General features: G+C 38.1%; 1 gene segment (V, D, J or C); it reads right to left on the bottom strand.

The window, feature by feature from the left end:
• Window positions 1-999: 999 nt before the first annotated feature.
• LOC139153229 (T cell receptor alpha chain MC.7.G5-like) lies at window positions 1,000-81,790 on the bottom strand. The segment is given in 5 exon segments: window positions 1,000-1,345; window positions 2,670-2,777; window positions 4,674-4,721; window positions 7,427-7,690; window positions 81,746-81,790. Coding segments are annotated over 4 exon segments (459 nt in total).
• Between the last annotated feature and the right edge of the window lie 40,106 nt (window positions 81,791-121,896).

The following is a 121,896-nucleotide window of genomic DNA, read 5'->3' as shown; positions in this document are numbered from 1 at the left end:
AACGAGTAATTACTAAAATCCTAATTAAAATTTTAAAAAACAATTCAACAACACATACTAAACATTCATACCGAATTCATTTATATGGATTTTACCCTCCTTGGACTCTGGAGGCTTTGCTCAAGCCTCCAAGAGGGCAAAAATAGATTCCCCAGGCTCTGGAGGCACTCTGGGGGCCAGAAACAGGGTGATTTCCAGCCTTCCTGAACTTCTGGTAGACCCATTTTAAACACATGAACTTTATTTTTTTTTAAAGATGATTAACTCAGTAAGGCCAGAAGTCCATTATTATTATTATTATTATTATTATTATTGTTGTTGTTGTTGTTGTTGTTGTTATTGTTTTGTTGTTGTTGTTATTATTGTTGTTATTATTTATTAGATTTGTATGCCACCCCTCTCTGAAGACTCGGAGCGGCTCACAACAGTAATAAACAATATACAAATCCAATATTTAAAAAACATCTAAAACCCATATCATTAAAAAACCATGCAACTTAGTCATACCATCCATAAACCATAATAGCCTGGGGATCTCTCAATTACCCCATGCCTGGCGACATAGGTCTATATGATATTATAGACCTATAATATATTATATTTAATCAGTGACTTCCCTCCTGCATTTGTGGAGGTTCAAATACTGGAAGTTTTTAAGAAGAGATTGGACAGTTATTTGTCTGAAATGGTATAGTCTCCCTGCTTTGACTGGGGGTTGGAGTAGAAAATCCCCATTAACCCCCATTGCCCCATTACATGATGTTTTATATTATTGTTGTTAGCCGCCCCGAGTCTATGGAGAGGGACGGCATACAAATCCAATAAATAAATAAATAAATAAATAAATTGCCACTCTGTTATTCTGTTATCTTTGTAAGCCATAATAAATTTATTTGTTCTTCTTATTACATTTTTTAAAAAATATTTCATATATTTCCATCACAAATATAGCATTTCATTTTCTCAATAATAATACAAAACTCCTATTTATTTTTCTTGGTGAAGGAGAAAGAAGTAACAATGATTCTGAATAGCAAAGTGTGACACACACGCACACATACATATTTGAATACGCATCTTTATTACACTGTAAATATTTTAACACGTAATATTCAGAAGACGGTATAGTACATTAGAACAATGCAAGAATTTGCGTGGATAAGCTGCCTAGATGTTTATGAAAGTTGTTCCATGAAAGATTTAACAAATGAAACTGTTTAATTTTAAAAAATCTGAGAAGGCAATCAGGAAAGCTGGTAGCATATTTCTGTCCCGTCAAATATTGAAGTCCTAGATGATTCTTTCACAATGTTCCAGTTACGTTCCCCTTATTTTTCTGTCCTTCCTGTTCAAAAAGAGGAAGTGATATTTCTGGTTATATGAGAGAATTAGGATGATACCCCTTGTCCAGTGAAGGGCTACCAAAATGTTTACTACCACACTGTGGGTGTAGCTTATGCAGGACATCCTGCATTTTCTTTCAACATGTTTCAGTGCAAATTGGGTGCTTTGGGGTGGAGCTCCATTTTCGCTACCCCACTGCGTTCCACCCTATCCGGGCAGCAGCCCACCCCTGTCCCAAAGACAGACCATTTTCAAACATTTGTAAAGGTAAAAGTTCCCCTGATTCTGGTGCCCATTGGCACCAGACAAAGACAATTTACATGGTCATGTGGCCAGCGTGGCTATTTGCCGAAAAATGCACAGAACACATCCCATGAAATTTAGACTTAGTTTATATTAACATGAAAATTATGTTTAATTTAAGGGCTCCAGTAGAAACACTGTGAGATAATTCAATCATTCAAATGTAATAAATTTCAACTTCCATTGAAAACATTTATATCAGAGTTTGAATGTTCCTGGTTTGCTCATGCCTATTAGTCATCGGAGAAGTGGTCATGAAGGGAGTGCGCCCACCCACCTGGACGCCACCATTTAGGTTCTTTTGCCCTCTGCGCATGCGGAAAACGTTCTGGGCATGTGCAGAGGGTAAAAGAACCCAAAGGGTGGCTTCTGGTTGATTGGGTGGAGCCTGATGGGGTGGAATAACCGGCTCTCTGACAACTGATAGTACAAATGAACCAGAAGCATTTCATTCCTGATTTATACATGCAAACCAGACTGTGTTCTTTCTGTGTCATACAATATATGTGGGTATCTACACCTTCCTTCCTTCCTTCCTTCCTTCCTTTCTTCTTTCTTTTTTCTTCCTTCCCTCCCTCCCTCCCTCTCCTCCCTCCCTCCCTACCTTCCTCCCTTCTTTCTTTCTTTCTTTCTTTCTTTGTTCATATTTATGTAGTGTACTGTATATTGGAAGTGATGAACGTTTGAGAGCTGTATGCATTGAAATTTCATTTTAATATATGCCGATTAGTATATATTCAAATTGAAAATAAAGTTATTCTAAGACTAATCAGCCACAAAGTCCATATTGAAGAAAGGCCAAGCAACCTGTGGCTGTATAGCAATCAGGATAAATAGGAGACCAAATTGGTTGAATTATTGAATTATTTTTAAGCCCAAGACTCTAAAGATTAGAAATGCACAAGACATACACATCCATATGCCTATATTCTAGAAATGATTTAATCCAGGTTTGAGCTGCCCAAAATGAAAACCACTGAGATGAGGTGGATCTGTCCTCCTGCCCTAAAAGACTTGCTTACCTCATCTTGACCATGCCCAGAAGGTGAGTATCAGGTTGAGAGCAACGCTCTTGAAAAATATCAATCGCAGCCCCAATACAGTGAGAGAGAGAAGATTCAACCTTTCGTCTGAAGAAAAAGAAGAAAAAAGAAGAAAAATATCAAGATGTCCCACTTGCCTAGACCAATGATTTTTTTATTTTATTTTATTTATTTTATTTATTTTATTTATTTTATTTATTTTATTTATTTTATTTATTTTATTTATTTTATTTATTTTATTTATTTTATTTATTTTATTTATTTTATTTATTTTATTTATTTTATTTATTTTATTTATTTTATTTATTTTATTTATTTTATTTTATTTTATTTTGTTTGTTTTATCATGTATGTATTGGTGGCATACAAAGATATAGTAATATTTGCACATATGATTCTAGTAAAAGAGAAACATTAGGACAGGGGACGGAAGACACTCTGGTGCACTTATCCACATCCGTTTCTGACCTCTTAGGAACTGGGAGAGATCAACAGCGGATAGTACCAGAGTTTTGCCATCACAGGCCTAGACCAAGGGTGGAGAACTGCAGCCTTTTTATAATCTGTGAATTTCGACTTCCAGAATTCCTGAGCCAGCCACGCATGCTTTCTGAGTTGAAGTTCCTGAGTTCCTTAGGAGTTGAAGTTCACAAATCATTAAAGAGCCATAGTTCCCCATCTTTGGTCGGACCAACCAATATTTTATTGTGCCAACGGCTGACGTGATGCTTCATGCTGAATCAAAAGTTACAAGTAATCCTTGACCTATGATCACAATTGAGCTCAGTATTTCTGCTGCCAAGTGAAACATTTGTTAAAGTGAGTGAAATAAATGGTAACTCAAGTCCCAAATACAAGTGTTAAGTATGAAAAAAGGTCATTCATCACTTTTTTCAGTGGCGTTGTAACTTTGAACGTTCATTTAATAAACTGCCACAAACCACAGGCCATCTGTACTTGCTTGTTCAAAAAAACCCACTCAATTTTGCAGTGAAGGAGTGTGAGAGAAAATGAAATCAAAATGTCAGCCCCAATTGGGCAGCGGGGGTTGGGCTAAATGACCTAAAGATCTGTAAATAATTAAAACTCTGCTCTTTTTTGTGTGTTTTGGGCCTGCCGCATATAATAAATAAGGGGCGAGGTTTAGAACCTGCATTCAAAGTTGAGTTCGTCAAACCCCACAATATTCTACTTTTATTTCAACTTCTCAGAGGTATATCTCATTCATGTAGCAAAATTGCTATACGGTCTCCTGCGTAAGCAGGGGTTGGACTTGGTGACATACAAGATCCCTTCTGTTGTTTTTAATTTTTAATTAATTTATTTATTATTTTATTTATTCAATTTTTATGCTGCCTTCTCCTTAGACTCAGGGCGGCTTACCACATGTTAGCAATAGCACGTTTTAACAGCTAGCATATTGCCCCCACTACCCAGGTCCTCATTTTACTTGATTTGATTTGATTTGATTTGATTTGATTATTTGATTTGAATGCCACCCCTCTCTGAAGACTCGGGGCAGCTTACAACACATAGAAAAAACAATAGAAATATCCTAACTACAATTTTAAGGTTAAGAGCAAGTAATCTAAAACTCGTGTTCCTTAAAAATCAATTACCGTTAGCATATTAAACTTGGCGGTTGGAATAGTGAAATGTACAATGGAACACCCTATTGGTTGGAAAGTGTTGGTTTGTGAATGAGGCAATTTACCCTATGATTGGTTGTTGTGGGGCCTTTTTTCCCACCTTTTTTCTTCTATGTGCTTTGCTGTTCATGATTTACCTCATGAAGTCCCTAGTCCTGACTAACTTGACGGCTGTACATTTGAATGTCAAAGATACTTATTTATATAAAAGTTCTAGTTCTGGTTAGTGTCTTTGACTTCGTGTGGACAACTGCAAACATGAAATCACACCTTCCAACACAGTTATTTTGATATCAGTAATTTGATATTGATTTTTTACCTATGATGAACATACCTGTTTCAAAAACTGGCGTGCTGGACTGAGTTTCTGAACACCCATCCCCTAAAAGCAACAACAACAATCATTAATGATTATGATAAAAGAAAAAAATAAACAAGACAGGACCTTGTTTCTGGAATATTTGTTTCAGACGTCACCTGGATGATTGATTTTATCTTATGCTACTATATCTCAAAAATATATTTTGGTGCCAATCTGCCATAAACTCAGGGGCCTGGTAGGCTGAAGGCATACTTCAAAGGGATGAAAATGTATTATTGAATTTCAAGCAACTTCTCAAGGCCAATGGCTTGGAAATGGGGAGGGGAAGCCAGAACTTCTGATCGTGCAAAATGCAGCTGCGAGAGCTATCATGGGCTTCCCCAGGTATGCCCATGTCACACCAACACTCCGCAGTCTGCATTGGTTGCCGATCAGTTTCCGGTTACAATTCAAAGTGTTGGTTATGACCTATAAAGCCCTTCATGGCCTTGGACCAGAACATCTCCAAGACCGCCTTCTGCCGTATGAATCCCAATGACCTGTTAGGTCCCACAGAGTTGGCCTTCTCTGGGTCCCGTCGATGAAACAATGTCGTCTGGCAGGACCCAGGGGAACAGCCTTCTCTGTGGCAGCCACAACCCTCTGGAACCAGCTCCCCCCCCCCCCCAGAGATTAGGACTACCCCCACACTCCTTGCCTTTTGTAAACTTCTTAAAACCCACCTCTGTAGTCAGGCATGAGGAAATTGACTCCCCTGGGCCCTCCCCGCTTCATGTATGGTTTGTATGAGATGTATGATTGTTGTTTTTTTATATTAAGGGTTTTTAAATTGTATTTTTTTAACTATTAGATGTGTATTGTTTTGTTGTTGTAAACCGCTCCGAGTCTCCGGAGAGGGGTGACATACAAATCTAATTTTTTTTTTTTATTATTATTATTATTATTATTATTATTATTATTATTATTATTATTATTATTATTTCTTCTTGGAAAACTAATGGAGGTACCTTTGGAAAGGGAAAGGTTTTTGTACACAAACCTTCAGTTCTGGCTTTGCATTACTTTATATCCCTGATATCCCTGATAGAATTACAATGCCCACCTCAGATCCTTATCCCTATATACTACTAAGTAGTTGTACTTCGTTGTACTACTAGTAGTAATAGTACTTAGTAGTAATAGTACTAAGCAGCAGTAGAAGGATAAGGACCTTCTGAGGCTGAGGCTTGGAAGAAACAAACATTTTAGTGGTGACAGCTCATTTCTAGAATATCTTATCCAAAACTGTTTGAAAGTTTGATTTTATTTATTTGTTTGTTTGTTTGTTTGTGGCGGCGGATTTGTTATTAAACATATTTGTCACCCGCTTTAAAGTTCGAGACAACTCTGAACATTATCGAATATAATTTCACTGCATTTATCTTTGCTATTTACAGCTACTTTAAAAAAACTAAACTTAAATTCTCCTTTTAACTAAAGAGAAGAAATTATATTATTTTAGAAAATAATGTATATCTGTATATCACATGGGACATGGGAAATAAGGATTTAGGGCGGTTTCAAGCATGTATGAAATACACATCTCAATAAACTGTGAGAAACCCTATCCCCTCCCCCATCTCTTTCTGCAAAACAGTTGTAGATTCCCACATCAACCTGTGGCTCACATCCTGACCAGAGGTTGACAGCATATACTGGTCTGGTATATATTTTTTAAATATAAATGATGCTGTACTTCAATGGTTATTTAGCCTAGACCAGTTATGGTGAACCTTTTTTGGTTAATGTGCCAAAGGGGGGGGGAGAGTGGGAGGGTTGCACATGTGTGTGTTCACACCCATAATTCCATGTGCCCCCCCATGCATGTGCACATGACTCTCCCCCACTCCCAGCACTTGATAGCACATCTGTTTTTTGCTCTCCTTAGGCTTCAGAGCCTTTCTAGGATCCTGGGGAGGGTGAAAATGGCCTTCTCCACCTCCCCACCCCGAGGCCCTCCAGAGGCCGGAAACATTCCAATTTGGGAAATGGGCCATTTCTAGCTTCCAGAGATCCTCTGGGGGATGGTAAAGGCCATTTTCACCCTCCACAGGCTCATAGAAAGGCTCTGAAGTCCAAGAGAGCAAAAAAAAAAAAAAAAGGGGGGGGGTGTCTGTGGTCCAACTAAAAGTTGGAAGTCAAAATGTTTCCAGTCTCCAAAGGACCTCCAGGTGGGAAAGAAGGCTGTTTTTGCACTACCCAGACTCCTAGAAAGGCTTTGGAGCTTGGGGAGAGCAAAAATGGGCCTTCCCTACCCCTCCGGAGGCTGAAAACAAACTGTTTTCTGAATCCCAGTAGGCCCAGAAGGCCCAAAAATTAACTGGCCAGTGCTTGCATGTGCACTGGACCTGAGCTCACATGCCCAGCAATATGGTTCCGCATGCCACTTGTGACTGCGGGTCACAGGTTCGCCATCATGGGCCAAAACAACATTGATATTTCAACATAGACCTTTTCAACATTTTTTTTAATGTTTTCTAATCTAACTCAACAGTTAAGAATTATTGCTAGTCCATGGATGGTATGCCATATGCTAAATGTATCTGCAAAAATAGTATCTGCTGTGCTAAGTGATTCTCATATTTTCTGCAGGATGTCCAACAGATATTCAACCAGCCCTCAGAAACCAATAATAAAGGCAGCTATTATTGGTCTCCAGACTGGAGGAAGAAAATTTTATTTGAGATATGGGTTTGATGTGAATGCCAACATTTATACTGATTTACCTTCTTTTTCAGCTTTATAGTTTTGGCCGCTGTGCTCAACAGAGCATTGAAACTGATCCTTATTTTTGCTCCAAGTGACAGCCCCAAGGCTGGTCGGGTTTTCATGGTCATCTTTCACAACCACAACAGAGCCACTTACAGTTCTCGTATCGTTATTAATATCCTTCACTTTGATGGGATTAGGTGAATAATCAGTAATGAGGCAAGCGGCTAGGTTTTCTTTGGTTTCCAGCTGGTAGACAGAAGGTGCTGAAGGTTTGAGATCTACAATAAAAAAAAAGATTTTTAAAATATTAGAATGCTACAAGATATAAGATTAACAGGTGAATTTGGACTTTCAAATTGGGAGTTATATTATGACACTGCCATAATGACATGGATGAGAGAATGGAAGATGCTGATACCTCAATACTGGTATTTAAGAGGAACAATGTTTCATCTTGTTTAAATGCAGTATTCTATTACCCATTCCTATTCCATTCATTACCGCACGAATCCCAGCGACCGATAAGGTCGTTTGGCGGGCCCCAGGGGAAGAGTCTTCTCTGTGGTGGCCCCGGCCCTCTGGAACCAACTCCCCCCGGAGATTAGATCTGCCCCCACCCTCCCTGTCTTTCGTAAACTACTCAAGACTCACTTATACCGCCAGGCATGGGGGAGTTGAGATACCGTTCTCCCCAGGGTTTTTTTTTATACTTTGTTTTATGTTTGGTATGAATGTGCTGTTTGTTTTTTTAAATCATGATAGAGTTTTATATGTTTTTTAATATTAGATTTGTTCCACTGCTATATTGTTTTTATTACTGTTGTGAGCCATCCCGATAAATAAGTAAATGAATGAATTAATGAATGAATGAATGAATGAATGAATGAATGAATAAATTGCTAAGAACATTGTGCCCTCAATAAAATTATCCATCTTTCTCTTTCTATTAATTCTAAATTGGTTTGGATTCACATTTGGAGCATAAATTGCTTCCAATGTTAGTTTCTTTTGACTGATTATCCCTTTAATAAATAACCATCTCCCTTCCCTATCCCTTTGAATTCCTACCTCCTCAAATTGGATTATATTTCTTATTTTTTAACCACTAAATTAAATTAGAGTATTAGAGGTTCAAAATAGCATTAATAATAATAACATTAAAATCACAATTAATGTAAGATTGGAAAATTTAAAATTGTAAAAAATAAAACATCAGTAATAAAATTTCAAAAGATGAACAATTGCAAGATGCAAGTGGGTTTGTAGTTGTTAATACAGACAGTGTGGGAAGAAGTTGTCATAGGACCAATCAGCCCCATATTTGTGGGGGCTTCTGTGTCTCCCACACAGGCTGTACTATTTTGACCTCTTACATTGAGTATCCATGCACAAATCCACAGTTCAAATACAAACATAAGCCCCAAAACTCAATCTACATCTATTTTGACTTGCACACTTTTTTGTTTAGTTTTGCAACACAAGCTAATAATTTCTTCAAACGCTTGCAAAACTTTCCGAAACTAATTTCAGAGAAAAACCCACAAAGCTTAGGCCTCCTGCTTGTGGGCTTTCATCTGATGCTATCATTTTATGACTAAGAGCTCACAATCTCAGCACCAAGAACCCATAAGAGTCTCAATTGTCCCCTAATGAAGCACATTCAAAAACACTAGATTTACCAGAGAAGACAAGAAGTGTGGTCCCACTTCCAAACTGAGTTTTGTCTGAGTACTGTAGCACTACAAGGAACACCTTTTCAAAATGGCCTTCTATGCTAGTTTCCAATCCCTGTTAACTGATCTGTTTATGAACTCTTTACGAGCAAGAGCCAGGGTGATGCAGCAGGTAGAGTGCTGTACTGCAGGCCACTGAAGAGGACTGTAGATATGTAGGTCAGCGGTTCAAATCTCATCACCGGCTCCAGGTTGACTCAGCCTTCCATCCTTCCCAGGTGTGTAAAATGAGGACCCAGATTGTGGGGCAATATGCTGGCTCTGTTAAAAAGTCCTATTGCTAAAATGTTGTAAGCCGCCCTAAGTCTAAGGAGAAGGGTGGCATAAAAATAGAACAAACAACAAACAAACAAACTGGGACCAGTAAGTCCTGAATCTTATCTTCATTACAATAGAACCTCCCATACATATTAGAAACATAGAAACATTGATGGCATAAACACATATCCATCCTAAGATAAAATACAGGAAACAGAATAAGGGCAGATTAGATGGACCATGAGGTCTTTTTCTGCCATCAATCTTCTATGTTTCTATGTTTCTAATACCTATGGGAGGTTCTATTGTAATGAAGATAAGATTCAGGACTTACTGGTCCCAGTTTATATTGCTTCCCCTAAAATGTCAAATTTTTTTTATGTTGTAAGCTGCCCAGACTTGTTGATACAATACAGGTGACAAATGAATTTTATAAACAAACAAATAAATAAATGCGCTTTTCTTTTTTTTAAAGAAAAAAGAAAGGAGACTTTAATATACTTTTGCAAAAAAAAGGGAAGCAGAGACTGTTTTGTGGGACAAGCTAAACAAAGGCTTTTAAAAAAGAGGACATGCTTTGCTACAGAATAGCCTCTTTTCTTTTTTTCTACATCTTCTCTACATTTCTAAACATTCCATTATTGTATGCAGCACCTGAATTCAGGGTAGATGAGAATCACATTGCTTTCAATCCGGTTTTCATCAAATGTGTGTGTGTGTGTAGAACCCACACCCTTTCCTCCTCCCGTTTCACACTCTTTTTTTGGCAAATTTTACACTTGAATTAAATGTGTAACCCATTTAAAACATGTGTAAAATGTGCAAAAATTGGTTATCAATCTTGGCTTGGGTATTCCAATTCAGAAAAGTATAGAATTCTAAAAGTTTTGTCTCCCTAGCCCCACAGATTTTATATATTGCTCTATAATACTGTATTTTTGAAAACATATGCAACTTAAAGATTTATTCCCCCAAATTACTGGCCTTTGGGGATGTATCTTGAATAAACTGTCCCTGATTAGAACTTTCATTTTGTCAGTATCATAGCATCCCCCCCCCCCCCGCCGTTAAATAGCAGGCTATATCATTTTAAGTTGAAGAATATCAAGCTGGGGGTTATTTTATGAGCATAGATATGTTTTAATGGAGCTATTTGGGAATCAAGGTAACCCTAAAGAGTGATTACCAGTTGTATCCTCCAGAGTAAAAATAATTATAATAATGTTCTCAAGTAAAAGATGTCATTAATGGAAGCAGAATTTCCTTAGAGTGTTTCTTAGATTTATATGGCATGTATAAAAATGTTGACTTACCAGGTTGAACTATTAGGTAGGTGCCATTTCCAAATTGAATATTCCATCCACTACCTATGTAACACTATGACACCTTCCTTTACAAAATGAAAGAGCTCCAAAGATATTTTGGTCTTCCCTTCAGCATCTTGCACTGGAATATTGCTCTTCAAATTTTCAAATATTGCACCCTTTAATTTTACTCAATAAATCTGCTTGTTGAAATACAGTGATCCCTCGATTAGCACGGTCTCGATTAGCGCGAAACGCTGCAAAGCGGTTTTTCAAAAAATATTAATTAAAAAAATAAAATATTAAAAAAAAAAAAATAAGTCCACGCTAGTTCTCTCTCTCTTTCTCTCCCTGTTGCCGGCGTGGTATATGAGAGAGAAAGAGAGAGGCAGAGGTCGGGCGCATTACCGGGAGGTGGAGGCGGCGTGGGGACGCTGGGTGCCGGGGACACCGAGGAGGGGGTGGACGTCAACTGCGGGCGGGAGGAAAGCGAATGCCACTGGGCTGGGCTCGGCTCCCCCCTCGGCTCCCCCCCTTATCAGCCCCGCCGCGGAAGGCTCCATTCTGTTCCCTGAATGGAGACCGCCGGCCGCTCAATCGGGCCGGCAAGGAACGATCAGTCTCGGCTGCGGGTGGGAGGAAGGCGAATCCCCCGTGGGCTCCGTTACATCTTCCGCTGCCAGCCAGGCCATGCTGGCGGCAGCGGAACAATCGCTGGCTGTCAACTTTTCTTTTTAAAACTGGGCAGGAGCTGACTTGCCTCCCCAGTGCTAAAAAGAAAAGTTGACAGCCAGCGCTGCGACTGACGGAATGCTGAGCCTCCCGTTTTCTCTCCCCCCCCTCGCCCCTTCGCCTCCCTGTGTTCCTAGGAGAAGTGCTGGGGATTGAGGCAAGACAGACCTTCTGCTCCTCACCAGCACTTCTCCTAGGAACAAAGGGGGGCGAAGGGGCGAGGGGGCGGAGAGAGAACGGGAAGCTCAGCATTCCGTCAGCCGCAGCGCTGGCTGTCAACTTTTCTTTTTAAAACTGGGCAGGAGCTGACTTGCCTCCCCAGTGCTAAAAAGAAAAGTTGGCAGCCAGCGCTGCGACTGACGGAATGCTGAGCCTCCCGTTCTCCCCCCCCACCTCGCCCCTTCCGGTTTCGGCGTTCGGCAACGGAGTCCGGCGCTGGGGCCATGCGGGGCCGCTCATCCAGGGGGGCGTGGACTGGCAAGCGGCAAGCGGCAAGTGATCTGGCGGGAAGACCAAGGGAAGGTTCCTTCAGCCGCCCAACACCTGATCCGCTCCGCAGCGCGGCAACGGGGAAACCCCATCTTCGGCTCCTCGCTGCTTCCGCGCTGCGGAGCAGATCAGCTGTTGGGCGGCTGAAGGAACCTTCCCTTGGTCTTCCCCGCCGCCCACACGCAAACTCCACCATCTGCGCATGTGCGGCCATGAAAAAAAATGGCGCACATGCGCAGATGGTGTTTTTACTTCCGCATCCAGTATAACGCAGAAATCGGTTAGCGCGGGAGGTCTTGGAACGTAACCCCCGCGCTAACCGAGAGATCACTGTAATATGTTTCAAGGTCTCTAACCAGGGATGAAATGCAGCAAGTTTTAACAGGTTCTGGAGAACCAGTAACAGAAATTATCCTTTCCCCAGGAGTGGGGACGGAATTAGGATTTTGCAATATCCTTCCCCTGGAGTGGGGTGCGAATGAAGATGTTGCCGTATCTGTCCCCCAGGAATGGGGAGGGAATGGGGGTTTTGCAATATCTTTCCCCCAGGAGCGGGGAGGGAATGGGGATTTGCACAGTATCCTTCCCCTAGAGTGGGGAGGGAATGGGAATTTTGCAATATCCTTCCCCCAGGAATGGGGTGGGAATGGAGATTTTTCAATATCCTTCCCCTGCCATGCCCACCAAGCCACGCCAATGAAGCCACATCCACAGAACCGATAGTATTTGTTTTTAATTTCACCACTAACTTATGGCTTCCAATGATCCTCAAAGAATTTGAAGGCACTCTAAGGGCAATTTGAAAAGTCACTATCACCTTGTAATTGTTAATGTAAAGGAAAGATCTATTATTATGTACGATAGAAGTGTTCTAATATTTAATGGGATGCCACAAAGAAGAAGGAGAGGGGGGGTCATCATATTTTCCAAAGCACCTGAAGGTATGATAAGAAGCAATGGGTGGAAACTAATCAAGGAGAGAAGCAACCTACAACTAAGGAGAAATTTCCTAGCATTGAGAGCTATATACCAGTGGAATAAAATAATAATAATAATAATAATAATAATAATAATAATAATAATAATAATAATAATAATAATAATAAGCCACCAGAAGTTATGAATTCCCCAACACCGGAAGTTTTAAAGAAAAGATTGGACAACCATTTATCTGAAATGGTGCAGGGTCTCTTGCTTGAACAAGATTACAAGATCTCCAAGGCCCCTCCCAGCTCTGATATTCTATGTTCTATTAACTATCTGAGGGTGGTAGCTGGCATTTGATTTGAATAATTCCATTTCAGTAGAGAGTGGTGCTCGATTCAAAGCGGAACAGGGTTATTTGAATGAAACATGTCTGGGAAATGCTGCCTTTATAACAAAAATGTTTGGAGAAACAGAGGAGAATAACAATGGTCCCAAGGGAAGACAATATATATGTAACCCTGGTATTCTCCTCCTTTTAGACCCGGAGTATAAAAAAGGTTGGTTCTAGCTACTGGATTGGTCTTTTTGAATACTTTTTTCACTAGTATACTAATTTGAACATTTCTGAACACAATGAAATGAAAATTGAAGTGAAAAAAAATAATGCTTATTTGTTTATTTTGTTCATCAAACCCTGCCTCCCCTTTTTTGTTAAAATTTTGTTCATAAGCATTATTATTTTAATTTCAATTTTCATATCATTGAGTTCTGAAATGTTCAAATTAGTATAATAGTGAAAAAAGTATTCAAAAAGACCATTCCAGTAGCTAGAACCAACCCTTTTATATTCCGGGTCTAAAAGGACCCGGAGGGTAACATTGGTAACTTTTTTTGCCCAGCAAAAACTATACACCCCCCCAAAAAACCCCCACCACCCTTAGAAAGAATCCCTCAAATGAGAAAAAGTCATGGAATTTCAAGTTTCAGATATGCAAGGAAATTTTTTTACAGGGTCTCAAATTTCATTTCGGGTCCTTTTAGACCCGAGGGGAATACCAGGTGTAAGAAATAAAGAAGATGATTTTGAAGTCAGGCAAGGACTGGCAGATGGGCACCAGCAGTAAGAAGATCAATTGTCCTGCAGCAAGCAACATTTTAACCCTGCAGCAAGCAATATTTTAATCCTTTAATCTAGCAGTTAATAATAGGGCAGTAGAAATGACATGGTAAAATGTAGCTGTCAAAGGACTAAAAAAAAAAACTTGGACAGAAGAATCCACAATTTATACAGAAGTCTATCATCTGCAGAACATTCCTACATATTTCCCCCAATTCTATGTAACTCTCAGCTGATGCACCAAACACCATGGTTGCTCTTAAATGTGCTTGGGGTGTGACAGCAATAATAATAATAATAATAATAATAATAATAATAATAATAATAATAATAATAATAATAATATCCACTGGAACTTGTGCCGGAACTACCATTTACCAGTGGCAAAGAACTGGTGGGACCATAAGCCCGAAAAAGTGGTCAAAAATGAGCAAGCAAAACTACTGTGGGACTTCCAACTTCAGACTGACCGAATTCTGAAGCTTAACACACCAGACATTGTGATCGTGGAGAAAAAGAAAGTATGGATCATCGACATCGCAATCCCAGGAGACAGCAGAATTGAGGAGAAGCAGCTAGAGAAATTAGTGAAATACGAAGGTCTAAAAATCGAGCTGCAATGACTCTGGCATAAGCCCGTGAAAGTGGTCCCAGTGGTACTTGGCACGCTGGGCGCAGTACCAAAGGGTCTCAGCGGATATTTGAAAAACATCGGAATTGACAAAATCTCCCTCTGTCAATTGTAAAAGGCCGCTTTACTGGGATCGGTAAACATAATTCGCCGCTACATCACACAGTCCTAGGTGCTTGGGAAGTGCCAGACTGGTGATGAAATACGAAATCCAGCATAGTGATCTCGTTTGCTGTGTTGTACTGACATAATAATAATAATGATAATAATAATAATAATTTATTAGATTTGTATGCCTCCCCTCTCCGGAGACTTGGGGCGGCTCACAACAATAATAATAACAATGTGACAATGTAACAAATCTAAAATTAAACAAGCATCTAAAAACCCATCATTTAAAAACCATGCAACACAAGCATACCATGCATAAAACTATATAAGCCTGGGGGAGATATCTCAATTCCCCCGTGCCTGGCAATACAGGTGGGTCTTAAGTAATTTGTGAAAGACAAGGAGGGTGGGGGCAGTTCTAATCTCTGGGGGGGAGTTGATTCCAGAGGGCCAGGGCAGCCACAGAGAAGACTCTTCTCCTGGGGCCCGCCAACCGACATTGTTTAGTTGACGGGGCCCAGAGAAGGCCAACTCTGTGGGACCTTATCGGCTGCTGGGATTTATGTGGCAGAAGACAGTTCTGGAGGTATTCTGGTCTGATGCCATGTAGGGCTTTAAAGGTCCATTCAATTAAGCAATTGAAATTCATGAAAGGTAAAACTAACTATAATTGCATAGTTTTACAGAATAACAGATGTCGAAGGGACCTTGGAGGTCTTCTACTCCAACTCCCTACCTAGACAGAAAACCCTACACCACTTCAGACAAATGGTTACCCAACATTTTCTTTAAAAACATCCACTGTTGGATCATTCACAAATTTTGGAGGCAAGCTCTTCCATTGATTAATTGTTCTAACAGTCAGGAAAATTTTCCTTAGTTCTACAATTGCTTCTCTCCTTGACCAGTTTCCACACATTGCTTCTTGTCCTGCCCTCAAGTGCTTTGGAGAATAGTTTCAAAAAGTTTAATTGGTTTTGTATGCTGCCCCTCTCCGAGGACTTGGGGTGGCTCACAACATATACAAAGAGACAATAGTAGGTCAATCCAATTAGTATACTTTAAAAAACCAATCCTTAAAATTCTGATTTTTTTTAAAAAAAACTTCCATTAACATCCAGTCAAAAAGCATACTAAAAACATTCATTGGTCAGTGGGAAGATCTAGTAATCCTGGGCCACGCAGCAAAGATGAGTTTTTAAACTCTTACGGAAGGCAAGGAGGATAGGGGCAGTGTGAATCTCCGGAGGGAGCTGATTCCAGAGAGAATAGCTTGACCTGCTCCTCTAATTTTTCTCTGGATAACCAGTCATGCCATGAGACTTGCTATCAATATTAATAGCAAAATAAACCATGATACTTACATGGTTTCACCATTAAAAATGTTCCTTTGCCAAAGATGACTTTATAGTCAGTGGCACAGTGATCCATAAACTTACAAAATCCTCCAGAGCTCTTTCACCCTTCACTCCTGATGTTCTAAAAATATCAATGGAGAATAGGAAGGGTTCCAAGGAATCCCATATGATTTTTTTTGAATTCTACAAATCTTTACATAACACTAGCAGTATCCACATTTTTTTAAAAAAAAAAAACCTCTTAAGAGGTAATCATTATATTTGTGGTGACCTGCAGTAAAAGTGAGCATCATTTTAGAGTAGTGGTTAAAGCATTAGGCTAGAAACTGGAAGAATGCTGTGAACTGCAGTCCTGTTGGAGCCAGTCACTTTCTATCAGCCCCAGGAAGGAGAGAATGGAAATCTGCTTCGGAAAAAACAAAAGAGCCTTGTCCAAACATTCCCTGAGATTCAAACATAATTGAATGAAAGGAATGAAATTGGAAATGGTTGTTGACTGAGCCCCATGCTTAGAACACAGATAAAATTAGTACTGGAGTTTATGGAAAATAAAATTCTATTCTATTCTATTCTATTCTATTCTATTCTATTCCATTCCATTCCATTCCATTCTATCCAGATGAAGTTAACTGTCACTTTCATGTATGGTGTAATTGGACTGTATGATTGCGTATTACACTAGGGCTTTTAATTGTATTTTAAATTATTAGATTTGTACTACATGCTTATGTTGGTATCTATTCTGTGAGCCACCCCGAGTCTTCGGAGCAGGGTGGCACACAAATCTAATAAATCATCATCATCATCATCTTCATAAAGGAAATCAAGTGTATTAACCAGAACTTAGGCAGCCTGGCGTCATTTAAGAAAAAGCTAATAGAATAGAATTTTTTAATTGACCAAGTATGATTAGACCCACAAGGAATTTGTCTCAAAGAAAAGGTCAAAAATCATAAGTTACAGCATTTAATGATAGTACAGATACAAATAAGCAATCAAATTGTATTAGTCATTATAAATTGTAAGGATACAAGCAACAAAGTCACAATCATGCAGTCATTAGTGGGTGGAAATGGGTATTAAGGAAATGGATATTAAGCAGTTTTGTATCTAAGTAGATGGGGATCAATAGCAAATCCTAGGCTATAAACTAACAGAAAAATGTATCCCAGGAAAAGTGCAATGGAAAATGATCGTTGAATCTTCAGAAGTTCAACTCTACTCAAAGTATATTTAGTTAAGATTTCATAGATCTATGGTGCCACTCTTATAATTGAAAATGCACATGACCTGCAAACTTCAGTAATGAAAATTCAAGGGATCCAGTTAAAAAAAGAAATAAAATAAATTATAAAGAAGAACTGACAATAGCTACAACGAACAGTCCTCGAATGGACAATGAAAACAGTGAAATGATGGAGAGATTTTGTACTCAATAATAAAGGAAAATTAATGTTAAGAAAGTTTTGGGCTGACCACAGTGAAAAGAATAAAGAGATGGAACTTACTTGGCGTTACGGCCAGCCTAGTCCCACTTGCAAAGATCACTGTGTTGGCAAAGGAAATCACAGTGCTTTCCCCCTTGACAATAATATCCCTTCCTTTTTGCATCAGAATTCTGCCTTTTTTTAAAAAAAAGATAACTGTAGATTTTAGGAATAAAATGTCAAGGATTGTGGCTACTGGAAGTATGAATCCTTTTGATAGCTATATGTATAAAATATTTTTCTTCTGGTTTCTTCCCTGGAGGTGTGAATCCAACTTTTCCATCCCATAACTTCTAGACTTTTTTCAAACATTTCCAGACTCTGCTCTCCAATTTACCAGTTCAACAAAGGCCTCTATAAATATATTAAATCAGAGATTTCTATAATAGCTAAGAATTCATTGCGTCCTGCAATTCTAGTACATTGATTATCAAGTAAATTCTATTTCATTTGGAGCTCCTTATTTTTGTGTAAACAAAGAATGACCAGATTGATTTGTTATTGTCTGTTTTTGAAAGAATTTTTGAAAATGGAGGGAAAAGCCCTTGATTCTAAGTTTTTTAGATGAGTATTTTTTTTGCTTATGTTTTTACAATTTTATTTACAAAGTTAAAATTCATAAAACAGGGAGAGAAACTGGGGGACAAGAAACAAACTAACAGATAGGCATTCTTAATTTCTTACTGTTTTCCATTTGTTCAGCCCAATGACTGACTGACTGACTGTCTTCCTTCCTTCCTTCCTTCCTTCCTTCCTTCCTTCCTTCCTTCCTTCCTTCCTTCCTTCCTTCCTTCCCTCCCTCCCTCCTTCCCTCCCTTCCTTCCTTCCCTTCCTTCCTTCCTTCCCTTCCTTCATTCCTTCCTTCTTTCCTTCCTTCCTTTCCTTCCTTCCTTCCCTCCCTTCCTTCCTTCCTTCCTTCCCTTCCTTCCTTCCCTTCCTTCCTTCCCTTCCTTCCTTCCTTCCTTCCTTTCCTTCCTTCCTTCCTCTCTCCCTTTCACCTCTCTTTTCCTTTCTTTTTTCTTTCCACTTCCTTTCTGTCTCTCTGTCTTTCTTTCTCTTTCTCTTTCCCCTCCCTTTTTCTTTCTTTGTCAATAAATAAAATTAAAACAGATATGGATAAATGTATTAGATATTAAGAAGAATGTTATAGGTTAGCAAGAAATATATGATTATATATAAGTTAATGAGTAAAAGATATAAAAACATTGTAGGTACACCGATATGGTATGCTGTAAAATGATTTTTTATGGTTTATGGTGTTGTGTTCTCTTATGTTTCTTAGGTCGTGTTACATATTGTGTATGTAATGTGTCATTTTATTTTTGAATGTGTGATTTGTATATTGTATTTAAATGTTATTTTTTTTAAAATGTTCAATAAAAAATATTTTTTTAAAAAACTTGCTCAATTATTTGTCATCTTATATAATTCAAGGGTTGTGTAAAACCCACACATGAGTAAACAGTTTTGATTCCGATAATCTTTAAAGTCAAAGTCTTTTTTTCCCAACTGAAAATAGTGAGACAAGAATTGAATCTTGGAAATATATTTTTTTCAAAGCGTGCTTCTCCATATGTCACTTACCTTTCATAAAAATTTAGTGGGATGGGATGAACAAATAAAGGACCCCTTGAACTGATTAAAACAGGGTTCTCCAACCTTAGCAACTTTAAGACTTGTGGACTTCACACCCAGAATTCCTCTGCTAGCAAAGCTGGCAGAGGAATTCTGGGAGTTGAAGCCCACAAGTCTCAAAGCTGCCAAGGTTGAAGACTCCTGGACTACAAAGCATAAATAAAAGGATGACACTTACCTGGCTTTACAACCAGCCAAGTCCCACTTCCAAAGATCACCTTACTGTATCCACTATTAGACACAGTGCTTCCTGCCTTGATAAAAACATGTTTTTTCCCAAGAGAATCTTTTTCCAAAAGGCAACCTGACTGGGGTTTCGTCCCCCCTTGAAAACATTTTGCTTTTCATCTAAAAAAAAAGCTTCTTATCCTACCTTCAAGTTCTTGGATGCTTTTTGGATGAGAAGCGAAATGTTTCCAATGGGAAAAAAACCCCAAGGAAGTCCAGTTTCATTTTGAAAAACCCTGTAGTATCAACCATGAATTAGATGATTGGGAATCTCCATATTTATTTATTTATTGGACTTATATGCCACCCCTCTCTGTGGACTCAGGGCAGCTTACAACATGTCAATAAAAAATACAATATATAAAACACTTCAAAATCCAATTAATAGAAATAATGGTTTTTTTAAAAAAGCTAAACATTTAAAAATCAAATATTCAAATACATGCTACCACATCCTACACATTCACTGGGCAGAGGCTGGGGTCTAGTGACCCCCCAAACCTGATGGCATAAATACGTTTGGACAATAACTCATACTTGGCTCTCAGAGATTACGAAAGAGGAAATAGAACTCACACCGGAAGCTATGCTTTTAGAAGTTTGGAGAAAACATTATTCAAAACAAACAATGCTCCTCCGCCACGAGAATTGCGATAGCACAACTCTGGAAAAGTGATCAGATACCAATGAAAGATTTAATTATAGATAAGATATATGCCTGTGTGGAGATGGACGAACTCACGAACTCAATTAAAGGAAATAAAATCATAGAATCAAAAAGAACATGGCAAAAATGGCATGAATGGGTTCAAAAGAGAATATAAAAGCAACACAATATGAAACAACAGTACAGTTGAAACGATCTACAGTTACCATGTAAAATTAATGAACGTAATAGATTTTAGAATTTAAAAATATGAAATACAATGTATATAATGAAATGAAACTGGTCAAAATTTATTGTCAGAATGTTAACAGAGAACATGTATAATCTGTAATTCAAAATAATGTGTGATGGGAATGATATAAGAAAAATTAATAAAGAGATTTTTTAAAAAAATACGTTTTCAAATTCTTACGAGGGGCAAGGTGGGTGGGGGCAGTGCCCCCTATTAGTATCCGCAATTATAAATTATATACAAATTAATTATATATGAGTCAAAAAGGGGCCTGAGAAAATATCCACAGAATCCCTCACATCCTGGACATAAATTGTTTCAACTTCTACCTTCAAAACAACAGCTATAGGGCACTGCATACCTGAACAACTAGAAACAAGGACCATTTCTCCCCCAAAAGCCATCACTCTGCTAAACCACTAATTCCCAAACACTGTCAAATTATCTTCTAAGACTATATTACTATTCTTCTTCTCAAATTGTTTTTATTGTTTTCTAGTATGATTTGATTGCTTATTAGTATCCTATGACTATCATTGTGGTATCTTATGATTCTTGGCGAATATATTTTTATTTATATATATATATATATATATATATATATATATATATATATATATATATATATATATATATATATATTTAAATATATATATATTTAAATATATATATATTTAAATATATATATATTTAAATATATATATATTTAAATATATATATATTTAAATATATATATATTTAAATATATATATATTTAAATATATATATTTAAATATGTATATATTTAAATATGTATATATTTAAATATGTATATATTTAAATATGTATATATTTAAATATGTATATATTTAAATATGTATATATTTAAATATGTATATATTTAAATATGTATATATTTAAATATGTATATATTTAAATATGTATATATTTAAATATGTATATATTTATGTATGCTGGGAGAATAGGCACCAAAGACAAATTCCTTGTTTGTCCAATCACACTTGGCCAATAAAGAAGTCTAGCCTAGTCTAATCCAGTCCAGTTCAATCTAGTCCAGTCCGTATTTTCTCTTCTCTTCTCTTCTCTTCTCTTCTCTTCTCTTCCCTTCTATCCTATCCTACCCCATCCCATTCCATTCCATTCCGTTCTCTATTCTATTCTGTTCTGTTCTGTTCTATTCTATTCCTTTTTAAAAGCTAAATCTCTAGGATAAAAATATTGAGCACTATCACTTATAATTATCTCCCAAAAGGAATTAGGGTGCTGGAGAGAGCAGATTAAAGTATGTCAATGACTGGATAGAAATATCATAATTCCCAAACTTCTCATGATCTGTATTCTCCTGCTGATAACAGAAATTAAATAATATTATAGATGGATTCAATCCTTGAAAGAAGATGTATAATATTTCCACAGGTCCATTTTCATATCGATTATCTAATGGCATTCATTCTCAGTTTTGCAACATCGATGTGTACATTTTCTGCACATTTAAAGTTAGTGCAATTCTCACCTGTGTGTATCGTGACTGCTCTTTACTGATTACTTTCCAGTTTATTTATCACATGTATGTATTTTTATATCAAATGTATATAATTACATGAATGCCCGGAGTTATGCGCACAAAACAGAAAAAATAATGTTAGGAAGGGACTGTTTTGAGCTGACCCCAGTGTCAAGAATAAAGAGATCAAACTTACTTGGCATGATGACCAGTCTAGTCCCACTTCCAAAGATCACCTTGTAGTTGTTATAGTTAGACACAATGTTTTCCACCTTGACAAAAATATCCCTTCCTTTTTGCATTAGGATTATGCCTTTCTTTTAAAAAGATAAGTCTCTAGTCTTTAGGAAAAAAACTGTCAAGGACGGTGGCTACTGGATAATTGAACCATTTTTACACCTAAAGCTATAAAATATTTTTCTTTTGGATTCTGGTTTCTTCCTTGGAGGTGTGAATCCACTTTGCCCTTTCCAGTCCATAATTTCCAGACTTTTTTCAAGCATTTCCAGACTCTTTCTTCCTGTGCCCTCCAATTTATCAGTTCACCAAAAGCCTCTATAAATATATTAAATTACAGTCTCTTTAAAGAACTAATGATTCATCGCATCCTGCAATTCTATATATATTAATCATCAAGTAAGCCCTATTGCATTCAGAACTGCTTATTTCTGTGTAAACGAAGAATGAACAGGTTGAGTTGTTATTGTCTGTTTTTCAAAGAATTTTGAAAACTTAGATTCTAAATTTAGTAGATGGGCATTTATCTATCTATCTATCTATCTATCTATCTATCTATCTATCTATCTATCTAAATTTTTTATTTTGTTTGTTTGTTTGTTTGTTTGTTTGTTTGTTTGTTTGATTGATTGATTGATTTTTATGCCGCCCTTGTCCTTAGACTCAGGGCGGCTTACAACATGTTAGCAATAGCACTTTTTAACAGAGCCAGCATATTGTCCCCTTAATCCGGGTCCTTATTTTACTGAAAGAGTAGTAGATGCTTGTAACAAACTTCCAGTAGACGTGGTTGGTAAATGCACAGTAACTTAATTTAAACATGCCTGGAATAAACATCCTAAGATAAAATACAGGAAATAGTATAAGGGCAGATTAGATGGACCATACGTCCATCAATCTTCTATGTTTCTATGTTTCTAAAGAAAAGAATAGAAAGAAAAAAAACAAAAAAGGCAAAAAAAAAAGAATGGAAAGAAATAGAAAGGAATTTCAGATATATTTTTTTTACAGCAAATTGGAAAAATAACTTACTTGGCATTACGACCAGCTTCGTACCACTTCCAAAGATGACCTTACTGTAGGCATTATTATACACAGTGATTTCTGACTTGACAATTACATGGTTCCTATTTATATTAGCAGTGGTAACTTCTTTTTGAAAAGTTAAATCTCTTGATTTTGGGATTAAAATGTCAAGGAAAATGGCTACTGGAAATCCAAAATAACATTTGAAAATCTGTGCCTGCAAAATATTTTTCTTTGGACTCTGGTTTTGTTCTACAAAGATGTGAACACCTTGCTCTTTCTATCCCATAATTTAAGTATATTTTCTAGCTCTTACTGGGTTATCCAATTTGTTCAGGAAAAGCCCTGATAAATAGACTAAAATTTAAACATTTTACAAAGGAGACAAAAACTAACAAGTGCTAAGATAGAGGAAAGTCAAGGAATTAAAATCAAATAAATCAAATAAAAGTCAAAATTGGGGGGAAATAAAAAAAATAACAGAAAGAAGGAGCTTTAGATTTTTTTCCCAACAATTATAAGTGAAAAGAACTTTTTGTGCTGACTACCATAGGAAAAATAACTTACTTGGTATAATGGCCAACTTGGTCCCACTTCCAAAGGCAAAACTGTAGCCACTGTTATACACAGTGCTTTCTGCCTTAACAAGAACGTGCCTATTTGTGTCAGTTATTAGAACTTAGTAAACAAAGACACAAAATGAAATACTGTATCACAAATAAAATAAGAAAAAAAAATACTCAGGATTGGACTAGAAGACCTCCAAGGTCCCTTTGAACTATATTCCTATTCCTATTCTACTCTACTCCATTCCATTTTTTTTTCTTTTCATTTCCTTTCCTTTTTTCTTCTTCTCAAAATGGGTGAACAGTGCAGTCAGGCGGTAGGGAAAGCAAGTAGGATGCTTGGCTGCATAGCTAGAGGTATAACAAGCAGGAAGAGGGAGATTATGATCCCGCTATATAGAATGCTGGTGAGACCACATTTGGAATACTGTGTTCAGTTCTGGAGACCTCACCTACAAAAAGATATTGACAAAATTGAACGGGTCCAAAGACGGGCTACAAGAATGGTGGAAGGTCTTAAGCATATAATGTATCAGGAAAGACTTAATGAACTCAATCTGTATAGTCTGGAGGACAGAAGGGAAAGGGGGGACATGATCGAAACATTTCAATATATTAAAGGGTTAAATAAGGTCCAGGAGGGAAGTGTTTTTAATAGGAAAGTGAACACAAGAACAAGGGGACACAATCTGAAGTTAGTTGGGGGAAAGATCAAAAGCAACATGAGAAAATATTATTTTACTGAAAGAGTAGTAGATCCTTGGAACAAACTTCCAGCAGACGTGGTAGATAAATCCACAGTAACTGAATTTAAACATGCCTGGGATAAACATATACCCATCCTAAGATAAAATACAGAAAATAGTATAAGGGCAGACTAGATGGACCAGGAGGTCTTTTTCTGCTGTCAGACTTCTATGTTTCTATGTTTCTTCTTTTCTTTTGCATTATTTTATTTTGTATTTCTATTCTATTCTATTTTCAATTCCATTCCATTCCATTATCCTATCCTATCCAAAAAGAAAAGGGGAAAAAGTAAAATATTGAAACATGGCAAGGAACAACTAGAAATACCAACCTTCCCAAATCCTGTCCTGATATTTTCCTGCCGATAGCAGAAATTCAACTTTTGGGAAATTTAATTTGGGTCTTGGAAAAAAATATTTGGACTATTAAAGGCCTATTTTAGTATACATTCAAAAAGAGAAAGGAAGATGGTCTATGGAGATTCTCAGCCATCCATGTCATGTTTTTTCCTAAGGTGCTTTCGGAAAGGGCATGTAGAAAATGCATGTGTCCCCCCCCCCTCCTGATGAAGCATCATCAGTTCTGTGTCAAGAACTGAAACATTTTCAAGGAAAAACAAACTCCAGTTGCCTTTTCAAATAAGCCTTTTGGGGTAATCATGGCCTGGATAACTGAGAATCTCCATAAACAAGAGTTGGCTGGAGAATTCTGGAAGTTGAAGTCCACAAGTGTTAAAGTTTCCAAGTTTGGGGACCCCTGCCATAGAAGGATCAGTGATTTTTAAAAACTCGCAGCACTAGTTAAACATGGGGAATTACGAGAATTTAAAGAAACCAAAACAGCAGCTTTGGAAAGCGCTCAAGCAGTAGTGGTATTAGGGTGGAAGGATAGTAATAAATGGACAATCCAGAATTGGTACTGGTATATGGTGGACCACATCCACTTCGAAATTATGGAAATAAGATTAAATAACTTTGATGAAAATAAATTGGAGAAGCTGATGGCACGATGGAATAAGGTGAAAAATTATATCTTAAGTAGAATTTATGATGACGATGTGAAAAATAAATTCCAATCACTTTTTGCATGTAAAGAAATGTAAACCGGAGCTAAGGAAGAAATTGAAATTTATAGGAAATAATTTAACCCACTAAATGGTGGTGGGGTTTATTGGTGTTGGGCACTTTTTCTTTAAGATTTTTTTGTTTGTTGTAATAAAAATTTAATAAAAATATTTTTTTTAAAAAGTGATTTTTAAAAACTCTGCATATAAATTAGGGGTAGGGGTGAGCAAAAAAAAAAGGACCCCCTTGTGCTAACAACAATGGCAAGAATAAAGAGCTAATAACTTACTTGGCATTACCACCAGCCAAGTTCCACTTCCAAAGATGACTTTATAGCTGCCAATATTAGACACAGTGCTTTCTGCCTTGACAAAAACATGGCTTCCTATTTCTATCAGCAATGATAACTTCCTATTGACAAGCTCTAAGGGACATAAGGGCTCAGTGGCCAAGACCCTGAGTTTGTTGACCAAAAGGGCAGCAGTTCAATGGTTGTAATCCCTAGTGGTGCATAATGGGTGAGTTCTCGTGACTTATCCCAGCTTCTGCCAACCTAGTAGTTCGAAAGCATGTCAAAAATGCAAGAAGAAAAATAGGGACCATCTTTGGTGGGAAAGTTACAGGGTTCCATGTACCTTTGATGTTTAGTCCTGACCACATGACCATGGAGACGTGTTCGGGCACTGCTGGGCTCTTCAGCTTTGAAACAGAGATGAGCACCACCCCCTAGAGTCAGGAACAACTAGCACATACATGCGAGAGGAACCTTCACAAACTAGGTGTATGGACTTTAGGATTAAAATGTAAAGAATTATGGCTGCTGAATATCCAAAGCCTCTGACCTGAGGTCTGCGAACAATAAAATTTGCAGGCCTCATGCCATCTCGTTATCTCCCTCATAATTAAAATATAGATACCCAGGGACTTTCATTTTATATATGTTGCCTCAAAACTCCATCTCTATAAGAAAGGCTTAGAAGGAGTCAGAATTGGCCTGAAACTCTAGAAAAACACATCTTTGTCACAATTGTACTACCAATTTATGATGGAATGGAATGGACTAAAATAGAATACATATTATTATATCTAGATAATAGATATTATTATATCTTTATGTACCACCAATATGTACTTCAGAAAACAAACAAATAGAGTAGAGTAGAGTAGAGTAGAGTAGAGTAGAGGAGAAGAGAAGAGAAGAGAAGAGAAGAGAAGAGAAGAGAAGAGAAGAGAAGAGAAGAGAAGAGAAGAGTGTGATTGAACACACAGAAATTTGACTTTGGTGCATATGCTCTCAGTCTACATAAAAAGACAAGATACATTTGTCAAGAACAACACCTAATTATGGCCATAAGGTAGAAATAAGCAATCAGGAATAGCTAGAATTATATTAATGTTAGAATTATAGAGAGTTTATCTTTGGAAGACCTCTTCAGAAACTCACATGGATGAACCTTCAACTTCGTTCCAATTCCAAATATAACTCTAGATGTGTCATAATTGATCACAATAATCCGGGTCTTTACATAAATTCATCAGTTAAGTCAAATTTGCTGAGAATTAAAATAAGTCAAATCAAATCAAATCATCAATGATATGGTAATATATTTTCCTTTGGGATTTTAGGTTCTCTACAAGTTTGAATACACTCTCCCCTTTTCATTTCCCACAAATTAGAGAATTTCAGTAATCTTACTTTTCCCATCCTCATTATTGGGCAAATGATGTCTGTCAAGGGCAATTCAATGCTGAAAGGCTGCGTATCCAAAATGTGTTCTAATGGGCACCAAGATACTTTTTGGAGCAGAGTTTGCTTAGGGACTAAAGCAGTAATTGACTTCAAACCACCACCACCCCCAAAAATTAACCTTAAACTATCTACTTTTCGCCTCACCTCATTCCTAAGAGGTCAGTAAAGGGTATGCATAAGCATACCAATGTGCCTACTGTCCCTACACTAGGGTTCCCATGTATTCATAACCATCTCATGTACTCATGTTTATACATTTCATCTATACATAATCATGTTTCTGCTTTTTCAGTAGCTTTATACATGATTGACAAAATAAAATAAATAAAATACATTTGCTCCTTGAGGAGAAGCCAAAGTTCAAATATTGAGAAGGTGGATGAATCATTACTTATATCTCTAATGTACACTGAGAACTTATGCATTGAAGACAAATTCCTTGTGTGTCCAATCATACTTGGTCAATATTCTATTCTATTCTATTCTATTCCATTCCATCCCATCCCATCCCATGCCAACCCATCCCATTCCAAGGGGAAGGACATGAAAATAATAAAAGGAATTAAAAGTTGAAGCTTACTTGGAGTCACATCCAATTTAGTCCCACCTCCAAAGATGAGCTTATTGAAATTACTGTAGACCCACAATGCTTTCTTTCTTGACATAAACTGCCTGAAGCAGGACAGCATTGAAAATAAAGGTAGTGGAGATGCCCTCAAAAATGTTTGACTTGTCAAAGAAACCTTTTTAACCAGTTCACATCCACCCAATGTTGTTGTTGGATTCTAGCAGAGATAACTTCAAATCCCAAATTTCTCAGCAGTCCAAAGCCATTAAGATATCTTTAGATGGATTGTTGCACATTAAAAGCAACAGTTGTTCCTCTTAGTTATGTCCTCAATATTCCAGAATTATTGAGAAATCAAGGATTGCAAATTAGTTTGCCAAGAGGCAGTAATGGGCAGCCAGTATTTTTACTGCCACACTGTGGGTGTGGCTTATTTTGAGAGTGTGGCTTAATGGTCATGCAACTGGGTAAGAATGGCTTGCCGGCCATGTGACTAGGTGGGAGTGGCTTGAACAATCATCATTGTTCAAGTGAACTGTTAAATCCTCGACTTACAACCTTACCAGTGTCTGTCCCTGGGGTGACAATTTGATTCATGTTTCCCGCGCTCTCCTTCCTGGGCCATCCCCCTGCCTCAGGCTGGGTAGCTAGGTGAACGGGTGCTGCCAGAAGCATAAATGCAGTCAGCGCCACTTCCACCCACGCCTTCTGCTTGCACCTCAGGCGGGAGGTGGCCACCAGAGATTGGAGGGGAGCCGGGTAGGAGAGAGGGAAGCTCATCTGAGGCCAGGAAGGAGGAAAGAGTCTATGGAGAGAGGCAGCATACTAACTAACTAACTAACTAACCAACCAACCAACCAACCAACCAACCAACCAACCAACCAACCAAACAAACAAACAAACAAACAAACAAACAACCAAACAAACAAACAAACAAACAAACAAATAAATAAATAAATAAATAAATAAATAAATAAATAAATAAATAAATAAAAACAAAACGTTAAAAAGCAAGGAGCGCAGATGCAGCAGCAGGGAAAAGGAGGAGAGCCAAACCAGGATCAGTAATCCAGGAAATGGCAGCTGCCAATCAGCTGGAGCTGCGCAAGCATCTTCATTTCCGCCAGTGGAACTGCATTCCACCCCGTCCTGCCTGCTGCTCATCCCTGCCAAGAGGCTGACCATAGTGAAGCAGTTTAGAAAGATAGGGAGGGTAAATGTATAGATTTCTGTGCTTACTTTCTCCTTAATGAGGAACATTATCACTCAGAATTTATAGTATTGTGTGAATCATCCTATTAATCAAAGCCTTTGGAAAGTGGGGGAGGAAACATCAAATTTCTAGAATATATAAAGCAAAATTCCAGTCATTCCCAAAAGGAAGGAGAAAAAGCCCCACCTCTCCTTCATTTCAGAACAATGAAGGTGGGACCCAACTGATCTGTCACACTCACAAGGTGTACAGCCAATGTACTGAGAATGTCCTGACATACCTGGGATTATGGTTAACCTGGTGCCTTGTCCAAATATCACTTTCCTGTAGTCGCCTTGATTGCACAATGAGAAATGGCTTTACAAAAAGGAAGGAAAAACCCTGGTTTTCCCTTTGCTCCATTTGCTGTGTTCTTAAATGAACATCAAATATCAAATATGTGGAATAATGTGGAGCTACTAATCTGGTATGCAAAAAAATAATAATAATCCAGACAGACACACATTTGCTACACATTTTGTTCGCTTCAAATCATCATTTGGATTTTTGCAATCCTGGTCTGATGGCTCTAGAAATATGACCTTTCCCTTCTCAAGCGAAAATCCACAGGAGGTTGTACTATTACATAGAAACATAGAAACATAGAAACATAGAAGTCTGACGGCAGAAAAAGACCTCATGGGCCATCTAGTCTGCCCTTATACTATTTTCTGTATTTTATCTTGGGATGGATATATGTTTATCCCAGGCATGTTTAAATTCAGTTACTGTGGATTTATCTACCACGTCTGCTGGAAGTTTGTTCCAAGGATCTACTACTCTTTCAGTAAAATAATATTTTCTCATGTTGCTTTTGATCTTTCCCCCAACTAACTTCAGATTGTGTCCCCTTGTTCTTGTGTTCACTTTCCTATTAAAAACACTTCCCTCCTGGACCTTATTTAACCCTTTAATATATTTAATATATTACCACCTGAAAAGACATCTAAACCAATTTAAAAGTTTATATTCAACTCCCTCCTGCAGAACCTGTAAGACCTTTTTCTTACTTCTCTTGCCCTCAAAACGTCATCTCTATACGAAATATTTATAAGTCAGAGTCAGAATTAGCCTGCAACTCTACCAAAACAGATTTTTTTTAACACTAATGCACCTTTACAGAGTGTTTATCTTTGTTTAGAAACTCACGTGGATGAACTTTCAGCTCCGTTCCAGTCCCAAAGACAACTCTAGTAGTTCCATAATTTATCACAGTGTTCTGAGTCTTTACATAAAGTCATCAGGTTATTTGAACACAGCAGAACATAACAGAATAACAGAGTTGGAAGGGGCCTTGGAGGTCTTCTAATTCGACCCCCTGCTTAGTCAACCCTATACCATTTCAGACAGTAGTTATCCAATCTTGTTAAAAACTACCAGTGTTGGAGCATTCACAACTTCTGGAGGCAAGTTGTCCCACTAATTAATTATTCTAACTGTCAGGAAAATTTCCCTTAGTTCTAAGTTGCTTCTCCTCCATGATTACTTTCCACCTATTGCTCCTTGTCCTACCCTCAGTTCCTGTGGAGAATAGCTTGGGGCAGCTCCTGAGATATTGGAACACTGCTCTCATGTCTCCCCTGGTCCTTCTGTTCACTAGACTAGCTAGGGCCAATTGCTGTAACTGTTCTTCATATGTTTTATTCTCCAGTCCCCTAATCATTTTTGTTGCTCTTCTGTGTGCTCTTTCTAGAGTCTCAACATCTATTTTACATCATGGTGACAAAAACTGAATTTAATATTCCAAGTGTGGCCTTACCAAGGCATTATAAAGTTGTATTAACACTTCAAGTGATCTTGATTCTATCCCTCTGTTAATGTGTTAGCCTTTATGGCAGCTTCAGTGATCCCTTTTTATGGCATCCCGGTAAATCAAATCTTCAATTAACAACTGTGTTACTAAGTTAACAACAGCAGTGATTCACTTAACAAAGGTGACAAGAAAATTCCTGTAATTTTCTTTTGTGGTTTAGTTTCTTTCTGATATGGCCAACAACTGACTCTTAGTTACAGAACTACTTATGGAAACTATCCAGATGTTATAGTTACAATAGGATAAGAGTATATCTGTTAGGAATAGATGGGAAAGGAAGGAAAATTTTTATAATCACTGAAGACTGAATATAAAAGGGAAATGCACTACAGAAAAGGCCCTCCTGCATGGACCACAATGGCAAGAATCAAGGACTAACACTTACTTGGGGTGACAACCACTCTTGTCCCACTTCCAAAGATGAGTTTATAGCTGCCACTGTTTACACTGTGCTTTCTGCCTTGACAAAAACTGCTTTGGGTGATTTCCATCAAAAAAAGCAACCATTGAGTTAGCTGTAGCTTTAATAAGCTTAGCTTCAAAACTGGAAGTAAATTTGATATAAAGTTTCAAATTTGATTCTCTACATTCTTCTCCTGTTCTGCCCACTCACATATCTACCTTCCAAATATTTGATTTTTGACTTGTCTCCATTTGATGTGTTCTTAAATTAACTCAGAATCTTAGAATGGAATGGCTTGCGCCATTGGAGTTGTGAGCACTCTAACACTGAAGGTTTCAAGAAGACATTGGACAATCATTTATCTGAAATGGTAAAAGATGTGTTCCATCTTGAGCAGTGGATTAGACTCAAAAATCTAAAAGGCTTTTTCCAACTCTGTTGGTCTGTTCTGTTCTGTTTTGTTCTGCTTAATGAAAGTCCATGAAGTAATGTCAATGGAGATTCTCAGTCATCTAGGTCATGGTTGTCCATGGGGTGCTTTTTCAAGAAGTAACTGGACTTTTTGGTTTTTCTTTGAAGATGTTTCACTTCTCATCCAAGACAGTTCTTGGATGGGAAATGAAAAGGTCTACAAATAAATGTCTTCCAAAAAAGAACTAGAATGTCCAGTTGCCTGTTGAAAAAGCATCTTTGGGACATCCATGAAGTAATGTGGATTCTCTGAGTTGTGCCTTATGATTCTTGATGAACTTATATTTTCTTTTATGTACACTGAGAGCATGTGCACCAAGACAAATTCCTTGTGTGCCCAATCACACTTGGATAAATTTTAAAAATTCAATCCTATCCTATCCTATTCTCTGGTCTAATGTGCAAAAATGTATACAGCCACAGGTTTGCCACATAGCATGTCATCATCTAATGATTATTCAGATTTTTGCCACTCAAATCTGAAAGCCTCAAAGATGTTTTTTTTTTCTTTTCTAAGGGGAAAAAAGCATGAGGTTGTCTTCTTCCTAACTAAAATGACATCTAAACAAATTTAACACTTAAATGCACGTACCATTCTAACAATGACATTTTCAACCCTTTGGACCCCATGTTTATGGCATCATAGTAAAAATGTAGATACCCAAGGATCTTCTACTTCTGTTGCCCTGAAAACTTTATCTCTGCTAGGAATGCTTAGAAATAGTCATAAGCACAAATGTACTACCAGTTTATGTGTAATTATAGAGTATTTATAGAGTTTTGAAAAACTCTTCAGAAACTTACTTGGATGAACCTTCAGTTCTGTTCCTCTTCCAAATACCACTCTGATTGTGCCATCATTTCTCACAGTAAAATGGATCTTTACAAAAAGCCATCGCTTAAGCAAAGTTTGACGCCAAGTGATGGATGAAGTTCCAATCATACATGTCAGAACTGTGGAAGAATTTTATTAGTTCTGGGAAGTCTATTGCTTCCTTTATGCTTTATTATTTGCATTTATCCAGTTGAATTTAGAGCAAAACCTATGGGACCACCTTCTGCCGCAAGAAACCCATCAGCCGATTAGGTTCCACAGAGTTGGCCTTCTCCAGGTCCTGTCGACTAAACAATGTCATCTGGCGGGACCCAGGGAAAGAGCCTTCTCTGTGACAGCCACGGCCCTCTGGAATCAACTCCCTCCGGAGTTTCGAACTGCCCCCACCCTCCTCACCTTCCACAAGGCTCTGAAGACCTACCTATGTCACCAGGCATGGGGTAATTGATGTATTCATATGCTGACTAGTAAGATTTATGTGTAGTATGATTGGTTAGTCTTGACTGTTTTTAAAGATAGTGGGGTTTTAGCTTTTTTTAATTATTGGATTTGTACTACGTTATTCATTGTTGTTGTGAATTGTTATTGTTGTTATTGCTATTGCTATTGCTATTGTTATTTTTATTAGACATGGATAGAGAAAGTGTATCTCTTAAAATGACTGAACAAAAGAAAGATATTCTTGATGGGTAAGTCCATTCAGAAATATGTTTTAGAATTAAAACCAATCAAGGGTTTAGAAGGAGAAAGAGGAAGTAGAAAGGAAGGAGAAAGGGGAAGGAGGAGAGGAAGTTAGGAAGAGGGAGAGACAGAGAAAGAAGTTAGGGAGAGGAGAAGGTGATTGAGAGAGGAGTATGTGGAGAAAAGAAAGAAACAGACCGATCAATAACAGCAAGATTAGGTGTTAAAATAAGATGTTGCATTTTGATTGATTGGAAAATGTGTATACCATTGACATATTCTTAGGGAATATATGAAATTGTGGAGAAAAAATATATTAAAATATTTTTTAAAAAGCAATATTTGTTGGAATGTCTTAATCTATCTTTCCCAGATATGTTCTCCAAGTTACAAGATGACAATATCCATAATGTTGATTACAATCCAAGGGCTGGACTGTTATAACCTCAGTTTCCCCTCAAGAATCTCTAGGAAGAGAAATCATAGAATTCCTACCTATGATTTCTGCTTGATCATGGTTATATGGGGATTTATATAATTATTTCCATTTCTAGAAGTGCCTATAGCAAAAGGCTGAATAAAATTATACTTATTCATTTACAAAATGTATACGGTGCCCATTCTTACCCCAAGGCAACTCTGGATAGCTTACAATCATAAAAAATAAAAACTGTATAAAAATATAAATAACTTAGTACACAATCCATCCAATATTTCCAATACTCCCCTTGTTAATGTGTCTGTGGAAACCAATATATTTTCTTCATATTTTTCAATTGATCTATGAAAAGATTAATTGTCTGCAGTCCAGAAATAGACAGAAGCACCCTCAAACACATGCAAGTATATTAGTGTGTAATATTAGTAGACCAACTTACTTGGTATAACGATTAGCGTGGTGCCTGATCCCCAAGTGACCTTATAATTATTATCCACAGTGTCACAGTCCCTTACAAAAACTCATTGCTTTTATGAGTTCTACAAATATAGATAGCAAACAAACATGATAGGTTGGGAAGTAAGCTAAAGAATAAACCCAGCTTTTATTTATTTTTTTTTGGGGGGGGGACATACAGATGTACTAATTTCTCCTAATTTCAGTAGATTTATATATAGATTTCCTCATATCTCTTCCAACAAACTCCATCTCCATATTATATCTGGGCTGGGGGGTCTTTGGGCACTTTGTAGATCTATGTTTACTTTCAGGGAAAAAAAGATTCACTTCAAGATTGGGGTTGGAAGTAAGGTTTTAAGTAAAACTTAAAACTCTACTCACCAGAGCCTACAAAACGTTTACCAGACCCATCCTTGAATACAGTTCATCTGTCTGGAACCCATACCACATCTCAGACATCAACACCCTTGAAAATGTCCAAAGATACTTCACCAGAAGAGCCCTTCACTCCTCCACTCGAAACAGAATACCCTACGAAAGCAGACTATCAATCCTAGGTCTAGAAAGTTTAGAACTACGTCGCCTAAAACACGATCTAAGTATTGCCCACAAGATCATATGCTGCAACGTTCTACCTGTCAATGACTATTTCAGCTTCAATCACAACAACACAAGAGCATGCAACAGATTCAAACTTAATATTAACCGCTCCAAACTTGACTGTAAAAAATATGACTTCAGCAACCGAGTTGTCGAAGCGTGGAACTCATTACCTGACTCAGTAGTGTCAACCCCTAACCCCCAACATTTTTCCCTTAGACTATCCACGATTGACCTCTCCAGGTTTCTTAGAGGTCAGTAAGGGACGTGCATAAGTGCACCAGTGTGCCTTCCATCCCCTGTCCAATTGTCTCTCCTTATCTCATTTATCTTTTCTTCCTTTCAAATATGTTCACCTATACTTTTATATCTTTTCTTCTATTCTTTTCTTTATTTATATTATTACGTATCTTTCTCTTCAATGTGTGTTATGTATGGGACAAAATAAATAAATAAAAATAAAATAAAATAAATAGGACAATGGTGTCTTATCTTTGCTCATAAGCATTTCTAGAAGTCCATCCTTCTCGCCTCCTCTCCTCCCTTCCTCTCCTCTCCTCTTCCCTCTCCTCTTCTCTCCCTTCTCCTCCTCTCCTTCTCTCTCCTTTCTCCCCTCTCCTTTTTTTCCCAAGGTAACCAAGTCATAAGAAGGGGGAAGGAGAGGGAGGGAGGGAAAGAGAGAAAGAGGGAGAAAGAGAGAAAGAGAGAGAAGCAAAGGAAACAACATCTTGTGCTGACTACAATATCTGAAAAAAAATCAAAAACTTACTTGGCATTACATCCAGCCTTGTCCCACTTCCAAAGTAAACCTTATTGTATCCAGTATTAAACACAGTGCTTTCTACCTTGACAAAAACATGTCTTCCTACTTTGATCAGCACTTACAACATTTTTTCTCAAAGGTACAAAATGAAATCTCACAGGCCAACCTATTTAATCTCCTTTTCAAACATTTAATTTGGCTCTTGGAACAAAAATGCTTATATTATTTAATTTAAATGCATTGAATGAATGAAAAAGTGGAAGAGTACAACCTATTTTCTTATTTGTATCAGGAACTTTAACTTTATTTTGGGGAAAAAAATAAGTTCCTATATTTTAGGTTTAAAATGTCAAAGAATGCATATTTGATGAATGAAAACTGAAGCATCATTTTAACATCTGCAGGGATAAAATATTGCTTTAGTTTCTTCTTCAGAGTTATGCATCTATTCTGCCTTTTCATCTACTCAAATATTTACTTGCAGGGCCAACAGTTGATTTGTTCAGAAAATGCCCTTATATTAATTAGGCTTAGTGAAAATAGATAAAGATTTCTTGCATCCAGAAAAATAAGTGGGGAATTAAAAAAATATAACTTCTTCAAACATGGGAAGCACACTTGAAAAAGGCTCCAACATGATAAAACTGTGATAGAAACTTTTTCAAGCAGAATGAAAGTACATTAATGTACAATATTAGTGGATAAACTTACTTGGACTAATGATGAGTCTTTTCAAGCTATCTTATAATTTATCTAGGGGAGCCTGGCTTATTAAGAAACAGAACACTTATTTGATTATTTGCCAGGTTGTAATTCAAAGGGTTGCGTAAATCCACAGCGTCCTTCTTTTCATTAACTAAATGTACCTTTTTTCAAATGTTTTAGCTTTCAGTCCACTATATTTAAAATGTAAATATATGAGAAACTTCTTTTTATGCCTGTCACCCTCAAAACTTCATCTTTATAAGAAATGCTTAGGAATCAGAATCAGTTTGCAACTCTACAGAAACAGTATCATGTCATAAATACACTTTATGTTAGCATTACACAAATGTTATCTTGTAGCCCTGTTCAAAAACCCAAGCCACTTTTGATAAGAGGCGTACTTCAAATCATATTTATGTTAGGAGTATCTAAAATGAGGTCTAATACCAGTCTATAAAGCCCTAGTAAAACTACATCTAGAATACTGGATTCAGTTTTGGTCACCCCACTATAAAAAAAGATGTTGAGACTCTAGAAAAAGTGCAGAGAAGTGCAACCAGGATGATTAGGGGATTGGAGACTAAAACATAGGAAGAACGGTTTGAGGAACTGGACATGTCTAGTCTAGTAAAGAGAAGGACCAGGGGAGACAGGATAGCAGTCTTCCAATATTCGAGGGGGCTGCCACAGAGAGGAGGGGGTCAAGCTATTTTCAAAGGCACCTGAAGGACAGACAAAGAATAATGGATCAAAAGTGATTAAGGAGAGACTCAACCTAGAAATAAGGAAAAAAATTCTGACAGTAAGAACTATCGACTAATGGAACAGCTTGCCTTTGGAAATTGTGGGAACTTCATCACTGGAGCCTTTCAAGGAGAAAGTGGGCTGCCATTTGTCAGAAATGGTGTAGGGTCTCCTGTTTGGGCAGGGATTGAACTATTTGGCTGACAAGATCCCCTCCAACTCTTTCAATCTGTAATTATCTGTATGGATAGTTTAATTTTAAACATCCTAGAAAGTCTCTCTCTAAATATCACATGCATTAAAGGTTGAAAATAAAGTTAATAAATGAAGTACTTCAAGCCCACTCAAACTAATAAAAAGTTTGCTCGATCGGCTTTTGAGAAATTTAATTTGGTTCTCAGAATAAAATATTTAGATTACTGAGTTTGAATACACTCAAGAGTAAAATGCAAGCTTACACTCTATTGTTTCCTTAGATAGACCCCCAAATTCCCTTTGTCGTGAAATATAACATGGACTGGATAGAAATGTCAAGATTGCCAAGCAATTGCCAAGATTGCCAAGTATTTCTTCTGATATCAGAAAATAAAGATATCATAAATGATCTCAACCCTTGAAAGCAGAATTTTTAATTTTCCATAGTTCTGTTTCTTACTGTTCTTATTACTTACTGGGATTCACTTTCAGTATTTTCAGACAAATGTGTTATTTTATTTTGTTTTATTTTTGCACATTTCAGCGTAATAGACATTTTAACTTTTGCTACCCTGGCTTCTCATTCCTTACCATTTATCTTTTTCTGGGTTTGTCATTTTTATTTGTTTTAGGTCCTACAATATGTGTGTGACCATATGAAGACATGGACACCCTCACAGAAATCAGGAATTTATATTAATGTTATATATCGTGATTCCATGAATTTCTTCAATGTCAAAATCATTTCTGAAACCACAGAAATAATCAGTGAATGTGTAAATCCCTGAAGACTGCAAATGTGAGAGAGAGCAAAAGAAGGACACTCTTGCTCTTATAACAACAGCAGAAATAACTTACTTGGCATTACAAGCAGCCTAGTTCCACTTCCAAAGATGGTCTTATCGAGGCCCTGGTATACACAGTGCTTTTTGTCTTGACAAAAATATGCCTTCCTGTTTGTTTTCAGAATTTATAACTTCCTTTTGAAAAGCTAAAGCTCCAGACTTGAGGATTAAAATGTCAAGGACTGTGTTTGGTGGAAATCTGAAGCTTTATTTGAAAATGGAATGGTTGCATATCAAAAATTTTATTTTAAAAGGCACCCAGATACTTTGAGGAAGGGGGTTTGCTTTGTGGAACTAAGCAGTCATTGGGTTCATCTGCTCCATGTGGAACAGCTAAAGAATTAAATATTGGGAAGGTGGACACATGAATGAGGCAGGACATGAGAAGGTTAAAGGAATTAGATTGTCTACAGTTGACCTCTCCCCTTTTCTAAGAGGTTGCATAAGCGCACCATTGTGCATACCATCCCTATTGTCTTTTTTATCCTATTGTCCTATTGTCTTTTTTCCTATTGTCCTATTGTATTTTTTATCATTACTTTCTGTCTTATGTTTATATAAGCTACTCTCCTATACTTGATTGACAAATTAGATAGATAGATAGATAGATAGATAGATAGATAGATAGATAGATAGATAGATTAAAGAAAACAAAAGCATAGATCCAAGATCATGTGAAGTATTTATATCTCAGGGGTTGCCACAAAGAAGAGGGAGTCAATATTCTCCAAAGCACCTGAGGATAGAACAAGAAGCAATGGGTGGAAACTAATCAAGGAGAGAAGGCACTTAGAACTAAGGAGAAATTTCCTGACAGTTAGAACAATTAATTAATGGAATGACTTGCCTCCAGAAGTTTTGAATGCTCCAACACTGGAAGTTTTTATTAAGGGAAAGTATTATTTTACTGAAAGAGTAGTAGATCCTTGGAACAAACTTCCAGCAGACGTGGTTGGTAAATCCACAGTAACCGAATTTAAACATGCCTGTGATAAACATATATCCATTGTAAGATAAAATACAGGAAATAGTATAAGGGCAGACTAGATGGACCATGAGGTCTTTTTCTGCCGTCAGACTTCTATGTTTCTATGTTTCTATGATATTGGATGACTGTTTGTCTGAAGCGGTGTAGGGTTTCTTGCCTAAGCAGGGGGTTGGACTAGAAGACCTCCACAGTCCCTTCCAACTCTGTTGTTGTTGTTTTTGTTGTTGTTGTTAGTGCCATTTTACAAAATCATAGTAGGACCACAGGAATACTGCTACTAATTTTAGCCACCATACTTTTTTAAAAAAAGATGTTGAGACTTTGGGAAAAATTCAGAGAAGAGCAACTAAGACTATCAAAGACCTGGAGACTAAACAATATGAAAAATGGCTGAAGATTTTTGGGTCTAAAGAAAAGAAGAATTGGGGATGACATGATACTAATATTTTCGTATTACAAGAAAAAGGAGGTCAAATTATTATCCAAGGCATCCAAGGCAGGACAAGAAATAATGGCTGGAAACCGATCAAAGAGAAAAGCAATTAAGGAATTGAGGAGATATTAAAGAGAAATTTAATTAATCTTAATTAAACTTAATTAAGGAAAAACTAACAATAGGGAGCATTAACTAGTGGAACAGCTTGCCTTCAGAAATTGTGGGCACTCCATCATTGGAGGTTTTTAAGAAGAGATTGGGCAATCACTTGTCTGAGATTATATACGTTCTCCTGCTTGAGGAAGGGGTTGGACTAGAAGACCTCCAAGATCCCTTTCCAGCTTCTATTCTATTCTATTCTATTCTATTCTATTCTATTCTATTCTATTAAACCCAAAGCTTCCTTGGAGTCCCATCCAATTTAGCTCCTCTTCCAAAACTAACCTTGTTGACGCTTCTACTTCAATAGTATTTCCTTTCCATGGCAGGAGAGCATTGAAAGGGAAAGTAGTGGAGACACCCTCAAGAAATGCTTGGCAGTCCATCCCAATTTTATAACCAACCTTGTACTTAATTCAATGCTGAAACTAGACTCTTACTCAAAGAAAAATAGCCTCTTAAAAACTGTTCAAGACATTGCAGCATCCATTGCTTATTAATGTACAGATCTCAAAATAGAAAACCTTTAAACCATAATTTATGAGTTAGCACTTCTGTGAACCCAACTGTGATTAAAGCATTAATGTTAAAGTTAAACATTACTTTAAAAAAAAGTTGGAAAGAAGGAAAAGACTCTTGGTAAATAAGTCTATTCAGGATTATTTACTGGAATATTTTAAGGCATCTTTCATCCAGCTGAGCCCTGCAGGATGTGAGGTGACAATGTTCATAATTGTCCCAACAGTTCTTTTCAAAACTTAGCAGATTTTCTTGGTTTTTTCTTAAAAACATTTCATTTCTCAGAATAAAAAAAAATTATTCTGTCTTCAGGTCTTTGGGTATTTCTTGGATGAGAAGTAAAACATTTTCAAGGAAAACAAGAAAGTCCAGTTCCCTTTTGGAAAAGCACTTATGGGACAACCATGATCTGGACGTCTGTAGATATTCTCAGTCATCTAGATCAGAGGTCCCCAACCGCCGGTCCGCGGACCGGGACCGGGCCGTTGGGGTTTTCCAGCCGGTCCGCGGCGCCGCTGCCCTCCCGGCAGAGGACATTATGCAGGACAGGGTGGGGCGTCGGGCAGGGCGGGTAGAATCAGGAGGCTCCTTTGGCGGCTGGGGACTGCCTGGCTTTGTGATTTTGGCTGGGGGGGAGTTAGGAAGGTCCTACTTCTCCCCCCCCCAGCCAAAAACTCAAAGCCTATCTGCTGGATACGGGCGATGAGCGGGACGAGCGGCGCCGAAGCCGGTGGCTGTGGCAGCTGCTGCAAGAGGCTTCCGCGCCGCTCTGTCCCACTCATCGCCCGTATCCAGCAGATAGGCTTTGAGTTTTTGGCTGGGGGGGGGACTTAGGAAGGTCCTACTTCTCCCCCCCCCAGCCAAAAACTCAAAGCCTATCTGCTGGATACGGGCGATGAGTGGGACAGAGCGGCGCGGAAGCCTCTTGCAGCAGCTGCCACAGCCACCGGCTTCGGCGCCGCTCGTCCCGCTCATTCCCCGTGTCTGGCAGAAGCTGCTGCCCGAGTGCTCTTGGCCGGCGGGATTCAAAGGGGAGAATCAGGAGGCTCCTTTGGCGGCTGGGGGCTGCCTGGCTTTGTGATTTTGGCTGGGGGGGGGACTTAGGAAGGTCCTACTTCTCCCCCCCCCAGCCAAAAACTCAAAGCCTATCTGCTGGATACGGGCGATGAGCGGGACGAGCGGCGCCGAAGCAAGAGGCTTCCGCGCCGCTCTGTCCCACTCATCGCCCGTATCCAGCAGATAGGCTTTGAGTTTTTGGCTGGGGGGGGGACTTAGGAAGGTCCTACTTCTCCCCCCCAGCCAAAAACTCAAAGCCTATCTGCTGGATATGGGCGATGAGCGGGACGAGCGGTGCCGAAGCCGGTGGCTGTGGCAGCTGCTGCAAGAGGCTTCCGCGCCGCTCTGTCCCACTCATCGCCCGTATCCAGCAGATAGGCTTTGAATTTTTGGCTGGGGGGGGAGAAGTAGGACCTTCCTAACTCCCCCCCCAGCCAAAATCACAAAGCCAGGCAGCCCCCAGCCGCCAAAGGAGCCTCCTGATTCTCCCCGCCCTGTGGAGAAGTGTGGAGGGCTGCGTCACTAAGCTCCACCCCTCCATAACCCCACCCCCATTTGACCAAAGCCCCCCCCCACCGGGCCGTGGAAAACTGGTCTAGCTTAAAGCCGGTCCCTGGTGCAAAAAAGGTTGGGGACCTCTGATCTAGATTATGTTTGTCCCAAAGGAGCTTTTTGTGGATTTTCTTGTTCTGTTCTCCACTAGTATGTTAGAGCGGAACAAGCTTCTTGGATGAGAGGCAAAACATCTTCAAAGAAAAAACCCCCAAGAAACTCTAGTTGCCATGTCTGCAAAGTTGCCTTTCTGCAAAGCAAGCAGTTTGAGATGCCACTATGTTTTATAATATGGGGAGGTGGAGTGGGGTATAAGGCAATAAATCAATCTCTTTAACTGTCCACAACAGCAAAAGCAAGGAAGAAAAACTTACTTGGTATTATGACCAGCCTAGTCCCACTTCCAAAGTAAACTTTGTAGCCTGTGCTATACACAGTGCTTTCTGCCTTGACAAGAACATGTCTTCCTACTTGAATCAGCAATTATGACATTCCTTGTCAAAGGTATGAAATAAAATATTAGAAGCCAACTCAAGATTAGAAAAAAAATCTGCATCTATTATTGAGTTTGAAGAAAAACAGAAGGGATGATTAAAACCTATTATTTTCCTCAGATAATTTAAAATTCCTGGTCATTTCTTGAATGTTAAAATGAGCTCTGAAATCATTAAAATAACCTCACCAAAAACTTCACATAAATAGGGAGTGGGAAAAGCAAGGAAAAGACCCTCTTATGCTGACCACAATGATAAGAATAACTTACTTGGCATTACAATCAATCTAGTCCCACTTCCAAAGTGAAAGTTATCGTAGGTGTTATACACAATGCTTTCTGCCCTGACGAAAACATGGCTCACAATTTAGAGTTTCACGAATCTTACATATTATGCACTCATTATACTGATCAATAAATTTCAAAGATAATTACCCTGTTTCTTGCCAAGCAAGCATAAAAATGTTCAGTTTCTACAGCACTGTTTATCCAATCCATCTGGCCTGACTTCTATCTACTATCCAGGGTGGGGTGGGGGTCATAGTTAACAGCTTAAACCAAGAGCAAAATTAAACTTCAAAACTCTGGTAAATGTCTATGGAGATTCTCCATCATCCATGCCATGCCCCAATGGTGCTTTTTTTCAAGAGGCAACTGGACTTTCTGGTTCTTCTTTGAAGATATTTTGCCTCTCATTCAAGAAACTTTTTCAGCTCTGTCTGGATGTTGGGGAATGGATCAGTATAAATTCTTTCATTCCCCACTTGCTAGCCAGAGCTGAAGAAGCTTCTTGGATGTGAAGCAAAAAGAGACTCTGTCCCTGGTTTGTCTAACACCTGGCAGCTCCAAATCTCTGACCAGCAAATGCTCTGTCCTCCACATCGGTAAAAAGAATCAGAACTTCAAACATAAACTGAACAAACAAAATCTTGCAGATAACCCCCACTCAGTAAAAGACCTCGGAATACTAATATCAAATGACCTAAGTGCCAAAGCCCACTGCAACAATGTCACCAAAAAGGCTTTAAGTGTAGTCAACCTAATCCTACACAGATTTTGCTCTGGCAATCTCACACTAATTACCAGAGCCTACAAAACTTTCTCTAGACCCATCCTCAAATATAGCTCATCTATTTGGAACCCATATCACATCTCGGACAATAACACCATTGAAAATGTCCAAAAATACTTCACCAGAAGAGCCCTTAACTCCTCCACTTGAAACAGAATACCCTACGAATCAAGACTTACAATCCTGGATCTAGGAACCTTAGAACTACGACGTCTCAAACATGATCTAAATATTGCCCACAAGATTATATGCTGCCTATCAATGATTACTTCAGCTTCAACCACAACAGCACAAGAGCATACAACAGATTCAAGCTTAATATTAACCATGCCAAACTTGACTGTAAAAAATATCTCTTTAGCAATTGAGTTGTCGAAGCATGGAATTCACTACCAGACTCTGTAGTATCATCCCCTAACCCCCAACACTTTACCCTTAGACTATCTACGGTTGACCTCACCAGGTTCCTAAGAGGTCAGTAAGGGGCGTACATAAGTGCACCAGTGTGCCTTCCGTCCCCTGTCCTATAGTCTCTCCTATATCTTCTCTTCTATCTCTTCTATCTCTTTTATCTCTTATATTTTCTGCTATTCTCTCTAGTTATATTTTACTCCTATATTTCTCTTCTATACTCTCTTTGATACATTCTACTTGTATATAGAAACATAGAAACATAGAAGTCTGACGGCAGAAAAAGACCTCATGGTCCATCTAGTCTGCCCTTATACTATTTTCTGTATTTTATCTTAGGATGGATATATGTTTATCCCAGGCATGTTTAAATTCAGTTACTGTGGATTTATCTACCACGTCTGCTGGAAGTTTGTTCCAAGGATCTACTACTCTTTCAGTAAAATAATATTTTCTCATGTTGCTTTTGATCTTTCCCCCAACTAACTTCAGATTGTGTCCCCTTGGACACAATCCTCTATAACCTTCATTGTGTATTATTGTGTATTAGACAAAACAAATAAATAAAATAAAAATAAAAATTATCAAAGAAAAAAGCAAGAAAGTCTAGTTGCCTCCAGAAAAAGAACCTTTGGGACAGCCATGATCTGGATGATTGAGACTCTACATAGACATCAAATCTTCACAATTCTAACCCCAATCCGACATTCCAGAGATCTGAATATTTATAATCATTGACATCCCCTCAGTTTCCCCTCCAGACAATTTCTTGAATGCCCACCTATACTAACTACTATGCCTGGCTATGTTAGATGGGCATTCATAAAATTTTCATCCTAACATTTTTGAAAACCCCTCTTGTCAGAAAGATGAAGTAGAACCCTATTTCCATTTCCTATTCTCTCCTATTCTCGCCAAGACTTTTTCTTAATTTTTCCAATCGGTTTATGAAAAGAGAAAAGATCTCCAATACATGAGTAGACAGAAGCTTCCTCAAGCATAACACATATATTATACTAGTGGACAACTTACTTGGCATAACAATCAGCCTGGTGCCAGATCCCCAAGTGATCTTGCCATAGTTAGTATCCACAGTGATACAATCCCTTACACAAACCCACTAGTTAAGTGTTTCAAACACAACTAGTAAACTTATAGGATGGGTTGGGGAAGAAGTTTAAGAATAAAACCCTAAAAGAGTTGAAATCCTAGAAATGGCAAGAGATGATGGATAGATATTGAATATTTTTTAACACGGTGATTATTTTATTAAGTGTTAGAAAAAAGAAGTAGAAAGTAGAAATTGGGAAAATAGTATTATATACATTGAAATATAATATAATATGTGTGTGTATCTATGTATTTATGTATGTATGTATCTCTGTGCTAAAGAAAGTTGGGAATAAAACAGTAGCTGATGAACAGTAGCTGGTGTGTCCTCTATGTTCCTCTTCAAAGATCTCTAGAAGTTCATTATCCATCTCTCTGTCACTCTCTTTCTTTCTGTCTGTCCCTCTTTCTGTTTCTATTTCTCTCTGTGTGTCACTGTTTCTTTCTCTCTGTGTCTCTCTGTCTCTCTCTCTCTCTCTCTCTCTCTCTCTCTCTGTTCTTTCTCTCTGTTTGTCATAGTCTCTGTCTCTCTCATTTATATTTATATTGTTTATATTTATATTTCTTTCTCTCTCTACAAGGTTATTCAAAAAGAACAAACCAATTTCATGATAAAATATTTTATTAAGGAAATGTAATACAAAAGTCCAGCCAAGTCACAAGTATTTTACTCACAATCAACTTTTATTTCCTGTCATACAAGTGTTCAATGTGGCCTTCACAGCTTAGATAACTTCGCTTTCTAATGGCCACTGATTCATTACATGTAGCATTACATGCTATGTGCTTACATGAAGCAATGTGTCGTGAAATCAGTTCATTTTTTAAAAAATAAACCAGTATTTCCAATGTAAATATGTCACAATATCATTGTTCAATCATTCATGAGCCAAGAGTGACTTATATATGATGAAAAAGCTGAAAAACCTCAAAGCACATATCTTGGTTGGTTGATTAGAAACATAGAAGACTGACGGCAGAAAAAGACCTCATGGTCCATCTAGTCTGCCCTTATACTATTTTCTGTATTTTATCTTAGGATGGATATATGTTTATCCCAGGCATGTTTAAATTCAGTTACTGTGGATTTATCTACCACGTCTGCTGGAAGTTTGTTCCAAGGATCTACTACTCTTTCAGTAAAATAATATTTTCTCATGTTGCTTTTGATCTTTCCCCCAACTAACTTCAGATTGTGTCCCCTTAATGTATCTTCCTAATGTATACATTGATAATGTATCTTCAAGATGTTTTCAACTCTTAGCAGCCCCCTAGACCTCTCTTATGGGAAAGAAGAATTACGAGTTAATATTTTTAATTGGTTTTTTTTCCAAAGCCCAAAAGTTGTATCAAAAGTTTCAACTGCTTGATAGGATTCACGAGTTTTCCAATTCAAGTCATTATTCCTCAACTGGAAATGGGGAGATCAGAAATGAATCAGGAATTTTCTGCAAAGCATGCAGCTTGAGATGCTGCTATGTTTTACAATATGGGGAGGGGGCTCATAAGGCAAGAAATTGACCTCTTGAACTGACCACAATAGCAGAAGCAAAAAACAAAGACTTACTTGGCATTACGACCAGCCTAGTACCACTTCCAAAGTAAACCTTGTAGTTTAGGTTATACACAGTGCTTTCTGCCTTGACAAGAACATATCTCCCTACTTGAATCAGCAATTACAATATTCCTTGTCAAAGGTATGAAATGAGATACTAGAAGCCAACACAAGATTAGCAAAATTTGCTCAATCTCTTCTTCATTTAATTTGGCTCTTGGATAAGAATCTTTACATTTTTGAGTTCAAATGCATTGAGAAACAGAATGGAATATTATAACCTATTGTTTTCCTTAGATACTCTATTTCTGGTTTCCTGAAGTTTTTCAGCAGATTGAAATATGACAAGGATGGGAAAGAAATGGCAAGATTTTCAAACCCGGTCATAATGTTTTCCCGTGGATTATAATAATTTTTAAAAGATACTATAGATGGAGTCAGTCCTTTAAAGTAGAATTTTGAATTTTTCCAACATTCCATTTGTCCCAAAGACGCCTTTTCAAGAGGCAATTGGATTTTGTTTTTCCTTGAAGACCTCTTCCTCAGCTTCTTGGATGAGAAGCAAAATGTCTTCAAGGAAAAAACAAGAAAACCCAACTGCCTTTTGACAAAGCACCTTCGGGCAGTTATGATCTGCATGACTGAGAATCTTCATGAAGTTCATTCCAATTCTACATAATTTAGTACTAAGATTCATTATTGGTGCTGCGAGATTATTTGTTTGTTTGTTTGTTTGTTTGTTTGTTTGTTTGTTTGTTTGTTTATTTGTTTATTTGTTTATTTGTTTATTTGTTTATTTGTTTATTTGTTTATTTGTTTATTTGTTTATTTGTTTATTTGTTTATTTGTTTATTTGTTTATTTGTTTATTTGTTTATTTGTTTATTTGTTTATTTGTTTATTTGTTTATTTGTTTATTTGTTTATTTGTTTATTTGTTTATTTGTTTATTTGTTTATTTGTTTATTTGTTTATTTGTTTATTTGTTTATTTGTTTATTTGTTTATTTGTTTATTTGTTTATTTGTTTATTTGTTTATTTGTTTATTTGTTTATTTGTTTATTTGTTTATTTGTTTATTTGTTTATTTGTTTATTTGTTTATTTGTTTATTTGTTTATTTGTTTATTTGTTTATTTGTTTATTTGTTTATTTGTTTATTTGTTTATTTGTTTATTTGTTTATTTGTTTATTTGATTTGTATGCCGCCCCTCTCCGGAGACTCGGGGCGGCTAACAGCGTATAACAATAATCCAATACTAAAACCAATTAAAACCCATTATAATAAAAAACAAACATACATACAGACATACCATGCATAAAATTGTAAAGGCCTAGGGGGAAAGGGTATCTCAGTTCCCCCATGCCTGACGGCAGAGGTGGGTTTTAAGTAGCTTACAAAAGGCAAGGAGGGTGGGGCCAATTCTAATCTCAGGGGGGAGTTGGTTCCAGAGGGCCGGGGCCGCCACAGAGAAGGCTCTTCCCCTGGGTCCCACCAAGCGGCATTGTTTAGTTGATGGGACCCGGAGAAGACCCACTCTGTGGGACCTAACCGGTCGCTGGGATTCGTGCAGCAGAAGGCGGTCCCTGAGATAGTCTGGCCCGGTGCCATGAACGGCTTTATAGGTCATAACCAACACTTTGAATTGTGACCGGAAACTGATCGGCAACCAATGCAGACTGCGTAGTGTTGGTGTAACATGGGCATATTTGGGAAAGCCCATGATTGCTCTCGCAGCTGCATTCTGCACAAGATTAATAGGTAAATTTCATGTACATTTAAGCTTTTGGTTGCCGCGATTTTAAAAAAAGACGTTGAGACTCAAAAAAGAGAAGATCCACAAAGATAATTAGGGAACTGGAGACTAAAACTTATAAAGAATGGTTGCTGTAATTGGGTATGTCTACTCTGATGAAAAGAAGGACTAGGGGTGATAGGATAGCAGTGTTCCAATATCTCAGAGGCTGCAACAAAGAAAATGGAAGCCCAGCTATTCTCCAAATCTCCCAGAAGGCAAGACAAGAAGTAATGGGTGGAAACTAATCAAGGAGAAAAGCAACCTTAAACTGAGAAATATCCTGTCAGCGAGAACAGTTAATCAGTGGAACAGCTTGCCTCCTGAAGTTGTAAATGTTCCAATACTGGAAGTTTTAAAGAAAAGTTTGGATGACCGTTTGTTTGAAATGCTATGGGATATCCTGCCTAAGTAGGGAGTAGGTTACTTCTCTGTTATTCCATTCTATTCTTAATTCAATTGTCACCTACCGGTATCATTCCATACCAATTGCCCTTTTCCTAGTTTATTGATCAGACAAATGTGTTTTAATTTCATATCATCATGATTATGTGAATACATAGGCAATTGAATATAATTCAGGAAAATTAATGTTATACGACTGGTATATTTCTTGACCATTAAAATGAGCTCTGAAATCATTAAAATAATCACTGATTTTGATAATCACCAAAGACTTCATATAAATAGGGGGTGGGAAAAGCAAAGAAAAGACCCTCATGCTTGACCACAATGATAAGAATAACTTACTTGGCATTACAATCAGTCTAGTCCCACTTCCAAAGTGAAATTTATTATTGATGTTATACACAATGCTTTCTGCCTTGACAAAATCGTGGCTTTCTATTTCTATCAGTGATTACAACTGCCTTTAAAAAAATCTAAATCTATAGACTTTAGGATTAAAATATCAAGGACTATGGCTGCTGGAAATCATTTGTGCCTCTGTTGCTCTAAAATACTTTTCTTTGAGCTGCTCTGCTGCGACCATTCTCATAATTTGGAGAGTTTCATGAATCTTACATATTATACACTCAAGGCAGAAGCACAATGCAGTTGTTCTGTTTCCCATTTGAAATGACATCTAAACAAATTTAGAGATTAGGGGACTGGAGGATAAAACATATGAAGAATGGTTGCAGGAGCTGGGTATATCTAGTTTGATGAAAAGAGACATGATAGCAGTGTTCCAATATCTCAGGGGTTGCCACAAAGAAGAGGGAGTCAAACTATTCTCTAAAGCACCTGAGAGTAGAATAAGAAGCAATGGATGGAAATTAAACAAGGAGACAAGCAACTTTGAACTAAGGAGAAATTTGCTGAATAGAACAATTAATCAGTGGAACAGCTTGCCTCCAGAAGTTGTGAATGATCCAACACTGCAAGTGTTAATGAAGATGTTGGATAACCATCTTTCTGAAGTGGTGTAGGGTTTCATGCCTAAGCAAGGGATTGGACTAGAAAATCTCCAAGGTCCCTTCCAACTCTGTTGTTGTTGTTATTGTTGTTGTTGCTATTATGATTATGATGATTATGATGATTATGATGATTATGATGATTATGATGATTATGATTATGATGATTATGATGATTATGATGATGATGATGATGATGATTATGATGATTATGATGATTATGATGATTATGATGATTATGATTATTATGATTATTATGATTATTATGATTATTATGATTATTATGATTATTATGATTATTATGATTATTATGATTATTATGATTATTATGATTATTATGATTATTATGATTGATTATTATGATTATTATGATTGATTATTATGATTATTATTACATTATCATCATCATCATCATCATCATCATCACCATCATCATCATTAAATATAAGGACACCAATTCACATCTCCTTTTAACAATAAAATTCTGGATCCTAGGGGGTCTTCCAAATGTCTTCCTCATAATTAAAATGCAATTCACCTCAGCCCTTAATACTTCTTTTTTTATATATATAAAGTTTTATTTACAAGGATATATACAGTAAATACATTGAGGTACAGACAGCAATATAGAAACAAAAGTTTGTGTATCAAATTTTAGGCAATACGCATTAACCAAAGACAGAAGACAAAACAGAATTGAACGAAACAATCAGAGATGGGAAAAACAAACAAACACACAGGACATACAAAAAAAATACTTCTGATGCCCTCAAAACTCCATTTCAGCAAGGAATGCTTAGGAGAATTCATAAACAACTGGGAATTCTACACAAACAGATCTCTTGTCACAAAACTACTGGTAAAGTTTTAACTTTCGAAGATAGCTACCATGATTAAAGAAAAGATGCATCACAGAAGAAAGAGATTCTTGACAGCTGTGTCCACTTCAGACTATTTATTGGAGTATCTTAAAGCCTCTTTCTTCAATTGGACCCTTCAAGGTTCACAATTTTCATAATTCTAACCATAGCCCAACCTTCCAGAGTGCTGGATAGTTATATTCATTGTCTTCTCCTCAAGAACCTTCAAGAAATTCCCACGTATTCTGACCACAGCCTGCTTGGCCATGTGAGATGGGAATTCATCAATTTCCTAGCCTAATATTTCTGAAAGCTCTCTTTTCAGGAAGCCTAAGTAGCATTAAAACCTCATTTGAAATTCTCATTCTTCCTTTCTTGAAAATATGTCTTGAGAAACCCAAGATTTTTTCCCTTCATTTTTCCAATCAGTCAATGAAACTAATCTCTAACACACAAGCAGACAGGAGTATCCTAAAGTACTATACAATGACATCAAAATTTAATTTTAATGGACCCACTTACTTGGCATAACAATTAACCTCGTTCCAGATCCCCAAATGAGCTTGACATTATTATAATCCACAGTGATACAGTTCCTTACAAAAACCATACAGAATGGGTTGGGAAAGAGATTTAAGAATAAATCCAAGTTTTTGGAAATAGCATACACAATTGTGATTTTTCTTCTCATGATTTAAACCAGGAGTATCCAAACTTGGCCACTTTAAGATTTGTGGATGTCAAATCCCAGAATTCCTCACCCAGCTTCATTAGGATGATTAATTTCTTGACAATTAGAACAATTAATCAGTGGAACAGCGTGCCTCCAGTTGTGAATGTTCCAACACTGGAAGTTTTAAAAAATATGTTGGATATCCATTTGTCTCTAGTAGTGTAGGGTTTCCTGCCTAAGCAGGGGTTGGACTAGAAGATCTCCAAGATCCCTTCCAACTCTGTTGTTTTTATTATTATGAATTCTAGGAGTTGAAGCCCACAAATCTTAAAATGGCCAAGGTTGGAGACCCCTGATTTAAACAGATCTAAATCCAGATTTCCTCATATATTTCCCCACAATCCCCAATGAGGCTATTGCATCAAACCTGAGACCTCTTTGGACAATTCACAGATCTATTACCTATCTATTTCCAGGAAACAAAATCTACCGGTATCTCAAACTGGGCTTGCTATCAAAACTTGGAAACTGCTGGGATGAAGAAAACCCAAGGAAAATTCTATCTTATCTTTGCTCATCTTTAAGGATATCTAGAGGTTCATGGTCTAACCCCCTCCTGCAGTATAATTATATCATGATAACCCTTTTCAGTCATTTCAGTCCAAATTATTTAAGATCACTTGGCTAAAATTCCTAGAAGCACACCACTTGATTGATTGATTGATTAATTGATTGCATTTTTGAGGCAATTGAGTATTTGGGAAAGAGAATAATTATTTGATTATTTGCTGAGTTGGGCTGCAAATGATTCTGTGAATCCAGATATGGACCAACAGTACTGATTGCTTAATAATATTGAAAAGAGCTTTCCAATCAAAGCTATTTTTTTCTTAACTGGAAATGGAAAGACCAAAATTGAATATGGGTATTTTGTAAAGCATGTAGCTCCAAATGCATTCATGTTATGTTTTATAATATATGGATAAAGAGAGAACGGGGAAGAGAGAGAGAAAAAAAAGAGAAAGAGGGAGAGGGAGGGAGGGAGAGGGAGGGAGGGAAGACAGGAAAATAGATGGAGGGGAGGAGGGAGGGATGGAGGGAAAGAGAAGGGGAGGGAGGGAGAAAGCAAAAACAAGAGAGGGAAGGAGGGAGGGAAAGAGAGGGGGTGAAGGAGATAGGGAAGGAGATAGGGAAAGAGGGAGGGAGAAATATTCTAACCTCTTGTGCTGACCACAATAGTAAACTAAAGAATAAACACTTACTTGGGATGACAATCAGCCTAGTCCCACTTTCAAAGAAAACCTTACTGTAACCAATGTTAGACACAGTGCTTTCCGTCTTGACAAAAACACCCCTTCCTATTTACAGTATATCAGCAATTACAACTTTTTCTAGATTAAAAACTCTATAGAGTTTAGGATTAAAATGTTAAAGTCTCAACTACTGGAAATCTAAAACAGTCTTTAGAAACCTGTACCTAGATTAAATCTGTAGCTATATTAAATCCTATCTAAGCACCTATCACATACTCCAGTGTTTGAGGCTGATATATTTTGGGAGAAGAAAGTTCAGAAAACTTAAAATATCTAAGATTGAGAAACACTGATATATTTTTTCCCCTGACATTGCTCTGTTGGCATTTAATCCTGCTTCTGTGCTGGAGTCTATATGACCTGAAATGAAATTTGAGACCCTGTATATTATTTGACATGAAACTTGTGATTAATTGACTTTTCCTCATTTGAGGGGTTCTTACTATGATTGTGGGGTGTTTTATTTTTTGTTTACTCTTTGCTACACAGTGATTGTTACATTTTGTTACACCCAAAACAGTACAAGTGTATAGTAAATGTGAACACAACAGCAGAGTTAAGATGTCAAGAAGTGCAGCTACTAGAAATCTGAAGGATAATTTGGACAATCTGTAACTATAAAATTCTTGAGGGTTAGGATTAGGGTACTTGAGGGTTCCTTGGTCCTCTCTGAGTTTGGTTGTTTTCTTGCAGATGTTTCATTCCCTGAAATACATAACATTATCCATGCTAAGGACGGAAGTGTTCCCATAAGGGAATTTTTCCCATCTGCATGCTTTCTGAAGTGTGTGACACCCGTATCAGTTCTCCCATAAAGGAGAACTGGAGTTCAAAGAAAATAATTTAACACTAATAGTTTAGCAAGGACAATATTTGTAGCTTAAGGTTGAAATGATGGGTTCTTGATACTCTCTGAGCTTGGTGGGGGTTTTCTGGAAGACATTTTATTTATTTATTATTATTTTATTATTTAGATTTATATGTCGCCCCTCTCTGCAGACATATCATTATCCAAGCTACACCATTGGCAAAATGAAATGAAGCATGTGCAGTAAAACAACCAAATTCAACCAAGACCACCAAGGATCCCTCATTTCAATTCAGAAGTATAAATATTTTCCATTATCAGTATAAAATTATTTTCTTTGAACCCTAGTTTCTTCAGAGGTGTGAACACACACTCTGCATTTCCGACACTTACTTGTTAATTAAAAATTCATTGAAATTTTTTCAGGAAAAACCCTCCAAATATTGATTGATTCATTCATTCATTGATTCATTCATTCATTCAATCAATTTCTATGCCACCCTTCTCCATAGGGTCAATTTTTCTGCATAGGATGAATTCTTAATTTTCCAATTCAGCAAAAATCTCTCTCTCTCTCTCTCTCTCTCTCTCACACACACACACACACACACATACACAAGGTAAACCCAACAAGATATAAAAGAGAAAACAACAATAAAAGCCAAAAGTGCAAGAGGAAACAATAAGAAGGAAAAGAAAGAAGTAACTTCGGATGTTCTTTAGAGCATTTGCAAAAGTACAAAAAATAAAAATAAAAACCCATTAACACTGAGCACCATGGTAAAGCTAAATGGCTAAAACTTACTTGGCATTACGATCAGTCTAGTCCCACTTCCAAATATCACTTTATTGACACTACCAGTATACACAGTGCTTTCTGCTTTGACAAAAACCATGCCTTCCTATTTGTATAAGCAATTATAACCTCCTTTTGAAAAGCAAAAACCCTAAACTTTAAGACTAAAATGCCATAATTTTATTGTTTTATTATATATTGGTTTAAAAAAAAATATGTTGTCAGCTGCCCTGAATCCCTGGAGAGGTGTGGCACACAAGTCCAATAGATAGATAGATAGATAGATAGATAGATAGATAGATAGATAGATAGATAGATAGATAGATAGATAGATAGATAGACAGACAGACAGACAGACAGACAGACAGACAGACAGACAGACAGACAGACAGACAGACAGACAGACAAATGTCCATCTGAAGATCCTTTGAATCTGTGAAGGTATAAAGACAGGCCTTTTCTTTTATGCTCTAGTTTCTTCTTTGGATGTATCAATCCACTCTTGTCTTTCTATCAATTAATTTCGTAGGTAATCAGCACACACACAGACACACACACACACACACACACACACCAGAAAGAAGGTTTATTACAACAGTCTTCAAACGTTGTTGTGATGTAACATTCATGAGAAGCCAGTCTACTGAGATAGCCTGACATACCTGGATTGATGATTAACCTGGTGCCTTTGCCAAATATCACTTTCCTGTAGGCATCTTGGTTACACAATAAGAAAAGACTTTACAAAAAAGGAAGGAGCAACACAGTTGTTTCCTTTTCTCCATTTGGAGTGTTGTTAAATAAACTTTAATTAAGTGGTTAATGAAGGTCTGTGGAGTAATCTGGGATCTAGTTTGCAAAAGTCCAGTCATCCACAACATTGCTACACATTTTGTTGCCATCTACACACACACACAGAGAGAGAGAGAGAGAGAGAGAGCACTTATATTCACAACCCATTGTAACAATGAGGTTCTCAGTCTAGAAATTGTCATTATTCAGTCTCTTACAGAGATTCATCAGTTTGAGATACACCTTGACTAATCATCACAATTATTCATTCATTCATCCATTTATTTATTTACTTACTTACTTACTTACTTACTTACTTACTTACTTACTTACTTACTTACTTACTTACTTACTTACTTTACTTACTTACTTACTTACTTACTTACTTTACTTACTTACTTACTTACTTACTTACTTACTTACTTACTTACTTACTTACTTATTTATTGGATTTGTATGCTGCCCATCTCAGAGGACATGGGGCAGCTCACAACATATCAAAAACAATATATCATGCACATATCTAAAAAAAATCCAATTAATATAACTAAAAAACTTTTAAAAACACTAATCAGATTTTAAAACATTCGTTACCATTCACACAGCAAAACATACAACACTCGTCAGCCAGGGGGCTAAGGTCTAATGGCCCCAAGCCTGGCGGCATAAATAGGTCTTTAAACTTTTATGGAAGGCGAGGAGGACGGGAACAGTGCAAATCTCCTGATTCCAGAGCGCTGGGGGCACCACATAGAAGGCTCTTCCCCTGGGTCCCGCCAAATGACATTGTCTAGTTGATGGGACCTGGAGAAGGCCGACTCTGTGGGACTATTACTATTCCTTTAGTGAAAACCCTGTCAAGTAATCAATGATTCACCCTGACAAGAACTGTCTTCTCTACCTTCCCAATATTTTCATCTGTTAATTCAGACTTTCCCTCTTATTCACCTAGCCTTACTTCTAGCCAAGTTTTTCTTCTAAACAGAGCTTTGATTTCTGAATTGACAGAAGGAAACGTTAGCAGCGACAACAAAAAAGTACTGCTTTAATTTCCTTCATTGTTTACATTCAAATGTGATGGAAAAATGAATCATGTTTATACTGATAACTGTTACAGATTAGATTAGATTTATTGGATTTATATGCCGCCCCTCTCCGCAAACTCGGGGCGGCTCACAACAAGGTAAAAACAATACATAATAACAAATCCAATACCCACCAATCCAATTACAATTTTTAAACTAATACATGCTTGACGAAATGTAATGAAATGAAACGAAACTACAATCCTTCCCACCCAACCAACCTGGGAGAGGAAGCTACAGCTTTTCTCCTCTCTTCTCCTCTCGTATCCTATCCTATCCTATCTCTCCCCTCCCCTGCCCTCCCCTCTCCTCTCCTCTACTTTCATCTTCTTCTTTCCTCTCCTCCCCCTCCCTCTCCCCTTCTATTTCATGTAGTACCTGATTCAATATATGAATACTGTAGGTAAAGAATCATGAGGAAATGGCAACTATCCCCTTACTACTGGTAAAGTTGGTTCCAATAAAACGATTGATTTTATATGTTTTATAAAACTTGATGTTCTATGAATTAAGGAGACACAAAAATGCATAGATTTTGAAAGACTTACTTCCAAGAACTCTTACTCTTGTTCCACTCCCAAAGACAACTTTCCAGCTTCCATCATAGCTTGTCACAGTGAAACAGATCTTTTCATAAACCCCTTTAGTCTAATATGCTTCCAGTTCTTTAGGACTACAAGTCCCAGAAGACCTAAGGCATATCCATATGATTATGAACACTGTTATTGGTCATGAAAGTAGAGAGTAGAGAGCACGGGGGATTGGAACCGCTGAACTGCTGACCTTTCAACCAGCCACCACTTTTCTCAAAGTACCAAATTTCCCAGAATTCCCACCCATTCATGGCTTCCTCAAATATTTCTTCTTATTAAGAACATTTGTGTGACTTCACCTGGTACACATTTATTTATTTATTTATTCATTCATTCATTCATTCATTCATTCATTCATTCATTCATTTATTGGAAGACTCAGGATGGTCTACAACATATAAACATTAGAATTAAGAAATAACTAAGAGTCTTTATTCTATAATAAAGTCTACGGAGAGGGGCGGCATACAAATCTAATAAATAAATAAATAAATAAATAAAATAAAATAAGTAAACAATTGTTGGGACTTATTTTATACTGTTGGATTGAAAGAAAAGGGCCATGCCGTCATAATATACTTAACTGCTAAAGGATAAAAGAAAATTCCTGGTGACAATTTTTAATATGTCAAGGAGAATAAGGTATCTATATTGATTAAGACTGTTATCTTTTTTCTTTTTTCTTTACTTTTTGTTAATTTTGCTATTAATAGTACTAAATAGTATTTATCATTATTAAGCTACTCAAATTAGGCCATGGAGATTGTACATAGTTCACATTATACTACAGACTTGTCCCGCACTCGCCCGTTTCCTTTGTGGGATTTAACTTTGTATGTCTATGTTACATTTGTAATACTTGCATATATATGTAAATAAAAATTCATAAAAAATAAAATAAAAATAAAGATTGAATAGAGAGAATAAAAAAAATTAAAAATAAACATGCTGAGGAAAGCTGAATTAAGAATGGGATTTGCCCCTTTTCTTTCTGGAATAGAACCTGGACATTCCCTGATCTATGAGGAAGGGAAGGATCATCACTTCACTGATGTATCTACACAAAGAAAAGAACATCAGTCCTTCCTCAGAGAAGAGTTCCCACAATCATTTAATTTATAAAAGTACTTACTTGGTATTACCTCCAGTCTGGTACCAGACCCAAAAAAGAATTTGTAATTGTCATTTACACAGCATTACAACCCTTTCTTAAAACTCTCTCATACTAAGGCAGCAACTTTACATACTGTTGAGTTCAGGCATAAAATGTTCCCGTTTCACTCAGGCCTGTCGGTCATCGGCGAGCCGGTCACGAGGGCAGCACAAGGTTTCGCCATCTGCCCAGACACCACCATTTGAGTTCTTTTACTCTCTGCACATTGTGTAAAGCATTCTGCGCATGCACAAAGGGTAAAAGAACCCAAATGGCGGCATTCAGGTAGGTGACCAGAACCTCATTCTGGCTTCGTGACCGGTTCTCCTACGATTGACAGGCATGAGCAAAACCGGAGCATTTCATCCCTGGTTTAGCTTAGTTTGAATCTATTCAACACAAATTAGTCTTTTCAATACTAAATGTATTCTATAGAACCAATTTACCCAGGTTCAGTTCTAGCTTATTTCTACTCCCAGATATCATCAACTTATCAGGAAAGACTTAATGAACTCAATCTGTCTTGTCTGGAGGATAGAAGGGAAAGCGGGGACATGATAAAAAATGTTAAAGGGTTAAATAAGGTTCAGGAGGGGAAGTGTTTTTAATAGAAAAGTGAACACAAGGACAAGGAGGTACAATCTGAGGTTAGTGGGGGAAAGATCAGAAGCAAGGTGAGAAAATATTATTTTACTGAAAGAGTGGTAGATTCTTGGAACAAACTTCCAGCAGATGTGGTTGGTAAATCCACAGTAACTGAATTTAAACATGCCTGGGATAAACATATATCCATTGTAAGATAAAATACAGGAAATAGTATAAGGGCAGACTAGATGGTCTTTTTCTGCCGTCAATCTTCTATGTTCCTATGTTTCTATCTCTGAATTGTAACTACTAATATAGTAAAAAATATCTACAAATGCATTCCTCAAGGGAAGGCTGACTCTAAAGTACTTAGTGGTCTGGGTTCTGGAATCAACCAAATGATAGATAGTATATTTGTATTTGCATGTACCATTATGCTCAATTGGAACTAGAATTTCCACTCCTGAGCAAGACAGTTATGAAATTATTTTTGTCCACTTTTAGGACCTTTCTCGCCACCATTGTTAAACGAGTCACTGCATTTGTTAAGTGAATCATGGAACCATTAGTCAATCTGGTTTCCCCCATAGATTTTTTGATAGGCAGACATATGAAGTGGTGAGTTCTCCTTTGCTAAAAGTTTTCAAGCCATCCTTGGATGGCTCTTTGTCAGAGATTCTCTTAGCAAACCTTGTCCTGAGTAGGGGGTAGATCTTGGTAACTGTTTCACAACAGTTTGCTTTCAAGAGAATTAGCTCATGGTACAAGATCTCACAGCTGAGTTTCTCCAGCAGTAATTCATTATTTCTAACCAGTATCTAAAAGAGTTTAAAGGTTCACTAGAAACAATAACAACAAAAACATCAACAACCTGAACTCATAGACCAATTTATGTAGTCTTCAGTCTTTATACCAAATAAATCTTTCATTCTAAAAGGAACAATAAAAAATTATAGTTGTTGAAATAATTATGGAAACTCTCCAGGTGCAGTTTAGTAGTAACAATAGAAGATTATGAATAGAAGCTGGAAATGGGGGAAGGGAGACAAGGAAGGAAGGAACTGGAGGAGAGAGGGAGAGAGAGAATGAGGAAGGAAGGAAGGAAGGAAGGAAGGAAGGAAGGAAGGAAGGAAGGAAGGAAGGAAGGAAGGAAGGAAGGAAGGAAGGATGTTTGCCTGTGGTGATTTTGCACTGACCAGCGCAAGAGAAAAAATGAATAAAAACTTACTTGGTATGACAACCAGCCTCGTCCCACTTCCAAAGAAAACCTTAAATGCGATGTTAGACACAGTGCTTTCTGTCTTAACAAAAAAGATACCTTCCTATTTCTACTAGCAATTACACCATCTTTTCGAAAAGCTACAGCTCTAGACTTTAGGATTAAAATATCAAGAAAAGGCAGCTAACTAATAAAGCAACATTTGGACAGCTGTAGGTATAAAATCTTTTTTCTTTATGCTCCAATATCTTCTTTAGGCATGTGAATTGACTCTGGCCTTTCCATCAATTAATTCCCAGATTCTTTTCAGCCATCTCAAGACAATTATTTACAGGCTCATCCAATTGGTCTGTTCAGGAAAAAAAAAGATTGTTTCTGAGATGCCTGAGAACTAGTTCAAAGTTAAATGGTTATGGAAATTATCCAGCTGTAATAGATTAGTTATAATAGAATATTTGAATATACTGTGTTAGAAATAAATGAGAAAGTGGGAGGAAGGAAGGAAGGAAGGAAGGGAAGGAAGGAAGGAAGGAAAAAAGAAAGAGAAAGAAAGAAAGAAAGAAAGAAAGAGAACATTTTGACAATCACTGAAGATTGCATATAAATTGGGGCCTGGGTTGAGCAAGGAAGAGACCCTATTGCCTGACCACAATTGCCAGGGTCACTTACTTGGAATTATGACCAATCTAGTCCCACTTCCAAAGATGATTTTCCCCAGGCTGTTGGTATACACAGTGCTTTCTACCTTGACAAAAACACACCTTCCTATTTCTATAAATATCCATTGCTTTATTCAGAAAAGCTAAATCCCTTGAATTTTCATGTGAAAATCTCAGTTCTTGAAGACCAGAAGCTCCATTTGGACTATTGTACCCATCAAACGGAAGTTTGGAAGGCTGAGTAAAGAAGACCGAGAATTCAAGAATTGAGGCCTTTGAACTAGAGTGCCGGAGAAGACTCCTGTGAGTGCCTTGGACTGCAAGGCAATCAAACTGGTCAAACTGCCGCATGAATCCCAGCGACCGATTAGGTCCCACAGAGTGGGCCTTCTCCGGGTCCCGTCAACTAAACAATGTCGGTTGGCGGGCCCCAGGGGAAGAGCCTTCTCTGTGGTGGCCCCGGCCCTCTGGAACCAACTCCCCCTGGAGATTAGAACTGCCCCTACTCTCCTTGCCTTTCGTAAGCTCCTTAAGACCCACCTGTGTCGTCAGGCATGGGGGAACTGAGACATCTCCCCCGGGCATATACAATTTATGAATGGTATGTGTGTATGTATGTGTGTTTAGAAAATTGGGGTTTTTTAATTGTTTTTAGTAGAAATTTAGATTTGTTATAAATTGTTTTTCACTTTGTTATGAGCCGCCCCGAGTCTGCGGAGAGGGGTGGCATACAAATCTAAATAAACAAACATAAACAGGTCAACCCTGACTGCTCTTTAGAAGGCCAGGCTCTGAAGATGAAACTCAAATATTGTCACCACCTAATGAGAAGGAAAGGGTCACTGGCGAAGACCCTAATGCTGGGAATAATTGAGGGCAAAAGAAGAAAGAAACGACAGAGAATGAGCTGACTGGATGGAGTGACTGAAGCAGTTGACGTGAGCTTAAATGGACTCTGGGGGGATGGTAGAGGACAGGAAGTCCAGGAGGAACATTTCCATGGGATCATGATGGGTCAGGCATGATTTTGCAACTAGTAACGACAAAAACAACAACTCATCAAATACTATCAATAGTTTCTTCTTTGGAGTTGTGAATTCACTATGCCATTTTCTATCCCGTCATTTATTCAATCTGCTCAGTCAATGTTTTCCCTCTTATTCACCTATATTTACTTCTAGCCAAGTTCTTCATCTAAATAGAGTGATGATTTCTTAATAGACACACAACCTTTAACAATGAAAAAATACTGCTTTCATTTCCTAAAATTGGAGAAAACACCCTCAAATACAGATGCCATCAAGTTTGTTCAGGAAAAGGCCCAATACTTTTAGTAGAATTTTTTTTTTAAAGGAGACAAACACAAACAAGAACTAAAATAAAGGAATGTAAGCAAAGAAGACAAAAAAGAAAGAACGCCAAAAATATAAACAAAAAGAAGCAGAACAAGTTTCAGATTTCCTTTATAGCTGTTTTTAGTACCAATGACCCTCCTTCTGTAGACCAGAAGGGCAAAATATTATTTATTTGTTTGTTTGTTTGTTTGTTTGTTTGTTTGTTTGTTTGCTTGCTTGCTTGCTTGCTTGCTTGCTTGCTTGCTTGCTTGCTTGCTTGCTTGCTTGCTTGCTTGCTTGCTTGCTTGCTTACTTACTTACTTATTTATTAGATTTGTATGCCGCCCCTCTTCATAGACTCGGGGTTAAAACTTACTTGGTATGACGACCAGCCTAGTCCCACTTCCAAAGAAGACCTTAGAGACTCCAGAGGTGTACACAGTGCTTTCTGTCTTGACAAAAACTTGTCTTCCTATTTTTATCACCATTTTATAATTCCCTTTTGAAAAGCTAAACCACTAAAATTTCTTCTTCAAGAATGTGAATCCACTGTGGCCTCTCCATCAATTAATTTATAGACTTTTTTCAGTTACTTTAAGACTCTTATTTACAAGTTCACCTAGCTGATCTCTTCAGAAAAAGACCTTGTAATGAAACTCCTGTTTCCGAGATACTTAAGAACTAATTCATAGCCGTGGAAATGGTTATGGAAGTTATCCAGGTGTAATAGACTAGTTACAATAGAATATTGGAGTAACTGTATATTAGAAATAGAGGGGAATGAAGGAGGGAGGGAGGGAGGGAGGGAGGAATTGTACATTTTAATTTTGATAGTCACTAGAGATTGTATATAAATTGGGGGATGGGATGAGATCCTCTTGCCTGAACAATGGCCATCATTCCACTTGGAATTATGACCAGCCTAGTCCCACTTCCAAAGACGATTTTCCCAAGGCTGCTGGTGTGCATTATGATTTCTTCCTTGATAAAAACATGCGTTCCCATTTGTATAATTATACTTAACTTCCTTTAGAACAGCTAAATTTCTAGACATACAGTCATTGTACTAATAACATTTTACTTATAATGTCAAAGACTCAGCTCCATGAAATCAAAAGCATCATTTGGAAATCTGCGCATATCAAATACTGTTATTAGGGCTCTAATTTCTTGTTCACGTGAAGTGTGAAGTCACTCTCTGCCATTTATTAATACTGTTTCCAGATTCTTATTGGCTATGCAATTTGTTTTTAAAATTTATTTGAATGTATTTCTTAAAAAAAAAAACCAAGTAGAACTGAGATAAAGAAATGGAAGAAAGGGGGGGAAGAAAAGAAAGAAAGAAAGCCAAAATTAGCAGCTAAAACTTACTTGGAATGATGACCAAACTAGTCCCAGTTCCAAAGTAGACTTTATAGCCTCCACTGACATACACAGTGCTTTCTGTCTTGACAAAAACTTCTCTTCCTACTTATATCACCTTTTTATAATTACCTTTTGAAAAGTTAAACCACTAAACTTGATAACAATAAATGTTAACAATGGCTGATGCAGGATTGTCAAATATTTGATAGTTGTTTCATGGCAACAATTTTAAAAGTCAATCGCACTGTTGTGCCGTACTACCTGAGGGCTAAAAAGATATTCTCCTCTATCCAGAATCTCCGCCTGGTTTGTCACTCTTTTGAAGGTGACAGAACAGCTTCTCTCGAAGATCCTAATTCTCAACAATTGAGAATAATTTTAAAAAGATAGAATTTTACTCTAGGAAAGCTTGTGCCATTTGGTAAAATATGTTAGAAAAGGTACATTCAGGGTACTTCAGCCACAGTGCAAAATTATTTGTAACATTAATCTCAGTCTAACAATAATCTTGTCAGAAAGAGGAGAGGGAAAGAGAAAGAGAAAGAAATGGGGAAATAATAATAAGAAAGATAAATGAAAGAGAGAAGGAAAGAGAGAGTAAGAGAGAGAGAGAGAGTGGAAGAAAGAAGAAAGGAAGGGAGAAAAAGAGAGAGAAGAGAGAGAAAGAGGAGAGAAAGAAAGGAAGAAAGAAAGAAAGAAAGAAGGAAGGAAGGAAGGAGAAAAGAAGGAAGAGCAAAAGAAAAAAGGAAGGAAGGAAAGAAAGAAAGAAAGGATGGAGGAAATGAAGGAAGGAGGGAAGGAGAGAGAAAAGAAAGGGAAAAAAAGAAAGAAAGCAAAAGGTATAAAAATGGAAATAAACAAAAGGAGTTTCGACTTTCTTTTATAGCAATTTGTAGTACCTTCTGTGTAGACCAGAAGGGCAAAATAAACAACTAAAACTTACTTGGCATGACAACCAGCCTAGTCCCACTTCCAAAAAAAACCTTATAGGTTCCAGTGTTATACACAGTGCTTTCTGTCTTGACAAAAACTTGTCTTCCTATTTATATCCCCATTTTATACTTTCCTTTTGGAAAGCTAAAACAATAAATGTTATGATTAAAAAGTTAATGATGGCTGATGCATGATTGTCAAATATTTGATTATTGTTTCATAGCAACAAATTAAATCATTAACCTCACTGTTTTGCCATGCCACAAATAGGCTAAAGAGATGTTCCCAATATACCCAGAATTTCTGCCCTCTAAAGTGATAATAGAAACATAGACACATAGAAGATTGACAGCAGAAAAAGACCCAATGGTCCATCTAGTCTGCCCTTCTACTATTTCCTGTATTTTATCTTAGGGTGGATATATGTTTATCCCAGGCATGTTTAAATTCAGTTACTGTGGATTTATCAACCATGTCTGCTGGAAGTTTGTTCCAAGCATCTACTACTCTTTCAGTAAAATAATATTTTCTCACATTGCTTCTGATCTTTCCCCCAATTAACTTTAGATTGTGCCCCCTTGTTCTTGTGTTCTTGTAATAATTAAGAATAATTTTAAAGGGAGAGTTTTATTCAAGAAAAACCTGTTCCATTTGATAAAATTTATTAGATAGAAAAGAGGCATTCAAAGTATATCGGCCACAATGCAAAAAGGAATAGTAACAGAGATATCAGGGTTGCCCCAGTTTAATTTAAAAAATTCTTATCAGAAATAGGAGAGGAACGAAAGAAGAAAAAATGAAAGAGCAAGAAGGGAAAAATAAAAGAGAAAGAGAAATGAAAGAAAAGATAGAAAGAAAGATAGAAAGAAAAAAGAAAGAAAGAAACAAATAAAGAGAGAGAAGGAGAGAGAGAGAAAGAGTTCAATCACACTTTAAAATGCATCACCAAAACATCACTCACTCGGTGTAACATGCAGTTTCGTCCAGGCACCAAAAGTGATTTTGGTGATGAACAAATGGATTAATAGGTGTATTCCAGAATTTAGAGTCTTCACTGCACATACTGTAACTATTTATTTATTTATTCATTCATTCATTCATTCATTCATTCATTCATTCATTCATTCAGTCCAATACCTAATACACATTGAAGAGAAAGATATGTAATAATATAAGTAAAGAAAAGAATAGAAGATAAGATATAAAAGTATAGGTGAACATATTTGAAAGGAAGAAAAGATAAATGAGATAAGGAGAGACAATTGGACAGGGGACGGAAGGCACACTGGTGCACTTATGCATGCCCCTTACTGACCTCTAAGGAACCTGGAGTGGTCAATCGTGGATACTACATGATGGTCTTTCTCATTTCAGTGGTCCTGGACATAGACTACACCAAGGGATGTGGACAGTTGGACCATGCCAGATAATATGAACTAAGAAGGGAGCCTCCAGCACTAATACTTACTTGGCATGACAACCAGCCTGGTCCCACTTCCAAAGTAAATATTTCTGTATCCAGTGCTTTCTGTCTTAACAATGCTTTCTGTCTTAACAAAAGCATGTTTCTCTATTTCTACTAGCAGTTAGAACATTCTTTTAAAAAACTAAGTTTATTTTATTGATTAATTTGACTTCTGTGCCGCTCAATCCCTTGGGACTGAGTGCCCATAAATCTCAATGACTGCAGCCACTGGGAATTTGGACATCTGCAGGTATAAAATCCTTTTCTTCATGCTCTTTGTTCTTCTTCAAAAATGTGAATCCATTTTAGATTTCAATCAGTTAATACCCACACTCTTTTCAGTCTGTTCAAGACTCCTGTTTACAAGGTCACCTAACCCATCTGTTCAGATAAACACCTTCTAATGAAATTTTTGGTTTTGAGATACCTAAGGACTAATTGATAATTACTGAAATGGTCATGGCAGCTATCCAGGTGTATTTGACTAGCTACAATAGAATATCAAAATATACTATATGTTAGAAATCAATCAATCAAATCAATCAATCAATAAGGAAGAAAGAAAGAAAGAAAGAAAGAAAGAAAGGCAAAAGTATAAAAAATGGAGAGAAACAGAAGGAGTTTCAAATTTCCTTTATAGCAATTTTAGTACCTTCTGTCTAGACCAGAAGGGCAAAATAAACAGCTAAAACCTACTTGGCATGATGATCAACCTAGTCCCACTTCCAAAGTAGACCTTCTCGACTCCAGAGCTATACACAGTGCTTTCTGCCTTGACAAAAACCTGTCTTCCTATTTATATCACCTTTTTATAATTACCTTTTGAAAAGCTAAATCACTAAACTTTAGGATTAAAATGTTAATAATGGCTGATGCAGGATTATCAAAAGTTTTATAGTTGTTTCATGGCAACAAATTTAAAGTTAATCTCACTGTTGTGCCATACCACATGTAGGCTAAATAGATGTTCTTAATAGAAACATAAAAAACATAGAGGACTAATGGCAGAAAAAGACCTCATGGTCCATCTAGTCTGCCCTTATACTATTTCCTATATTTTATCTTGGGATGGATATATGTTTATGTGGGATAAGACACATGATTGGTGGGATGAGATACATGATTGGAATACAAAGCTTAGAGGTTACAACTGATTTATAAGAAACAGACTTAATAAAAGGGAGGTGGTGTTGCATTGTATGTTAGGGAAACATATACCTCCTCAGAGATTCAAGTTTCAGAACATGGAAGCTCTGTAGAAGCCGTCTGGGTAAAAATAAAAGATGAGAAAATCAGAAAGGACACCATCATTGGAGTTTATCATAGGCCTCCTGGACAAATAGAAGATATGGATGAACTCTTCCTACAACAGATGACTATGGTCTCAAATAAACATGATACAGTGATTATGGGATATTTTAACTACCCAGACATTTGTTGGGAATCTCTCTTGGTCAAAACTTACAGGTCTACTAATTTTTTATCTTCTCTAGCTGATAACTTTATCTGCCAAAAAGTGGAAGAAAAAACAAGAGGATCTGGTATTCTTGTTGGTAATTCTTACCAACAAGGAAGAAATGGTTGAGGAGCTAAGGGTGGCTGGGACCTTGGGCTGCAGTGACTGTACAATCATTGAATTCTACATAACAAAGGGAGCAAGATTTGAGAGGACTCAGACTTCAAGATTGGATTTCAGAAGAGCAGATTTTGATGGACTCAAAAGAAGGGTAGGAAGAATCCAATGGTTGGAAGTCTTAAAGGACAGAAATGTTTAAGAAGGTTGGGAAATCTTGCAAAATGAGATTCTAAAAGCACGATTTTCAACAATTCCCAAAAGAAGAAAACACAGGAAGCATTGAAGGAGGCCACTGTGGTTAAACCCAAATCTTAATAACTTAGCAAAATTTATTTTATTGATTAATTTGACTTCTATGCCGCTCAATCCCTTGGGACTCAGGGCCCATAAATCTCTAATGTCAATGACTGCAGCCACTGGGAATTTGGACATCTGTAGGTATAAAATCCTTTTTCTTCATGCTCTATGTTCTTCTTCAAAAATGTGAATCCATTTTAGATTTCAATCAATTAATTCCCACACTCTTTTCAGTCTGTTCAAGACTCCTGTTTACAAGGTCATCTGTTCAGAAAAACACCTTGTAATGAAACTTTTGTTTTTGAGATACCTAAGGACTAATTGATAATTACTGAAATGGTCACATTTGAGTCTAGATTGTTTTTACGCCTCCTCCACCCTGGAAGAGGGAGAAGTGTATTTTGGTTATGTGGTGTGTCTGGGGAAAGGGTATCAGTAGCAACTCTGTGTTCTCCATTGGGCATCTTTTGGAAGATGACCAGTTGCCCCTTTCCAATAGCTCACGCTGCTTACACGACCAGGGTGGTGGAGAGGGGGTGCCTTTGGGGCTCAGGTCATTTCTGGTTCTGGGTCATGGGGGTGAGCCCTCCCACACACTTGAGGCATGGCTTGCAGGGCTGGGCATAGGCTAAAGATAGCCTCGCACTGTCCAGGCTGGAGTTACGGCCTTTTAGTTGCCCAAGTATGTTACACATAGGAACTTCTGCCCCATTTAGTGACCTCTGCAGGTCTTCTATGTTTATATTTAATAAAGTGGCCCTTATTACCCAGCTCTCATGTCCATGTGCTATTCCACATCCATCGCAATAGAATATCAGAATTTACTGTATGTTATAAATACATGGGAAAGAGGACCAAATGGTGGGAGGGTGGGAAAGAGGGAGGAAGGACTCAGCTCCACGAAATCAGAAACATCATTTGGAAATCTGAATGTATCAAATACATGCAGATTTAATATCAAATTAAAGCTCTAGTTTCTTCTTTATGTGAAGTGTGAAGCCATACTCTGCCATTTTCTGTCAAAAATTACGGTAAGACTGTTTCCAGATTATTATTGGCCATCCAATTTGTTCCTGTAAATTTAATAGAATACATTTCTTTTTTTAAAAAAAAGATCAGGTTTTTTAAAAAAATTAACTGGAACTAAGATAAAGGGTTGGAAGAAAGGGAAAAGAAAGATAAAAGGAAGGAAGGAAAGAAAGAAAGAAAGAAAGAAAAAGGAAAGAAAGAAAGAAAGAAAGAAAGAAAGACAAAAGTGTAAAATATGAAGAGAAACAGAAGGAGTTTCAAATTTCCTTTATAGCCATTTTAGTACCTTCTGTCTAGACCAGAAGGGCAAAATAAACAGCTAGAACTTACTTGCTTTGACGACCAACCTAGTCCCACTTCCAAGGTAGAATTTAGAGACTCCAGAGTTATACACAGTGCTTTCTGTCTTGACAAAAACTTGTCTTCCTATTTATATCACCTTTTTATAATTACCTTTTGAAAAGATAAATCACGAAACTCTAGGATTAAAATGTTAACAATGGCTGATGCAGGATTGTCAAATATTTGATAGTTGTTTCATGGCAACAAATTTACAGTTAATCTCACTGTTGTGCCATACCACATATAGGCTAAAGAGATATTCTCCTGTATCCGGAATCCCTGCCTGGTGCGCCCCTCTCTTGAAAGTGTCAGAGCTGCTTCTTTCAAAGATGCTAATTCTCAACAATTGAGAGTAATTGTAAATAAAAAGACTTTTACTTTAGGAAAGCTTGTTCCATTTGCTAAAATGTGCTAGAAAAGGTGCTATTCAGAGTACTTCAGCCACAAGGGGGAAAGTATTTGTAACATTGATCTCAGCCTTGATCCATTTTAATGCAAAAATAATCTTGCCAGAAAGAGGAGAGATAAAAAGAAAGAAAGGGGGAAAGGAAAAAGAAAGAGAAATGAAAGAGAAAGGGAAAGCAAGAGTAAGAGAGAGAGAGAGAATAAAAGAAGAATGAAAGGAAGGAAGGGAGAAAAAAGAAAGAGCAGGAGGGAGGGAGAACGTGAGAGAACAAGGAAGGAGATTGAGAAATAAAGGAAGGAAGGAAAGAAGGAGAGGCAAAGAGAAAGGAAGAAGGGAAGAAAGAACAAAGTCAGACAGAGAAACTGTGAGAAGAAAGAGAGAGAGAGAAAGAAAGAAGGAAGGAAAGAAAGAAAGAAAGAAAGAAAGAAAAGAAGGAGAGGGGGAGAGAAAGAAACAGAAACGAAAGAAGGGAGGAAGAGAGAAAGTAAGAGGAAAGAAACAGAGAGAGAAAAAAGAAAGAGAGAGGGAGAGAAAGAAAAAGAAGACAAGAGAGAGAGAGAAGGAAGGAAAAGAAATAAAAGAAAGAGGGAGGGAGGGAAAGAATAGAAAGAAACAAAAAGAAGTATCTTCATATTTTCTTTGCAGCAATTATTACTTCAAAAAACTTTCCTGTGTAGAATAAGAGGCTCAAGCTTACTTGGTATGACAGCCAGCCTAGTTCCTCTTCCATAGATGACCTTTTCTATGTTATTATACACAGTGTTTTCTGTCTTAGCAAAAACATGCCTTCCTACTTTTACCAGCCAGCATAACTTCCTTTAGAAAAGCTAAATCTATAGACTATAGGATTGAAATGTCCTAGACTCACTTCTTGGAGACCAGAAGCTTCATTTGGACATCCCTACCTATCAAATTAAGGCTCTATTTTCTTTTTTGGAGGTGTGAAAATGGTCTCTGCCATTTTCTATTCCATATTTTCCAAATGCTTACTGGGCTATCCAATGTGTTCAGACAAAGCTATAGATTTATTGGAATTTAAATTTATTTAAAACTAGTTAAAAACTAACTGGAATTAACATAAAAGGAAGGAAGAAAAGGAAACAAAAAGGAAAACAAAAACAAAGAAGAAAGAGAGAAGGAAAAAGGAAGGAAGGGAGGAAGGGAGGGAGGGAGGAAGGAAGGAAGAAGGAAGGAGGGAGGGAAGGAAGGGAGGAGGAGGAGGAGAAGAAGAAGAAGAAGAAGAAGAAGAAGAAGAAGAAGAAGAAGAAGAAGAAGAAGAAGAAGGGGGAGAGAGAAAGGAAAGCTTACTCCTCTACAATAGAAACATTGATTTAACCCTGCTGTGAGAACCGAAATAAAGGTTTGAGACCCTGTAAAAAAATTTCCCTGCATATCTGAAACTTGAAATTTCATGACTTTGCATCATTTCAGGGTTTCTATCTATGATAATTTTTTCCGGGGGTGGGGGGCTTTTTCCTTCCTGGAAAAAAAAGTCCCTAATGTTCTGTTCCCAGGTCACCCTGACCCTGACCACAAATTCTTCATTTGAGGTACCTATGTTTGGTCAATTTGAAAATGTTTTTTCACTTGGAAGGTAGTCTGAACATTTCTGCACACAATGATATGAAAATTGAACTGAAAAAAGTTGATATTAGTTTATTTTGCTCATAAAAGGCCACCCCCCCCCTTTTGTGATATTTTTTTTTCCAATTTATAGATAGTTTAGCCTGCAAAATGCATTCAGGTTTACTAAAGTTGGTGTTGGATTGGTAGTTTGAACATTTCTGAAAATAAGAAAAATATAAATGAACTGAAAAAATGATGCTTATTGGGTTTTTTAAATCAGAAATAAGGCCTCCTCCTCCCCCCTAAATTTTTTTTAGGCTCCAAATTTGAAATATTTTTAACATCTTAGGCATTGATTTACTAAATTTAACATTGCTGACCATCATAAAAATATTGTTTTGGGGAAAAAACTTACACTTTTACTGTTTCAGGTCGTATAGGACCCGGGCCAAAAATATTTTTTTAGGTACTTAAATTTGGTCTTTTTGAATACTTTTTTTAACTGGGAAACTAGTTTGAACATTTCTTCACACAATGATATGAAAATTGAACTGAAAAAACTGATGCTTATTGGTTTAAAAGCCCCACCCCCATTTTTGAGCATTTCATGTCAGTTTATATTTTTTTAGGCTACAAATCTCCAAGGGACTTTCCCCCAAAAGGTTTGATATACAAAATTGAACATTCCTGATCATAAGAAAAATATAAATGAACTGAAAAAAATGATGCTTATTTGTTTATTTTTGAATATAAGACCATAGGGTCTTATACTTGAGTATAAGCCTACTTGAGTATAAGCCTATTTGAGTATAAGCATGGGGGCAGCCTTTTATGAGCAAAATAAACCAATAAGCATCATGTTTTTCAGTTCAATTTTTATTTCATTGTGTGCAGAAATGTTCAAACTAGTTTCCAAGTGAAAAAAGCTTTCAAAATGACCAAATATAAGTACCTAAAATGAACAAATTTTGGTCCAGGTCAAATAGACCCAGAACTGAAAATTAGGAAGGTTTTTTGAACAGAAAAGCAGGGTTAAACCTTTGCTACATCTCTTTCTCTACAATATTTCCACACTATTCACTACTTTGTAACTGCCTGGTGAACAAATGATTTAATAGGTTTATTTCAGAACTTAGAGTCATCGTTGCACATATTGTAACTACTGAAGGTCTTTCTGTTTTCAGTGGACCTGGTCAGAGATTACACCAAGAAATGCATAGGATATTGGAGAGCCGGGCCATGCCCAATAATATGAACCAAGAAGGCAGCTTCTTGCACACACCACCTCATAAGAAATAAAGAACAAAAACTTACTTGGCATGACAACCAGCCTAGTCCCATTTCCAAAGAAAATCCTTTGGTATCCAGTGTTAAACACAGTGCTTTCTGTCTTAACAAAAAGATGTCTTCCCATTTCTACTAACAGCTAGAGCTGTCTTTTAAAAAGCTAAATCTCTAGACTTTATGAATTAAATGTCAAGGGCTGCAGCTACTGGGAATCTGAAGCAACATTTAGACATCTGTAGGTATAAAATTCTTTTTTTATGTCCTGATTTCTTCGTTGGAGAAGTGAACCCACTCTGACCTTACCATCAATTAATTTCCAGACTCTTTTCACACATTTCAAACCTCTTGTTATAGGACCATCCAACGGATCTATTAGAAAATGATCCTCTAAACACAATGGATATATCATATTAATTAAACTTAATTAAAGGATGAGCAGCCTCTTGGCATCCATCAAAATTAGTGGTGAATCAGGGAACTTGGCTACCTCAAAGATGGTTTTCAACACAGTTGAAAAAGTCTCCAAGAAACCAGGACATGTAAGTTTCCTCACACACAGCTGTGATACATGAATGTACAATATTAGTGGACCAACTTACTTGGCCTAATGATCAGTCTTGTGCCAGATCCCCAGGTAATCTTGAAAGAATTGTCACTCACAGTGTTACAATCCCTTACAAAAACCTATTGGTTCAAGGGAGACTTTACTACTTAACAATTATTTTTGCTTTGATCTCCACAATATAAAAAGATGTTGAGACTCTAGAAAGAGTGCAGAGAATAGCAACAAAGATGATCAGGGGACTGGAGGCTAAAACACGAAGAACGGTTGCAGGAACTTAGTATATTTAGTTTAATGAAAAGAAAGATAGGATTAAAATACAGAAGGATCTTGACAAACGTGAACATTGGATGCTATCTAACAAAAAGTAGCTAGCCCATACTACTCTTCAGCCTTTTCATCAATGATTTGGATGAGAGGTTAGATGCGGAACTCATCAAATTTGTAGACGACACCAAGCTAGCAGGTATAGCCAACACTCCAGAAGATAGGATTAAGATACAGAAGGATCTTGACAAACGTGAACATTGGATGCTATCTAATAAAATTAAATTCTATGGTAAAAAATCCAAGGTTCTACATTTAGACACAGATATGATATATGTGGTATCTTGCTCAATAGTAATAATTGTGAGCGGGGTCTCGAAGTCCTACCGGACAACCACTTAAATATGAGCCAGCCGTGAAACCAACACAGTTCAAGACTGCATAAGCAGAGAAATAGAATCAAGATAACAGCGATACAGAGCCAGGGTGGCACAACAGGTAGAGTGCTGTACTGCAGGCCACTGAAGCTGACTGTAGATCTGTAGATCAGTGGTTCAAATCTCATCACCGGCTCAAGGTTGACTCACCTTCCATCCTTCCAAGGTGGGTAAAATGAAGACCTGGATTGTGGGGGCAATGTGCTGGCTCTGTTAAAAAGTGCTATTGCTAACATGTTGTAAGCTGCCCTGAGTCTAAGGAGAAGGGCGGCATAAAAATCGAAGAAATAAATAACATGAAGTGTTAATAGCAGTTTATAATGTCTTGGTAAGGCCACACTTGGAATACTGCATTCAGTTTTGATTACTGGATTAAGTGTAAATGTAAAAATGATGTACACTGGATATAAAAAGAATGTTGAGACTCTAGAAAGAATTCATAGAAGAAACTGGAGGCTAAAACATATGAAGAATGCTTCATATGTTAAAACATGTGAAGAACCTTTGCAGCAATTGGGCATGGCTAGTCTAGTAAAGAGAAGGACCAGGGGAAACATGATGGAAGTGTTCCAATATCTCAGGGTTGCCAGAAAGAACAGGGAGACAGGGAGATGTTCTCCAAAGCACCCAAGGTCAGGACAAGAAGCAATGTACCCCAAGGTTCAGTTTTGGGGCCTTTATTTTTTAATGTATTCATTAATGATCTGGATGTAGAAGTAAATAGTGAGGTAGCAAAGTTTGCTGATGACACTAAATTGTTCCGGGTAGTGAAAATGATTGTCAGGAGCTCCAGAAGTATCTCCCGAAATTGAGTGAGTGGGCAACGAAGTGGCAAATGCATTTTAACCTAAACAAGTGCAAAGTTATGCACATCGAGGCAAAGAACCCTAATTATACCTACCAACTAATGGGGACCAAACTTTCTGAGACAACCCAAGAAAGGGATCTTGGGGTTTGGTGGACAGCTCAATGAAGATGTCAACACAGTGCGCAGCAGCAGTAAAAAAAAAAAAAAGCAAATTCCATGCTTGGCATGATTAGGAAGGGAATTGAAAATAAGTCGGTAAGTGTTGTATTGCCTCTGTACAAATCAATGGTGAGACCACACTTGGAGTACTGTGTACAGTTCTGGTCACTGCATCTCAAGAAGGATATAATGGAACTGGAAAAGGTGCAAAAAAGGGCAACAAGAATGATAAAGGAAATGGAGCACCTCCCTTATGAAACCAGGTTGCAAAGCCTTGGTCTCTTCAGCCTTGAAAGATGGCGTTTAAGGGGTGACTTGATCAAAGTGTATAAAATCATGCATGGGATAGAAAAGGTGGATAGAGAAAAAATATTGTCTCTATCACACAATACTAGGACAAGGGGGCACTCCCTAAACTCATAGATAAGAAAGTGAGGACAAATCAAGGGAAATATTTCTTCACCGAGAGGGTCATTGGTTTATGGAATTCACTTCCAGAAGAGGTTGTGACAGCTGTCAGCCTTGATAGCTTCAAGGCAGGATTAGACAGATTCATGAATGCCAAGTGTATTGGTGGTTGTTGAAATGGATGTCCATGTGCGGTCTCTATATTGGTTGAGGCACGCAGGATTCCCTTGTGTACTATTTGTTGGGGGCCAGGGGAAAGGGAGGGTCTTGCCTTCTCTTTCTGCTCAAGATCCCCAAGGACAATTGGTGGGCCACTGTGTGACACAGAATGCTGGACTCAATGGGCTTTGGCCTGATTCAGCAGGGCTCTTCTTATGTTCTTATGTTCAATGGGTGCAAATGAATCAAGGGGAAAAGCAACCTAGAATTAAGTAGAAATTCCCTGACAATTAGAATAATTTATCAGGGGAACAACTTACTTCCAGAGGTTGTACCATAAATGCCCCAACACTGGAAGTTTTAAAGAAGAGATTGAATAACCATTTGTCTGAAATGGAATAGGGTTCCCTGCCTAAGCAGGAGGTTAGACTAAAAGCAAGAGGTTAGACTCCAAGGTCTCTTCCAACTTAGTTATTCTGTAACTAGAACTAAGACAAGGAAAATAAAAGAAAGTGAAAAAAAGATAAAAAACAAAAATCTGAAACTAGAAAAATATATAAAGTAAGAGAAGGATTTTCACATTTTCTTTAGAGCATTTTATAGCACAGAAGACCCTCTTGTGTCAACTGGAAGGACAAGAGAAAGGGCTTAAAACTTACTTGGCAGGACGATCAGCCTAGTCCCACTTCCAAAGAAAACCTTGTCATATCCACTGCTAGACACAGTGCTTTCTGTCTTGACAAAAACATGCCTTAGCATCTATAGCTTCCTTTTGAAAAGCTAAATCACTAGACCTTAGGATTGAAATTTAACAGTAGCTATGACAGGATTGTCAAATCTTTGATGGTTGTTTCATGCCAATATATTTAAAAATTAATTTAGGTGTTGTGCCATATCACAAAAGAGCTAAAGTGAGATTCACATGTGTTCAGAATAACTGTCTGGGTTGTCCCGCCTTTGAAGGAGACTATGCAGCTTTTTCCCAAAGGGCCAAATCCCCAATAATTGAGAGTAATTAAAGGAAAGAGAGACTTTTAGTCTGAATGCTTATGCCATTTGGTAACATTTGTTAAATGGAAAAGATGCTATCTCTAACAGTGCAAAAAGTTATTGTAACATTCATTTCAGTGTTGACTTGCTTTAATCAAGAAATTAATCTCAAAAAGAATGGAAAGGGGAAAGGAAAGAGAAAGGGAAAGAGAAAAAGAAAAAGGAAGGGAAAGGGAAAGAAGGAAAGGGGAAAAGAAAAAAGAAAAAAGAAAAGAAAGATAGGAGAGAAGGAGAAGAAAGAGAAGAGAAAGAGAAAGAGAAGAAAGAAAGAAATAAATAAAAGGAAAATGAAAGAGAAGGAAAGATAGAATGAGGAAGGAAGGAAAGAAACAAAAGAGAGAAAAAGAATTGAATGAATGAAAGAAAATAAAAGATAGAAAGGGAGAAAGAGGAAGAGAAATAGAAAGAGAGAGAAATAGAAAAATAAAGAGAGTATGAGAAAGAAAAAAGATGACAGAAAAAAGAAAAGGAAGAAAGAAAAGAAAGAAACAATGAAAGAAATAATAAAGAAACGGTAGAATGAATGAATGAATGAATAAATAAATAAATAAATAAATAAGGAAGGAAGGAAAAGATAAAGAAGAAAGAGTGATAAAGACTAAAAGAAAGATGACAGAAAAAGAAAAAGAAAGAAAGCAAAGAAAGAAGGAATGAAGGAAAGAGAAAAAAGAAAAAGGAAGATGAAAGAGAAAGAAAGAAAGAAAGTTTGAATTGCTTGTAAAATTTATCACAATAATATCACTCACTTGGTATAACATTCAGTTTCGTCCCAGCACCAAAGGTGAGTTTGCTGCTTCCTCCTCCATACTGTACACATTGATTCAAACCTTTGCAATATCTCTACATACAGTTATCTCTACACTGTTCGCTCCTTAGTCCCAGCCTGGTGAGTTAATGGTTTCTTTCAAAATCTAGGGCCACTGTTGACCATAACCACATGAAGACTGGCCCAAAGGCTACATCAGAAGACCTGTAGGATAAATGTAGAGCTGGACCTTGCCAGATAATACGAGCCAAGAAAGCATCCCCTTGCACCCACCACCACTGTGGAAATAAAGAACAAAAACTTACATGGCATGACAACCAGCCTGGTCCCACTTCCAAAGAAAACCTTATCGTTGCCAATGTTAGGCACAGTGCTTTCTGCCTTGACAAAAACATCTCTTCCTGTTTGTATCGACAATTAGAATTTCCATTTGAAAAACTAAACCTCTAGACCAGTGATGGCAAACGTATGGCACGGGTGCCACAAATGGCAGAGAGAGCCATATCTGCTGGCACGCAAGCTTTTGCCCTAGCTCAGCTCCAATGTGCATGTGCATGGCCAGCTGATTTTTGGCTTACACAGAGGATCTGGGAGGGCGTTTTTGGCTTCCGGAGAAACTCCGCGGGGATGGGGAAGTGGGTTTATACCCTTCCCCTGCTTCAGGGAAGACTTTGGAGCCTGGGGAGGGTGAAACACGAGCCTACAGGGCCCACCAGAAGTTGGGAAACAGGCCATTTCCAGCCTCCAGAGGGCCTTCGGGAGTGGGGGAAGCTGCTTTCGCAGAAAGGTTGACAACCAGTGGTTTAAGGATATCTTGTGATTGATACAAGTTGCAGGCGAAACTGCTAGCCATTGTTTGGATGGGGTCCAAATAACTTTATGAGCTATTCTATCTTTGGTGGAGGGTGGGGGCAAAAGACAATCTCAATCATGCTCTGCTTATTAGCTTCCAGAGGCAACTGAAGACAAATGTTATGCTCCTTTTGAAGGAATTAAATTATGAATGTGGGCACTTGCGCATACACGATAGTGTGCACACAGGTTCTTTCGGCACCCAAGGGAAGGGGAGGGGAGGGAAGGGAAGGGGAGGGAAGGGAAGGGAAGGGAAGGGGAGGGGAGGGAAGGGAAGGGAAGAAAAGAATAGAAAGAAACAAAAAGAAGGATCTTCATATTTTCTTTGTAGCAATTATTACTTTAAAAAACTTTCCTGTGTAGAATAAAATGTTAAAACTTACTTGGTAAGACAACCAGTCTAGCCCCTCTTCCAAAGATGACCTTATCAACATTATTATACACAGTACTTTCTGCCTTAGCAAAAACATGCCTTCCTACTTCTATCAGCCAGCATAACTTTCTTTAGAAAAGCTAAATCTCTAGACTTTAACCCAGAGGCAACTGAACTTTCTTGGTTTTTTTTTCTTTTGTAGACCTTTTGTTCTCATTCAACAACCCTCTTCAGGTCAGACAGTCGAGTGGGGAATGGAATGGAATGTGTTGGAGCTGAAGAAGCTTTTGTACTGAATTCACAAGATTCAGTATGATAACATATTAGGCAAGTAGCTCAATTGCTATAGAAGTTCAGTTCTAGATAATGATTAAAACATTTATGGATAAAAACAAACTATTTAATGATTTCCTATTTTAAAAGTAATTAAGGATCATACTAAGGTAGTAGAGAAGGAAGGACAATTTAAAAAAAACTATTAAGTATTCAATATATAGTGCATAAACTTACTACCCCCGTGGTGGCAACAGCCTATTACTGCTTTGGGGGCATCATGGCCTGCATGACTGAGAATATCTACAGACCGTAGACTTTAAAATCATAATGTCTCAGTTCTTAGAGATCAGAAGTTTCATTTGACATCTTTACATATGAAGAAAGAAAGAAAGAAAGGAGGGAGGGAGGGAGGGAAGGAAGGAAGGAAGAAGGGAGGGAGGAAGGAAGGAAGGAAGGAAGGAAGAAAGAAAGAAAGAAAGAAAGAAAGAAAGAAAGAAAGAAAGAAAGAAAAAGAAGGGTCTTCGTATTTTCTTTGCAGCAATTATAACTTTAAAAAAGTTTCTTGTGTAGAATAAAAAACTTACTTGGCTTGACAACTAGCCTCGTCCCTGTTCCAAAGATGACCTTTTTGAGATTGTTATACACAGTGCTTTCTGCCTTAGCAAAAACATGTCTTCCTATTTCTATCAGCCAGCATAATGTCCTTTAGAAAAGCTAGATCTCTAGACTGTAACCCAGAGGTGCTTTTTTCAGGAGGCAACTGGATTTTTTCTTTTATTTTGTAGACATTTCACAGCTTCTTCAGGTCTGACAGTCTATTAGGGAACAGAAGGGAATGTGTTGGAGCTGAAGAGTCTCCTTGGCTTCTGTCAGATCTAAAGAAGCTTTCTGGAAGGCAAGTGAAACATCTTTAAAAGAAAAAAAACTAGACCAAAAAAAGAGTTGCCTGCTGAAAAAGTACCTTTAGGGCCATAATGGCCTCCATGACTGGGAATCTCTTCAAACTCTAGACTTTAAGATTAAAATGTCTCAGTTCTTGGAGACCTGACACTTTATTTAGACATTTGTATGAGAGAGGGGGGGAAGAGGGGGGAGGGAGGGTCCAATTGTCTCTCCTTATCTCATTTATCTTTTCTTCCTTTCAAATATGTTCACCTATACTAGTATATCTTTTCTTCTATTCTTTTCTTTACTTATATTATTACATATCTTTCTCTTCAATGTGTATTATGTATCGGACAAAATAAATAAATAAATAAATAGATAGATAGATAGATAGATAGATAGATAGATAGATAGATAGATAGATAAATAGATAAATAGATAAATAGATAAATAAATAAATAAATAAATAAATAAATAAATAATGAATGAATGAATGAATGAATGGTAGAAGGAAGGAAGGGAGGGAGGGAGGAAGGGAGGAAAGAAAGAAAGAAAGAAAGAAAGAAAAGGGGAGGGAAGGAGGAAGGGAAGATGAGACAGAGAGGGAGAAAGAAAGAAAGAAAGAAAGAAAGAAAGAAAGAAAAGGGGAGGGAAGGAGGAAGGGAAGATGAGACAGAGAGGGAGAAAGAAAGAAAGAAAGAAAGAAAGAAAGAAAGAAAGAAAGAGGGAGGGAGGAAGGGGAAAATGGACAGAATCAAAATGAGGAATCTTCATATTTTCTTTTCAGCAATTATTACTTTAAAAGTCCTTCCTGTGTAGAATAAAAGGCTAAAACTTACTTGGCATGACAATCAGCCTAGTCCCTCTTCCAAAGATTATCTTCTGAACATTGTCATACACAGTGCTTTCTGCCTTAGCAAAAACATGCCTTTCTATTTCTATCAGCCAGCATAACTTCCTTTAAGAAAAGCTAAGTCTCTAGAGTTTAGGATTGAAATTAGTGGTGGATTCCTACTGGTGCTCTGTTCCGGTAACAGTTGCCAGACAACCCAATTTGCGCGCAACCACTCCGTTACTAGTCTGTTGGGTGGCACTATCTTTTTTAAATAATAATAATATAATAAGTATTGTTATTGTTATTGTTATTGTTGTTGCTGTTGCTGTTGCTGTTATTGTTATTGTTTTTGTTTTTGTTATTGCTATTGCTATTGTTATTGTTATCTATCTTTTTTTCCTGAACTTTTCAGCTTTTTTGCTTCCTGTGCATGTGCAGATGCAAAATCTCATGTGAGATTTTTGTGCATGTTTGCTTCCTGCGCATGTGTGGAAGCAAAATTATGCCAGGGATGTGCATGAGGGAAGGGCATCTATGCAGGTGTGCCTGAAGTACAGGATGCACACACAGTGCACCAATACACAGGTAAGTGCAACCGGCGGCGGATTGAAATTCCCAAGACTCACTTCTTGGAAATCAGAAGCTTGATTTGGACATCAAATATTATCAAATAATCTCATTAAGGCTCTAGCTTCTTCTTTGGAGGTGTGAACCCACTCTCTGCCATTTTTTCCATAGTCTAGAGCAGAGATAAGCAAAGTTGGCTCTTCTATGACATGTGGACTTCAACTCCCAGAATTCCTGAACTAGCATGATTTGCTCAGGAATTCTGGGAGCTGAAGTCCACAAGTCATAGAAGAGCCAACTTAGCCTACCCCGGTCTTGAGGATTTCTAGATGTTTACTGGCCCATCCAATTTGTTCAGAAAAACTCCTGTCGATTTACTGGAATTTACTGGAGGGAGGGACGGAGGGAGGGTGGAAGGAAGGGAGGGAGGGAGGGAGGGAGGAAACTGAAAGAATTATCTTTATAATAAAATGTTGAATGAATGTAATGGAAGTTTTTAAAGTAGATTTTTAAGGATTGTTTTTAGACTTTCAACCCTGGGTCTAGAAAGCTTAAAACATAGACACCGTAAATATGATCTAAGTATTGCCCACAAAAATATGTGTTGCAACGTCCTGCCTGTCGGCGACTACTTCAGCTTCAACCACAACAACAGTATTTCTTTGGTTAACAGAGAATTTGTATTGCAAAATCCAAAGGGAAATATCTATTCAGCTATAAATTGCATGATTTTGTACAATCTCAGAGCCTACTTTGAAACTAAAAAAAAAAAAAAGAGAAATAAGATGATTGAAAAATTGTTTAACTTACTTGGAATTATAACCAGCTGAGTGCCAGACCCAAAAATGATTTTCCTCTAGTTAATTTTTACAGCCAGCTTTTGAACTGCTGGGTTGGTAGGAGCTGGTCAAGAACAGGAGTTCAACCCATCACACAGTATTTGGATCTCAAACTGCCCTCTATTTGGGCAACAAGACCAGCAATTTAATGTTCAGGCCACTACCTCTCTTCAAAAATCCATTAGCATAGCCACATAGTCAGTTGTCTATCTAGTCCAGAATCCTCTATTGCTGCATCAGCCACCCCTTCCCACGATTATGTATATTTGCACAAATAGATTTTCTACCTTTGTGTTACCAGATTGAACCTGTGGTTTTCTTTGACCTACCATTATCATTCTACCTTGTATACAGTTCACCCAGTAAAAAAATCTCTTTACATAACTTGAGGGTCATTCCACAGCATACTAGCAAAGAGTAGAGTAAACAGAACAGAACAGAAAATATGGAATGGAATTTAGAATGGAATGGAATGGAATAGAATAGAATAGAAAATATGGAATGGAATGAAGAGTAGATTAGAATAGAGTAGAGTAGAATAGAACAGAACAGAACAGAATTCTTTATTGGTCAAACACGATTAGATAGATAAGGAATTTATCTCGGTGCACATTCAGTAATAATGATCATTAGACCATTATCATAGCCACTATAAAACTATATTCATCATAAAATATTTGAAGAAGGGAGATTGAAAGTGGCCAGGGACATTCCAAAGAGCAGTTCAGAAAAAAAGTCACACTGGAGAAAAGATTGACACAGAAGCCGATAAAAGCAATACAGAAGTACATTAAGGTTTAATATTAGTGGACCAACTTACTTGGTCTAACAATCAGCCTGGTGCCAGATCCCCAAGCCATCTTGTCATTGTAACTCACAGTGTTACAGTCCCTAACCAAAACTCCTTTATTTTTGTCAGAACACAGGCAGGACGGGTTGACATTTTCTCACACAATTTTGTTTTTGAAATGATGGATATAAATTGCGAGCGGGAAGAGGAAAGGGGAAAACCTCATACCAAGCCAGGGTGGCACAACAGGTAGAGTGCTGTACTGCTGGCCACTGAAGCTGACTTATAGATCTAAAGGTCAGCGGTTCAAATCTCATCACCAGCTCAAGGTTGACTCAGCCTTCCATCCTTCCGAGGTGGGTAAAATGAGGACCTGGATTGTGGGGGCAATAGCCTAGCTCTGTTTTAAAAAAAAAAGTGCTATTGCTAACATGTTGTAAGCCGCCCTGAGTCTAAGGAATAGGGCGGCATAAAAATTGAATGAATGAATGAATGAATGAATGAATGAATGAACGAACGGACGGACGGACGGACGGACGGACGGACGGACGGACGAACGAACAAACAAACAAACAAACAAATAAAATCTGTTGCCCTGACCACAGTCCAAAGTCAGGGTCCTTTCTCTTTAGCCCAAGGGGGGAAAAAGGACTAAAACTTACTTGGCATGATGACCAGCCTAGTCCCACTTCCAAAGAAGACTTTATTGAAGTTGGTAGCGCTCACAGTGTTTTCTGCCTTGACAAAAACATGCCTTCCTATTTCTAGCAGCAGTCACAATTTCCTTTTAAAAAGCTAAATATCTAGATTTTAGGATTAAAATGTTGAGGATTACGGCTACAGATCATCCTCGATTTACAATCACAACTGAGCCCAAAGTGTCTGTTTTTAAGCAAGACAGTTGATTAAGGGAGTTTTTCCCTATTGTACGACCTTTCCTGCTATGTTCTGAAGTGAATCACCACAACTATTAAATTACTAAGTGAATCTGGCTTCTCTTTTGACTTTGCTCATCAGAACGGGATCACATGACCCCAAGACATTGCAACAATCATAAATATGATTTGGTTGCCAAGCATCTGACTTTTGATCATTTGGCTTTGGGGAGGCTGCAACACTCACAGCTGTGAAAAACGGTCATAAATCCCTTTTTTCAATGTTGTAACTTCAAACATTCTCTAAACAAACTTGTAAGTGGAGGATTATCTATGTTGGAAATCTGCATTATTTGAACACATATAAGATACCTATAAAATGGTTTCAGCTGTAGTTTCTTCATCAGAGTTATGAATCAGTGGTGAAATCTACTTCCCTTCCCTACTGGTTTGGAAGTGCGAGCGCATGTCACCATCATACACACTTTTTCACCCTTTGCACATGCGCAGAGGGTTAAAAAAATGGTGACATCCGGGTAGCTGGGAGGAGCCTCACACTGCCGCCACTACTGGTTCTCTCAACCATTGATGGCTGGTGCTACCAGTACTCCTGAACCAGGGAGAACGGGTAGCATTTTACCTCTGGTGTGAATCCACTCTGCTCTTTTCATCCCATCATTTCCAGAAACTTTGCAGACATTTATAGATACTTATTTACTTCGCACAGATGATGCTGTGCCAATTGATCCATTCTGATCTGGTTTCAGACATTTTAATAGCTACAGATCGTGCAGAATGCAGCTGCGAGAGCAATCATGGGCTTCCCAAGGCATGTTACACCAACACTCCGCAGTCTGCATTGGTTGCCGATCAGTTTCCGGTCACAATTCAAAGTGTTGGTTATGACCTATAAAGCCCTTCATGGCACCGGACCAGAATATCTCTGGGACTGCCTTCTGCTGCACAAATCCCAGCGACCGGTTAGGTCCCACAGAGTTGGCCTTCTCCGGGTCCTGTCGATTAAACAATGTCGCTTGGCGGGACCCAGGAGAAGAGCCTTCTCTGTGGCGGCCCCGACCCTCTGGAACCAGCTCCCCCCAGATATCAGAGTTGCCCCCACCCTCCTTGCCTTTCGCAAGCTCCTTAAAACCCACCTCTGTCGTCAGGCATGGGGGAATTGAAAATCTTTTCTCCCTTCCCCCTAGGCTTTTAGAATTTATACATGGTATGCTTGTTGGTATGATTGATCTCTTAAATTAGGGTTTTTTAGATTACTTTTTAATATTAGATTTGTCACATTATTTTTTAATGTTGTTAGCCGCCCCGAGTCTTCGGAGAGGGGCGGCATACAAATCTAAATAAACTAAACTAAACTAAACTATAGCAATAGCACTCAGATTTATATACTGCTTCATAGTGATTTACAGCCCTCTGTAAGTGGTTTTTACAGAATCTTGCCTGCCCCCAACCGTCTGGGTTCTTATTTTGCCCTCCTCGGAATTCTCAAGACAGTCAGAATCGAACTCCTGGCAGTCGGCAGAGTTAGCCTGCAATACTGCATTCTAACCACTGCACCACCACAACTCTTTCAAGATTCTTACTTACTATGCCAATTGATTTTTTGAGAAAAAGCACTTGAATACATATAATATTAATAAAGCTTCCTTAAAAGGGGGAAGCATGGGAGATTTGTCAAAATGTCAATATGAGCTGAAATACTAAAAAGGATAAGATATGACAGACAGATACAGAATACTTCTTAATATAGGGTTTGCTTCATTAAGAGTTAGAAAGTAGAGTTAGAAATTAGAAATGGGGAAAATATTACTATGTATATCACTGCATAATATGTTACAATGACTACGTAAATGTAATTGTTAGATGTTGGAAGACCATTACCATGTATATCTGAATAGTATTATTATTATTATTGTTATTAGCATTTATTTATTAATTTATTAGATATCTACGCCGCCCTTCTCCGCAGACTCAGGACGTCTCACAACAAAACATTGTGTACAAAGTAAATTGACCCAAACAATTTTTTAAAAAAAGAAAGAAAGTGCAAGAAAGATAAAGCTTCCTGGCATCCTGCAAAATAAGCAGTGAACTGTAGAAATTTAACTGCTTCAAATATGGGCAGCAAATGCGAAAAGACCAAAGGTCTCCCAAACACAGGAAGGTAGAAGCTTCTGCAAGTATTTTATGGAGCAATATTAGTGGACCGACTTACTTAGCTTAATGATCAGCCTGGTCCCAGATCCCCAAGTGACCTTGATATTGTTATCAGTCACAGCATTACAGTCCCATACAAAAACCCATTCAATCATGGCCGACCTTTCCAGGCATAAACATTATTATTATTCCATATTCCTAAGAGGTCAGTAAGGGGCGTACATAAGTGCACTAGACTGCTTTCGTCCCCTGTCCTATTGCTCTCCTATATCTCCTATACCATTCTTCTTTTCCTAAATTTCTTCTATTCTTTCATTGATATATTTTATTCCTATATCTTCTCTTCTCTTCTTTCTTAGATATATCTTTCTATGAATATATCCTCTATAACCTTCATTATATATTTACTATATGTATACCCACTATAACCCTCATTGTGTAATGGACAAAATCAATCAACCAATCAATCAATGTAATCAATTTCTAGCCTAGTTCTTCTTCTAAATGCAGCTTTTTATTGTTGCTAGACACACAATACAAAAATCCTAATAACAGAAAAAGGACAATTTTATTTTCCTAGATTAATATCCTCCAGATGTATTGGGGGAGGTGTTCTACCCAACTTTTTGAAGTCTGAGCTACAGCTTTCTTTCTTTTCTTTTGTTTTTATATAAAACCTGATTCCATACATAGAATGCAGAACAGCAGAGTTGGAAGGGACTTTGGGGGTCTTCTAGTCCAACTCCCTAACCAAACAGGAGACCCTTTCCAAATAACGGTGTCTAATCTCTCTTTAAAATCTTCAATGTCTAAAGTTAAGCCATTGAACCATCAGGAAATATCTTCCTAATTCTTGATTGGATAGCTAGAATTCTAGATTAGTAAGTTTCCCTCTGTTATTTCTTGTCTTACCCTCATATGCTTTGAAGAATAAGTTGTCCCCTGCCCCATCCTCTTCTTTTTGACAGCCTCTCAAATATCAAAATATTGGCACTCCTAATCTTTCTCTTTTTTATATTAGAAAATTGAACAATGAGCATTGAACTATGAAAAAAGCCATCTATATCCCCAAAATGCTGGTAAAGTCTTTTCCAATCAAATCACCCATTTAATGATTTGATTTGATTTAATTTAATTTAAAAGTTTCATTAGGGAACCCCCCAAAATTGCATATATTTTGAAAGACTTACTCCCAAGAATTCTTAATCTTGTTCCTCTCCCAAAGACAACTTTCCTGTTTCCCTCATTATTTATCACAATGAAACAGATCTTTTCATAAACCTGTTTGGTATAATATGCTTCCAATTCTTTGAGGACTAATCTTGTTTCAATCCAGGGATGCGTGATAAATGAACAATGTGTTCAAAATAGATTTTAGGAATGTGCTACTTGGACACGGTCAGATAAATGGTCACTTCAACACAGAATGCTCAGTTGTTTTCTGAAGATCCAAACAGTATTTGCTACCTAAGAAATATTGGTTGGAGATCAACCATCAGTTCTCTAACATGAAAATACTTTTCTCTTGAATTGTGTGTTTTTTTTAAAAAATCTACATTTATATTGTTAAATAACTGATATTTACTTATTAGCATGCAATTTTATTGCCCTATTATCCCTGCTTGCCTTTGTCTCCTGGACAGGTGTTAAAATATTTCAATATAAAAAATATCTTCCTATATTTTTTCTGATTGAATTTAGTAGATCATTCCATATCCACTATTTTGAAACAGGAGAAAATAAAGCACATGGTAAACTATGGAGGTTCAGTAAATATAACCAAAATGCCGGTATTTGGATATTTTAGGGGTTCTGTTTATGAACTGGATGCAAAGGTACCAGACTTTCTTACTATAACATCAATTTAAACTATTTCTAAAAAACTGTATTTCCATGAATCTGACATTGTTGCATACAAGCATTACAATACTGTCTAAAAAATATTATATTAAAGCAGATGTATATATTGCTGGCTGGGGTATTCTAGGAGTTGAAGTCCAGACATTTTAAAAGTTGAAAAACACTACATTTTAGCATTTAAAACATTGAGTATTACATTACTATTACATTACTATTACTAGAAATCTGAAACATTATTTGGACTTCTGTGCCTATAAAAGTCTTTACTTTCTACAATGGTGTAAATCCCCATTCCACCTTTTCCACTCCCTAATTTTGCATATTTCCAGACTTTTTCTGGGCTATTTAATTATTTCAGAAACCACTCCCCCTGTAAATATATTGAATCACAGTCTCCTTGAAAGAGCTAAGACTTCACTGCATCCTGCAATTCAAATTCTAATTGTTGTGGAAATACTTATAGAAACTATTCCGGTCTAATAGACTAATAACAATAGGATAACTGAATAGTAATAGATGGCAAAGAAGGAAGGAAGGAAGGAAGGAAGCATTAATTATGATAATCATTGAGAATGCATAAAAAATGGAGGTGTAATGAGCAAAGAAGAGAACCTCTTGTGCTGGCCACAACGGTCCAGAGTAACTTACTTGGCATGATGACCAGCCTAGTCCCACTTCCAAAATAAATCTCATAATTTCCACTGGTAGACACAGTGCTTTCTCCCTTAGCAAAAACATGACTTCCCATTTCTATTCGAAAGTGTAACTTCCTTTTAAAAAGCTAAATCTCTAGATTTTAAGATTAAAATGTCCAAGACTCATTTCTTAGAGATCAGAAACTTCATTTGGACATATGTACCCATCAAATATTTATTTATTTATTTATTTATTTACTTACTTACTTACTTATGTATTTATTTATTTATTTGTCATACAAGTATAAAATTATAGTTTGTATTAACATAACAAAGTATAAAAAAGTGCTAAAAAGGATAATAGGACAGAAGGACAGGGACGGTAGACACAATAGTGCCCTTATGCACGGCCCTTACAGTCCTCTTAGAAAAGGAGAGAGGTCAACAGTAGATAATTTAAGGTTGAAGTTTTCGGGGTTAGGGGAAGAAACTGCAGAGTCCGGTAGTGAGTTCCAGGCATTGACCACTCTGTTGCTGAAGTCATATTTTCTGCAGTCAAGTTTGGAGCGATTTACATTTAGTTTGTATCTACAGTGTTCCCTTGATTTCCGCGGGGGATGCGTTCCAAGACTGCCCGCGGAAGTCAAATTTCCGCGAAGTAGAGATGCGGAAGTAAATACACCATTTTTGGCTATGGACAGTATCACAAGCCTTCCCTTAACACTTTAAACCCTTAAATTACCATTTCCCATTCCCTTAACAACCATTTACTCATCATTATTACTGGTACTCACCATTGAATAAGGCACTTAGTAATCCTGATATTTATAAACATAATTATTTATTAACAATAATTAATTTTTTTGTCATTTATTTGCAAAAATTATTAGTTTGGCAATGATGTATGATGTCATCGGACGGGGAAAAACCATGGTATAGGAAAAAAACCCGTCAAGTATTTTTTAATTAATATTTTTTAAAAAACCGTGGTATAGGCTATTCGCGAAGTTCGAACCCGCGAAAATCGAGGGAACACTGTATTACTACTACTATCATTAAGGCTTTAGTTTCTTCTTTGGAGGTATGGATTCACTCTCTGCCATTTTCTTTTTCATACTTTAGAGCAATGATGGCAAACCTTTCTGGTTTGCTTGCCCACACCCATGCCCTCTCCTGACACATGTGCACAACCCCTCCACTGCTGCCCCCATGCATGTGCGCAGGCCTCACAGAAGTTCGAAAATGAAAACGAACTTCCGGTTGCCCCATTGGCCCATTTTTCAGCCTCCAGAGTGCAAAAATGGTCTAATGGGAAAACTGAAAGCTTGTTTTTTTCTGAACTTTTAGTTTGCCCATTGTGCCATTTTTCACACTCCAGAGGCTTCATGGAAGCCTCTTGAAGCCTCCAGAGGGTGAAAATGTTTTCCCCAAGGCCAAAAATCAGCTGGCCAGCATGTCCATGCACAGTGGAAGAGGCATAGGGCAACACTTTTTGTGCGCTCCAATATAGCTCCACAAGTGCCATAGGTTCGCCATCATGGCTTTAGAAGACTCTGATGCTTTTTCAGCCATACAATTTGTTCAAGCAAAATCTCCTATAGGTTGGTATTTTAAAAAAAAAAATAATCTATCTATCTATCTATCTATCTATCTATCTATCTATCTATCTATCTATCATCTATCTACCTTTCTATCTATCTATCTATCTATCTATCTATCTATCTATCTATCATCTATCTATCTATCTATCTTTCTATCTATCTATCTATCTATCATCTATCTATCTATCTATCTATCTATCTATCTATCTATCTATCTAGTCAAGTATGTATGAGAAAACAATTATAAGTATGAATATAATATCTAAACATATAAGTATAAACTGGTAAAGTATATTCATAAGAAATGAATGAGTAAGACAGGGATGGTAGGTACTCTGGTGGACTTATGCATGCCCCCGCTATAGACATTTTAGGAATGGAGTGAGGTGCAGGGTAGACAGTTTTAGATTAAAATTTTGGGGGGGCTGAGCATGTGACTTACATTCTAATTGACATTTCTTTAAAAGAAGCTGAAAAGTAATTGGAACTAAGATAGGTGAAGGGAAGGGAAAGAAAGAAAGAAAGAAAGAAAGAAAGAAAGAAAGAAAGAAAGAAAGAAAGAAAGAAAGAAAAAGAGAGACAGAGGGAGAGAGGAAGGGAAGGAAAGAAGGGAATGAATGAATGAATGAATGAATGAAGGAAGGAAGGAAGGAAGGAAGGGGGAGAGAGGGTGGAAGTGTGAGAGAAAGTAAGAAAGGAAAGAGATTTATTTATCTACTAAATAGAATATTTTAATCCATTGTCGATTGTAATGCATGGTTAGAATTAAAGTACAGGTAGCCCTCGCCTTACAATACTTCACACACTGACCGTTCAAAGTTACAACCAGTGTTCCCTCTAATTTTTTTTTTGGGGGGGGGGTTTCAGAAAAATATAGTGTCTGAGCGGCAGTCCCTTCGGGACTGGGCAGCACAGAAATAATAAATAAGTAAGTAAGTAAGTAAGTAAGTAAGTAAGTAAGTAAGTAAGTAAGTAAGTAAGTAAGTAAGTAAACAAACAAACAAACAAATAAAAAACCCACCCTGTTTTGCCTCAGAGAATTTCAAAATAAAATACTGTACTGTGTGTCTATAACAGTGAGCTCATAATAGGGCAACTCTATCAATATCAAAATGCCACTTAAATAGTTGAGTTAGTTTCAAACTAGATTTTGATTTTCTTTCTCTCTTCCTTACTCCCATTCTTTTTCTTTCTCTTTTCCTTCCTCTCTTTCTTCTATCTGTTTCTCTCTCTTCCTCTCTTCCTCTCTCTCTCCTTCCCTCTCACTCTTTCCCTCTCGGCTTCTGGGCAGGTTTGAAAAACTCTGAGTTGATGATGATTTTTAAGTGAGCGATTGCTCACTGCTCAGCTTAGAGGGAACTATGGTTACAACTGTGCTGGAAAAGATGACTTATGGCTGTTTTTCACAGTTATGACCTTTGCAGCATCCTCATGGTCATGTGATTCCAAATTCATACCAGAGTGGGTTCTAACTTACCTTGCTGCAGGTTCGCTTCCACCTGCACCACGTGGCTGCATGTGCATTGCACGTGTGCATGCACAATGCCAAAAAGCTTAGTAAAAAAAACAAGATAGCAGCAGAACGGGCTCCATGACATCATCACTGGTTTACTAAAGTTTCTAAAGAACTGGTTAGAATTGGTAGGAACCCGCCTCTGTTTCAAACAATTGGCAACTGGTTCATTTTAACCAAATAAGTAAGTAAGTAAGTAAGTAAGTAAGTAAGTAAGTAAGTAAGTAAGTAAGTAAGTAAGTAAGTAAGTAAGTAAGTAAATAAATCTTAATGACCATTGCTGGATCCCAAATCAACAGGGAAGCCAGATTCACATAATGACTGGGTTATTCACTTATCGACTGTAGGGATTCACTTGACAACGGTGGTGAGAAAGGATGCACAATGGGGCAAAACTTATTTAACAACAGAAATTTGATCGTAAGTCAAATATTACTGAATGCTGAGCTGTTCCCAATAATATTATAATCCATTATTTTCGTCTACCTTCCTCATCATTTCACAATCATTCCTTTTCCTTTATCAATTCTTTTAGGCAAAGTTTTCTATGAGATCCAACCATAATTCAAATACACATTATAGGCAAGACCTACCTTTTTTTATTATTAATTCTGCTCCCTTTCCAAACTGAAAAAGGAACTTCTTATTTGTTAAAACCACAGTCAGTGAAAGCTTTACAAAATTGTTACAGCTCTGCTATCACAATTGGATCCCTTCTGTTATTCTTCTCTAGAGCCCCAGATTTTGAGTTTAACATTAGACAATCTGGGGCAAAGCTACAGGTAGTCTTTGTTTTAACCACCACAATTGGGACTGACTATTCAGTCATTACGTGAAGCAGTTGCTAAATGAAGTCATGAGGATATTTCTTCAGCTTTTCCTTTGCTTTACAAACCTGTGCAGATCATAAATGGTGGGAAGCAGGTGTTGTAAAGTTATTTTTATTTCCTTGTTGTAATTGCCTGGGGTCGCTAAATAAGGCAGTTGCTAAATGAGGACTTCCTGTAAATCTAGTCATTAAAAAAATCAGTTTAACAAAATAAAAATACTTAACTTACTGTTCTTATTTTAATTATTATTGAATTGGTGAATTGGTGAATTGCTCAATGATTGATTGAATGATTGAATGATTGAATGATTGAATGATTGAATGATTGATTGAATGATTGAATGATTGAATGATTGAATGATTGAATGATTGAATGATTGATTGAATGATTGAATGATTGAATGATTGAATGATTGATTGAATGATTGAATGATTGAATGATTGAATGATTGAATGATTGAATGATTGAATGATTGAATGATTGAATGATTGAATTGTTGAATATTTTAGCAGATACATCCATGGAGATCAAGCAATGGAAATGGTAGCCATAACTCTTCAATGGAATGTCTTCTCAATTTATGTATGTCACATATAAAATATAAAAATAAACACAAAGAGAAAGAGAGATAAATGGGCAGTCAAAAAAAAAGGGAAGAGATGGTCTCTTCTGCCTTGTCTTGCTTTGAGTCATAGAGGACAATTTAGCTGAAATTAATCACTGTCAAAAAAAATTAGGAGATTAAGAAGATATTCCCCTTGACCCTTTAAAGAAGAGAGGACTCCATGTTCCTACATCTTTTTCTGTCTCTTTTTCTCCTTTACTGTCATTCTTTTCTTTGATAAGGTGAGACTATCCAATGATGAAACATTCTTCTTTTGAAAACAATAATTAAGAAATCAAATGTTGATGGCTTTAACGGATGCAAATATATTAGTTTCAGGAGGGTTACGACCAGGGTTTCTGGATTCTCCTGCTGCCAGTTCACTCAAGGATGTGCTGTATGGGTGCACGTGTATGCACAGGACTTTAAAAAAAGCTTATGCACATGTGCAGAAGCAAAAAACAAGATGGCGGCTCCTATAGCGCCACTGAGAGAACTGGCTCAGGGGTGTGACAGGTCTGGTTGCCACCGGTTACAGCGACCCAGGCCACCAAGTTACTACTGGTTCTATAGAACTGGTCCTAACTGGTAGGAACCCATGTCTGGTTATGACACCTTAGGTCGAGCTAATCACCAGTTGTGTTCTTTTTATAACAATTTTTTATCTCTGTCACTAATTTTGTGGCAAATGAAAGAAATATCTATTATTCTTTCATTAAGAACATTCTAAATAAAACAGGACTGAAAGTATCCTAATTCAAAAGAACAGAAAGGGAATAAATTAAAGTTGTTTCAAAGTAGAAGAAATGACCTAAATATAGAATTAGTCTAATAAAATCAACACCAGGATTTGATCTTATCTCTATTGCTTCTTCTAGAAAAAGGAAAAAATAGACAACATGGAAAGAGGACCATGACAAATTTTCTGTCAAGCCTTTGGAGTGATGAATCTAGAAATATATGACAATTGCAGTAAGTTTAAGCTATTGCATTTGGTTTAAGAATAAAACGAATGCAGATAATTAGATCAAGAGTCCATAAATCAAATATAATTAATAATTAAGGACTCCAATTTACTGACTCTTAAATTTCCTCTTTCTTATGTCCAATCACCATATCACTTTCACAAAGACAAATATACACCTTGACAATTCAAACGTTGCCCTTTGATGTCAATTGGTAGCTTTCTTTATCTGTTTATTGCTTCAAATATATTACAGCCATTCCTCCCAATGAGCTCTAATTAGTTTGTGTTCTTACCAAGAAACTTCTATGTTTCACTGGATGGAATTCTGAGAATTTAAACCCACAAAACATGCAAAATCCTGATTCAAAAGTAAACAAACCAGACTAAGAAAACAAGGAATACTGAGATGAAACAAGAATTTTTTTTCCCAAAGTGGTAGAAAGTAATAAAAACTCAATTGAACTGGATCTTAATCAGTTTCAACCTTGTGCCACCAAATGAATGGGCTTGTGAGTCCTGTCTGGTATTTCCCATCTATTAGCCTATGTAGAAGAGACCAGATTAGAGAAGATACTCACAGATTGAGACAGCTCACGGAATTCAGTAGCAGATGCTCCCAAATAGTTGCATATTGGATTGCAGTTGAGGACCTTGAACAATTTGTAAATCATCTTCTCCACTCAACTGTCTGCGAGTTTTTGATCTGCTTCTCTCCTGCCCCTTTTCACTGTGTCACTCAGTGCACAAAAGTAGATCGCTGAATCGCTCAGTTGGCTGATGGTTTTTTCCATGTGAAAAGTCTTTCCCATTTTACGATGGATGGCGATGAAGTTTTGAGGGAGGCGAACATTCGGATTAGGAATAGAAAAAGTGCTCTGAAAAAGCTCAGGTGGCTGTCCGAGATATTGAATGTACCAGTATGGACGTGGTTGATAATCTATGCTTTGGGAATAAGTGCAATTGAGAGATACAGGTTGTCCTTCTGTGATGATCACCCTGCCTTCTGTTTGGGTGACGGTCTGTCCCACAATTTTTTCTGCATAAAAACAACAACAGTTGGATATGGTTGGTGGAATGAGTTACTCTTAATTAAAGTTGATTTTTTTTTTTAGCATCTGAAAGTTTGCTAGCCAAAATCTGTAGAACAATTTTATTTCATATAGCAAATCCAAACAATGTGAATGTTTGTTTATATTTGATTGTTTATTTTATATATCTCCTATCTCACTATACAAAGTGATTGGGACCACTTATAATACCTAAATTGTTCTTCACTCCAGCAGGCAACAAAATTCACCTTACATAGATATCCCTACATCCCTGTGGGCTATGCCACAAAACAGACCCACTCATTAAATTTGGAGGGAATATGGGAATTCTGAACATGAATACATATAAACAGATAATACTGGAATACAGTTGGAAGGGACCTTGGAGGTCTTTCAATCCAACCCTCTGCTCTGGCAGAAAATCCTACACTATTTCAGGCAAGTGGCTGTCCAATCTCTTCTTAAAAGCTTCCAGTGATGGATTACCTACAACTTGTGTAGGGGCAGTATGCTTGCTCTGTTAAAAAGTGCTATTGCTAATATGTTATAAGCTGCCCTGGGTCTAAGGAGAAGGGCGGCATAAAAGATAGAATGAATGAATGGATGGATGGATGGATGGATGGATGGATGGATGGATGGATGGATGAATTAAAATAAAATAAAATAAAATAAAATAAAATAAAATAAAATAAAATAAAATAAAATAAAATAAAATAAAATAAAATAAAATAAAATAAAATAAAATAAAATAAAATAAAATAAAATAAAATAAAATAAAATAAAATAAAATAAAATAAAATAAAATAAAATAAAATAAAATAAAATAAAATAAAATAAAATAAAATAAAATAAAATAAAATAAAATAAAATAAAATAAAATAAAATAATAAAATAAACTTCTGAAGGCAAATTCCAATGATTAATTGTTCTATTAGGAGATTTCTCCTTAGTTTTAGGTTGCTTCTCTACTTGATCAATTTCTATCCATTACTTCTTGTCCTGCTTTTGGGTCCTTTGCAAAATAAGTCAACCCCCCTTTCTTTCTGGCAATCCCTTAAATACTGAAATTGTTCTGGCCTGCTAACTGCCAGTGCAGCTGGTGGCTGATTCAGACAGCAAAGATGTTGATGTTGTGATTCGCCAGCAGCCTGTAAAGCTGGTAAAAGAGTCGGACAGTGAAGAAGCTGGAGAAGATTTGGTGCCAGAGGCAAAGATTCAGCCAGGGCCTTCAGAATCTCCAGAGGCTGTCATAAGTGAAGAAAAAGAGGAGCCTGTTGTCAACGCACATGTGCTCAGAGCTGCCAAAAGGCTTGGGGTAATTGGACACTCCCATAGCCCATTTAAGTGGTGAAATTGAGGAACGAATTTTCAGGAAGCAACTCAATTCATTCTATGTCCTGGTCATTGAAATTCAAGCCTCTGCATCTGGTCCTGTTTGAACTCATCAAATTTGCCTGCAAATTTCTCCTGGATGTTTTGCCAGTTAGGTTCGCATGCTCTTTGTTATTTTGTTTGAACTATTGACAGCTCTTAAGGAGATTAATTAATAGTCTTTGCTCTGAAAAGACTGATTTATAATTTATTTGACTTTACTAAAAGTGCTAAACAAGCTAATTAATAGCTGTTATTATTAAACAAGGTCTGTACGAACACTGTGTTTTGTTGGGATTTGTTGTCAGGAAGCCGGGTCAGAACAGGAACACTGCTATCATGTCACCCCTTGAATTTGCATGATCCTGAATCTTAGGCCCTGACATCAAGTTATCAAGACAAAAAAAATAATGTCATCACTTACTTAAGACTTAGTTTGCACCCATTAAGGGATGCAAACACTAGGTTCATTTAAATATTTATTTAAAGAGTGCCTGGATTATAGAGGGGCAGAGAGAAAATAAATGATCTTCACTTACCTAAGATTATCAGCACCAGGGACCATGAAAGAAACATCTTGCTTGCTCTAGCAGAAGAGAAGAAGTTCAGAAGAGATGTAAAAGCAAAGAAACATATTTTGATTGGCTTCTGAGATTTGCACTGCCCTCAGCATCACACAATGAAATGTTTGTGAAATCCACCCCAAGTTTTTTTGTCAAGTTATTCAAAAGAAATCTTCTAATGGTTGAATCCGATAGGATGTGGTTAGTGGTTAAGAATGCCTCTGGGAGTAGTAGAAAGGTTTTCATTTGCATTGATACAGTGACTAGTTCACTGAATAGAAACAGCCTGACAACTACACCTTGTGTTTGAAAGTGACATAGCATTGTGAGCTTCCAACTAGAATTGATGAAGCTACTGCAAAAATACCTCATTTTTTCATTGGGCACTTTGACTATCAAAAGAGTTTTGCACCTGGGAAGATGGACTTTTGATATTAAGCATGGATCTTCTTCAGGAGCTCAGACTCCATAATTCAAGGAGGTAATCATAATTTAGATCATACTTGTCCTCAAAGAGGTATGCAAAAGTCCATACATATATCAAAGACTGGAAAGTCCCAGTCAGCTAGGTAATACCAAGACAAAAACTAAAACTTAATGTCCCATGCTTATCATCTTTGTAAGCATTTAACCCTGCTGTTCTCTTCGGGACTGTGAAATTTGAGACCCTGTAAAAAGTTTCCCCTGCATATCTGAAACTTGAAATTTCATGACTTTGCATCATTTCAGGGGTTCTCTCTATGAGAATTTTTTTTTTTGGGGGGGGGGGGGGCTTCTTTCTTGCTGAAAAAAAAGTCACACTTGTACTGTTCCCAGGTCACCTTCACCCAAATCAAAAATTCTTCATTTGAGGTGCTTATGTTTGGTCAATTTGAAAACGTTTTTCACTTGGAAGGTAGTCTGAACATTTCTGCACACAATGATATGAAAATTGAACTGAAAACTGATCCTTATTGGTTTATTTTTCTGATAAAAGTCCAACCCCACTTTTTGTGAACTTTTTTTTCAATTTATAGATAGTTTAGCCTGCAGAAAGCATTCAATTTTACTAAAGTTGGAGTGGGATTGGTAGTTTGAACATTCCCGATCATAAGAAAAATATAAATGAACGGAAAAAATTGATGCTTATTTGTTTATTTTTGAATATAAGACCATAGGGTTTTATACTCGAGTATAAGCCTACTCGAGTATAAGATTGGGGGGGAGGCCCTTTTATGATCAAAATAAACCAATAAGCATTGTTTTTTCAGTTCAATTTTCATATCATTATGTTCAGAAATGTTCAAGCTACCAATCCCACACCAACTTTAGTAAGACTATAGGGTCTTATACTCGAGTATAAGCTGACTCCGGTATAAACCTATTGAAGTATAAGCATGGGGGCCCTTTTATGAGCAAAATAAACCAATAAGCATCATTTTTTTCAGTTCAATCTTCATATCATTTTGTGCAGAAATGTTCAAACTTGTTTCCAAGTGAAAAAAGCTTTCAAAAAGACCAAATATAACTACCTAAAATGAACAATTTGCGGTCCGGGTCAAATAGACCCGGGAACTTTACAAGTGTATAGTGTTTTTGAACAGAACAGCAGGGTTAAGGAATGGAGATGGAAGCTTCAAATCTTAGCTGCTAAGTGTAGTAGGTGGATGCTCTCTTTAGTGAAGAAAGCATAGGTGGAGAAGCAGAGAATGAAAACCGACAGGAATGGCATCAATCTTGAGACTAAAATTGTACTCTACTTCTCACAATAGCAGATTAACCAACAGTGTTGGTTATGACCTACCCTTTGTGGCATTGGACCAGAATATTCTTGCCTTGATATATTTTACTTTGAGTGTATCCTCTATAACCTTTATTGTTTATTATTGTGTTTTGGGGTAACTAACCAAACAAATAAACAAATAAACAAATAAACAAATAAACAAATAAACAAATAAACAAATAAACAAATAAACAAATAAACAAATAAACAAATAAACAAATAAACAAATAAACAAATAAACAAATAAACAAATAAACAAATAAACAAATAAACAAATAAACAAATAAACAAATAAACAAATAAACAAATAAACAAATAAACAAATAAACAAATAAACAAATAAACAAATAAACAAATAAACAAATAAACAAACAAACAAACAAACAAACAAATAAACAAATAAACAAATAAACAAATAAATCTAGCTCCCCGCATTGATAAAAGAGTCTATTTTGGAAAAAATGAGAGTTTATTATAATAAAACACATACACATACACACTATCATGAAAGATGGCAGCTGTTCTTATGAGAGAAACTACTCAAGAAAAAGTGACTGAGAAGCATTAATTGTAACAAAAACTGTTGAGATTGAACACATTCATGTACTCATTTCAGAGTTGGACTATGGGCTGCTTGTAGATCCATGTTTGCTATGGTTAGATAGGTGTTTAGTCACCTTTTGGAGTAAGTTCCAGAATATTCTCGACTGGTATCCTTTGGTTTGTCAGTATCCCAGTGCTGGAATTCTAGACAGCGAAAAACAATTACAATAACTAAAATTGTAGTCTCCTTCTCAGAAAAAGAAGACTAACAGAGTTTGAAGGGGTCTTGAAGGTCTTCTAGTCCAAGATGCTGGTTAGGCAAGAAACACTATACTACTTCAGATGTTGTCCAATATCTTAAAAATCTTTAGTGTTGGAGCATCCACAACTTCTGGAGCAAGTTGTTCCACAGATTAATTGTTCTAACTGCTAGGAAATTTTCCCTTACTTCTAAATTGCTAAATTCTAAATTACTCCTTAGTTTAAGGTTTCTTCTCTCCTTGATTACTTTTCATCATTTCTTCTTTCTTTCTTTCTTCCTTCCATCCTTCATTCCTTCATTCATTCAATTCAACATCTATGTTGCCCAATTGCAAAAGATTCAGGGCATCCACTTGTCCTACTCTCAGATGCTTTGGAGAATAGTTTGACTTCTTCTTCTTTGTGGCAGCGCCTGAGATATTGGAACACTGCTTTATATCATCCCTAGTTTTCTTCTCATTAAACTAGTCATTCCGAATTCCAGCAGAGAAAGGAAGGGAGGGAGGGAGGAAGAAGGAAGAAAGAAAGAAAGAAAGAAAGAGAATGAAAGAGAGAGAGAAAGAAAGAGAGAAAGAAAGAAAGAAAGAAAGAAGAAGAGAGATAGAAAGAAAGAAAGAAAGAAAGAAAGAAAGGAGATAGTAAGAAAGAAAGAAAGAAAGAAAGAGAGAGAAAGAAAGAAAGAAAGAAAGAAGAGAGATAGTAAGAAAGAAAGAAAGAAAGGAGATAGTAAGAAAGAAAGAAAGAGAGAGAGAGAGAGAGAGAGAAAGAAAGAAAGAAAGAAAGAAAGAAAGAAAGAAAATCTTGTTCTAGAATTGAAATGAATTGCTCCGTCAATCCATTCATCACCCATCCTTTCAATCACCCTGTCAAAAATGCTCCTGGGCACATTCAGAGTGTGAGCTGTGTCTTCACAATCATCTTCCTTTCCTCCCTCAGGTGGCAGCTGTTTTGCAAGAAATGGTTTTTGTCAAAGAGAGTCACTAGGATGTGACACAGTGCCTTTTAGAGCACATAGGTACAATGCCTGATCCTCAAAGGCGACTTTGGTGAAGGAGAGGATGCTATTTTTTCGCGCTTCAGGAATAATCAAGGAAATTCTCTCCCCTTCGTTGCTTTCCTCTGTCCCCTTGTAACCGCTTGCAAAGAGATGGGGAGGCTGGCTAGGGAACTGTCGGTACCAAAGGATGTTTTCGTTTGTTTGAATATTGGGATGGGAACAATTAAGCTCCACTTTGCTTCCGTTGGATATTTCTAGCAGGGAATCCTGGACAGGGTTTTCAGCTTGGCAGAAAAAAGTTCCTGTAAAGTCAAACACAGGGAAAGAAGGGGATGTCAACATTGGACAGATCTCTTGGATGTTCTTGAATCAAAAATGCCACCTGGATGTCCTTAATATAGAAGCACTGAGCAACAGCACAGTCTCCACCACAATACAGCTGGAAGGAACCTTGGAGGTCTTCTAGTCCAGTGTTTCCCAACCTTTTTTTGAGCCGCTGCACATTATTCATATTTTCAAAATCCTAGGGAACATTGAGGGGGGGGGGTAGGTTGGACAAAAAAATATCTCTCTTCCTCCCTTTTGCTCTATTTCTCCCTCCCTCTTTCTCTCTCTTCCTTCCTTCCCTTCTTTCTCTCTCTCCATCCCTCTTTCTTTCTTTCTTTCTTTCTTCCTTCCTCTTTTTTGCTCTCTTTCTCTCTCCCTCCTTCCCTCCCTCTATGTCATTCTCTCGCCCTCCTTCCCCCTCTCTTTCTCTCTCTCTTGCTTTTTTCTCTCCCTCCCTTCCCTTCTTTCTCTCTCTCCATCCCTCTTTCTTTCTTCCTTCCTTCCTCTTTTTTGCTCTCTTTCTCTCTCCCTCCTTCCCTCCCTCTATGTTTTTCTCTGTCCCTCCTTCCCCCCTCTCTTTCTCTCTCTCTTGCTTTTTCTCTCTCTCTCTCTTGCACACTGGTTGGGAAACACTGTTCTAGTCCAACCCCCTGCTCAAGTACAAGATCCTATACCCTTTCAGATCGGTTGATGTACAATCTTTTCTTAAAAACCTCCAGTGACGAAGCACCCAGGGACAACCTCAGATCCCAGGAAAGGGAGAAAGTGATTTCCTAAATGTTACTTACTTGACATGAGAGACAATGTTATTAAAGAGAAGGATGCCGAATTCATGGTGAGAAACTGAAGGATTTCAGCCGATCCTGTTTAGTCAAAGCAGCTGGTGACTCGTCTAAAAATGAGTCCTTGCAGAGAACATCTCCTGCCTTCTTCTGGTTCTCTCTATTGTGGTTTTCTGGGTGTTTCAACAGAGCATCCCTTGACTATTTCATTGGCTGTCAATTACCTGAATCTCATTTGCCATCATTTGTACATGAATCTAGCTCCCCGCACTGGTAAGAGTCTATTTTGAAAAAGTGAGAGAGTTTATTATGATAAAACACACACACACACACACACACACACACACACATATACACTATCATGAAAGATGACAGGTGTTCTTATGGCTTGGAATAGGGGATAAAATAGGGGATAACCACAGTTTGTCTGCCAAAGTTTCCCTCAGCCATGGACCTTTAGCGAATAGCAGTGATGCCCACCGAGGGTGTTGAATGGACACAAGGTGGCTTTGGATGCCTGTTGTAATTTTTTGAACATCCTTGTGGTCAGAAAAGCTTGAATTGGTTGTTCCCTTTTATCAACAAAATGGTTGCTCTGAAGAGAAACCAAAACAATGTTTCCCCAGAAGCTAGCATGAACTATTCAAGAAAAAGGAGGCTGAGAAGCATTAATTGTAACAAAAACTGTTGAGATTGAACACATCCATGTACCCATTTCAGAGTTGGACTATGGGCTGCTTGTAGATCCATGTTTGCTATGGTTAGGCTGGTGTTTAGTCACCTTTTGGAGTAAGTTCCAGAATATTCTCGACTGGCATCCTTTTGTTTGTCAGGATCCCAATGCTGATATTCTAGGCAGTGAAAAATTGCACTGATTTCCCTTCATATCATAATAGCCTAAAAATAATTATTTATTTTTTTTAGGCACTGAAATAAGCACTAGGGCTTATTTTTTGGCTGTGTGTGTGTCTTATTTCTTCTGAGTGCCACCACTCTGTCTTTCTGTCTGTCTGTTGGTCTGTCTATCTATCTATCTATCTATCTATCTATCTATCTATCTATCTATCTATCTATCTATCTGTTCTGCTGGGCTCACGGCACGAGCCCCCAATTAAGTGCAAAGATAGAAAAGTCAGACACACACACACGTGAAAAGTCAAGAACACTGTTTTTATCCAAAGTAAAATAGAAGCAAAACACCCTTTTGGTAGTCAAAGGGCTCACCTTCAAAGCAACAGACTTGAATGTGGTGAAAAACAATAAACAAACACAAAGCAATTAGCAAGCAGCTGTGAAGACGTCACAGCCACTCTCCTTCAAACGTTTTCAAACTCACACATTTGACTATGGTTTAGTTTCAGAGTCCTGGTATCAAAGCAAAGAGGGCCCTTGGAGAATCCTGAGATGAGAAACAAAACATTTTCAAAAGAAAAACTAAAAAGTCCAGCTGCCTCTTGGAAAAAATAATGCATTTGGAACAATCATGACCTGGATGATTGAGAATCTCTATAGACATTTATCCAATGCTGATGTAGTAGTAGTAGTAGTAGTAGTAGTAGTAGTAGTAGTAGTATTAGAGAGTGGAAGGAGGAGGAGGAGGATAGGGTTAGGGTTATTCAATCTCAAGAGCAATAGGAAAATTTGCAGGAAAAAAAAACAAGTAACAGTTTGGTTGATAAGGCAGAAACATCTTTGGCCCTCTGAAGAAAGCCAACATTCTCCCTTACTTCTTACATTTATAAGAAGCTTCAAATGAAGAGGCAGTTTCCTTTTGTGGCAAGCAATTGTGTTAATCATACATGGCCTCACTTGTGGTTTTTAAGTCAAGCAGGAGATCTGAGAAAGGATGAAGAAAGGATTAAGGTCTAGACTGCTCCCTGGAGGACTAAAGTCAACTAGCCAAACTAGCCATGCCCAGTTCCTGCAACCATTCTTCATGTGTTTTAGTCTCCAGTCCCCTAATCATCTTGGTCGCTCTTCTCTGCACTTTAATGTAGGATACCTTGCAATCATATTTCAATGGACTGCTATTGTCTGCTTCTATTCATCTTTCTGATCCATCCTTCAATCCTAGAAACTTCCTAGAGGTTCTCCTTTCCTTCCTTCCTTCCTTCCTTCCTTCCTTCCTTCCCTCCCTCCCTCCCTCCTTTCACTTTTCCCATCCCTCCCTATCTATCACCTTCCTTCCTTGTCCTCATTCCCAATTCTTCTTTCCTCCCTCCCCTCTTCTCATTCATCCCTTCTCCTTTCAGTCACCCTGGGAAAAAAATGTTCCCAGGAACTTTCAGACTGAGAGATGTGTCTTCCTTTCCTGTCTCTGTTGTCACTTGTATTGCAAAGAAAGGGTTTTTGCTGAAGAGGGTCACAAGGATGTGACACAGTGTCTGCTATAGCACAGAGATACAATGCCTGGTCCTCAAAGGTGACTTGAGTAAAAGAGAGGATGTTATTCGCTCTGTTATCAGCAACAACCAAAGAAACTCGCTTGATTACATTGCTGTTTGATGTATCCTTGTATCCACTTGCAATGAAATGAGGAGGCTGGCTAGGAAACTGTCGGTACCAAAAGATGTATTCATTTGTTTCAATATTTGGGTGGGAGCAAGAAATAACAGTTTTGCTTCCATTGAATGCTTCTATCAGAGGGTCCTGGACAGGCTTTTCAGCGTGGCAGAGAAGAGTTCCTGTAAAATCAAACACCGACAAAAGACAGGAAGTCAACATTAGTAGTCCTGAGTAAATTGTTGGATCAAAGATACCACTTGGATGTCCTTGTATAAGAAGCACTGAGCAGTAGAACAGTCTCTCTGAAGAAGTGGTTGGGTTCTTCCTTAAGGGGAGTATCAGCTGGGAAATGAATGGACTTTTGGCACAGATGGTTTGGTGGCTTCCTGTCTTTGCAAGGAGTTTGACTAGAGACTCACTGCTCACAGTCACTCATGCCCTCATCACCTCGAGGTTTGACTACTGTAATGCTCTCTACATGGGGCTACCTTTGAAAAGTGTTCAGAAACTTCAGATCATGCAGAATGCAGCTGTGAGAGCAGTCATGGGCTTACCTAGGTATGCCCATGTTTCACCAACACTCCAAGTCTGCATTGGTTGCCAATCAATTTCCGGTCACAATTCAAAGTGTTGGTTATGACCCTTAAAGCCCTTCATGGCACTGGACCAGAATATCTCCGAGACCGCCTTCTGCCGCACGAATAGCGACCGATTAGGTCCCACAGAGTGGGCCTTCTCCGGGTCCCATCAACTAAACAATGTCGGTTGGCGGGCCCCAGGGGAAGAGCCTTCTCTGTGGCGGTCTCGACTGTCTGGAACCAACTCCCCCCAGAGATTAGAACTGCCCCTACTCTCCTTGCCTTTCGTAAGCTCCTTAAAACCCACCTTTGTCGTCAGGCATGGGGGAACTGAGACATCTCCCCCGGGCATATACAATTTATGCATGGTATGTTTGTGTGTATGTTTGCTTAGTAAATGGGGTTTTTAAAATATTTTAAACTATAATTTAGATTTGTCATGAATTGTTGTATTCTGTTGTGAGCCGCCCCGAGTCTGCAGAGAGGGGCGGCATACAAATCTAAATAATAAATAAATAAATAAATAAAATCTCTAAGGTGGATTTTTAAACATATTTTTTCCTAAAGTTTTTAGCCTTTTTAAACAAAGGAACATTGCCCTACAACTGTTTGGGTGGCGTCTTCATGTGGAAGAAATCCTCAGGTGTGCTTCGGATGAAGAATAAAGGTCAGCAGTAAGACAAGGCCGGACAGGAGGGCTTCTTCCACATGGAGACACCGTAAAAAAAATATCCAAAAATCAATGGGTTCATACCAATGAGGCTCTCTGGACCACCAGGCTTCTGAAAGGCCTGTGCACATGTGCAGGGGACAGCGCATGTGGGGTTTGCACATGCAGGAGGGAGGGAAGGGATGTGGGCATGTGCACACATGCTAGCACACCCATACACACCCTCTTTTGGCACGCAAACCAAAAGAGGTTCGCCATCATTGCCGTATAACCATCTTATATCCTGGAAGATTTGGGAGGGAAATATTGTGAAATGACTGCAAAGGGGGTTTCCTAAACAGACTTGTTAACTTTTTCTACTTCTATTCATTGAATTGAAATTTCATTACCCAGCTGTCCTTAAAGTTGATTATCCTGGAACATTTCAGGGCTTTGAAATTGTCCGTCATTGCCTAGCTATACTGGAAATTGATTTTCCTGGAAAATTCCGGGGGCTTTGATATTGTTGATCTTTTGCATAGGTATATTGGAAATTAAAAAGCGAAAGTTAGAATATTGTGGCCGTGTGATGTGGCTCTCGGAAAAATGGACAGCATACTCTACTTAATCCTCCAGGGAAGATTCAGGGTAAATGAGGTCAAGGCAGAAGAAGATCCCCATGGCTTCAAAATCTAAGGGACTGGTTTAGACAAAACTCAGCAGCACTTTTTAGAAACATAGAAACATAGAAACATAGAAGACTGATGGCAGAAAAAGACCTCATAGTCCATCTAGTCTGCCCTTATACTATTTCCTGTATTTTATCTTAGGATAAAATTATTCCCGGTACTAAGCTTCGTGATGCTGCAGTTTTTCTTCTTCCTATCACTAATATATCTGAAGAAGGTTTTATCCCCCTTCTTTACAGATTTGGCAATTTCTTCCTCTTTTGAGGCTTTAGCAGCATATATTATCTGTTTCGCCTCCTTCTGTCTCATTTTATACACCTCTCTATCAGCTATACTTCCAGACTCTTTATACCTCCTATAGGCAGCCTTTTTTTCATTGACTATAGCCCTTACATCATTTTTCATGCTGTTGTAGGTAAAAATAGAATCACCAACATGATTGCCAACATCCGATGACAGATATGGCACAAGAAGAAGAAGATTGGAAATTGATACCAATGGAAAATTCTGGGCCTAGGAGTAACAGAATTACCCATACAGTTTCTTGCAGCATCTTAACACCAGGAATATATCTTCCAAGGGAATTGTAAGCATCATTGTGGTATGCTATTCTGTTCTTTAGATGACCAGATCTCGAAGATGAAACTCAAATGCTTTGGCCACCTAATGAGAAAGAAGGACTCACTGGAGAAGAGGCTAATGCTAGAAACGACTGAGGACAAAAGAAGGAGACAGAATAATGAAGTGGGCAGCTGGTGTCACTAAAGCAATCGGTGTGAGCTTAAATGGACTCTGGGGGATGGTAGAGGACAGGAAGGCCTAGAGTAATGTTGTCCACAGGGGCACGATGGGTTGGACACAACTAACAACAAAAATTTAAGCTAAGTATTGGAAAGACATGGGTGATTCTTTCTTTCTCAAGTTACATCGTTATGGGGAGTGCAAAATGAAGGAAGATTTGGTGACGGCCATCCTCAATTCTTAGAGAAAGGGCAGAATAAAAGAGAGCTATGTGTATATTAAATATAAAACTTTAAGCTTGTCCAAGAAGGAAACTCTACAAGAAAATACAGAACCTGGAAAGAAAAGTGGGCATAGGTCTCAGGAAGGGCAAAAACTGATAAATATTACTTACTTGACATGAGAACCAATAATATTAGCGAGAAGGATGCCGGATTCATGGTAAGGGACTGAAGAATCTCAGTTGATCTGAATTAATCAAACAGCTGGTGTCCTGTCTGAACAATGAGGTCTCTCTCTTCACTTCTTCTGCCTGCCTCCTCTCTGTTGTGGTTTGTGTGTGTGTGTGTGTTTCAGCAAAGAGTCCCATGATTGTTTCATTGACTGTCAATTACGTGAATATAGCACCCCATACTGGTAGGAGAGTCTACATTGAGGAGACAAGGGAGTATATGATGATTAAATTCAAGAAGCAGCCTATAGGGAAAGAGGGCAGCTATTCTTGTGGCTTGGAAGACAGACAACCACCACAATTTGTCTTCCGTGATCGTTTTTTTTTACTGCTTTCTCTCTGAGGTGGTGTGTGTGTGTGTGTGTGTTAGCAGAGAGACCCATAATATTTTCATTGCTGTCGATTATGAAGTGTTAATACCACTTTATAAGGTCTTGGTAAGGCCACAATTGGAATGCTGCATTTAGTTTTTATCACCACAATGTAAAAAGAATGTTGAGGCTCTAGAAAGAGTGCAGAGAACAGCACCAAAGATGATTAGGAGACTGGATATGAAAACATATGAAGAATGGTTGCAGGAATTGGGCATGTCTAGTTTAAGTAAGGTGACCCAATGTCCCACTTTCAGCAGGACAGTCATACTTTTTCATCACTTGTCCCGTGTCCCACGCCCTTTGAAAAATGTCCCCCTTTTTTCCCCAACCAGCCGCCTGGGAAAGAGGCTGGAGGGAGGGGATTCTGAGCTCTCCGCTGCTGCCTTGCCCTCCCCGCTCCAACCCAGCTTGGCCGGAGGTCTCTGCGCTTATTTCTGGCCAGATGGGCAGGGTCTTTGTTTGCCTGTTTCCCCTGCCCCATCCCCAGATGGGCCCAGTTGTGTCCCGGTGCTGAACCCCTGCGGAAGAGGGAACGGCAGGCGGGAGTAGAAAACAATTTCCAAGGCATTGGATATATCACAGAATTAATTAATTAGAATTTAATGCCGCCCTTTTCCTTAGACTCAGGGCGGATTACAACATGTTAGCAATAGCACTTTTTAACAGAGCCAGTGTATTGCCCCCACAACCCAGATCCTCATTTTACCCACCTCAGAAGGATGGAAGGCTGAGTCAACCTTGAGCCGGTGATGAGATTTGAACCGCTGACCTACAGATCTACAGTCAGTTTCAGTGGCCTGCAGTACAGCGCTCTACCTGCTGCGCCACACCAGCTCTACAATGGTGAATTCAGTGAACACAGTCATCACTCTCTTATTCCTAGCATTATTCCCATGCTATGGCAGGGTCTGCTTGTGACTAAGCATTACTATTAATATGATTGTGGTACTTTTACTGATGCATCACTCCCAATGTCACTGAAGGCACTTTATACCTGCTGCCAGGTTTAATAAGATGCTGCTCCTCTGGAGAACAGATACCTCTTGTACCTGTTACACTGAAGTACATACATTGCTATGTAAAGACAGTTCCTCTGCTTTATCTGCCATTGGTCCCCTCCCACATTCAAAACCATAAATATTTTTCACATTGGAAAAATGAGCCGGGGTGGCGCAGCAGGTGCTGTACACCAGGCCACTGAAGCTGGCTAGTAGATCTGAAGGTCAGCGGTTCAAATCTCATCACCGGCTCAAGGTTGACTCAGCCTTCCATTCTTCTGAGGTGGGTAAAATGAGGACCCGGATTGTGGGGGCAATATGCTGGCTCTGTTTAAAAAGTGCTATTGCTAACATGTTGTAAGCCGCCCTGAGTCTAAGGAGAAGGGCGGCATAAAAATCGAATAAATAAATAAATAAATAAATAAATAAATAAATAAATAAATAAATAAATAAATAAATAAATAAATAAATAAATAAATAAATAAATAAATAAATAAATAAATAAATAAATAAATAAATAAATAAACAAACAAACAAACAAACAAACAAACAAACAAACAAACAAACAAACAAACAAACAAACAAACAAATAAATAAATAAATTGAAGAAATACTGTGAGCTGAAAACATAATTAAGAAGATATTAGACCCATGATAGTAAATCGATGGTATGTGTTGTGAGTGCTTCTTGTCCACCTCAGGTCATGCCTGATTCTGAAGAGGATGAACCAGGCCCCTCAGGATACTCTGTGCCAGAGGAAGCTGAGAGCGAGAGTGAGGCAGACAGTGACTGGGGAGAGCCGGAGGGGGTTGATGTGACAATAGGAGATTGGTCCCTGTCACATAGTGGGGAAGACATATTAGGGGAAAATAATGGATTAACCCAAGCTATCAAAGAATGGCTAAAAGGCGAGAGGAGATCAAAGAGTAAAAGGTATTAATCCACAGCCGCAACTCTTTGAAGTGTGATGTCCAGGCTATATCAAGGAGGGTGGATGGGTGATGGGAGCATGGTCTTGCAATGTTCATTACATGGAAGAGCCGAGAAACTGTGGCGTGGCTGAAAAAAGCCCTTAAAAATCATGGTCTTTGTCTCCCAAGACATTCCAGGCTGTCTTTCTGTGTTTACAAAAGTTGGAGGTGAGCTTCTGTCTATGCTTTGATTTAATAGCAATGAATTATCTAGGAATTTATAACGATTGCATTCTGGCATGTTTCCCAGATCTGAGTCAAGGCTGGTTTTCTAAATGAGATAGAAATGTGTTCGCTTTCTATTTTACTGAACTCTGCATTGCAATTCACGTATCCGGCTTGTTTGAAAAATAAAAAGGAGTTTTATTTCACACACACACACATACATGCCCACATATATATGTAACATATTTTGCTGATAACGAAAAGGAAGGGAGACTACTATAGATCTATTTCGGGCTTATTTGCCTTCATCAGGTAGCCACATCCTTACAGGGATTTGAACCTGGGGCCTCTCCTAGGATGAATGAGAGGCTAGTGGAATAGACTCCTCTGTGAGGAGTTGATGACTGGTTTCCTTTTGTTGACTTTACTGTGAGTCTGTATACCGAGATGATTCACTGTGGGGTTCAGAGCACAGAAATAAACAGCTCCATCCAGTAACGAGACACTTCTGATGTTCAGAGCAGCTGACTTCTGAGTTTCTAAAACCAATGTGGTGGAAAATTTTCCCTTCTGGAAGTGACTACTACTGCCTTTATAAGCAGTCAGAATTTGCTCAGGCATTTGATTTTCATATTGACGATACCAAAAAAGAAACGGAGAGGAGCTGAGAGTTGTGAAGTCACAGGGCAAAGTGGCATCTTTTCCTTCTAGGATTTCCATGTGGTTTTGTTTTTGGGACACTGAATCGCTTTGAGAAGTTCCTTAAGAGAGGAAAAACAAAAATCAGTACCCCAGAATGTTATTATTATTTTTATTTATTAGATTTGTATGCCTCCCCTCTCCGAAGACTGGGGGCAGTTCACAGGACACAATATAAAACAGTGAATACAAAACAAATCTAATTAATTTTTAAAAATTGCATAAGCTAAAAACCCAATATATTAAAATCAATCTCCTCTCAAAATCAAGCAGAGTTTGGATTTTGGCCTTTTCCCAGATATCATGGGAAAGGATTCTGTGTAGAGCTCATTTGTGAACACTGAGCAGGAATCATCTAGTTATCTTTCACATCTTTTCTCTACTAAAAATCAAAATTTTAAACCGGCACTTCTACATCTGAAAGATCTTCAAAAATAAATAATACCTTAAGTTTTTAATGACATTCCTTTGTGTACAGAGGTTATTATGGCAATCTGTTGCACAGCTAATGTACAGAAAGCAGAAACATGGACATAGATCATAGCTTAAGTCAATATTGCAAAGATATTTTTTTTTGCACTTTCAGGAAAGAATAGATGTACAGTTATCAGATATTAGATCCAATGTTCACTTAATCCAACTCTTGATTTTCAAATTTCTTCATTATATTTCCTAGATTTGTACCTGCACCTTTGTAAATTATCAGTTTGCATTTCTTTTAATAAATTCAAAGGAGAGGAGGAGGAGGAGGAAGAAGAGAAAGAAGAAGAAGAAGAAGAAGAAGGAGAAGGAGAAGGAGAAGGAGAAGGAGAAGGAGAAAGGAGAAGGATAATTTTTCAGTAAAAATATTACCTGATTTCAGGAGCGATAAAAAAAATCCCAGAAAAATGAAATGATGGTTTGGCTGAGAAGAAAAGAGCATCCTTAGGACTCTGAAGCAAGCCAACATCTTTCTTTGCTTTCTACACTTTGCAGGAGCTGCGATTGAGAGTGTGGTTTCCTTTTGGGGCAAGCAATTGAGTTCATCGTTCAGGGCCTGTCTTGTGGTTTTCAATTTAAACAGGTGGTTTGAGAAAGGTTGGAGAAAATATGAAGTTCTAAACTGCCCTCCAGAGGACAGATATGTACTGACAGACAAATTGTTTGGTTCTACCTTGCATCCATCCTAAAGCATCCTAAAGTGTTTAGGACAGTAACTCTCAAAATAGCTAATTGAGAACACAAGGAATTCTAATTCCAATGTATCTGAATGCCCCAACCTGAAGAAGGCTCAATTAAACAGTGGATAAGCTTGCCTTCAGAACAGGGGTGGGCTCTAAATTACCTCACCGCCAGCTTGCTTCCTCCCATGCAAGGATGGTTTCCTCCTGGTTCAGACTGGTTCATCCGAACTAGTAGTGAGGCCACGGTGACATCACTGAATTGGATTGGTCAGTGCTGGTCCATGGGCACCACCATCTTTTTAAAACAAAAAGGGGGGGATTTTTGCTGGTATTTTCTGTGCATTCAGAAACCGAGTGCCTAGCACTGTACATTCACCATCATCTTGTTTTCAACTTTACAAATTTTCGGCACTGCACATGTGCCCTCAGCAAAGCTGGGCCTCTCTAGACATAAAACTGCCTCCCACAATCTAGAAGCCAGAGCCATTCTTCTTGGGAAACACCTGGGGGATAAAAACATGTGAGAAAAAAATGGCAAATGCAGGAGAGCAAGAAATAGGACCTAAAAGGTGCCAGATGGATAGGTGCCTCAAAAGCTGATTCCCCACATGGGATTTCTAGCATTTCCAAAACTGGCCATAGTTATAGAAACATAGAAACATAGAAGTCTGACGGCAGAAAAAGACCTCCTGGTCCATCTAGTCTGCCCTTATACTATTTTCTGTATTTTATCTTAGGATGGATCTATGTTTATCCCAGGCATGTTTATATTCAGTTACTGTGGATTTATCTACCACGTCTGCTGGAAGTTTGTTCCAAGGATCTACTACTCTTTCAGTAAAATAATATTTTCTCATGTTGCCTTTGATCATTCTAACTTCAGATTGTGTCCCCTTGTTCTTGTGTTCACTTTCCTATTAAAAACACTTCCCTCCTGGACCTTATTTAACCCTTTAATATATTTAAATGTTTCAATCATGTCCCCCCTTTTCCTTCTGTCCTCCAGACTATACAGATTGAGTTCATTAAGTCTTTCCTGATACGTTTTACGCTTAAGACCTTCCACCATTCTTGTAGCCCGTCTTTGGACCCGATCAATTTTGTCAATATCTTTTTGTAGGTGAGGTCTCCAGAACTGAACACAGTATTCCAAATGTGGTCTCAACAGCGCTCTATATAGCGGGATCATAATCTCCCTCTTCCTGCTTGTTATACCTCTAGCTATGCAGCCAAGCATCCTACTTGCTTTCCCTACCGCCTGACTGCACTGTTCACCCATTTTGAGACTGTCAGAAATCACTACCCCTAAATCCTTTTCTTCTGAAGTATTTGATAACACAGAACTGCCAATACAATACTCAGATTGAGGATTCCTTTTCCCCAAGTGCATTATTTTACATTTGGAAACATTAAACTGCAGTTTCCATTGCTTTGACCATTTATCTAGTAAAGCTAAATCATTTACCATATTACAGACGCCTCCAGGAATATCAACCCTATTGCACACTTTAGAATCATCGGCAAATACGCAAACCTTCCCTACCAAACCTTCCCCTATGTCACTCATGAGATATCGTTGAGGCTTCCCCCTTCTTTTAGCACCACTCAGCTGGGACAAAGTTGCCTAAAATATGTTTATTCTGAAATAAACACTGTGCTTAAAATGCTTACGAGGCCAGTGGGTTGGCCTTGTTTCCAAGCCTGATGGCAACAGGGGATCCCAATGGCCACTGGGAAGTCCCCCAGTGCAACTGTGAAGGCCTCACTGCCATTGCTGGCTCTGAAGGAAAGCCAGAAATGGAGTCAACATATTTGTGCAAAAGAAGTGGTTTCCTTTGGTTTCTGGAAAGTCTGAGAGTTGCTTGCAAAGCTTGCCAGGTTTGGTTTCTCATTCTGTTGGACAGTGTCTACCCAAAGTGGGCAGCAGGCAGGCAGGACACCACCCACCCACCCACCCCGGCAAAGTTAGCACACTCCCAACCATTCCCTGTGGTGCTTCTGCTGACCTAGGAGATGCTTCAGGAGGCCCTGGTCAACAGGGAGAGAGGGCGCTGATTCAACTATCTTTGTAGCCACATGACTGCAAGGTTTGCCAGGCCAGCTTCCCTCTCCCTGCCAGCCAGTGCTTCCTGATTAAAGTTGCAGGCATGGTGGGGAAGGTGGGGAGCAGCTTGGCAAGATTTTCAGCCACGTGGCTACAGAGGTTGCTGGGCCAGTTCCCTCTCTCCCTGCTGGCCAGCACCTCCTGAAGCATCTCTTGAACCAGCAGAGGCACTGCAGAGCACAGCTGGGATCACGCTAACCTTGCCCTCCCCAGGCATCACCCTCCCACCTCTCACCAGCAAAGGCATTTTCTGGGAAGATGAGAGAGGCCGACTGCTGTTTTGTGACCCCCTGGCAGATCAGCTCCGCACGGCCCGAGCACCAGACTACGCCATTGCCATTGCCACTGCCTCTGCCCAGCTCACCCCCAGTTGATTCCCGAGCTAAGAGGCAGTGACCAGCTCCCCCTGCCCTCCAGATCAGCATGAACATGGCTCTCTAGGAGCTTGGCCACAACATGAGTAGCAATGGCAACCATGCACCCACCCACTTTATGGCCTCTTTATTTCCCCCCCCCCCCAGCTCCCAAGGAAAGCTCTCTAGAATGGCAGCACATGAGGCTGCAAGAGGAAGAGAGGCCAGGTGAGACTCAGATACTTTCCTGTTCCCCACATCAAAAGCATCAAGCCCTCACTTCCCCCTCTTTGCTAGTGGCTGCCCTGTTTTTCACACAGGATTGCCCAGGAAGGAGGAGAGAAAAGGAGAAGGGAGCAGCCACCACCAGAGACAAGAGTGTGTAGGGTTGATGCTCAAGGGCAGATTCCCAGTTTTGCTGCTACAGGTGCACTGCACATGCAGTTTTCCCTTCTGCTGTGGGCACATGCATCCCAGTGATATTTTGTTTCTGCAAATGCACAGGAAGCAAAATCTCATGAGGGGGCACACAGGAGATTTCAGTGATCTTTTGCTTCCACGCATGGAAGAAGCAAAAACCCACTGCAATCTTGTGTGCGTGAGCATTCACTCATGAGATTTTGTTTCCTGCCCATGTGCAATAGCAAAATTTCGCTAGGACATGCAGGCACGCCCACAGCAGAAGCGAAGTTACACATGCAGTTCAATTATTGCTACTGGTGCGCCGTCTTTATATGTACCGTTAGCAACCCAATACTGACAGGGATGGAGGGGAGCACATGGAAGATGGCAGCATCAGAAGCTTCCCTGGGTCTTCCCTCTGCTGTGGATTGTCACCTTGAATGGTGACAAAGGGAGCATGAATGAAGAAGTTTCCCTGTCTCAAAATTATACCTACCAACTGATGGGGACCAAGCTTTCTGAGACAACCCAAGAAAGGGATCTTGGGATATTGGTGGACAGCTCAATGAAGATATCAACCCAGTGCACAGCAGCAGTAAAAAAAAAGCAAATTCCATGCTTGGCATGATTAGGAAGGGAATCGAAAATAAGTCAGTAAGTGTTGTATTGCCTCTGTACAAATCGATGGTGAGACCACACTTGGAGCACTGTGTACAGTTCTAGTCACCTCACCTCAAGAAGGATATAATGGAACTGGAAAATGTGCAAAAAAGGGCAACAAGTATGATCAAGGAAATGGAGCACCTCCCTTATGAAACCAACAGACAGATAGATAGATATATAGATGGATGGATAGATGGATGGATGGATGGATGGATGGATGGATGGATGGATAGATAGATAGATAGATAGATAGATAGATAGATAGATAGATAGATAGATAGATAGATAGATAGATAGATAGATAGATAGATAGATAGATAGATAGATAATAGAAAGGTAGGAAGGAAGGAAGGAAGGAAGGAAGGAAGGAAGGAAGGAAGGAAGGAAGGAAGGAAGGAAGGAAGGAAGGAAGAGGGGATGGGTAGTCCAATGAAGAGAAGGACCAGTGGAGACATGATACTGGTGTTCCAGTTTTGAGGGGCTGTCACAGAGAGGAGGAGGTCAACCTATTTTCCAAAACACCTGAAGACAAGACAAGACAAGGGAATAATGGGTGGAAACCATCTAAGGAAAGAAGAAAAGTGGAATTAAAGAGGAATTTCCTAATGACCAGTGGAACAGCTTGCCTTCAAACATTTATGGGTGTTCCAGCACTGGAGGCTTTCAAGAAAAGACTGGACAACCCTTTGTCATAAATAGAATAGGGTCTCTCACTTGGGTGGGGTGTTGGACAAGATGACTTACAGGATGTCTTCCAACTCTGTTATTTTGTTAAATTTACCACTCGTCTTTTCAATCGCCCAAGCAAAAGTGCTCACTCATATAATTGAATCCAGAGGTATGCCTTCACACCTGCCTTTCTTTGCTCTTTCTGCTGGCAGCTGTATTGCAAGAAAGGGTTATTGCTGAAGAGACTCACTAGGATTTGACACAGTGTCACCTACAGCACAGAAATACAATGCCTGATCCTCGAAGGTGACTTTGGTGAAGGAGAGGGTGCTATTTTTTCGATCGTCCTTAGCGATGATCAAGGAAATTCTCTCCCCTTCATTGCTTTCCAGTGTTTCGCTGAATCCACTTGCAACGTAATGCAGAGGGTTGTTAGAGAACTGTCGGTACCAATAGATGTATTCGTTGGTTTTAATATTGGGGTGGGAGCACAAGAGATCGGCTTTTCTTCCATTTAATGCGTTTAGCAAGGGTTTCTGGAGAGGCTTTTCAGCTTGGCAGAAAAGGCTTGCTGTAAAATCAAACAGAGGGAAAGGATAAGAAGTCAAGATCTGTGGTCCCTGATGGAACGCTTGGATGTTCTTAAATGGAAAAAAAATTCAGCTTATATGTCTGTATGTGAGATGTTCTGAGCAATAGAACTGTCTCCAGGAAGGGCTTTTTGGTTCTCTCTAAGCATAGGTTTCTAGTGGGAACTGATTGGGTTCTTGGCAAAGATGTTTTAGTGGATTCCCGGGCTGTGCAAAGAGTTTGGGTAGAGGACCTGTATGGTGACTTTCAAACGCCTATTTTCTATTATTCTAGCTTTAAAAAAAATGAACACCATTTCGCTACTACAATTTCCACCTTATTTTTCTCTTGAAAGGACTGATGGAGAAATATTAGGTAATAAGCAGAAAGGGAGTTTTGTAAAAGATACAATCAACTCTGTCTTACTTCTTCTGCTCAAATTCCATCATTGATTTGAAATGGTTGATCATTTCACAGCTCTACTGGATGTTGATTGCAATTGATGGTTTTAATATTGAGGGGTGGGATTGAAAATTCTGGAAAAAAATCATATGATAGAAAAATCATATGATTTTGAGAATAGCCCATATAGATTTCTGGGGTATGGAGGGGATGCAAGTGACCAGCTATCTGCAAGGGGTTTAAATCCTTCCATTCCCCACCATTCAGTCAGAGCTGAAGAAGCTTCCTGGATGAGAAGTGAAACACCTACAAAGAAAAGCCAGAAATTCCATTTGCCTCTTGAAGGGGGAAAAAAAAGCTCCTTTGGGATTCTCTGGGATCTCTTACACCAGGAAAATATATTCCAAGGGATTTGCAAGAGTCGGTATGTTGTTCAGTTCTTGGACTAAAGGTGGAAAATATCGTGGGGAAGTCCCTCCTCAATTTTGGAAGCTTATGAGGTGATTATGGGTTAGCCTTTCTTCCTCAGACAACACTGTTTTGGGGAGTGTAAAATGAGGAGTGGTCCTATGTAAGGCACCCTCAATCTCATGGAAGGAAAGCAAAGTGCAAGGAATAAAAATAAATACAAAATACCAAACCTTCAGTTCAGCCAAAAAGCAAAGTCCTGTAGCTACAAAAAAAAGACCAAATCTTGGGGAGGATGGGGGGGTGGGGTGGACATAGACCTCAAGAAGGGTACAAATTCCTAAATATTACTTACTTGACAGGAGAGTCAATAATATCCGTGAGAAGGATGTCAGTTTCATGGTGAGGCTCTGACGCATCTCAGTTGGTTCAATTTACGGTAGTAAAAAGCAGGTGCTATCTTGTCTTAAAAAAAAACCCCTGAGCCCTTAAAAGAATCTCTCTTCCTTTTTTTTTTTTTTTTTTGTCTTCTCACCCTTGTGGTTTTCTGTGTGTTTCAGCAGAGAGTCCCTGTGACTGTGTTTATGGCTGTCAATGACATGAAAGCCCTTCATGGCATCGGACCAGAATATCTCCGAGACCGCCTTCTGCCGCACGAATCCCAGCGACCGATTAGGTCCCACAGAGTGGGCCTTCTTCGGGTCCCATCAACTAAACAATGTCGTTTGGCGGGCCCCAGGGGAAGAGCCTTCTCTGTGGTGGCCCCGACTCTCTGGAACCAGCTCCCCCCTGAGATTAGAACTGCCCCTACCCTCCTCGCCTTTCGCAAACTCCTTAAAACCCACCTTTGTTGTCAGGCATGGGGGAACTGAGATATCTCCCCCGGGCCTATACAATTTATGTATGGAATGCTTGTGTGTATGTCTGTTTAATAATGGGTTTTTTTAATATTTTATATTGTAAATTATTAGATTTGTTATAAACTGTTTTTATTGTGTTGTGAGCTGCCCCGAGTCTATGGAAATCTAATAAATAAATAAATAAAACAAATGACTCTAATTTGACTTCATTTGTACATGAATCCGGCTCCCCACAACTGGTAAGAGAACCTATATTGAAAAGGCAAGGGAGTTTATTATGATGAAATAGCAAAAAACAGCCTGTCACGAAAGAGGACAGATGTTCTGAGGTGTGATGGCACAATCCTGCCTCAACTATGTACCAGGGAAAATGTAATACACAAGCTGGTTGCTCAAACCTATATTTAATTGATTAACAGCTACTAATTGTTGTGGTTGGCTTCAGGCCAGCTCCTTTGGCTGCTGATTTTTACCCAGAGGAGTGGGAGCCATCTGTTTACAAAAGACCCATCTGGTTGGAGGACGAATCAGACAGTGAACCAGAAGGAGAGGCAGGGAGAGAAATGGAGCAGGAAGGGACTGGAGAGAAAGAGAGGCGGGAATGGAGTCAGTCAGATCTCCAGCCAGAGTTTCATATGAATCAGAAGGGGAGGATTTAATGAACAATCCTATTCTTAATGTTCGGGTCTGGAGAATGCTGGGAAGACAAGAGCAGCTGCGCAAACGCAGAAACAGATTATAGGTCACAGCTGATAAGAATTAATGACGCTACTGCAACTTTGAAAAAGGGGAGGGTTGCAGAGGACTGTGTGGGAGTCTATCATTCAGTTTTGAAGAAAGTTTGTTGAATGGTGGTTTCATGTTTGCTGTGGATTTCTGGGCATTCTGACATTTATTTATTTATTTATTTATTTATTTATTTATTTATTTATTTATTTATTTATTTATTTATTTATTTATTTATTTATTTATTTATTTATTTATTTATTTATTTATTTATTTATTTATTTATTTATTTATTTATTTATTTATTTATTTATTTATTTATTGATCATATTTGTATGCCGCCCATCTCCGCAGACTCGGGGCAGCTCACAGCAATAATAATACAATGTAAACAAATCTAATATTTAAGTTAATTTAAAAAAACCCAATTTACAAACCAATCATACATACTAACATACCATACATAAATTTTATAAGCCTAGGGGGAGGGAAAATGTCAATTCCCCCATGCCTGACGACAGAGGTGGGTTTTAAGGAGCTTACGAAAGGCTAGCAGGGTGGGGGCAACTCTGATATCTGGGGGGAGTTGGTTCCAAAGGGTCGGGGCCGCCACAGAGAAGGCTCTTCCCCTGGGTCCCGCCAAACAACATTGTTTAGTTGACGGGACCCAGAGAAGGCCAACTCTATGGGACCTAACTGGTCGCTGGGATTCGTGCGGCAGAAGGAGGTCCCGGAGATATTCTGGTCCGGTGCCATGAAGTGAGTTATTTCTGGCTTACATAAGCCTGAAAGGCTTCTGCACTGACTGGAGTAATTAACTCTGACCTATTGAACTCTTAAACTAACATTGCTCTGAAACTCCATGGTTTGCAGTTTTTGAATATAAAGAACAACCCTTGCTTTATTTTTACAAGCCTGTGTCTGTGTGTTTGATTAATTACTTTGTTCCTGGGTGGCCCGTGGCCAGGCAGAACACTAATAATAATTACTTATCTTTGCTTTATGACTTTATGGACTTATGCCATCTGTTAATGCCATATAATTAATAGCTGGTTTTCCCCACCAGGAAAAGACTGATTTAAGATTTGCCACTACTAAGCCAGTTTATTAGTAGCAGTTAATCAATTAAATATAGGCTTGAACAAACAGCTTGCATGTTGCATTTTTTCTGATCCAGTGGTGGGATCCTGCCTGTATGGCTAATTGCATGCAGCTCCACGACTGGTACACAAGTGTGGGACCGGATGCAATTTTTCTTCCCACACCTGTGCAGGTAACAAAATCTTGCATGTGGATGCACATGCATATGGGTTTCGGCGAGGTTTTTTACTTCCCTTGGGAGCTGAATAGGTTCTTGGGTGAGAAGTGAAACACCTTCAAAGAAAAACCAGAAAGTCCAGTTGCCTCTTGAAAAAGCACCTTTAGGGCAATCATGACCTGGATGACTGAGAATTTCCATAGACTCTCGCCTTCAGAAGCTGTGGATGTCCCATCACTGGAGGTTTTTAAAGAAGTGATTGGACAATCATTTGTTTGAAATGGTGTATGATCCCCTGCTTGAGCAGCGGTTGAACTAGAAAACCCCCAAGATCCCTTTTATCTCTGTTCTGATTACGATTAAGAGGTGCTGCTTCACATAATACATTGGTTGCCGATTAGTTTCTGGTCACAATTTAAAGTGTTGGTAATGATCTATAAAGCCCTACATGGCATCGGACCAGAATATCTTTGGAATCATCTTCTGCCGCACGAATCCCAGCGACTGATTAGGTCCCACAGAGTTGGCCTTTTCCAGGTCCCGTCGACTAAACAATGTTGTCTGACGGGCACCAGGGAAGGGCCTTCTCTGTGGTGACCCTGGTCCTCTGGAATCAACTCCCCCCGGAGATCAGAACCATCCCCACGCTCCTTGCCTTTCGTTATTTACTGAAGACCCACCTATATCATTAGGCATGGGGAAATTGAGCACCTGGGTTCATATTAGTTGATCTTATATATAAGATCAAGATTTAAGTAAGAATATAGAATATAGCAATGTAAATGTGAAACTAGTAGGCTGATTAAAAAAACCCAAATTTAAAAAACTGCAACAATAATGCCAATGATCAGATTGATAAGTGTATAAATCGTTGAGTGTTTAAGATACAACTGTAACTATGGATGACGCTATTTATGTTTGTATAGGTCATGTTTTGTTTTTGTTTTTGTCTGTTTTGTGGGGGTTTTTCTATTTTCTTTTTAATGTAAATAATTAATAAAGATTTAAAAAAAAAAAAGAATGTCCCACGTGCTGGCCACGGCTATGTCTGGTTTAGCAAAGGCATAGCATCAAAACATTTTAATATATGGCAACTGGCAGTTGGAACAGAGTTCTTTTTAGGTGGGGAGGGGGAGTAGAATGTCTATAATCCCAGGCCTGCAGGCCACACCTATGCCTGATAAAGGCGTAACATCCCACTCTTCAGTCTTTATATTCCCTTATTTTGTTTCCTTCTTTCTCACTTCCCATCTGCCTCTAAATACTTCAATATAAATTATCCATAAATTGTTCCTTTGGAATTATATTCCTCCTGGCTTATGCCATCTGAAAAACAAAAATATTTCTTTTAGACAGCCCAGTGGGATTGTCATCCTTTCACTCTCCACTTTTTTTAAAAAAAGTGATGTGGTGACTGCAAAATAATAATAATAATAATAATTCCTTGGATGAATGACAGGCTAGTGGGACAGAACTCCCGATACAGAGTTGAGTTTGATGTTACACCATTGAGTTTTGTGTGAGTCTATATATAGTCATCATTCACTGTGGGGTTCAGAGCACAGAAATAAACAGCTTCATCTATCAGAGAGACTCTCCTAATGTTCAGAGGGACCAAATTCTGATCATCCAAAACTAAGGTGGTAGAAAATTTTCCCTCTTGGAAGGTGTTACCCACTGAACTGTATTTATCAGCACTCAGGATCCGCTCGGGTACTTGATTTCCATACTGACGGTACCAAAAAAGGTATGGACTAGAACTGCTAGTTGTGAAATTGCAGGGCAAAGTGGCATCTTTTCCTTCTAGGATTTCCATGTGGTTTTGGTTTTGGGACACTGAATCTCTTTGAGAAGTACCTTAAGAGAAGAAAAACAAAAACAAAAATCAGGCCCTCCGAATATCTCCCGAAATTGATACAGTTTGGAATCTATATCTTGGCCTTTGCATCTTCCTTTTTATAGCTATCATGGGAAAAGATTCCGGACAGAGCTTGTTTGTGGATGCCGAGGAAAACCATTTATTTATCTATCACATCTTTTATTTCCCAATTTAAAATAGGAATCTAGGATCTATTTTTGTTTTTTTTAAAAAAAAAAAACACCACTTAAATCGTTTAAGGATAAATGTGCAAGAGCTGTAGGAAAACAGAATGCCAAACAGTTTTCAGCCAGATTCCTTTGTGGACAACATTTGTGGGAGTAATCTATGTCAGGCAGATCACAAAATTAGAGGCAGAAGATAGATTGCAGATGAACTCAATATTCCTTTTACACGTTTTGCATTTTCAAGAAGTAATGAAAGTAAAATTATCACTCATTACCCCAATTTTTCAGTTTAAACATTTCTTACCCAAACTCTTGGTATTCCTTCTTATACTTTTTTTTTAGTGAATCTGTATTTCTGTTAATAAATTTAAGGAGAAACAAAAAAGAAAGAGAGAGAGAGAGAAAGAAAGAAGGAAAGAAAGTAAGAAAGAAAGAAAGAAAAAGAGGGAAGGAGGGATGAAAATAAAGGAAGGAAGGAAGGAAGGAGTGGAGAAGGAGGAAAAAGTGCGGAAGGAAGAAGGATGGATAACAAGAATGGTATGAGAAAGAGAGTTTTTCAGTAAAAATATTACGTGATTTCAGAAGCAATAAGAAAAATCCCAAACTTTCCTAATTTATCAATTTATATTTCTGTTAATAAATTCAGAAAAGAAGGAGGAGAATGAGAAAGAGAAGGAGAGTTTTTCAAGAAAAAATATTACCTGATTTTAGGAGTAATAATAAAATTCCCAGAAAAATCAAGTAATGGTTTGGCTGAGAATGAAAAAGCATCCTTGGGACTCTGAAGAAAACCAGCATCCTGCTTTCTTTCCTACACTTAGAAGAAGCTGCAAATGAGAATGGGCATTCCTTTTTGGCCAAGCAATTGAATTTATCGTACGTACACTCGTGATTTAAAATTTTGGCAGGTGGTTTCAGAAAGGATGGAGACAATATAAAGTTCTAAACTGCCCCCTGGAGGACAAAAATATGCCAATGGGTAAACGGTTTGATTCTACCTCGCACCCATCCTAAAACCTGG

This window comes from Erythrolamprus reginae, chromosome Z, assembly GCF_031021105.1.
Source record: "Erythrolamprus reginae isolate rEryReg1 chromosome Z, rEryReg1.hap1, whole genome shotgun sequence".
NCBI classification, from domain to species: Eukaryota; Metazoa; Chordata; class Lepidosauria; order Squamata; family Dipsadidae; genus Erythrolamprus; species Erythrolamprus reginae.
The sequence above is the reverse complement of the archived record's forward strand: the minus strand, read 5'-3'. Positions and strand labels throughout refer to the sequence as shown.